General features: G+C 43.7%; 1 protein-coding gene across 2 annotated transcripts; it reads right to left on the reverse strand.

Annotated features, from left to right (window-relative positions):
* Nucleotides 1-10,351: 10,351 nt before the first annotated feature.
* LOC134586342 (oocyte zinc finger protein XlCOF6.1-like) lies at nt 10,352-106,075 on the reverse strand. Of its 2 annotated transcripts, XM_063441810.1 has the most exons (6): nt 106,044-106,075; nt 75,102-75,168; nt 74,298-74,410; nt 40,171-40,272; nt 28,450-28,554; nt 10,352-12,930 (listed from the first exon to the last, which is right to left on the reverse strand). In XM_063441810.1, the coding sequence occupies exons 4-6, from the start codon at nt 40,184-40,186 to the stop codon at nt 11,798-11,800; spliced, it is 1,254 nt and encodes a 417-aa protein (XP_063297880.1). In that variant the 5' UTR covers nt 40,187-40,272; nt 74,298-74,410; nt 75,102-75,168; nt 106,044-106,075; the 3' UTR covers nt 10,352-11,797. The 2 variants fall into 2 exon arrangements, with proteins under 2 accessions (XP_063297880.1, XP_063297881.1); XM_063441811.1 differs by lacking the exon at nt 106,044-106,075 and having other exon boundaries at nt 28,450-28,551; nt 75,102-75,328.
* Between the last annotated feature and the right edge of the window lie 38,104 nt (nt 106,076-144,179).

The raw sequence follows: 144,179 nt of genomic DNA on the forward strand, positions 1-144,179 counted from the left end.
CTAACTGCAGACCACAAATTACTATTCCAACACAACTACACACCACTGCTCAATAGACTTAAGACAGACCTAGAAAACTGGACAGACAAGCCAATTACATGGCTTGGCCGACTACACTCAGTAAAAATGAATGTACTGCCAAGACTGCTGTTCCTCTTCCAAGCGCTCCCAGTCCGGGTCACCAAGAATGACCTAGCAGATACACAAAAAGCAATAGATGCCTTCATTTGGCAAAGAAGGAGACCCAGAATTGCCAAGGCAATATTATATAACCCCAAATGGAGAGGAGGATTGGGTATGCCCCATCTGCACCATTACTACACCGCCGCACAAGTGGCTCAAATAGCCCACTGGCACTGCCCGAATAACCAACACAGATGGGTGGACATAGAATCCCTCATGACTGGGGCAGACTACCACAGTTCCTTATATGGGTGCCCAGAGAACACAGGGTTCTCTTGCGGACTGAATGCCCGGCAATCCTTAACTCCCTTAGCTTATGGGACCGAGTCGCAAAGAAACTTAAATTAACAGATTTACCATCCTCAATGACTCCGGTCTTGCGCAACAGAGCATTTCCACCTGGATTGAGGGCGCAAGATTTTCACGAAATAGAAGCCACGGGCCTACAACGTTACACACATCTGTTCACAAACAACCAACTAGTATCCTACCAACACTTGCAAAACTTGGCCCCACTAAAAACAAGTGACTTTTTTAGATATGTTCAGTTACGGGACTTCGCACAGACTAGAGAAGTCAGAACGGCAATCGCCAAACTGACCACTTTCTTTGAGAAAATATGCTTGCAAGAGCGCATGCCGACCAAACTAATCTCACTACTATACAATCACATATGCCTAGAATCGGGGACCTGGGGTACTCAGACGTACACAGACAAATGGGAGACGGACCTGGGGACAGACTGGCAAGATATCTGGGAGGCTAACGCCTAAGTCTCTATATGCACGGCCCTCCAGGAACAAGCATACAAAACACTACTACGGTGGTACACGACCCCAGTCAAACAGCGCCACATGCAACTAAGCCCCACAGACACCTGCTGGAAGCTCTGTGGCGAAAAAGGCACATACATTCATATGTGGTGGCACTGTGCCAAGGTTAAGGAGTACTGGGGGAATATTGCAGACCTAACCTCGAATATCCTACAACGCAGGATAACACCAGACCCTTGGGCGTGTCTATCACGACCAACAGAGGGACTAAACAAACACGACCAAAAACTACTAAACATGCTTAACTTGGCAGCTCGTAGAGCATTAGCACAATATTGGATTAAACATGAAATTCCCCCGATCTCCCTAGTTCTCTCCAAAATCAGGGATAATTACCTGATGGACAAGTTGACCGCACAGGTCCGCGACACTAGCGCCACCTTCCAAAAAACTTGGGCACTCTGGGAACAATATGACATATAACATACTGAGCCATAGTCCCGACTCCGCTTGTTCAAAAGTAAGAGAACCAGCATGACATACCCACAGTTACAGGTTTCATTGATTATGTTTTATACTGTATATATTATATCTTGTTTGTTATTTCTCCTTATTTATGTCTCGATGCTCAATTATCTCCGATGTATGCATGGAACAAGCGTATTGAGACAAAATCTAAATACACGTGGACCAGGCACAACACCACAACATGCTTCAAAGGCTTCTGCGCAAGCCTTATGTAAAGTACCATTTTATGCACTAACATACCCTTCCTTTCTGTATTGCACCTACTAAGATACTCCTGGTGATTGGGCCTCTGCATAGGCCAAAAGTACTGTTATGCAATGTGCCGGCCGGCGTTTAAATAAAGAATTGAAAAAAAAAAAAAATATAGACAGTGATCCCCTCCACTCACTTAAAAAGTCAATTTGAATTCAGATGGACTGAAAAAGAGTTCCAATATTTAGGTATTGTTATTACCTCTGATCCTAGAGATATAATAAGAGTTAATTTTCTGAGATTCATTAAGGATACAAAAAAGCTCTTAAAAGAATGGGGTTCACCACGGATGCTCATGTATGCTCATATATACCTCTTGATTGTCAGAGAAATGTCACGAACTCTGACTGGAATTTGTAAACTGACATGCTTATTATCTATTGAATGTCCCCCCCTCTTTTCCTTTCTGTATCCCCAATTTACCTTTCTCTGAAAATAAAAACTTTTATATTTAAAAGAATGGGGTTCTCATGAGATCTCTTGGGGATGATGAGTGAACACAATATAGGCTTATATCTTGCAAAAATTGGCATATCTATTCAGGATGATTCTGTTGTCAATTTATAATAATTGGTTAGACATAATTTAATCAACGTTAACAAGTTTCATCTGGAGAGGTAAAAAACCTTGTATGACAACCAAGGCTTTGGCTCGAAGAGGATATCAAACAGGAATAGGCTATCCTGTAATAAAATAGGCATATCAAGCAAATACAATTATACACATATACAAATTACAACTAAAAGAATCAATATCCCAGCCATGGTATGCGATAGAGTCTAAAAAAGCAGAAATAGATAATTTATCATCCTTTTTTATGGTGGGACATAGGCAAGTTATAATCTTCAGTATCAAATACTAACTCCCTCATTATTCAACAAATTATGAGTGAATGGTATAAGATTAAAAAAAACCTTCATATATCTAATAAAATTTATGAAGGAGCTGTGATGGACCGCCTGGCATCCCGACAGGGTACCTCCATCAATCGCTGCTTCCTAGTACTTGCGAGCACCAAAAGCACTGCACTGGAACACCATAACCACCGCAAACCCCACAGACCGCCGCAGCGTGGGTCTCGCCGTTCTCCATCCACCCTGGACCCAAGACCAGGATCCAGTTTACAGTGGATAGACCTCTCCTAGTCCAGAGAGCAAAGCAGGGAGTATAGTGATTATAGCAATCCCCAGAGTGTGAATATAGCTCTCCAATCCCCCAAACATGAGCCTAGACTTCTTGAAGGATAAAATCAATCTCCTTTAACGGTAGCCACAACTGGCCTTTTATGACAGTCCCCATGCAAGGGGCACTGCCCCCTGGACCTGAGAGTAAACCACAGTAGAAACAAATACACAATCGCATTGGCTCTCAGGTCCAGGACACTCCCATACTAAATAGGTCAATCCCTCCCCTATGCCTGGGAGATAATTGAGTCAAGCACTATAAACTCAATTATCTCCAAACACAAGAAACACACATTTCCCATACATCCCAAAAATACCTTAATTTTGACCGACCGACTGCATGGTCCCATGCCCAACACAGTTCCATAGAATCACGGCTAAGTGCTGCTGGGTGGGGACTGACCGGGAACTGCAAAGTCTTCATGCCAAAAATAGTTCCAGGGCATTCGCGGCTAAGTGCCCCTGAAGTCTATTCGTGGTTTTGGTCCATGCGAACGGCCGCCAGGGAGCCAGCCTTCAGTTCTATGCGCATGAATGGAAAGTGCTGAACCAGGGGAACCAGGTGGAATAAAATATGGGTCATTACAGTCGCTGACCTGGCCCATAGTCGGTGGGGAAGAGGCTGGCAAGCAGGCCCCTCCAAGAACACGTGCCAAGGCTCAGTTCGTCACAGGAGCCAATATTGGTACTATTGAATTAATTATTCCTGATATCAACTTGAGGAAATGGCAAAGGCAGAATGTTTTAACAATCAAAGATCTATACGAGGGCTCTTGGTTATTCTCTTTTGATGAATTAAAAACAAAGTTTGATTTACCAAAAAATGAATTGTTAAACTATATCCGAATACATAGCTTTTTAAAAGAACATGTTATGCATACAAATAGTGAAATACGCAATTTATTAAGTCAAATATTTAAAGGATATGGAATTAAGACAATTTATTCAGAAGCAAGAGAGTTAGATAAAAATGAAATAATACCTGATGTGACGGACCGCCTGGCACCCCGACCGGGTACCTCAGTCAATTGCTGCTTCCTAGTAATCCTTGATTACCATAACCACCGTAACTCGCCACTGTGCATTGAAGGAGCCTGGTTGCCTGCCTGCTGCCTTTTGATTATGGACCGGCATTTAAATACTTTATTTTCCTATGCAGAAAGGTCTATTCATGTATTTCTGCCCTGGCGTTCGGTAGATTCTCGAATTTAACCCAGATAGCTATGCCATGGAGCCTATTCGTGTAATTAAAGACTTTGGCTCCATGGCAATTGAACTGTATGTATATGGTATGAGCGCCATTCAGTAATAATGTGCGCTCAGACCTAAGCTATCTGGGAGATATGTTGCATGTCTGTATTTTATGTAATAAATGTAACCTTGTGTATTTTATTGTATTTTACTGTATTTTGCTACAGTGTGGCTAATGGAGTTTTGCCTCTGTCCTTGGAGATAATTGGATTACTTCTCAATTATGTCCAGGATAGAAGACTCTGTGGAACTGGTTTTGGGCAGAAAAGCCATGCCTTATTTGGTTACAAAGGACTTCGATCTATCTTTTGAACCACTGGACAAATTTGGATGATTTTGACATATGTTTGTATTTGGAGTATGCTGATTCGTCACACCTGAGATCCCCTTGCCTTTTAGGAAATGGGAACAGGACTGTCGGGTATCTACACAGTTTAAGGACTGGGAAACAGCCTTTATGAAACTAAAAAAACTCTATAGATTCTCTAAATTTATTGGATACACAAGTTAAAATTTTATATAGATGGTGTCTAGTTCTTACTAGATTAATCAGGATCTCTCAGACTAATCCCGCTACATGTTGGTGATGCATACAATCAGAGGGTAATATGGAAAATATTTGGTGGAGTTGCCCTAGGATTATTAAATTATGGAACTATGCTTTTGATACAGTTACAGATTTAACCGGTATAACATTAGATAAGAAACCGGAAGTAGCATTGTTACATTTAAATTGGCAGCAACAGTCTAAACCCCATATTACTTTAATAATACATTGTTTATGGCAATTAAAGTCCTTATTGCCAGACACTGGAAACGAATAGAAGTCCCATCTAAAGATCATTTTATAAATCAACTTCTTTATCAGCTCGGTATGGAAAAGGGATCAATATATTAAACCCAAGAACAAACCGTAAACAGACACCGAAATATGAATATTATATACATTTGGTAAAGAACTACCATAACAGACTACCTACCGGATTAAATTTAGATCTATAAGCATTAGACTATTACATGATAAACAAGGAATGGTGTTGCTACATCCTTGACGTCTAGTTTAAAGGGACAACTAAAGATAACAATTTTCTGTATTTATAACATGATAAATACTCCCTTTCGTAGTATGAATGTATTTGTTGTAAGATAGATACATGTTTGTATTTTGTGTATGTTATTTATTGGAAAGCAAATAAAGAATACCAAATATATAACTTTTGTGGATGTGATGGAGAGCAGTATCAACCATGGGTCTTGATGAAAAGGTCTAAGGAAAACCTCTCGAAGAAGATCCAACATCCCTCCATAATGTAGCTAATTTAGGGCGTCCACACCAAATTTGACGGTAGGATTTGGGATATCTTGATGCACCCTTACCCCTCAGGATGAGCGGAACCAAACATTCTAAATAATTTTTAATAAAGCATTGTAATGTATTTTGAGAGCCAAACTGAATTTGCCATTTGATTACCTAACGTTCTCTTGGCACAGAAGTAAGAATTAAATAGTGCTAAATGAACTAAAGTGTATTTAATCTGCATTGTGAATATATATAATACAAAATGAATGTGCTAAAAAAATAAATAAAAGAAAATACTGTGTCATAACTGAACAATTAAAGGACCACTATAGTGCCAGGAAAACTATAGTGCCCTGAGGGTGCCCCCACCCTCAGGGTCCCACTGCCGCCGGGCTGAAGGGGAAGTGGGTTAATCACTTACCTTTCTCCAGCGCCGGGCTCCCTCGAATGTGTCTCATTCCTGCAGACCCTATGTGTCTCATTCCCCCAGCCCCCTAATGTGTCTCATTCTTGCAGACCCCTCATGTGCCTCATTACCGCAATCCCCCATGTGTCTCATTTCCTCTACTCCCTTCCCCATGTGTCTTACCTGCCAGTGTTAATTTTGGCAGCAAATTTCAATTTAGTTTTTGTCATACTCTTTTGACTAAAAATCCATTTTAGTTTTAGTCATATTTTAGTCATCTAAATTGTTTACTCGACTAAATCTCCAAAATTTTAGTTAACTAAATCTAACAAAAATTGTTAGTTGACGAAATTAACACTGGTGTGTGCTGTTCCTTAATCTTTACGGCATGTACTTGGTAGGCCCCCAATTCCACCTTTTTCCTAGACCCAGTTTCCCTGGCTCCTGGAGAGGTTTGTAGGCCAGCCTCCTCCCCACACGGTGGGAGCATAAGCAGAGCAAGGGGCTTACTCTACCCCTTAGCTGCAGCTGCATGAACTCTAAGAATCACAGGAATCTAACAGCCACACCAAGTGCCAGACTTGGAGATAACCTGAGACTCTATAGAACTATTCACCGCACTGGAACTATGCCGTGATCCAGTAAATCTTGGGTTTTTACTCTATCCAATGGCAACTAATCACAGTGCCAGGGAGGGTGCTAGGATGTTTTCTGTGGATTTGAAGTTTTAACAGGTGAAACAGCGTAACTATGTAACTATGTGCCAGATCACAGAATGGCAGTGACCTTGTGGCATCTTGAAATTGTTGTCACGTGGGCTGGGTACCTCTGATCTGGTTGCTCTTTAGACAGTGGTTAGCTGAAGAGTTGAGCTATCTGGACATGTATGGGTTTTGCAGGTGATGTGTTGAGGAAGTGTTCTAAGTTTCTGGCACCCTGTCTGTAGAGTGCCAGACAGGGTGCCAGATTTCATTAGCTCCCAATCTTATCTTATTAACTAAGGTTCTAATACCCAGTTGGAGATGGGTGAACTATATAGATCACCAGAATCGGACCAAGCCCCTGACCTGGAGATATATATTTATATATTGAACTATAATTGGAAATGTGCCACGATACGGTGAATCTTTGATCATGTTTTGCTCAGTCTTCTAACCATCACATCACAGCGCTCTTGGAGAGGATGTCGGGAAAGTGAGGAAGCAACTGAGGATAACTGGGAGTTGGGAGTTCTGCCTTCCTGTGGATTTTGGGAACACCTCAAAACCAGACCGGGAGCTCCTACTAAACCACATGGAACGCTGTGCTGGGTAGGAGGATTGCAGCAACCTGGGGAGAGTTTAAAGTATGGTTGCTTTGGCTGGTTACCTCCTATCTGGGTGCCTTTGGGACAGTGGGTAGCTGAGAAGGCGAGCTACCCATGGATGCATGGTTTGTGGGGATCTTTTACTGGTGAAGTGAGCTTCGTGGCTCAGACTCCTGGCATCCTGTTTAGAAATGACACAGCATTAACATTAATCATGGCGATGGGGAGGGAATTGTATTGTATGTATTATATGGTATGTATGACCTCCTGCCAGGGCCAGTAGTTTACACACTACTCTTAGGGCTGCCCCTGGCCAGAATTTATTTGAGGTTGCCTGGCCGGTACCGATATTGCAGTATTACCGGCAATACAAATGCTGGTATTTTTCTAAGTATAAACAGAGATTACTCTGCAATACCAACACCAGCCAGTAGGGATCGCTGTGTGTGTGGAGAGAGGCAGGGATAGGAAGTTACAGGATATACCTGCATCTCTCTACTCACTGATCCGCGGGGGAGCAGCTACACAGCACAGAGAGTCCAGACAGCAGCTTCCAGCCTGCAGAGACAGCCTACAGCTCAGGGAAGTGAGGGATGGGGTAAACGCTGCAGAGAGACATGGTGACACGGAGACACTGTGAGACAGGTGGACACAGTGAGACCTCTGGGGATGCTGAGACACTTGGAGACACAGACACACTGAGACACTAGGGGACGCTGGGAGACACGACAAAACAGACACACATGGGGACACTGAGACATGGGGACACTGAAACTTGGGGAAACTGGGTGACATGGGGAGACAGAGACACTAGGGACACAATGTCCCCAAGTGTCTCAGTGTCCCCATGTCTCCCAGTGTCTGTGTCCCCCATATCTCCCCAAGTGACACTGAGGGGGACACTGAGAGACATGGGCACACAGACACGAGGGACACATGGGCACACAGACACGAGGGAGCCTGTATTTTTTTCCTTGTAAGGTGGAAACCTTAACTACTCTTCACATACTCTTGGTCAAGTATTGAAACATAAGAGGGCTATATGGATAAAAACTTGTATGGACTAGCTGAAATTAAATTAGATAAGCTAATGCTGACTTTGGTCTCTCTAACAGTGTGGCATATTCCCTTTCTTCTACACTCACTACATCCACATTTTCTCTGTTTCAGACTGTATACCAGGAGCTTCTGCCTGCTAGTAAGAAGGTAAGGAGACACGTGAGTGCTAGGGGACAGTCCTTAGAACACATGGAGTAAGCGCATCATTAGACACATTTATGCCAAGCTCAGGATGCTGTTGGCCAGTATGCATGATTGGCAGGCAGCCTGACATGCATTTATGAGTGTATAAAATACAGTATGGGCTGCGCCACAGTTTGCAAAGAAAGCAGTTTGTTACACTGCATAAGTAATAAAGAGCCTTTATAGTACGTGAAAGAATATCTGTTTGCCGGGGCAGCAAAACTTTCATCTGCACAAAAGTCAGATGACATCTAGAGGAAGGTGAGCAGCGGTACCCAAAATGAGATGCATGAAGAAATCCGAGGTGGGGATAATACCACTAAAGCTGATGCCATAGAGCAGTTTGCGTCCTTTCCGCTACTTTGTGAGTGTATTTTATTATATTCTTATCACACAGTTTTTATCAAGTGAGAGCACTATTGTCGCCTCCCTACCCTTTATTGTCATTTGAGCCCCAGTTGTCGCTGAGCTCCCGAGAATGAGGATACTCACATTATATCCCGAAGTGGGGATTGTACCACTAGAAGCGCTTGATGCTAGAGCTAGCTATAGCTCGGTAAATTGTGAGTATGGTATCGCTATTCTACTATAACCACTTTATACGATACATATTGCACTATTGCGTCCTTTCCGCTTCTTCTCTCCTTTTTATATATATGACTGGATACCGGAGAGACTGATCATGGACACTATTTTCAGACCCTAAGAACCCATAGTCTACCCTGAACATATCTCAAAGACACCATTAGTGTGAACATAAAGATTTTTTCTCTATATATTTTAGGACTTTCTTTTATATTTACATATTTCCAATTTTTATATCCTATTATCTCCTGTTGTGCAGCCCATACTGTATTTAAGACACTCCTGTTTTTTTTTTTCAAAGGGTAAGAGGGAACCCATTTGTTGTGGTTGCTGCCTATCCATTAATATATTAGCGCTGATCTATTTGTGTGTATCTGACATGCATTCATGCCAGGCTAGCCTTCCAATTCATTGGGCAGACACGTCTCCTTTTTGGGCAAGTTCGTTCCTTTCAGGAGTTCTGGTTACATGATCCGTGTCAGGGGCCCATCATTTTACACCGTCTATTGACTTCCTGCTTCACTGGACACTGTTGTTAGGGGTATGGATTTACTTGAAAAATTAAAGTATGAATTAGAGAGAAATAAGTATATTTTAAGAGAATCTGAGTTTTCTTATAGCTGCATCCTATGAGTTTCCCTCCGGCAAAATCTCCACCAGATACATAACGCTTGAGAGGTATGACGGTTTTAGTGTTTTGGGTCGATGAGATTCTGTACTTAGGCCCCTCATAATTGTCAGCACCAGGCCCACTGGGCTCTTAATCTGGCCCTGCCCCCCGCAGGGTCGATCTACATCTGGGGAATATAAATATATGGGGGTAGTACTCAATAAAGTTGTTCTGGTTTACACCAACATTAACTCTTGCCTACTGTTTGGGGAAAAGAACTGTACTCTTATGGAGAGCAAAAAACGGGGCGTAAGAGAATAAAGAGAACATTGAGCTGTTGTCCGTCCTCAGCACTCTCTTGCGAACTGAGCGGGGATCCACCGTAGGGCAGGTTAATTGAGCTGTTGTCCGTACTCCGCATTCTCTTGCGACTTGTTTTTTGCTCTCCTTAAGAACTGTACTCTCTCTCTGCAAAGATGACGAAAGTATCCAAACTATATTAAATCCACCTAAAGCGGATGACATTCACTTTTGGCGAAAACTGCGACAGGATTCAAAAGGTATAAAATTCATGTGATAACAATGGAGGGAGCTGACATAGCGGAGATACTCAAGTACACAAGAGTTCAATTACTTTTCAAGTCCAGTGTTTATTACGGTTTTCTTTTACTTACTCCATGTCTGTCCATTTGTTTGTAATATATATATATATTCATACACGCTGTAAATCCTTTTTGCTCATAATAAATGTTTTATTTTTGTCTAGTATAAGAATCACTTTACAGAAAAGACTTACATAATAATACTGTGTTTCATAGACATTTTTGCTAAATTATGTTTTGTGGGTTTTTAATCTAATTCGGTTGTAGGAACCTAGGGCTCCCCATTTTTTGTTCTGGTAGTGGTAGCTTGCTATGTTGAAATGTGTGTACTGTTAAATGGGATTTTTAAAAATCTTTATTTTGTGTCTAGTGGTGATAAATCGTGGTTTTTAACCTTATCACCCACTGAAGCACATGACTGCCTGGGGAGGTCATGTTTGCGACAGTCTATGCTGACACCCTCTGACCTTCCTCGATCATCCTGTCCTCTTCCATCACTCAACAGGCAATCCTTTTAATTCTGGTGTGAAAGGACAGCTGATTCCTCTCTGGGAAATCATACGGCAATGTGGGTGAAACTTCTCAGCTTCCTTCTTATCTAATACAAGAGGTCACAGGTTGGCGTCTGTTCTATTGTATTAGATAAGAAGGAAGCTGAGAAGTTTCACCCACATTGCCGTATGATTTCCCAATATGGTGCCCCATAGAGGTCATGTGCATAGCCTTTCAGTAGCCGAACCATGGAGGTCTAAACAGCTTGTGCTCTCAAAGCTAATAAGATCCCTTTCTCCTTACGCCTGCCTGACCTATGCACCTATCACAAGATTCTATTGTCAAAGTTCCCACTGCTCAATGCTTTTCTCATTAACAAACATAATTTCTGTTTGAAGTGAACAGAGTTTCTTTCACTAGTGTGACAAATACTACATGAATCAAATTAATTCTGGTATAATCGGGGACCCTGAGCCATGTAAAAGGTATAAATATTATCCACTAAACATTGTATATCAATGCATATAATATAGAATATCTGGGCTTCTTTCACTACCCATTTTCATTTCACACATGCTTTGAGTGCAAGCCTCTTATTTCTATGTGATTTCCTATGTATATATGATGTGTTTCCAAAATAAAATATTTACGGTTTATTTTCAGTGAAATAATAATAATACAAAAGGCAAATTCTGAGGACAAACAACATAAAACGCAAAGAATATTTTTGAATGAAGAAAATTTGTTGCATCCTCTATGGCAAAGATAGGGCAGGTCTCCCAGAGAAGGAGACAGTGTATCATCAAATATTCTATACATGAAGGTATTTATTTCCATTGAAAGCGTTGTTTAATGCTCCATCTATTAGTATTGCAATGTGCATCGTCCATGTGACATACTGCAAGCAGGGAGAAGATCACGCAAGCAGAATTCAGGGCCAAGTAAACCACAACCAAACTATAATTCAGGGATTAAAAATTACTGAAAAAAAGACCAGGGGACATAGTTCTAGATATCTAGAATGAAAATATTAAGTCAAACTAAACGTGAAATGAATGGACACTGCAATATTTGGTTGTAATGTCATATAGCAAGGACTTCGCCATCCATGTGCATCTTTTGGTGGCGGCTCATGTTGGAGCAATGGCGGAATGATTTCCCACACTCCTTGCACTTATAAGGCTTCTCGCCTGTGTGAACCCTATGATGTTTCTTCAGCTCTGAGCTGAGGATGAAGCTTTTACAACAGACTTGGCAGCTAAAGGGCCGCTCCCCTGTGTGGGTTCTCCTGTGTCGTATGATCTGGGACCTCTGGCTGAAGCTCTTTCCACACTCGGAACAGGTGAAAGGTTTAACCCCAGAGTGAGTTCTTTGGTGTATAACAAGGTCTGAGCTGCGGATGAAGCTGTTCCCACACTCAATGCAGATAAAAGGCTTTTCTCCTGTGTGGGTCCTGTAGTGAACCATAAGGTCAGCACTCTGACTGAAGCGCCTTCCACACTCGATACATGCATATGGTTTCTCGCCTGTGTGAATTCGCTCATGGTTCTTCAAACCTGAATTTTGACTGAATTGTTTTCCACAATAAAGACAGGCATAGGGTTTCTCTCCTGTGTGGATCCTCTCATGCTTTCTTAGAACAGAGCTTCTCCCAAAATGCTTCCCACAGAAAATGCACCCATAGGGCTTTTCCCCTGTGTGAGTTCTCTGATGGACAATAAGATTAGACTTCCCAATAAAGGTTTTCCCACACTCTGTGCACATGAATTCTCGTCCTGTTCTCTTCTGGCTTAAACTATGCACTTCAGTGTTAGAACCACAGCTCTGGTTCCCTGCAGGAACCATGCTGTCTGCTTCCAGGCTTCCAGGGTTGTGTAATTTTAGATGTTCTACATAAGCAATCTCATATGAGAAGCTTTGTCCACACTCAATACAGATATAAGAGCTTAAGTTGTGTGTTAGTGAAGGTTCTAGGCTGTCCACAAATTCCGACCTGGCAAGGTGTACACCAGACTTCAGTAGATTGTGATGTTGATGACTGATAGGCAGGTTCCCAAATGCTCTGCTAGACACTGGAACATCTGTTGAAAATATCCGGGGCATTTTCACCGGGTCACATTTTGTCCTGCGGTTGCGCCGTCTGGGAGGTCTGTATAAGACATCATTTGCCACAGCTTCAGATGCACTATCTTTCATTCCATAAAGAGGTGCAATCTCTTAAGAAAAGAAAACACTATTTTGAGAAAACAAATACATAGCAGTGTATTGACAGCATCTTTGCAAATATCTAAGCTACTCTTGATGTTCTGTATTGGAAATTATGTTACCACTAACTAAGAGCCCTAGGAAGACACCAACAGATGGTAATACATAATCATGGACATGGATCAAAACTCTCTACTTATAATCCTATCAACAAATGGATTGTTTTTGTCTTCTTTTTAGAAGATTTGGATTGTGTTGACAATAAAGACCTGCAACACAATATACTATCAGTGTCTGCTAAGTTAGTAAGGGGGTGGCTGGGATTTAGTAGCCGAGGGCGTGGCTGGGATTTAGTAGATGGGGGGGGGGGGGGGGGGGAAATGGGATTTAGTAGACGAGGGGGGGGGGATGGGATTTAGTAGACATGGGGGACTGGGATTTAGTAGACGAGGGGGGACTGGGATTTAGTAGACGGGGTGGGGGCTGGGATTTGGTAGAGGGGGGGGGGGGATGGGATTCAGTAGACGAGGGGGGGACTGGAATTTAGTAGACAAGGGGGGGAATGGGATTTAGTAGACGAGGGGGGGAATGGGATTTAGTAGAGGAGGGGGGGACGGGGATTTAGTAGACGGGGGGGGAATGGGCTTTAGTAGACGAGGAGGGACTGGGATTTAATAGACGGGGTGGGGGCTGGGATTTAGTAGATGAGGAGGGGGGACTGGGATTTAGTAGACGGGGGGGGGACTAGGATATAGTAGACGGGGTGGGAGCTGGGATTTAGTAGACGAGGGGGATTGGGATTTAGGGATTTAGTAGATGAGGGGGTTTAGTACACGAGGGAGGGCTGAGGTTTAGTAGAGGGGGTGAGGGTTTTTTTATACAGTACTTTTCAAAATAAACCTACGTATCCATGAAAAGTTACGTTTTTTGTTTTTTTGCGGCCCACATAAACTTAAACCTTGTTTATTTGGCCCTTGCTAGCCTTGAGTTTGACATGCTTGGTGTAGGCACTTTAAAAAGGGTGATAAGTAGTAGATAGGTATAACAAGGTGTACTCCCTTTTCACTTTAGAATAGTAAACATATATAAAAAGGTAAGATGTACTCACAATAAATGTATGATGAGCTAGAAAAATTACAGGAAGGAGCATGTAAATAGGGAGCTGTGTCAGGCTCTGTAGAAGTAGCTGTATGGGTGCCTCTACAGGCTAACGACCCATTGTCTAGCAGGAGGTATAGAAAAAATATCCAGTAAAAAACAAAGAAAAAGTTACTTGCACTCTCTCCTAAATCCCTATGAATATTTAAACAAATGGAGGTAATTTAGTTTCTCCAATGGCCATTGGAGGGAATGTCCGCCTGCCAACGTCAAGGCAGACCCCCCCTAGGCAGGTCCTACGCTGACCCTTTACCTTGCTTCCTTGATCTTCAGGCAAAGATATCTCTAATGAGACAGAGAAGGGTATTTTTTTTATATACACCCTGCGACGAAAGTAACCTCGCCACTGTGACAGGCTACCAAATTCACCAGGTCCAGCTATTGTTGGTTGTGGGTACTGTTTCTGCCCCTTGGACTTTTAACTGGAACAGATTCAAACATGTGGCGGCGGCCATCTTAAATTGTCCAGCAGTGTTTTGTCGTTGAGTGTATGGAACTATTTTGGGAATGGGACCATGTGCACGGTGGGGAAAAAAAAAAATAGAACCAATCTGGGTGATTTTTGGATATGTTGTTCACCCAGATCGGGGCTATCAATTGGCTTGTTGTTCCTGTGTCCCTGTGCCCCACAAGGTTCACCTGGGTGGTAACCTTGTGGGGAAAACTGTATAAAAAGACCAAGCTGTTCAATAAACCCTCAGATCTGCTGAGTTCCTGTTTTACCCTCAACATAGAGCCTCGTCTCATGTGTGGGGGGAAAGGCTGCATCTATATCACTATATTGCTATATCACTATACTCCCAAGGGATTACAATCACTAAGCTCTTTTAAGAGCTTGTTCCTGTTCCTGCTTCACTCTCTGGGGAAAGAGAGGTTCACCCACTGGAACCTGGAGCCTTGTCGGTCCATGGTGGGTAGGAGACGGCGAGACCCCAACCAAGCTGTGGCGGTGCAGTGCTTATGGTGTCTGGGGCGGTGCTGATGGTCCTTAGTAAGTACTAGGAGCATTGATTGACGGAGGGTCCATCACACACCCCTATTTACTTATTAACCCTTAATATGGAACACATGGGATGGGCGGTAACTAAATGACCTCCATTTGTTTATATATACATAGGGATTTAGGAGAGAGCGCAGGTAACTTTTTATTTGGTTTTTTACTGTATGTATTGGGGCTGATGTGTACTGTGGTCGCTGCTGCCGCTCAGGAGTGATGGGAGTGAGCGCAGGACTTATCTTTTTGTAATAGAAAAAATATCCTTTATTAATCTTACACAAATTACAGGATAAAATGGAACTGCCGGGCTATAACGGTAAACAGAAATAAAAAGAAGGCTATAGAGGTAAACACACTGCCCAAAGACAATATAACATAGCCAATACAAACAAAAAATGACCACATAGTGTGTCCCATAAGCAAGTCCCAAGTAATAAAACAAACACGTTTCGGCTCTCACGTAGCCTTCTTGAGTGCTGAATAATCCTCCTCGCTGATGGGTTTATGTATCCTCACAATCGGATGATTCGCTCAAGCTGTGTACCCTATTCCATTTTGAGCGGTGTTGTGTCAGTGTGTATCTTCCTTTTATCCTATAATTTGTGTAAGATTAATAAAGGATATTTTTTCTATACCTCCTCTCCGGTATTCCTGCTTGGACATTGGGTCGTTAGCCTGAAGAGGCACCCATACAGCTACTACTACAGAGCCTGACACAGCTCCCTATTTACATGCTCCTTCCTGTAATTTTTCTAGCTCATCATACATTTATTGTGGGTATATCCTTTTTTATTTATGTTTACTCCAGAATTTAGCCCTGCTTCCTTCTTACTGCTCCAGAATCTAGTCCTGCATTATTCTTACTCCACCAGAGTGAAACCTTGCTCCAGACCTAAGCCCTGCTTTCTTTTTACTGCACCAGAACAAAGTCCTACTTCTGTCCTAGAACAAAGCTCTACTTCCTTCTTACTGCTCCAGAATCAAGTCGTTCTTCTCACTGCTACAGAGCCAAGCTCTGCTTCCTTCTTATTTCTCCAGAACAAAGCCCTGCTTTCTTTTACTTCTCAAGAACTAACCTCTACTTTCTTCTTACCACTCCAGAGTCAAGCCTAACAGCTTGGTGTCTGCTCTAGAACAAAGCCCTGATTCCTTCTTACTGCTCCCGAACTAACTATTGCTGTTGTTTTACTGCACCAGAGTTAAAACTTACAGCTTGCTCACTGCTCCAGAACCAAGCCCTGCTTCCTCCTTACTGCTACAGAACCAAGCCTTGCTTCCTCCTTACTGCTCCAGAAAAATGCCTTGCTTCCTTCTTACTGCTCCAAAACCAAGCCCTGCTTCCTCCTTACTGCTCCAGAAAAATGCCTTGCTTCCTTCTTACTGCTCCAAAACCAAGCCCTGCTTCCTCCTTACTGCTACAGAACCAAGCCTTGCTTCCTCCTTACTGCTCCAGAAAAATGCCTTGCTTCCTTCTTACTGCTCCAAAACCAAGCCTTGCTTCCTCCTTACTGCTCCAGAAAAATGCATTGCTTCCTTCTTACTGCTCCAGAAAAATGCATTGCTTCCTCCTTACTACTCCAGAACAAATCCCTGCTTTCTTCTAACTGCTCTAGAACCAAGGCTTACTTTCTTCTTACTGCACAAGAATCAAACCTTACAGCTTGCTCTGCTCCAGAACTAATCTCTGCTTCCTTCTTTCTGTTGCTCCAGAACCAAGCCCTGCTTCCTTCTTACTGCTCCAAACCAAGCCCTGCCTCCATATGTCTGTCCCTGGACCAAGCTCTGCTTCCTTCTTACTTGTTCAGCACCAAGCTCTGTTCCTTCTTACTGCTGCAAACAATGCACTCAGGCACAGGATCTGCTTCTTTCTTACTGCTCCTGACCCAAACTGCCCCTCCTATACGCTGTTGCTGCCCCTCCAGTGTGTCCCCTTTGTCTTATATGATAAATTTCAAGAGAAAACAAGAACTGTTATAAAGTTCTTTACACTCTTTCGGACAGCTCAGAGGGTAGAAACGTAGAATGTGACAGCAGATAAGAACCATTCGGCCCATCTAGTCTGCCCAATTTTCTAAATACTTTCATTAGTCCCTGGCATTATCTTATAGTTAGGATAGCCTTATGCCTATCCCACGCATGCTTAAACTCCTTTACTGTGTTAACCTATACCACTTCAGCTGGAAGGCTATTCCATGCATCCACTACCCTCTCAGTAAAGTAATACTTCCTGATGTTATTTTAAACCTTTGCCCCTCTAATTTAACCCCTTAAGGACTGGACAGTTTTTGCGATGTTGTACATTTGCGACCAGGCCTCTTTTTACACTTTTGTGGTGTTTGTGTTTAGCTGTAATTTTCCGCTCTCTCATTTACTGTTCCTATACAAATTATATATTGTTTTTTTCAGGACAAAAAAGGCTTTCTTTACATACCATTATTTATATAATCTCATGTAATTTAATTTTAAAAAACAAACAAATATGATGAAAAATTTTTAAAAAAATACGTTTTTTTTACTTTTACTTGAAAAATCTTTTACTCATCTACCAAAGCGAATAAAAAAAACTGCTAAATAGATTACAAATTTGGTCCTGAGTTTTAAAATACCCAGTGTTTACACGCTTTTTTGCTTTTTTTTGCAAGTTATAGGGTTATAGGTACAAGTAGGATATTGCGATTTCAAAACATATATTTTTTTAAAATTTATCAATAGTGACATTGTAACACTATTATCTGTCAAAAGTCTCTGAATAACACCCCACATGTACATATTTTTTTTTAAAGTAGACAACCCAGGGTATTCAATATAGGGTATGTCCAGTCTTTTTTAGTAGCCACCTAGTCGCAAACACTGGCCAAAGTTAGCGTTCATATTTGTTTTCTGTGTGAAAAAACTAAAAAACTAAATTGAACACTAATTTTGGCAAGTGTTTGTGACTAAGTGGCTACTAAAAAAGACTGGACATACCCCATTTGCAATACCTTTTGTTGTCTTCTTTTGCAAATGGTACCATACGCTCTCAAAGGCAACGTAACCAACCTGGCCATTTTCAATGTAAAAATATTTGACCCATATATTTGACCCTGTAACTTTCAAAAAAACTATAAAATCTGTACATGGGGGGTACTGTTATACTTGGGAGACTTTCTTGAACACAAATATTAGTGTTTCAAAACTTATATCATCAGTAAAAGTGCTGTTTGTGTGTGAAAAATGCGAAACAAAGTCACTTTCACTGACAATATCATCGCTGTGATAGGTTTTACTGTTTTGAATCACTAATATTTGTGTTCAGTGAAGTCTCCCGAGTAAGACGGTACCGCCCATGTACAGGTTTTAGGGTGTCATAGAACGTTACAGGGTAAAATACAGTGATAGCAAATTAAATTCTCTGGACTTTCGGCCTGGGCTGGCAGGCAGGTCCCTCAAATTGCAATTAATAAAATTACTTAATTATGTAAAAATATTACAAAAATATGCAAGTAGAATTTAAATATATTGCATATTTATATATTTGAAGTCCACGTGTATATTTATATAATTTTGTATATGGACATATGTATAGTTCGTATTATTTTTATTTATTTATATATACATAGATATATATACAATTTCATTCTAAGTGTATTTTGATATAAATATATATATTTTAATATCAAAATACAGTTAGAATAAAATGTCATAGATATGTAATTTTTTTAAAATTTTTATTATTTTTAATTTTTTTAATTTACTTATTATTTGTATTTTATAATAATATATACAATATATATAGTTATTATATATATATACGTGTGTAATTTAATTATAAGTGTATTTTCATATTAATATATGTACATATTAATATAAAAATACACTTAGTATGATATTATATATATGATATATAGACATATATTATATAATATAATATATGTCTATATATCATATATATACACACATATATAATAAAATTTTTTTATTATTAACATTAACTTTATTTTTTTTTTATGATTTTACACTAGCAGGGAGACTGCCTGTCAGCACACACAGTCCCCCTGCAGGCAGACACATGGATACCTATTGTGACCATGTGGTCGCCCTGTTGAGCGATCACATGGCCCCAGGGGTCCTAATTCGCCATGGGGAGACTGTCTGGGCTGCAGGCAGTCTCCCTACACCGGGAGCAACGCCGATCGCCGCCGGGGGAACGACGGCGATCGGGTAAGTACATTGCACCGTTAGGACGGTTCAGGACTGTCATCGGTCGGCAATGCACAAATGCCGATGGCGGTCCTGAACCGTCCTCGGTCGCTAAGGGGTTAAGACTATGTCCTCTTGTTGTGGTAGTTTTTCTTCTTTTAAATATAGTCTCCTCCTTTACTGTGTTGATTCCCTTTATGTATTTAAATGTTTCTATCATATCCCCCCTGACTCGTCTTTCCTCCAAGCTATACATGTTAAGATCCTTTAACCTTTCCTGGTAAGTTTTATCCTGCAATCCATGAACCAGTTTAGTAGCCCTTCTCTGAACTCTCTCTAAGGTATCAATATCCTTCTGAAGATACGGTCTCCAGTACTGTGTACAGTACTCCAAGTGAGATCTCACCAGTGTTCTGTACAATGGCATGAGCACTTCCCTCTTTCTACTGCTAATACCTCTCCCTATACAACCAAGAATTCTGCTAGCATTTCCTGCTGCTCTATTACATTGTCTGCCTACCTTTAAGTCATCAGAAATAATCACTCCTAAATCCCTTTCCTCAGATGTTGAGGTTAGGACTCTATCAAATATTCTGTACTCTGCCCTTGGGTTTTTACGTCCAAGATGCATTATCTTGCACTTATCCACATTAAATGTCAGTTGCCACAACGATTTTCCTAGTTTACCTAAATCATTAGCCATTTGGCTTATCCCTCCTGGAACATCAACCCTGTTACATATCTTAGTATCATCAGCAAAATGACATACCTTACCATCAAGACCTTCTGCAATATCACTAATAAAAATAATAAAGAGAATGGGTCCAAGTACAGATCCCTGAGGTACCCCACTGGTAACAAGCCCAAGCTTCAAATATACTCCATTGACTACAACCCTCTGTTGCCTGTCACTCAGCCACTGCCTTACCCATTCAGCAATATTGGAATCCAAACTCAAAGATTGTAGTTTATTGATAAGCCTTCTATGTGCAACAGTGTCAAAAGCCTTACTGAAATCTAGGTAAGCAATGTCTACTGCACCACCCTGATCTATAATTTTAGTAACCCAATCAAAAAACTGCTAGACTGAACTAAAGATCAGTAGGTTTCAGAAATGAATAACAGCTGCCTGAAGCTTATTTTATAGCTTGCGCCTGTATCTGGGATCTCTTATCATTTATTTGAACCCTACTACGACTTGTCTTATCATTCATTTATATTTCAATCCAGCTGACTAGTGTGTCTTCCTTATACAGCTTGTCATATTTATATCTCTTTTTTCCTGACTATGACTTGTCGTATTGTTTATTTATATCTCTGTCTTCCTGAATATGACTTATAGTATTGCTTATTTATATCTCTGTCTTCCTGACTATGACTTGTCGTATTGTTTATTTATATCTCTGTCTTCCTAACTATGACTTCTTGTATTGTTTATTTATATCTCTGTCTTCCTGACTATGACTTGTCGTATTGTTTATTTATATCTCTGTCTTCCTGACTATGACTTGTCGTATTGTTTATTTATATCTCTGTCTTCCTAACTATGACTTCTTGTATTGTTTATTTATATCTCTGTCTTCCTGACTATGACTTGTCGTATTGTTTATTTATGTCTCTGTCTTCCTGACTATGACTTGTCGTATTGTTTATTTATATCTCTGTCTTCCTGAATACGACTTGTCGTATTGTTTATTTATTTCTCAATCTTCCTGACTATGACTTGTCATATTGTTTATTTATATCTCGGTCTTCCTGACTATAGCTTGTTGTATTGTTTATTTATATCTCTGTCTTCCTAACTATGACTTCTTGTATTGTTTATTTATATCTCTGTCTTCCTGACTATGACTTGTTGTATTGTTTATTTATATCTCTGTCTTCCTGAATATGACTTGTCGTATTGTTTATTTATATCTCTGTCTTCCTGAATATGACTTGTCGTATTGTTTATTTATATCTCTGTCTTTCTGACTATGACTTGTCATATTGCTTATTTATATCTCTGTCTTCCTGACTATGACTTGTCGTATTGTTTATTTATATCTCTGTCTTCCTGAATATGACTTGTCGTATTGTTTGTTTATGTCTCTGTCTTCCTAACTATGACTTGTTGTATTGTTTATTTATATCTCTGTCTTCCTGACTATAGCTTGTTGTATTGTTTATTTATATCTGTCTTACTAACTATGACTTCTTGTATTGTTTATTTATATCTCGGTCTTCCTAACTATGACTTCTTGTATTGTTTATTTATATCTCTGTCTTCCTGACTATGACTTGTCGTATTGTTTATTTATATCTCTGTCTTCCTGACTATAGCTTGTTGTATTGTTTATTTATATCTGTCTTACTAACTATGACTTCTTGTATTGTTTATTTATATCTCTGTCTTCCTAACTATGACTTCTTGTATTGTTTATTTATATCTCTGTCTTCCTGACTATGACTTGTCGTATTGTTTATTTATATCTCTGTCTTCCTGAATATGACTTGTCGTATTGTTTATTTATATCTCTGTCTTCCTAACTATGACTTCTTGTATTGTTTATTTATATCTCTGTCTTCCTGACTATGACTTGTCGTATTGTTTATTTATATCTCTGTCTTCCTGAATATGACTTGTCGTATTGTTTATTTATATCTCTGTCTTCCTGAATATGACTTGTCGTATTGTTTATTTATATCTCTGTCTTCCTAACTATGACTTGTTGTATTGTTTATTTATATATCTGTCTTCCTGACTATGACTTGTTGTATTGTTTATTTATATCTCTGTCTTCCTGACTATAGCTTGTTGTATTGTTTATTTATATCTCTGTCTTACTAACTATGACTTCTTGTATTGTTTATTTATATCTCTGTCTTCCTAACTATGACTTCTTGTATTGTTTATTTATATCTCTGTCTTCCTGACTATGACTTGTCGTATTGTTTATTTATGTCTCTGTCTTCCTTTTTTTTTTTTTCAATTCTCTTTTTATTATTAAATTTAGATTTTTTTTTTACAGAAGAAAAGTATATAAAAACATTTTATACACAATATATACACATATTCAAACATGTAGACAAAACAACAAGAACATTCACCCCCCCCCCCCTCTCGAGAGCTCAACATATTTCCAATTTCTTTTACTTTTTTTTCAAATGGTAATCATATTGCCTTTACATTTGTAGTAATTTTTTTTCCCAAGTTGCCCATAGTCTCAAATTATTATCCAGGGCCCTGCAGTGGTCCTTCTCCATTTTGATTTGATAAATCAACTGAATTATTATCAATTTGATATTGAAGACAGTATTTCCCTTCCAGTTTCTTGCTATTATTATTTTACATGCTATTAAACATTGAATAATTAAAAATTGGTTTATTTTATTTAATTTTGGCCATTGATAGTGTAGTAGCATTGTTTCTGGTTTTAGAGATATTTTAACACCGCAAAGTGTATAGATGATAAGTTGAGCCCACTGCCATACCACAATCACTAGTTTACAAGACCACCACATATGAATGTAGTCACCTTTTTCCTCTCTACACCTCCAACAGTTTTCGTCTTTAGATGTGTCAAATTTAGCTATTTTAGTTGGCGTCATATACCATTGATGAGTTAACTTAAAGTGTGTTTCTGTCAGTATAAAGGAGTGCACATTTTTATTAATTTTCTGTATGATAGATAACCATTCATTTACTTCTATATTTATTTTTAGTTCCCTATTCAGTTTTTTAATAGCATTAGGAAGGACTAAGTCCTCCATTGAATCAAAACATTCTCACACATCTAGAGAACAGCTGCTTTATTTTGTTCTGATGTAGAATTGGTTTTAAAATATCATACAGCTTACCATCTTTTACTATCTCTACTTTCTCCAAAAAATGTTTAACTCTAAGATAGGTGTATACTTCTTTGGTGGAAAACTTAAACTCTTCTATCAGTATTTTATAGGGTTTGATTTTGCCATCCTTAATCAATTCTTTTATTGTATTTATTCCCTTTTCCTTCCATGCTTTTAAGGAGATATTCTCTATATTTGCTTCTATTATATCTATTCTTTGGAAATCGAATATTTTGTTGGTTATGTCAATTTTCTTCCTTACTTTTTGCCAAACTGGAATAATCTGGCCTAGAATGTATGATCTAAAAAAATTGCATTTTTTATTTTTCCAGACTAAATTTTGGGAGTCACTTAAATGGCTGGATTCTAGTTCTGACCACCACCATATTTCCTCTTTATTTTGAGCTATCGGAGTAGTCATAGCATGCATTATGATCCCTGCTTCATAATATTTTCTTATGTTTGGATATCCCAGACCTCCCTTCTTTAGTCCTTTTGATAGTACTCCATTTTTAATTCTGGGTTTTTTCCCTTGCCATACAAAATTGGAAAAGGAGGTATTAATCATTGTCAGCCATTCATTCGGGATGCTCAAGGGGAGCATTCTAAAGATATAAATCCATTTTGGCAAGACATATGATTTCAGAATATTTATTCTTCCACCCCAAGATACCTCTATTTTTCTCCATTCTTTCAGATTTTTATTTGTTTCTTTTAGAAGGTCCATAAAGTTTATTTGCATAATATTTTTGGGATTTTTGCATATTTTAATTCCTAAGTATGGAAACGTTTTAGCTCTGGTAAAATTAAAAGTTTTTTGATAAAAATCTATTTCTTGGCTTGGCATATTGTTATATATAGCTATTGATTTTGTTTTATTTAATTTGTAGTTGGATACTGAACTGTACATTTCGATTTCAGTCATTACATTTACTATTGATGTTGCAGGGTTGTTTAAAAAAAGAATAGTATCGTCTGCGTAAAGAGAAATTTTCAATTCTTTCTGTCTTGCTGTAAATCCCTTAATGTTTTCATTATTTCTGATTCTATTGGCTAGAACCTCTATAGTTATTATAAACAATAAGGGAGACAATGGGCAACCTTGCCTGGTTCCATTGTTTAGTTTGAACCAATCTGCACATATGCCGGGGCCTATTGTTCTAGCCATTGGATCTTTATATAGCGCCAGAATTGCGTTAAACAACCATCCCTGAATGCCTATTTCTTCTAAAGAAAACTTCATAAAGTCCCAGCTGACCCTGTCAAAGGCTTTCTCAGCATCTAAAGACAGGATCAGCATGGGACTTTTTTTACACTTTGATATGTCTAATGCATCTATCAGACGTCTAATGTTGTTATTTGACATTCTATCAGGGACAAACCCTGTTTGGTCAGGATGGATTATTTGGTTAATTACTTCTTTTAATCTTTTAGCTAAAATAGAAGAAAATATCTTAACATCTACATTAATCAATGATATTGGTCGATAACTCTGAACTTTTGTTGGGTCCTTGCCTGGTTTCAGTATAGGTAAAATATTTGCTTTAAGCATTTCTTCTGGGAAACTGCCCTTTTTAGCTGCAGTATTGAAAGTATTTTTTAAATGGCCTGTTAATTGTGTTTTCATTACTTTATAGAATTTGTTTCCAAATCCATCTGGGCCTGGCGTTTTATAGGTTTCTAATCTATCTATTGTTATGTTAATTTCTTCTTCCGTAATTTCTTTATTTACATTTTTTTACTTGTATTTCTGTTATCTTATTCAGTTTTGCTGATTTAATATATTTTTTTATTTTTTCTGAAGAGGTGAATGTTGATTGACTATATAGATTTGCATAGTACTGATTAAATGCTTTCCCTATCTGATCTGGTAGGAGGGAGATAGTGTCGTTTGTTATTATTTTATCAACCTTATTAGATATATTTTTTTTTTCAGCATATTCGACATAATTTTATCGGCTCTATTAGCTTTATGGTAATATTTAATTTTAAGTTTATGCATATTTATTCTTATTTTTTCGTAAGTTTTTTCCTGAATCTCAGATTTGATCTTATTTATTTTTAGCTGATTCTCCTTACTTGGATTTACATTGTTTATTTTATTTAAATTATATAGATCAATATATAGATTTTGTACACTTACTCCTTTTTCTTTTTGCTTTAGTTTGTTAAGCATTATGCAATGTCCCCTTATTACTGCTTTAAATGTACACCATAGGGTGTCATTCTCCACTTGTCCATTGTTGTTTTCTTCAAAATAGCAAATGGTCATTTTGTCTATATGATCTTTATATTCCTTGTCATCTAGTATTGATTCGTCTAACCTCCAAGTTATATTCTTACTACCTTTAAGTCTATTACTATTTAATTCTAAACATACACTATTGTGGTCTGACCATATTACTGTTTTGTTTTCTATTTTATATGTTCTTTCTATCAGTTTCAAATCTCCGAAAACAAGATCTATTCGAGAATATGAATCATGTGGCCAGGAATAAAATGTAAACTCTTTCTCTGTGGGGTTATTGAGCCTCCATATGTCGAATAGACCTTCTTTTTTCATCAGGTTGTTAAAATTCCTTGCATTTTTCAGTACTTGTTTGTCCCAAATATTATTATTTTTTTCAGAAAACTTGTCTAATAAAGGGTCTTGTATACTATTAAAGTCTCCTGCGTATATCTTTAGTCCCACTGCTACTTTCTCAGCCTTGTACAATATTTTTCTCAATAAGCTTATGGGGTTTTTATTAGGCAAATATACATTAATTAAAGTAAAAAGTTCGTCCTCTATTGTAGCTACTAAAATAATAAATCTCCCCTCCAAGTCTGTTTCCATATATTTTATATTTATTTTTAAATCTTTTGCAAAGAATATTGCTACTCCTCCTTTTTTTCCCTCCTCTCTAGATGAACAGACTTTTAGGGGAAAAGATCTACTATTCCATCTTTTTTCATCCTGTTTACGCCAGTGTGTTTCTTGTATCATAGCAATGTGGACCTGTTCCTTTTTTAAGTATTCTTGAAAAGCTTGTCTTTTTTGGGGAATATTTAGACCTTGAATATTTAACGTAATTATTTTAACCATTTTCTAAAGAAATTTTTCCTTTGAATATTCTAATGAGCTCTCGTAAACAATACAAAAAATTGACATTACAATACATAACTGAAATACCTACAAGTATCTTCATAACTTGGAGTGTATTTCCATTCATTCCAAAGACTCTAAAGAGAGTCAAAAAACACTTTACTGAGTGGATCTTGGTATCCACTATTAACCTTTTCCAGGTTACAGCAGGGGAGGCTGATTCTCGAGCTTGGAGGAACCAACTTTAGAGCTTTTCATTTTTCTCCCTTCCTCTATCTTCCCATCTCTCACTCACTTCCCTCTGCTCTATGAAGTATTGTTTTTGCTCTGCTCTCCTCCCTTTCTTCAAAGCGAGAGATAGGAGGCCGAGAGAGGGGAAGAGAGAAGTGAGAGAGAAAAAAAAAAAAAAATGTCTCTGTCTTCCTAACTATGACTTGTTGTATTGTTTATTTATATCTCTATATTGTTTATTTATATATCTGTCTTCCTGACTATGACTTGTTGTATTGTTTATTTATATATCTGTCTGCCTGAATATGACTTGTCGTATTGTTTATTTATATCTCTGTCTGCCTGAATATGACTTGTCGTATTGTTTATTTATATCTCTGTCTTCCTGACTATGACTTGTCGTATTGTTTATTTATATCTCTGTCTGCCTGAATATGACTTGTCGTATTGTTTATTTATATCTCTGTCTTCCTGACTATGACTTGTCGTATTGTTTATTTCTCTGTCTTCCTGACTATGACTTGTCGTATTGTTTATTTATATCTCTATATTGTTTATTTATATCTCTGTCTTCCTGACTATGACTTGTCGTATTGTTTATTTATATCTCTGTCTTCCTGACTATGACTTGTCGTATTGTTTATTTATATCTCTGTCTTCCTGACTATGACTTGTCATATTTTTTTTTATCTCTGTCTTCCTGACTATGACTTGTCGTATTGTTTATTTATATCTGTCTTCCTGACTATGACTTGTTGTATTTTCTTAATTTATATTTCTGTCTTCCTGACTATGACTTGTCGCATTGTTTATTTATATCTCTGTCTTCCTGCCGATTACTTGTCGTATTGTTTATTTATATCTCTATATTCCTGACTATGGCTTGTCGTCTCGTTTATTTATATCTCCGTTTTCATGACTATGACATGTCGTATTGTTTATTTATATCTCTTTCTTCCTATTACATGTCGTATTGTTTATTTATATCTCTGTCTTCCTGACTATGACTTGTCGTATTGTTTATTTATATCTCTTTCTTCCTATTACTTGTCGTATTGTTTATTGATAGCTCTGTCTTCCTGACTATGACTTGTCGTATTGTTTATTTATATCTCTTTCTTCCTATTACTTGTCGTATTGTTTATTGATAGCTCTGTCTTCCTGACTATGACTTGTCGTATTGTTTATTTATATCTCTTTCTTCCTATTACTTGTCGTATTGTTTATTGATAGCTCTGTCTTCCTGACTATGACTTATCGTATCGTTTATTTATATCTCTGTCTTCCTTACTATGACTTGTTGTAATGTTTATTAATATCTTTATATTCCTGACTATGACTTGTCGTATTGTTTATTTATATCTCTGTCTTCCTGACTATGACTTGTCGTATAATTAATATCTCTGTCTTCCTGACTATGACTTGTCGTATTGTTTATTTATATCTCTGTTTTCCTGACTATGACCCTTTCATAATGTTTATTTATATCTCGGTCTTCCTGACTATGACTTGTCGTATTGTTTATTTATATCTCTGTCTTCCTGACTATGACTTGTCGTATTGTTTATTTATATCTCTGTCTTCCTGCCGATTACTTGTCGTATTGTTTATTTATAGAGGAATTCGCTCTGTACTGATGGGGAAGAGGGACTCGCTCTATACTGATGGGGAAGAGGGACTCGCTCTATACTGATGGGGAAGAGGGATTCGCTCTGTACAGATGCGGTAGTCTCCCAGCTCTCTCGAGGCTCTGTCTCACAATTCAGTCTCCTAGCTCTCTCTGGGCTCTCTCTCGTAACTCAGTCTCCCAGCTCTCTCTCACAGCTCAGTCTCCCACCTCTCTCTGTGTCACAGCTCAGTCTCCAACTGTGTCACAGCTCAGTCTCCCACCTCTCTCTGTCTCACAGCTCCCTCTTCTTCATTAAAAAAAATCTGGATAAATAACGTGAAGGTCTCCAGGTTTTTCCACTTACAATGTTTGGCCACATGTTAACTCATCATTTCTAGATACCCCCAGTAAAAATTAATCTCTGGGCACCATCTTCTCACCTTTTTCAGAATATCTGAACATGTCGCTGTCCGCTCCGTGATGTCTCTCCGAAGGATTTATTGGAGTCTCGCATACATCTCCATAAATCGGAAATTTGTCAGCTGCTGAAAAGAGCAGAAAACAGAAACGGCACCAAGAGACATTAAGTGTTGTAAACAATGCGCACTGACATTGCTAACACACCCACAATGCACAAGATGGCTGATTAAAACTAAAGATGGATACCTCTGCTTATCTGTACATTTCATGCTACTACGACATCAATCTAAACACTAACAAAATTCTCAAAATGATGGGTGGAAGATGTATTTCAGTGATTAAAATTACACATAAACTACTCTTAATCCAATAATGAAGAACTATTTTGTAATGCTAAATAGTAGACAAATTGTCCATTAGTGACGTGAAACAGATTTATTTAGTTTTTGGGGTTATTTGGGTCTCTCCCTTCTCTCTATTTTGATGCCCAGTGCTACAATTCTTATCACTGCTGTTTGTTATGGTGGGCATGCCTTGCTCCCAATATTATATAAATCTGCACGACAAAGATACTTGTTCTCCAGCGATATCTTCTATTTTCATTCCATTCTAAGTTTTTCTGATTGCGGTAATTGCTCTTTGGTGAGAATTTCCTGAATTGAAAGAACATTGCTGCCAGCACCAAGAACTTGGAGCATGTTCACGCTCTGGTGGTGACGGTCATTAGTTTCTGGCTGTTTATGTATTTTCAATCGCTCTTATTAACAAATCTTCTCTTTTAGTTGTGGTAGCAGCAATGTACATTGTCATTATATTAGTGACAGAATCACATAATCCTGGAGTAATCACCGGCTCTTTTACAACCACCGACGGTTATCACCGGATGTTTTACAATTACCGTCAGTTATCACCGGATGTTTTACAGTTACCATCAGTTATCACCGGATGTTTTACCGTTACGGACAGTTATCACCAGATGTTTTACAATTACCGGCAGTTATCACCAGGTGTTTTAAAATTACCGTCAGTTATCACTGGATGTTTTACAGTTACCATCAAAGTTACCATCAGTTATCACCGGATGTTTTACCGTTACGGACAGTTATCACCAGGTGATTTACAGTTACCAACAGTTATCACTGGATGTTTTACAGTTACCATCAGTTATCGCCAGATGTTTTACAGTTACCGACAGTTATCACTGGATGTTTTACAGTTACCATCAGTTATCACTGGGTATTTTACAATTACTGGCAGTTATCACTGGATGTTTTACAGTTACTGTCAGTTATCACTGTATGTTTTACAGTTACCGTCAGTTATCATCGGATGTTTTACAGTTACCATCAGTTGTAGTCGGGGACAAAAGCCGTATACATGATAAGTTAGATATATGAGCAAGTCGGTTGTGGTGTGCCGAAACCGACGTATCGGGTAGGCCTGTAATAAAAGAGGGCTCACCTGTAATAGTAATATGTATAAGGGGAGAGGTGGGAGGGATGAACCAGGCAGCATCAGCCCTGTGGTGTAGGGGGCCTGAGTTTAAATAGCCGGGTAACCCCTCCCACAACTTCACTGTCTTGCCCACCCAAGCTCTGGTCAACCCCTTCCAATTTGTAGTCGGGGACAAAAGCCGTATACATGATAAGTTAGATATATGAGCAAGTCGGTTGTGGTGTGCCGAAACCGACGTATCGGGTAGGCCTGTAATAAAAGAGGGCAAAAAGTTTAATAAGATACCTTATGTAGCGAAAGCCACTTCGCCACTGTGGTTTGGAGGGGGCTGCTTGCCCGCCTCTTACCCTGTGACTACGGTCCCTGGGCGATTTGGCCCTTTATGCACGGTATTTGGGCATACTGTGGGTTATTGGGCTGCCCCAGGATTATGGGCCCTCTCATCAGCCCATACGAAACTTAAACCCCATGGCGTTTGAACTGTGTTTGTGGCATCTAAACGCTGTTTGGATATGTTGAGCGCTCAGATCCAAGCCATCTGGGGATGGGTTGAATGTGGGGGTTCTGTTTAGTATAACAGGAGTTATGTATTTTTATGTCTTTTGGTGGTTGCTGGTAACATGTGCTTAATGGAGGCTGTGTTTGTCCCTGGATATAATTAAATCAGCTTCTCCATTGTCTCCAGGATAGAGGATTCTGGGGAACTAGTTTGAGCTTCTAAAAACCATGCTTCCAGAAGGTCATATGCACATTTGTACTAACTTTTGAACCCCTGGTCCAATTCGTATGATTTTTGAGTATGTTGTTCCCCCGAATGGATTGATTGTGTATATGTATTTTTATGCGAATGTGATGTATATTTTGGGAGTTATGAATGTTGTGTAAAAACTGTATTTTCCCTACCTAGGATAATTGTATTTTCCTGTGTGTACAGATAATTAGTTTACAGGTAGAGGGGAGGGCTATGTGTGGGATGTAACTATTGTGTGATTGGTTAATGTACGTTACTGTGTGTGTCCCTCCCCTTCATGGGAGCACCTAATAAAAAGGGCTGCAAGCTAGCAGCCAGAGAGTTCTATTTTTACCCTCAACTTGAGTCCTGTCTCTTATTGGGGGAATCTGCTACAAGGGATTGCTATGCTAGGCATATTCCCTTGCTATAATCACTGAGCTCTTGTAAGAGCTTGTTCCTGCTTCGTTCTGAAGGGAGATAGCTGCAGCCTGCGGTGCTTATGGTGTCTGGTGGAGTGCTTGGAGTCCTCTGGAAGCGCTAGGAGCATCTTTCAACGGAGGTACCCAGTCGGGGTGCCAGGGGATCCGTTACATTGGTGGCAAGCGGTGGGATGGCGTCCTAGTGCGAGGAGAAGCAGCTCAGAGACACCGGTAACGTGTGGAGTTGTGCAGCGTCCCTATCTTCAGCAACATAATGGAACCAGCAGTGGCTACAGCAAGCATGGCGTATAGCTACTCGGTACTAGAGTTTGGCACGATGGTAGGGTTGCGCCTGAAGTTTTACGGACCCAATCCAGAGGAGAAATACGTGCGGTTCGTGTGGGACATGGTGACCCGGAACCTACAACACAGGGCATTGAGGGAAGGCCAGTGGGCACGTTGGGAGAAACTCCAGCCACAGGTAGAGTGGGACGAGGAAGAAACCGAGGTGGCCGGTGGAGATGGGACCGAGGTCTCTCTACCGGCCCTACAGGGATGCTGGGCACCCGGCCCAGATCCCCAGCGGCAGTATGTTTTACAGGGAGGGGAGACAGTCGGTCTCACTCCCCAGCGGCAGAATGTGTTATTGGAGGAAGAGACAACCGGTCTCCCTCCCCAACAGCAACCAGAGGTACCCGAGGTAGAGGACCTCATAGACTGGTCCTGGGAGGACCCCCTGCAGGCAGGTGGAGATGGGACCGAGATCTCTCCACCGGCCCTACAGGGATGCTGGGAAACCGGCCCAGATCCCCAACTAGAGCTGGAGTTACAGAAAGTGGAGAGCATCGACCTCCCCCCCCAGCAGCAGCCGGAGTACCAGGGGGAGGTAAGTGATATTTCTCCTCCCCAGTCAACTCCTTTGTTCCCTGACCCCCCAGCAGAAGAGCTGGCAACTGGGCAGAGCGCCGCTGGCCTCTGTCCTCCCTTGTTTCCTTCCCCTGAGCCTGACTTTCTACAGGCTGCCTCAGCGGAAGAGCTGGCAACTGGGCAGAGCGCCGCTGGCCTCTGTCCTTCCTTTTTTCCTTACCCTGAGACTACCCCAGCTCTGACCCCGGAGCAGAGCACATCGGGCATCTGGCCCCCAAGTACTCACAGCCATTTGCCCAGCAAGGCCGAGGGTGCCACAGTTTCACCCCACAACTTGGGACCTACAGGCCAGTATGACTTATTGTTGGGGGGCTATTCTGTGAATTCTTTATTGTGGGGGGGCTACACTGCTAAATTTGTTTTGTGGGTTAGACCCTCTGTGAAGTATGTACCGTGGGTGGGCCATTCTGTGAATTCTTTATTGTGGGGGGGCTACACTGCTAAATTTGTTTTGTGGGTGGGCTACTCTGCTAATTTTGTTTTATGGGTGGGCTGCCCGACTAATCTAGGTACTGACCGGCAGAAGGTCAGGTACCTGGTTAGTCTACCCCCGAATGGGAAGATATGTAGCGAAAGCCACTTCGCCACTGTGGTTTGGAGGGGGCTGCTTGCCCGCCTCTTACCCTGTGACTACGGTCCCTGGGCGATTTGGCCCTTTATGCACGGTATTTGGGCATACTGTGGGTTATTGGGCTGCCCCAGGATTATGGGCCCTCTCATCAGCCCATACGAAACTTAAACCCCATGGCGTTTGAACTGTGTTTGTGGCATCTAAACGCTGTTTGGATATGTTGAGCGCTCAGATCCAAGCCATCTGGGGATGGGTTGAATGTGGGGGTTCTGTTTAGTATAACAGGAGTTATGTATTTTTATGTCTTTTGGTGGTTGCTGGTAACATGTGCTTAATGGAGGCTGTGTTTGTCCCTGGATATAATTAAATCAGCTTCTCCATTGTCTCCAGGATAGAGGATTCTGGGGAACTAGTTTGAGCTTCTAAAAACCATGCTTCCAGAAGGTCATATGCACATTTGTACTAACTTTTGAACCCCTGGTCCAATTCGTATGATTTTTGAGTATGTTGTTCCCCCGAATGGATTGATTGTGTATATGTATTTTTATGCGAATGTGAAGTATATTTTGGGAGTTATGAATGTTGTGTAAAAACTGTATTTTCCCTACCTAGGATAATTGTATTTTCCTGTGTGTACAGATAATTAGTTTACAGGTAGAGGGGAGGGCTATGTGTGGGATGTAACTATTGTGTGATTGGTTAATGTACGTTACTGTGTGTGTCCCTCCCCTTCATGGGAGCACCTAATAAAAAGGGCTGCAAGCTAGCAGCCAGAGAGTTCTATTTTTACCCTCAACTTGAGTCCTGTCTCTTATTGGGGGAATCTGCTACAAGGGATTGCTATGCTAGGCATATTCCCTTGCTATAATCACTGAGCTCTTGTAAGAGCTTGTTCCTGCTTCGTTCTGAAGGGAGATAGCTGCAGCCTGCGGTGCTTATGGTGTCTGGTGGAGTGCTTGGAGTCCTCTGGAAGCGCTAGGAGCATCTTTCAACGGAGGTACCCAGTCGGGGTGCCAGGGGATCCGTTACACCTTATTACACATCTTTACGTTGCAAGATTCATAAAGGCTTGTCCTACTCAACTCTAGCTCTGGTTGTGGTATGTATCTAGTATTATACTGTGGATTTCCAGTGTCCTAATGTTTATGGTGTGAGCAGGGACATTTGTCTGGAAGCAGCTGATGCTGCCCTGATTCTGGAGGAATGTCCCGAAAAGGCATTGAGGTTGAGTCCCTGCCTAGTTAAGAGGGTTCTGAGGTACATTATGAATTTAGCTGTAGTGAGTGGTTTGCCCTGCAGTTAAATAGGGGCATATTGAGATTTGGTCCTGTGAGTGATAACCTGTAAAGGTCTGACATTTTGACCGGCACCTTATTGTCCGTAGGATTGTCCCTACGTATTACATATGGTAAGAGGATGTGAACTGTTTGGTACTAGGATGGGCACTTAAGACATGGTGTAGCCAGCCAGGTAAGTTTTGTAGTGTTAAGAGAGATTTTATAAACTGTGTGGGCAAAAACGAATATCGGTTTTATGGTAATCGGTGGTAAACTTGTTGTAATAATCAGAGAGGGCAGCTCAATACAGAAATCTGCCAAATGCCATGAGGCGAGTTAGTGCAATATTAAGCCATGGAATGTGGGTATAGCCAGCTGCTTTATTGTCAGAAAAGCACTTGACAGGTTCCCCTATCCACTCATACCTCCCCAGGCCTTGTAGGCGGCCACTATGGGGCAGATTCCAAAGAAATGTTGACGAGGAATGGAAAGTTTTTTATTTTTTTTATTTTTAGAGTCTCAACTGGCCAGGCATCTCAGAACCAAAAGTCACCAAATTGGCTGTAAAATCAGTGTGTGCGGACGCATTGGTCCATGTAACTGGGAAATGATGAGAAATGGCGGGAATAACCTGGCCCCCAATCCAATGTGGTATGAACCTGAGCCATATGTGTAGGTCTGCTTACAACCTCAATGTGCCCAGTAGGACTGTAGATCCATTCCCCCCCCCCCCCTCCCCGCTTGTTCTTCAGAAGGAAAGGTTCCCAGGACTCCGATGCGCTGTACCTTCTCTGTAGGTGGACATGTTCTGTAGCATATTAGTGTCAAGATGAATGCCTAAGAAGGTCAGTTTGTGAAAGTGGAACCCATAGTGAGGAAAAGTGCCATCGTCTGGTGAATACTAACCAGAGCGGAGTGAGGGCGTTCTATCGTGAGAAAGTTATCTAAGATAACTGGTGACTTCAGGACATTTGCTAATATTGAGTGTTAGTCAACATAGTGTGTTAGCAAATAAGACAAACAGCTTGGGGTTACTCTTTGCTCTAAAAGTTACACGTGTGGGAAATTCATGACAATCCCTCCATAAAATGCCATGAACATGCCCTTGGGATGGCTGAAGGTAGAAGCTTGGAGGCATAGAAAATGTCTGTCTTGCCCACCCAAGCTCTGGTCAACCCCTTTGGCATAGTGCTGGGAGAATTCCTTAGAGGAAATCAATGAGTTGAGGCTAGGGGTGGGTAATTAATATGGTTGAATACCTTCTTAAGCAATGTGATTGTGTTGCGGGGTCTATTAATGCAGAAAGAAGGTTCTGACACTCGTGAATACCGGACAGGAGTGTGACCATACCTGTGTGGAACTGGTGTGTGGAAACCTTGATGTAGAAGTCGACTGAGTGACGGAAAGGGTGTGCTTAGAGGTAAAACTCCAGGTTGTCGATGCAAACCTTCTCTATGGTGAGGAGAAGTAGAGCCACTTACGTCACAAAAGTCTGAAGGCTAGGATGAATTCTGGGATAGTGAGTTTCTGATTGAGTCTGGGATTCTGGTGTATAGAATGACGTACAGATCATCGTAGTAGTAAGACTTTGCCTCCCACGATGTCTTAGAGTACATCAGTAAGGAGACTAAATTAACCTTTCCAGATGTCTTTGCGTATGGTCAGGGACACAAAGTATGAGGGAGTAATAATGTAAACCGATGTGCTAGGGGAGGGATTTCAAAGGATAACATAACCATGAGAGGGATTTGGGAGTCCTGTGGCTGGGATGTGCATCAGTGCCTGTGGAGATTCCAGTCTCTGTAGTCCATCGTTGATGTTATGTATGGAGGCAAGTAGAGTGGATATCAATGGTTTGACTTCATGTGATTTGGACTAGTGGGCAGGGGCCACTGAAAGGTGTGGCAAGAATGTTGGCCTCTCGGGGACTGTAAAAAGAGTCAATACACGAGGCCATGCTGGGTGAGGCCCTAACTCGTAACCTAGAGAGGTTGATGTGAGGCGTTAGCTATGTGTTGGGCCGAGGGGCGTATAACTCCATATGCGGATGAAGATGGGTGTTGGCCTCACGGAATTGATAATGATGAGGCTAGTTACTGGCATAGCTGGGAACCAGGCCACCAGTTGACATACCGGATCCGAGAATGGGACGGGTGATGGGTAGTAGCGAGGTGGGTAAACATACCTTGCTTGGGGTAGAATGTGGTTTCCTTGCCAGAGGAATGAGATATTGGAGAACCTAAAGGGAAATGATGGTGGGAGGCAAGTTGGAACTGGAATTGGGCTTGACTTACTGTGAACGAAATACACATAATCGGGGTGGTTGTTCTTGAGGCTGGTATATGAATAGGTAACCTGAGGACAGGTATATGAATAGGTACCCTGAGGACATAGTTGTTAGAATCCTGACCCTACGATGGTGGGTACAAGATTCATAGGACATAAATCAAATATCCCTATAAGTGAGTAGGGTGAGGATCCTAGGCCACTACCAGAGACCATGGGGAGTGTTTAACCAATACTGCGACAATAATGGGGGATAGGCAGAGTCATGAGTGACTGCTAATTGGTCCTGTGACTTCTGTAGCGAAAATACATATAGGGGGATATGGATTACCAAGCTATGAGGGCAGTTTTGAGCTATCCCGGTAGGACTTAGAATATTTAATTATGGTCGTGCCAGCATGGAAAGGGGAATTAAGGATCCCCGGGCGTGGGCCTGTGTACGGCCTGGCGGAGGAATTGTGTGCCAGCGTTGGCTGATGTAACATAGAACAGTTAGGAGTGGATTTGCTGTAGGTTTGGTGATACTATGCCTGGATAGCAAGGGTCGGTTAGGATGATGAACTTGCTTGAGTAGAATATAGCAGCGATGAGTAAATAACCTTTTGCGTAATACATGATTATTTTGACGTAGAGTCAGGGGGAACATATGATGGTATGGTAAAGCCTGGTACACTAGGGTTTGTCCCAGGGAACATGACTATACATATACTGAACATAGGAGTGTGGCGTGATACAAAAAAGGTTTAGAGAATAAGTGGTCGTCCGCCAAATATGTAATATACCTATCATGGGAGCCAGTATACACATTGGCCATAACACATGGTAACAAATGTGATCTTGATGACTGCCTCAGAACAGTACCAAGTCCATGAGTGATAAAATAAGACATATGCAATACATAATGGTAATGCAATATACGTAGTGAATATTAAATGCTTACCAGAGCTGAATTAGTAATGGGAAACTGACCATATCCGTGCACAATTGTAAATAATAACAAGAAATATAGCAAACATAACCGAACTACAGGGGGCATGTAAGGATAATTAGTAGCAGGCTAAATACTTTCAAAAAAGAACCTGGACATTCATGTATTAGGGAACAGTGTAAAACTAACTAATTGGTACTATGATTGTGGTGGCCGCTGGATGGAAGCATGTAACTGAGATAGACTGGAGACTAGTTCGGTAGAAATTTGACGAAAAGAAACTAGTGAATAGGAATGGAACAGAGCAGGCAGGAGTAGGTGAACTGACTTAAGTCCTGAACGGGAAAAAGTCCAGAATGGACGGCATGTAAGAACGTAAACGTGTGAACAATTGTGTTTTCATGGATTTGGCCCATACAGGCAGACTCACGGTTCGTGGATTTGACTGGTACAGGAAACAAACAACTTGACTCGGAAGCTTGCGGTGAGGTGAGAGGTCAGCTATGCGGCTGGAAAGTACCCAGACTTGGTGGACACGGAGGTTTGGTCCAGGGTAAGGCCCGGGAAGCTGGTAAGGGGTCTCATAGCGCCGGCGGGAACAAACAGCCAGTTCTGGAGAGGAGGTGAGAGTAGTCTGACTGCGTGTGGCTGGAACAGCGTCATGGGAGTTGTTAGAGCAGGGACAAATTGGTCCGATCGGCGTGGGAGTCTCTGACAGCATGTGGCTGGAGCAGCGTGATGGGAGTTGTTGGAGCAGGGAGAACTTGGTCCAATCAGCTTTGGAGTCTTTGACCGCATGTGGCTGGAACAGCATGATGGGAGTTGTTGGAGCAGGGAGAACTTGGTCCGATCATCTTGGGAGTCTCTGACCGCATGTAGCTGGGACAGCGTGATGGGAGTTGTTGGAGCAAGGAGAACTTGGTCCAATCGGCTTGGGAGTCTTTGACCGCATGTGGCTGGAACAGCGTGATGGGAGTTGCTGGAGCAGGGAGAACTTGGACCAATCGGCGTGGGAGTCTCTGACCGCATGTGGCTGGAACAGCAGGATGGGAGTTGTTGGAGCAGGGAAAAACTTGGTCCGATCAGCGTGGGAGCCACAGTACGCCCAGACCAGCTTGTTTGGAGTTTTAGGCAGTCTGTGTTGATGACCTTTGAACCGGAAGTAGAAATGAACCAGGCAGCATCAGCCCTGTGGTGTAGGGGGGCCTGAGTTTAAATAGCCGGGTAACCCCTCCCACAACTTCAGGCTACGCCTTCCAATTTATCACCAGATGTTTTACAGTTACCGTCAGTTATCACTGGATGTTTTACAGTTACCGACAGTTATCACTGGATGTTTTACAGTTACCGTCAGTTATCACTGGATGTTTTACAGTTACCGACAGTTATCACTGGATGTTTTACAGTTACCGTCAGTTATCACCTGATGTTTTACAGTTACCGACAGTTATCACTGGATGTTTTACAGTTACCGACAGTTATCACTGGATGTTTTACAGTTACCGTCAGTTATCACCTGATGTTTTACAGTTACCGACAGTTATCACTGGATGTTTTACAGTTACCGTCAGTTATCACCTGATGTTTTACAGTTACCGACAGTTATCACTGGATGTTTTACAGTTACCAACAGTTATCGCCTGATGTTTTACAGTTACCGTCAGTTATCACTGGATGTTTTACAGTTACCGACAGTTATCGCCTGATGTTTTACAGTTACCGACAGTTATCACTGGATGTTTTACAGTTACCGTCAGTTATCACTGGATGTTTTACAGTTACCGACAGTTATCACTGGATGTTTTACAGTTACCGTCAGTTATCACCTGATGTTTTACAGTTACCAACAGTTATCGCCTGATGTTTTACAGTTACCGACAGTTATCACCTGATGTTTTACAGTTACCAACAGTTATCGCCTGATGTTTTACAGTTACCGTCAGTTATCACCTGATGTTTTACAGTTACCAACAGTTATCGCCTGATGTTTTACAGTTACCGACAGTTATCACCTGATGTTTTACAGTTACCAACAGTTATCGCCTGATGTTTTACAGTTACCGACAGTTATCACCTGATGTTTTACAGTTACCAACAGTTATCGCCTGATGTTTTACAGTTACCGACAGTTATCACTGGATGCTTTACAGTTACCAACAGTTATCGCCTGATGTTTTACAGTTACCGACAGTTATCACCTGATGTTTTACAGTTACCGACAGTTATCACTAGATGTTTTACAATTACCGGCAATTTATCACTGGATGTTTTACAGTTATCACCGGATGTTTTACAATTATCGGCTGTAAGGGATCACCTGTACTCCGAACGAGTACCTTCCGTTGATGGACGCTTCCTAGCTTGCGCCGAGGACCACAAGCACCGCACCGGACACCACAACCACCGCAGACTCCACAACCGCCGTAGCTTCACTGGAGTCTCGCCGTCTTCCTTCCACCGTGGATCAGCTTCTGTCCTCCAGGACCGCGTGGAAAAGACCTCTCCTCCAGGAGAGCGTACCGGGAACAGCTCTTAAAAGAGCTAAGTGACTTGTAGAGTTCAAGGGACTATACAAAGTATAGCAATTATAGCAGTTCCCCTGTGATTATAGCAGTTCGCCTCCAATCACGAGACAAGACTACGTGTTGAGGGTCAAACAGGAACAGAGTGCACTGAGGCTTTATTGCTTCTTTTATACACATTTTCCAACAAGGTTACCAGCCACGTGGACCTTGTTGGATACTGGAAACATAAACGTAACAACCAATCATAAACAGACACACAGTTAAACACTCCCATTCATTACAGCAAAATCCTCCCCTTTGCCTGTGATATAATTACTGAACACAATGGGCTAACGTAATTATCACAGGCAGGAAAATATACAGTTTTTACACAATTCTTATAACTTTAAAGTTTTACAATTACCGGCAGTTATCACCGGGTGATTTACAGTTACCGGCAGTTATCACCGGATGTTTTACAGTTACCGACAGTTATCACCGGGTGATTTACAGTTACCGGCAGTTATCACCGGGTGATTTACAGTTACCGACAGTTATCACCGGGTGATTTACAGTTACCGGCAGTTATCACCGGATCTTTTACAGTTACCGACAGTTATCACCGGGTGATTTACACTTACATGCATTGGTTTCCATGGATGTCAGGTTTCTGGGTGTTAAATTGCTCTCAGTATCACTGGGTGTTGGATATTTCAGGATGTCCTCACTGTTCCTGCAACATACTATTAACCAAAAAAAACTTTATTAGACAAAATGCACTTTATGAACTACCATATAGAAAGCAATAATCACTGTATATAGACTGAGAGGACCCTGCTGGTCATATACACTGTGTGCAGAATTATTAGGCAAATGAGTATTTTGACCACATCATCCTCTTTATGCATGTTGTCTTACTCCAAGCTGTATAGGCTCGAAAGCCTACTACCAATTAAGCATATTAGGTGATGTGCATCTCTGTCATCAACACCCTATATCAGGTGTGCATAATTATTAGGCAACTTCCTTTCCTTTGGCAAAATGGGTCAAAAGAAGGACTTGACAGGCTCAGAAAAGTCAAAAATAGTGAGATATCTTGCAGAGGGATGCAGCACTCTTAAAATTGCAAAGCTTCTGAAGCGTGATCATCGAACAATCAAGCGTTTCATTCAAAATAGTCAACAGGGTCGCAAGAAGCGTGTGGAGAAACCAAGGCGCAAAATAACTGCCCATGAACTGAGAAAAGTCAAGCGTGCAGCTGCCAAGATGCCACTTGCCACCAGTTTGGCCATATTTCAGAGCTGCAACATCACTGGAGTGCCCGAAAGCACAAGGTGTGCAATACTCAGAGACATGGACAAGGTAAGAAAGGCTGAAAGACGACCACCACTGAACAAGACACACAAGCTGAAACGTCAAGACTGGGCCAAGAAATATCTCAAGACTGATTTTTCTAAGGTTTTATGGACTGATGAAATGAGAGTGAGTCTTGATGGGCCAAATGGATGGATTGGTAAAGGGCAGAGAGCTCCAGTCCGACTCAGACGCCAGCAAGGTGGAGGTGGAGTACTGGTTTGGGCTGGTATCATCAAAGATGAGCTTGTGGGGCCTTTTTCGGGTTGAGGATGGAGTCAAGCTCAACTCCCAGTTTCTGGAAGACAAGCAGTGGTACAGGAAGAAGTCTGCATCCTTCAAGAAAAACATGATTTTCATGCAGGACAATGCTCCATCACACGCGTCCAAGTACTCCACAGCGTGGCTGGCAAGAAAGGGTATAAAAGAAGAAAATCTAATGACATGGCCTCCTTGTTCACCTGATCTGAACCCCATTGAGAACCTGTGGTCCATCATCAAATGTGAGATTTACAAGGAGGGAAAACAGTACACCTCTCTGAACAGTGTCTGGGAGGCTGTGGTTGCTGCTGCACGCAATGTTGATGGTGAACAGATCAAAACACTGACAGAATCCATGAATGGCAGGCTTTTGAGTGTCCTTGCAAAGAAAGGTGGCTATATTGGTCACTGATTTGTTTTTGTTATGTTTTTGAATGTCAGAAATGTATATTTGTGAATGTTGAGATGTTATATTGGTTTCACTGGTAAAAATAAATAATTTAAATGGGTATATATTTGTTTTTTGTTAAGTTGCCTAATAATTATGCACAGTAATAGTCACCTGCACACACAGATATCCCCCTAAAATAGCTATAACTAAAAGCAAACTAAAAACTACTTCCAAAAATATTCAGCTTTGATATTAATGAGTTTTTTGGGTTCATTGAGAACATGGTTGTTGTTCAATAATAAAATTAATCCTCAAAAATACAACTTGCCTAATAATTCTGCACTCCCTCTAATCACTGTATAGAGACTGAGGGATCCCTGCTGGTCATATAATCACCGTATAGAGACTGAGGGGACCCTGCCTGTCATATAATCACCGTATAGAGACTGAGGGGACCCTGCCTGTCATATAATCACTGTATAGAGACTGAGGGATCCCTGCTGGTCATATAATCACTGTATAGAGACTGAGGGGGCCCTGCTGGTCATATAATCACTGTATAGAGACTGATGGGGCCCTGCCGTCATATAATCACTGTATAGAGACTGAGGGGACCCTGCTGGTCATATAATCACTGTATAGAGACGGAGAGGACCCTGCTGGTCATATAATCACCGTATAGAGACTGAGGGGACCCTGCCTGTCATATAATCACTGTATAGAGACTGAGGGATCCCTGCTGGTCATATAATCACTGTATAGAGACTGAGGGGGCCCTGCTGGTAATATAATAACTGTATAGAGACTGAGGGGACCCTGCCATCATATAATCACTGTATAGAGACTGAGAGGACCCTGCTGGTCATATAATCACTGTATAGAGACGGAGAGGACCCTGCTGGTCATATAATCACTGTATAGAGACTGAGGGGACCCTGCCTGTCATATAATCACTGTATAGAGACTGAGGGATCCCTGCTGGTCATATAATCACTGTATAGAGACTGAGGGGGCCCTGCTGGTCATATAATCACTGTATAGAGACTGAGGGATCCCTGCTGGTCATATAATCACTGTATAGAGATGGAGAGGACCCTGCTGGTCATATAATCACCGTATAGAGACTGAGGGGACCCTGCCTGTCATATAATCACTGTATAGAGACTAAGGGGGTCCTGCTGGTCATATAATCACTGTATAGAGACTGAGGGGACCCTGACAGTCATATAATCACTGTATAGAGACTGAGGGATCCCTGCTGGTCATATAATCACTGTATAGAGACTGAGGGGGCCCTGCTGGTCATATAATCACTGTATAGAGACTGAGGGGGCCCTGCTGGTCATATAATCACTGTATAGAGACTGAGGGGGTCCTGCTGGTCATATAATCACTGTATAGAGACGGAGGGGACCCTGCCATCATATAATCACTGTATAGAGACTGAGGGGACCCTGCCAGTTATATAATCACTGTATAGAGACTGAGAGGACCCTGCTGGTCATATAATCACTGTATAGAGACTGAGGGGACCCTGACAGTCATATAATCACTGTATAGAGACTGAGGGGACCCTGCCATCATATAATCACTGTATAGAGACTGAGGGGACCCTGGCAGTCATATAATCACTGTATAGAGACTGAGGGGACCCTGACAGTCATATAATCACTGTATAGAGACTGAGAGGACCCTGCTGGTCATATAATCACTGTATAGAGACTGAGGGGACCCTGACAGTCATATAATCACTGTATAGAGACTGAGGGGACCCTGCCATCATATAATCACTGTATAGAGACTGAGGGGACCCTGACAGTCATATAATCACTGTATGGAGACTGAGGGGACCCTGCTGGTCATATAATCACTGTATAGAGACTGAGAGGACCCTGCTGGTCATATAATCACTGTATAGAGACTGAGGGGACCCTGACAGTCATATAATCACCGTATAGAGACTGAGGGGACCCTGACAGTCAGATAATCACTGTATAGAGACTGAGGGGACCCTGCCAGTTATATAATCACTGTATAGAGACTGAGAGGACCCTGCTGGTCATATAATCACTGTATAGAGACTGAGAGGACCCTGCTGGTCATATAATCACTGTATAGAGACGGAGGGGACCCTGCCGTCATATAATCACTGCATAGAGACTGAGGGGACCCTGCTGGTCATATAATCACTGTATAGAGACTGAGGGGACCCTGCCAGTCATATAATCACTATATAGAGACTGAGGGGACCCTGCCGTCATATAATCACTGTATAGAGACTGAGGGGACCCTGACAGTCATATAATCACTGTATAGAGACTGAGGGGACCCTGACAGTCATATAATCACTGTATAGAGACTGAGGGGACCCTGACAGTCATATAATCACTGTATAGAGACTGAGGGGACCCTGACAGTCATATAATCACTGTATAGAGACTGAGGGGACCCTGACAGTCATATAATCACTGTATAGAGACTGAGGGGACCCTGCTGTCATATAATCACCGTATAGTGACTGAGGGGACCCTGACAGTCATATAATCACTATATAGAGACTGAGGGGACCCTGACAGTCATATAATCACTGTATAGAGACTGGGGGGACCCTGACAGTCATATAATCACTGTATAGAGACTGAGGGGACCCTGACAGTCATATAATCACTGTATAGAGACTGAGAGGACCCTGCCGTCATATAATCACAGTATAGAGACTGAGGGGACCCTGACAGTCATATAATCACTGTATAGAGACTGAGGGATCCCTGCCGTCATATAATCACTGTATAGAGACTGAGGGGACCCTGCCAGTCATATAATCACTATATAGAGACTGAGGGGACCCTGCCAGTTATATAATCACTATATAGAGACTGAGGGGACCCTGACAGTCATATAATCACTGTATAGAGACTGAGGGGACCCTGCTGGTCATATAATCACTGTATAGAGACTGAGGGGACGCTGCCGGTCATTTAATCACTGTATAGAGACTGAGGGGACCCTGCCGGTCATATAATCACTATATAGAGACTGAGGGAACCCTGCCGTCATATAATCACTGTATAGAGACTGAGGGGACCCTGCTGGTCATATAATCACTGTATAGAGACTGAGGGGACCCTGCTGGTCATATAATCACTGTATAGAGACTGAGGGGACCCTGACAGTCATATAATCACTGTATAGAGACTGAAGGGACCCTGACAGTCATATAATCACCGTATAGTGACTGAGGGGACCCTGACAGTCATATAATCACTATATAGAGACTGAGGGGACCCTGACAGTCATATAATCACTGTATAGAGACTGAGGGGACCCTGCCAGTTATATAATCACTATATAGAGACTGAGGGGACCCTGCCGTCATATAATCACTGTATAGAGACTGAGGGGACCCTGACAGTCATATAATCACTGTATAGATACTGAGGGGACCCTGCCGTCATATAATCACTGTATAGAGACTGAGAGGACCCTGCCGTCATATAATCACTATATAGAGACTGAGGGATCCCTGCCGTCATATAATCACTGAATAGAGACTGAGGGGACCCTGACAGTCATATAATCACTGTATAGAGACTGAGGGGACCCTGACAGTCATATAATCACTGTATAGAGACTGAGGGGACCCTGCCGTCATATAATCACTGTATAGAGACTGAGGGGGCCCTGCTGGTCATATAATCACTGTATAGAGACTGAGGGGACCCTGCCGTCATATAATCACTGTATAGAGAATGAGGGGACCCTGCCAGTCCTATAATCACTGTATAGAGACTGAGGGGACCCTGCCGTCATATAATAACTATATAGAGACTGAGGGGACCCTGCCGTCATATAATCACTGTATAGAGACTGAGGGGACCCTGACAGTCATATAATCACTGTATAGAGACTGAGGGGACCCTGCTGGTCATATAATCACTGTATAGAGACGGAGAGGACCATGCTGGTCATATAATCACTGTATAGAGACTGAGGGGACCCTGCTGGTCATATAATCACTGTATAGAGACTGAAGGGACCCTGACAGTCATATAATCACTATATAGAGACTGAGGGGACCCTGACAGTCATATAATCACTGTATAGAGACTGAGGGGACCCTGACAGTCATATAATCACCGTATAGTGACTGAGGGGACCCTGACAGTCATATAATCACTATATAGAGACTGAGGGGACCCTGACAGTCATATAATCACTGTATAGAGACTGAGGGGACCCTGCCGTCATATAATCACTATATAGAGACTGAGGGGACCCTGCCGTCATATAATCACTATATAGAGACTGAGGGGACCCTGCCGTCATATAATCACTGTATAGAGACTGAGGGGACCCTGATAGTCATATAATCACTGTATAGAGACTGAGGGGACCCTGCCGTCATATAATCACTGTATAGAGACTGAGAGGACCCTGCCGTCATATAATCACTGTATAGAGACTGAGGGGACCCTGACAGTCATATAATCACTGTATAGAGACTGAGGGATCCCTGCCGTCATATAATCACTGAATAGAGACTGAGGGGACCCTGACAGTCATATAATCACTGTATAGAGACTGAGGGGACCCTGACAGTCATATAATCACTGTATAGAGACTGCGGGGACCCTGCCGTCATATAATCACTGTATAGAGACTGAGGGGGCCCTGCTGGTCATATAATCACTGTATAGAGACTGAGGGATCCCTGCCGTCATATAATCACTGTATAGAGACTGAGGGGACCCTGCCAGTTATATAATCACTATATAGAGACTGAGGGGACCCTGCCGTCATATAATCACTGTATAGAGACTGAGGGGACCCTGACAGTCATATAATCACTGTATAGAGACTGAGGGGACCCTGCCGTCATATAATCACTGTATAGAGACTGAGAGGACCCTGCCGTCATATAATCACTGTATAGAGACTGAGGGGACCCTGACAGTCATATAATCACTGTATAGAGACTGAGGGATCCCTGCCGTCATATAATCACTGAATAGAGACTGAGGGGACCCTGACAGTCATATAATCACTGTATAGAGACTGAGGGGACCCTGACAGTCATATAATCACTGTATAGAGACTGAGGGGACCCTGCCGTCATATAATCACTGTATAGAGACTGAGGGGGCCCTGCTGGTCATATAATCACTGTATAGAGACTGAGGGATCCCTGCCGTCATATAATCACTGTATAGAGACTGAGGGGACCCTGCCAGTTATATAATCACTGTATAGAGACTGAGGGGACCCTGACAGTCATATAATCACTGTATAGAGCCTGAGGGGACCCTGCCAGTTATATAATCACTATATAGAGACTGAGGGGACCCTGCCGTCATATAATCACTGTATAGAGACTGAGAGGACCCTGCCAGTCATATAATCACTATATAGAGACTGGGGGGACCCTGCCAGTTATATAATCACTATATAGAGACTGAGGGGACCCTGCCGTCATATAATCACTGTATAGAGACTGAGGGGACCCTGCCGTCATATAATCACTGTATAGAGACTGAGGGGACCCTGCCGTCATATAATCACTGTATAGAGACTGAGGGGACCCTGCCGTCATATAATCACTGTATAGAGACTGAGGGAACCCTGCCAGTCATATAATCACTGTATAGAGACTGAGGGGACCCTGCCGTCATATAATCACTGTATAGAGACTGAGGGGACCCTGCCAGTCATATAATCATTATATAGAGACTGAGGGGACCCTGCCAGTTATATAATCACTATATAGAGACTGAGGGGGCCCTGCTGGTCATATAATCACTGTATAGAGACTGAGGGATCCCTGACAGTCATAAAATCACTGTATAGAGACTGAGGGGACCCTGACAGTCATATAATCACTGTATAGAGACTGAGGGGACCCTGCCGTCATATAATCACTGTATAGAGACTGAGAGGACCCTGCCGTCATATAATCACTGTATAGAGACTGAGGGGACCCTGACAGTCATATAATCACTGTATAGAGACTGAGGGATCCCTGCCGTCATATAATCTCTATATAGAGACTGAGGGGACCCTGCCAGTTATATAATCACTATATAGAGACTGAGGGGACCCTGCCGTCATATAATCACTGTATAGAGACTGAGGGATCCCTGCCGTCATATAATCACTATATAGAGACTGAGGGGATCCTGCTGGTCATATAATCCCTATATAGAGACTAAGGGGACCCTGCTGGTCATATAATCCCTGTATAGAGACTGAGGGGACCCTGCTGGTCATATAATCACTATATAGAGACTGAGGGGACCCTGCCAGTCATGTAATCACTATATATAGACTAAGGGGACCCTGCCGTCATATAATCACTGTACAGAGACTGAGGGGACCCTGCCAGTCATGTAATCACTGTATAGAGACTGAGGGGACCCTGCCGTCATATAATCACTATATAGAGACTGAGGGGACCCTGCCGTCATATAATCACTGTATAGAGACTGAGGGGACCCTGACAGTCATATAATCACTGTATAGAGACTGAGAGGACCCTGCCGTCATATAATCACAGTATAGAGACTGAGGGGACCCTGACAGTCATATAATCACTGTATAGAGACTGAGGGATCCCTGCCGTCATATAATCACTGTATAGAGACTGAGGGGACCCTGCCAGTCATATAATCACTATATAGAGACTGAGGGGACCCTGCCAGTTATATAATCACTATATAGAGACTGAGGGGACCCTGACAGTCATATAATCACTGTATAGAGACTGAGGGGACCCTGCTGGTCATATAATCACTGTATAGAGACTGAGGGGACGCTGCCGGTCATTTAATCACTGTATAGAGACTGAGGGGACCCTGCCGGTCATATAATCACTATATAGAGACTGAGGGAACCCTGCCGTCATATAATCACTGTATAGAGACTGAGGGGACCCTGCTGGTCATATAATCACTGTATAGAGACTGAGGGGACCCTGCTGGTCATATAATCACTGTATAGAGACTGAGGGGACCCTGACAGTCATATAATCACTGTATAGAGACTGAAGGGACCCTGACAGTCATATAATCACCGTATAGTGACTGAGGGGACCCTGACAGTCATATAATCACTATATAGAGACTGAGGGGACCCTGACAGTCATATAATCACTGTATAGAGACTGAGGGGACCCTGCCAGTTATATAATCACTATATAGAGACTGAGGGGACCCTGCCGTCATATAATCACTGTATAGAGACTGAGGGGACCCTGACAGTCATATAATCACTGTATAGATACTGAGGGGACCCTGCCGTCATATAATCACTGTATAGAGACTGAGAGGACCCTGCCGTCATATAATCACTATATAGAGACTGAGGGATCCCTGCCGTCATATAATCACTGAATAGAGACTGAGGGGACCCTGACAGTCATATAATCACTGTATAGAGACTGAGGGGACCCTGACAGTCATATAATCACTGTATAGAGACTGAGGGGACCCTGCCGTCATATAATCACTGTATAGAGACTGAGGGGGCCCTGCTGGTCATATAATCACTGTATAGAGACTGAGGGGACCCTGCCGTCATATAATCACTGTATAGAGAATGAGGGGACCCTGCCAGTCCTATAATCACTGTATAGAGACTGAGGGGACCCTGCCGTCATATAATAACTATATAGAGACTGAGGGGACCCTGCCGTCATATAATCACTGTATAGAGACTGAGGGGACCCTGACAGTCATATAATCACTGTATAGAGACTGAGGGGACCCTGCTGGTCATATAATCACTGTATAGAGACGGAGAGGACCATGCTGGTCATATAATCACTGTATAGAGACTGAGGGGACCCTGCTGGTCATATAATCACTGTATAGAGACTGAAGGGACCCTGACAGTCATATAATCACTATATAGAGACTGAGGGGACCCTGACAGTCATATAATCACTGTATAGAGACTGAGGGGACCCTGACAGTCATATAATCACCGTATAGTGACTGAGGGGACCCTGACAGTCATATAATCACTATATAGAGACTGAGGGGACCCTGACAGTCATATAATCACTGTATAGAGACTGAGGGGACCCTGCCGTCATATAATCACTATATAGAGACTGAGGGGACCCTGCCGTCATATAATCACTATATAGAGACTGAGGGGACCCTGCCGTCATATAATCACTGTATAGAGACTGAGGGGACCCTGATAGTCATATAATCACTGTATAGAGACTGAGGGGACCCTGCCGTCATATAATCACTGTATAGAGACTGAGAGGACCCTGCCGTCATATAATCACTGTATAGAGACTGAGGGGACCCTGACAGTCATATAATCACTGTATAGAGACTGAGGGATCCCTGCCGTCATATAATCACTGAATAGAGACTGAGGGGACCCTGACAGTCATATAATCACTGTATAGAGACTGAGGGGACCCTGACAGTCATATAATCACTGTATAGAGACTGCGGGGACCCTGCCGTCATATAATCACTGTATAGAGACTGAGGGGGCCCTGCTGGTCATATAATCACTGTATAGAGACTGAGGGATCCCTGCCGTCATATAATCACTGTATAGAGACTGAGGGGACCCTGCCAGTTATATAATCACTATATAGAGACTGAGGGGACCCTGCCGTCATATAATCACTGTATAGAGACTGAGGGGACCCTGACAGTCATATAATCACTGTATAGAGACTGAGGGGACCCTGCCGTCATATAATCACTGTATAGAGACTGAGAGGACCCTGCCGTCATATAATCACTGTATAGAGACTGAGGGGACCCTGACAGTCATATAATCACTGTATAGAGACTGAGGGATCCCTGCCGTCATATAATCACTGAATAGAGACTGAGGGGACCCTGACAGTCATATAATCACTGTATAGAGACTGAGGGGACCCTGACAGTCATATAATCACTGTATAGAGACTGAGGGGACCCTGCCGTCATATAATCACTGTATAGAGACTGAGGGGGCCCTGCTGGTCATATAATCACTGTATAGAGACTGAGGGATCCCTGCCGTCATATAATCACTGTATAGAGACTGAGGGGACCCTGCCAGTTATATAATCACTGTATAGAGACTGAGGGGACCCTGACAGTCATATAATCACTGTATAGAGCCTGAGGGGACCCTGCCAGTTATATAATCACTATATAGAGACTGAGGGGACCCTGCCGTCATATAATCACTGTATAGAGACTGAGAGGACCCTGCCAGTCATATAATCACTATATAGAGACTGGGGGGACCCTGCCAGTTATATAATCACTATATAGAGACTGAGGGGACCCTGCCGTCATATAATCACTGTATAGAGACTGAGGGGACCCTGCCGTCATATAATCACTGTATAGAGACTGAGGGGACCCTGCCGTCATATAATCACTGTATAGAGACTGAGGGGACCCTGCCGTCATATAATCACTGTATAGAGACTGAGGGAACCCTGCCAGTCATATAATCACTGTATAGAGACTGAGGGGACCCTGCCGTCATATAATCACTGTATAGAGACTGAGGGGACCCTGCCAGTCATATAATCATTATATAGAGACTGAGGGGACCCTGCCAGTTATATAATCACTATATAGAGACTGAGGGGGCCCTGCTGGTCATATAATCACTGTATAGAGACTGAGGGATCCCTGACAGTCATAAAATCACTGTATAGAGACTGAGGGGACCCTGACAGTCATATAATCACTGTATAGAGACTGAGGGGACCCTGCCGTCATATAATCACTGTATAGAGACTGAGAGGACCCTGCCGTCATATAATCACTGTATAGAGACTGAGGGGACCCTGACAGTCATATAATCACTGTATAGAGACTGAGGGATCCCTGCCGTCATATAATCTCTATATAGAGACTGAGGGGACCCTGCCAGTTATATAATCACTATATAGAGACTGAGGGGACCCTGCCGTCATATAATCACTGTATAGAGACTGAGGGATCCCTGCCGTCATATAATCACTATATAGAGACTGAGGGGATCCTGCTGGTCATATAATCCCTATATAGAGACTAAGGGGACCCTGCTGGTCATATAATCCCTGTATAGAGACTGAGGGGACCCTGCTGGTCATATAATCACTATATAGAGACTGAGGGGACCCTGCCAGTCATGTAATCACTATATATAGACTAAGGGGACCCTGCCGTCATATAATCACTGTACAGAGACTGAGGGGACCCTGCCAGTCATGTAATCACTGTATAGAGACTGAGGGGACCCTGCCGTCATATAATCACTATATAGAGACTGAGGGGACCCTGCCGTCATATAATCACTGTATAGAGACTGAGGGGACCCTGACAGTCATATAATCACTGTATAGACACTGAGGGATCCCTGCTGGTCATATAATCACCGTATAGAGACTGAGGGGACCCTGCCTGTCATATAATCACTGTATAGAGACTGAGGGGACCCTGCTGGTCATATAATCACCGTATAGAGACTGAGAGGACCCTGCTGGTCATATAATCACTGTATAGAGACTGAGGGGGTCCTGCTGGTCATATAATCACTGTATAGAGACTGAGGGGACCCTGCTGGTCATATAATCACTGTATAGAGACTGAGGGGACCCTGCCTGTCATATAATCACTGTATAGAGACGGAGAGGACCCTGCTGGTCATATAATCACCGTATAGAGACTGAGGGGACCCTGCCTGTCATATAATCACTGTATAGAGACTGAGGGATCCCTGCTGGTCATATAATCACTGTATAGAGACTGAGGGGACCCTGCCATCATATAATCACTGTATAGAGACTGAGGGGACCCTGCTGGTCATATAATCACCGTATAGAGACTGAGGGGACCCTGCCTGTCATATAATCACTGTATAGAGACTGAGGGATCCCTGCCGTCATATAATCACTGAATAGAGACTGAGGGGACCCTGACAGTCATATAATCACCGTATAGATACTGAGGGGACCCTGACAGTCATATAATCACTGTATAGAGACTGCGGGGACCCTGCCGTCATATAATCACTGTATAGAGACTGAGGGGGCCCTGCTGGTCATATAATCACTGTATAGAGACTGAGGGATCCCTGCCGTCATATAATCACTGTATAGAGACTGAGGGGACCCTGCCAGTTATATAATCACTATATAGAGACTGAGGGGACCCTGCCGTCATATAATCACTGTATAGAGACTGAGGGGACCCTGACAGTCATATAATCACTGTATAGAGACTGAGGGGACCCTGCCGTCATATAATCACTGTATAGAGACTGAGAGGACCCTGCCGTCATATAATCACTGTATAGAGACTGAGGGATCCCTGCCGTCATATAATCACTGAATAGAGACTGAGGGGACCCTGACAGTCATATAATCACTGTATAGAGACTGAGGGGACCCTGACAGTCATATAATCACTGTATAGAGACTGAGGGGACCCTGCCGTCATATAATCACTGTATAGAGACTGAGGGGGCCCTGCTGGTCATATAATCACTGTATAGAGACTGAGGGATCCCTGCCGTCATATAATCACTGTATAGAGACTGAGGGGACCCTGCCAGTTATATAATCACTGTATAGAGACTGAGGGGACCCTGACAGTCATATAATCACTGTATAGAGACTGAGGGGACCCTGCCAGTTATATAATCACTATATAGAGACTGAGGGGACCCTGCCGTCATATAATCACTGTATAGAGACTGAGAGGACCCTGCCAGTCATATAATCACTATATAGAGACTGGGGGGACCCTGCCAGTTATATAATCACTATATAGAGACTGAGGGGACCCTGCCGTCATATAATCACTGTATAGAGACTGAGGGGACCCTGCCGTCATATAATCACTGTATAGAGACTGAGGGGACCCTGCCAGTCATATAATCACTGTATAGAGACTGAGGGGACCCTGCCATCATATAATCACTGTATAGAGACTGAGGGGACCCTGCCAGTCATATAATCATTATATAGAGACTGAGGGGACCCTGCCAGTTATATAATCACTATATAGAGACTGAGGGGGCCCTGCTGGTCATATAATCACTGTATAGAGACTGAGGGATCCCTGACAGTCATAAAATCACTGTATAGAGACTGAGGGGACCCTGCCGTCATATAATCACTGTATAGAGACTGAGGGGACCCTGCCAGTCATATAATCATTATATAGAGACTGAGGGGACCCTGCCAGTTATATAATCACTATATAGAGACTGAGGGGGCCCTGCTGGTCATATAATCACTGTATAGAGACTGAGGGATCCCTGACAGTCATAAAATCACTGTATAGAGACTGAGGGGACCCTGACAGTCATATAATCACTGTATAGAGACTGAGGGGACCCTGCCGTCATATAATCACTGTATAGAGACTGAGAGGACCCTGCCGTCATATAATCACTGTATAGAGACTGAGGGGACCCTGCCAGTTATATAATCACTATATAGAGACTGAGGGGACCCTGCCGTCATATAATCACTGTATAGAGACTGAGGGGACCCTGACAGTCATATAATCACTGTATAGATACTGAGGGGACCCTGCCGTCATATAATCACTGTATAGAGACTGAGAGGACCCTGCCGTCATATAATCACTATATAGAGACTGAGGGATCCCTGCCGTCATATAATCACTGAATAGAGACTGAGGGGACCCTGACAGTCATATAATCACTGTATAGAGACTGAGGGGACCCTGACAGTCATATAATCACTGTATAGAGACTGAGGGGACCCTGCCGTCATATAATCACTGTATAGAGACTGAGGGGGCCCTGCTGGTCATATAATCACTGTATAGAGACTGAGGGGACCCTGCCGTCATATAATCACTGTATAGAGAATGAAGGGACCCTGCCAGTCCTATAATCACTGTATAGAGACTGAGGGGACCCTGCCGTCATATAATAACTATATAGAGACTGAGGGGACCCTGCCGTCATATAATCACTGTATAGAGACTGAGGGGACCCTGACAGTCATATAATCACTGTATAGAGACTGAGGGGACCCTGCTGGTCATATAATCACTGTATAGAGACGGAGAGGACCATGCTGGTCATATAATCACTGTATAGAGACTGAGGGGACCCTGCTGGTCATATAATCACTGTATAGAGACTGAAGGGACCCTGACAGTCATATAATCACTATATAGAGACTGAGGGGACCCTGACAGTCATATAATCACTGTATAGAGACTGAGGGGACCCTGACAGTCATATAATCACCGTATAGTGACTGAGGGGACCCTGACAGTCATATAATCACTATATAGAGACTGAGGGGACCCTGACAGTCATATAATCACTGTATAGAGACTGAGGGGACCCTGCCGTCATATAATCACTATATAGAGACTGAGGGGACCCTGCCGTCATATAATCACTATATAGAGACTGAGGGGACCCTGCCGTCATATAATCACTGTATAGAGACTGAGGGGACCCTGATAGTCATATAATCACTGTATAGAGACTGAGGGGACCCTGCCGTCATATAATCACTGTATAGAGACTGAGAGGACCCTGCCGTCATATAATCACTGTATAGAGACTGAGGGGACCCTGACAGTCATATAATCACTGTATAGAGACTGAGGGATCCCTGCCGTCATATAATCACTGAATAGAGACTGAGGGGACCCTGACAGTCATATAATCACTGTATAGAGACTGAGGGGACCCTGACAGTCATATAATCACTGTATAGAGACTGCGGGGACCCTGCCGTCATATAATCACTGTATAGAGACTGAGGGGGCCCTGCTGGTCATATAATCACTGTATAGAGACTGAGGGATCCCTGCCGTCATATAATCACTGTATAGAGACTGAGGGGACCCTGCCAGTTATATAATCACTATATAGAGACTGAGGGGACCCTGCCGTCATATAATCACTGTATAGAGACTGAGGGGACCCTGACAGTCATATAATCACTGTATAGAGACTGAGGGGACCCTGCCGTCATATAATCACTGTATAGAGACTGAGAGGACCCTGCCGTCATATAATCACTGTATAGAGACTGAGGGGACCCTGACAGTCATATAATCACTGTATAGAGACTGAGGGATCCCTGCCGTCATATAATCACTGAATAGAGACTGAGGGGACCCTGACAGTCATATAATCACTGTATAGAGACTGAGGGGACCCTGACAGTCATATAATCACTGTATAGAGACTGAGGGGACCCTGCCGTCATATAATCACTGTATAGAGACTGAGGGGGCCCTGCTGGTCATATAATCACTGTATAGAGACTGAGGGGACCCTGACAGTCATATAATCACTGTATAGAGACTGAGGGGACCCTGACAGTCATATAATCACTGTATAGAGACTGAGGGGACCCTGCCGTCATATAATCACTGTATAGAGACTGAGGGGACCCTGCCAGTTATATAATCACTGTATAGAGACTGAGGGGACCCTGACAGTCATATAATCACTGTATAGAGCCTGAGGGGACCCTGCCAGTTATATAATCACTATATAGAGACTGAGGGGACCCTGCCGTCATATAATCACTGTATAGAGACTGAGAGGACCCTGCCAGTCATATAATCACTATATAGAGACTGGGGGGACCCTGCCAGTTATATAATCACTATATAGAGACTGAGGGGACCCTGCCGTCATATAATCACTGTATAGAGACTGAGGGGACCCTGCCGTCATATAATCACTGTATAGAGACTGAGGGGACCCTGCCGTCATATAATCACTGTATAGAGACTGAGGGGACCCTGCCGTCATATAATCACTGTATAGAGACTGAGGGAACCCTGCCAGTCATATAATCACTGTATAGAGACTGAGGGGACCCTGCCGTCATATAATCACTGTATAGAGACTGAGGGGACCCTGCCAGTCATATAATCATTATATAGAGACTGAGGGGACCCTGCCAGTTATATAATCACTATATAGAGACTGAGGGGGCCCTGCTGGTCATATAATCACTGTATAGAGACTGAGGGATCCCTGACAGTCATAAAATCACTGTATAGAGACTGAGGGGACCCTGACAGTCATATAATCACTGTATAGAGACTGAGGGGACCCTGCCGTCATATAATCACTGTATAGAGACTGAGAGGACCCTGCCGTCATATAATCACTGTATAGAGACTGAGGGGACCCTGACAGTCATATAATCACTGTATAGAGACTGAGGGATCCCTGCCGTCATATAATCTCTATATAGAGACTGAGGGGACCCTGCCAGTTATATAATCACTATATAGAGACTGAGGGGACCCTGCCGTCATATAATCACTGTATAGAGACTGAGGGATCCCTGCCGTCATATAATCACTATATAGAGACTGAGGGGATCCTGCTGGTCATATAATCCCTATATAGAGACTAAGGGGACCCTGCTGGTCATATAATCCCTGTATAGAGACTGAGGGGACCCTGCTGGTCATATAATCACTATATAGAGACTGAGGGGACCCTGCCAGTCATGTAATCACTATATAAAGACTAAGGGGACCCTGCCGTCATATAATCACTGTACAGAGACTGAGGGGACCCTGCCAGTCATGTAATCACTGTATAGAGACTGAGGGGACCCTGCCGTCATATAATCACTATATAGAGACTGAGGGGACCCTGCCGTCATATAATCACTGTATAGAGACTGAGGGGACCCTGACAGTCATATAATCACTGTATAGAGACTGAGGGATCCCTGCTGGTCATATAATCACCGTATAGAGACTGAGGGGACCCTGCCTGTCATATAATCACTGTATAGAGACTGAGGGGACCCTGCTGGTCATATAATCACCGTATAGAGACTGAGAGGACCCTGCTGGTCATATAATCACTGTATAGAGACTGAGGGGGTCCTGCTGGTCATATAATCACTGTATAGAGACTGAGGGGACCCTGCTGGTCATATAATCACTGTATAGAGACTGAGGGGACCCTGCCTGTCATATAATCACTGTATAGAGACGGAGAGGACCCTGCTGGTCATATAATCACCGTATAGAGACTGAGGGGACCCTGCCTGTCATATAATCACTGTATAGAGACTGAGGGATCCCTGCTGGTCATATAATCACTGTATAGAGACTGAGGGGACCCTGCCATCATATAATCACTGTATAGAGACTGAGGGGACCCTGCTGGTCATATAATCACCGTATAGAGACTGAGGGGACCCTGCCTGTCATATAATCACTGTATAGAGACTGAGGGATCCCTGCCGTCATATAATCACTGAATAGAGACTGAGGGGACCCTGACAGTCATATAATCACTGTATAGATACTGAGGGGACCCTGACAGTCATATAATCACTGTATAGAGACTGCGGGGACCCTGCCGTCATATAATCACTGTATAGAGACTGAGGGGGCCCTGCTGGTCATATAATCACTGTATAGAGACTGAGGGATCCCTGCCGTCATATAATCACTGTATAGAGACTGAGGGGACCCTGCCAGTTATATAATCACTATATAGAGACTGAGGGGACCCTGCCGTCATATAATCACTGTATAGAGACTGAGGGGACCCTGACAGTCATATAATCACTGTATAGAGACTGAGGGGACCCTGCCGTCATATAATCACTGTATAGAGACTGAGAGGACCCTGCCGTCATATAATCACTGTATAGAGACTGAGGGATCCCTGCCGTCATATAATCACTGAATAGAGACTGAGGGGACCCTGACAGTCATATAATCACTGTATAGAGACTGAGGGGACCCTGACAGTCATATAATCACTGTATAGAGACTGAGGGGACCCTGCCGTCATATAATCACTGTATAGAGACTGAGGGGGCCCTGCTGGTCATATAATCACTGTATAGAGACTGAGGGATCCCTGCCGTCATATAATCACTGTATAGAGACTGAGGGGACCCTGCCAGTTATATAATCACTGTATAGAGACTGAGGGGACCCTGACAGTCATATAATCACTGTATAGAGACTGAGGGGACCCTGCCAGTTATATAATCACTATATAGAGACTGAGGGGACCCTGCCGTCATATAATCACTGTATAGAGACTGAGAGGACCCTGCCAGTCATATAATCACTATATAGAGACTGGGGGGACCCTGCCAGTTATATAATCACTATATAGAGACTGAGGGGACCCTGCCGTCATATAATCACTGTATAGAGACTGAGGGGACCCTGCCGTCATATAATCACTGTATAGAGACTGAGGGGACCCTGCCAGTCATATAATCACTGTATAGAGACTGAGGGGACCCTGCCATCATATAATCACTGTATAGAGACTGAGGGGACCCTGCCAGTCATATAATCATTATATAGAGACTGAGGGGACCCTGCCAGTTATATAATCACTATATAGAGACTGAGGGGGCCCTGCTGGTCATATAATCACTGTATAGAGACTGAGGGATCCCTGACAGTCATAAAATCACTGTATAGAGACTGAGGGGACCCTGCCGTCATATAATCACTGTATAGAGACTGAGGGGACCCTGCCAGTCATATAATCATTATATAGAGACTGAGGGGACCCTGCCAGTTATATAATCACTATATAGAGACTGAGGGGGCCCTGCTGGTCATATAATCACTGTATAGAGACTGAGGGATCCCTGACAGTCATAAAATCACTGTATAGAGACTGAGGGGACCCTGACAGTCATATAATCACTGTATAGAGACTGAGGGGACCCTGCCGTCATATAATCACTGTATAGAGACTGAGAGGACCCTGCCGTCATATAATCACTGTATAGAGACTGAGGGGACCCTGACAGTCATATAATCACTGTATAGAGACTGAGGGATCCCTGCCGTCATATAATCTCTATATAGAGACTGAGGGGACCCTGCCAGTTATATAATCACTATATAGAGACTGAGGGGACCCTGCCGTCATATAATCACTGTATAGAGACTGAGGGATCCCTGCCGTCATATAATCACTATATAGAGACTGAGGGGATCCTGCTGGTCATATAATCCCTATATAGAGACTAAGGGGACCCTGCTGGTCATATAATCCCTGTATAGAGACTGAGGGGACCCTGCTGGTCATATAATCACTATATAGAGACTGAGGGGACCCTGCCAGTCATGTAATCACTATATATAGACTAAGGGGACCCTGCCGTCATATAATCACTGTACAGAGACTGAGGGGACCCTGCCAGTCATGTAATCACTGTATAGAGACTGAGGGGACCCTGCCGTCATATAATCACTATATAGAGACTGAGGGGACCCTGCCGTCATATAATCACTGTATAGAGACTGAGGGGACCCTGACAGTCATATAATCACTGTATAGAGACTGAGGGATCCCTGCTGGTCATATAATCACCGTATAGAGACTGAGGGGACCCTGCCTGTCATATAATCACTGTATAGAGACTGAGGGGACCCTGCTGGTCATATAATCACCGTATAGAGACTGAGAGGACCCTGCTGGTCATATAATCACTGTATAGAGACTGAGGGGGTCCTGCTGGTCATATAATCACTGTATAGAGACTGAGGGGACCCTGCTGGTCATATAATCACTGTATAGAGACTGAGGGGACCCTGCCTGTCATATAATCACTGTATAGAGACGGAGAGGACCCTGCTGGTCATATAATCACCGTATAGAGACTGAGGGGACCCTGCCTGTCATATAATCACTGTATAGAGACTGAGGGATCCCTGCTGGTCATATAATCACTGTATAGAGACTGAGGGGACCCTGCCATCATATAATCACTGTATAGAGACTGAGGGGACCCTGCTGGTCATATAATCACCGTATAGAGACTGAGGGGACCCTGCCTGTCATATAATCACTGTATAGAGACTGAGGGATCCCTGCCGTCATATAATCACTGAATAGAGACTGAGGGGACCCTGACAGTCATATAATCACTGTATAGATACTGAGGGGACCCTGACAGTCATATAATCACTGTATAGAGACTGCGGGGACCCTGCCGTCATATAATCACTGTATAGAGACTGAGGGGGCCCTGCTGGTCATATAATCACTGTATAGAGACTGAGGGATCCCTGCCGTCATATAATCACTGTATAGAGACTGAGGGGACCCTGCCAGTTATATAATCACTATATAGAGACTGAGGGGACCCTGCCGTCATATAATCACTGTATAGAGACTGAGGGGACCCTGACAGTCATATAATCACTGTATAGAGACTGAGGGGACCCTGCCGTCATATAATCACTGTATAGAGACTGAGAGGACCCTGCCGTCATATAATCACTGTATAGAGACTGAGGGATCCCTGCCGTCATATAATCACTGAATAGAGACTGAGGGGACCCTGACAGTCATATAATCACTGTATAGAGACTGAGGGGACCCTGACAGTCATATAATCACTGTATAGAGACTGAGGGGACCCTGCCGTCATATAATCACTGTATAGAGACTGAGGGGGCCCTGCTGGTCATATAATCACTGTATAGAGACTGAGGGATCCCTGCCGTCATATAATCACTGTATAGAGACTGAGGGGACCCTGCCAGTTATATAATCACTGTATAGAGACTGAGGGGACCCTGACAGTCATATAATCACTGTATAGAGACTGAGGGGACCCTGCCAGTTATATAATCACTATATAGAGACTGAGGGGACCCTGCCGTCATATAATCACTGTATAGAGACTGAGAGGACCCTGCCAGTCATATAATCACTATATAGAGACTGGGGGGACCCTGCCAGTTATATAATCACTATATAGAGACTGAGGGGACCCTGCCGTCATATAATCACTGTATAGAGACTGAGGGGACCCTGCCGTCATATAATCACTGTATAGAGACTGAGGGGACCCTGCCAGTCATATAATCACTGTATAGAGACTGAGGGGACCCTGCCATCATATAATCACTGTATAGAGACTGAGGGGACCCTGCCAGTCATATAATCATTATATAGAGACTGAGGGGACCCTGCCAGTTATATAATCACTATATAGAGACTGAGGGGGCCCTGCTGGTCATATAATCACTGTATAGAGACTGAGGGATCCCTGACAGTCATAAAATCACTGTATAGAGACTGAGGGGACCCTGACAGTCATATAATCACTGTATAGAGACTGAGGGGACCCTGCCGTCATATAATCACTGTATAGAGACTGAGAGGACCCTGCCGTCATATAATCACTGTATAGAGACTGAGGGGACCCTGACAGTCATATAATCACTGTATAGAGACTGAGGGATCCCTGCCGTCATATAATCTCTATATAGAGACTGAGGGGACCCTGCCAGTTATATAATCACTATATAGAGACTGAGGGGACCCTGCCGTCATATAATCACTGTATAGAGACTGAGGGATCCCTGCCGTCATATAATCACTATATAGAGACTGAGGGGATCCTGCTGGTCATATAATCCCTATATAGAGACTAAGGGGACCCTGCTGGTCATATAATTCCTGTATAGAGACTGAGGGGACCCTGCTGGTCATATAATCACTATATAGAGACTGAGGGGACCCTGCCAGTCATGTAATCACTATATATAGACTAAGGGGACCCTGCCGTCATATAATCACTGTACAGAGACTGAGGGGACCCTGCCAGTCATGTAATCACTGTATAGAGACTGAGGGGACCCTGCCGTCATATAATCACTATATAGAGACTGAGGGGACCCTGCCGTCATATAATCACTGTATAGAGACTGAGGGGACCCTGACAGTCATATAATCACTGTATAGAGACTGAGAGGACCCTGCTGGTCATATAATCACTGTATAGAGACGGAGAGGACCATGCTGGTCATATAATCACTGTATAGAGACTGAGGGGACCCTGCTGGTCATATAATCACTGTATAGAGACGGAGAGGACCCTGCTGGTCATATAATCACTGTATAGAGACTGAGGGGACCCTGCCAGTCATGTAATCACTATATATAGACTAAGGGGACCCTGCCGTCATATAATCACTGTACAGAGACTGAGGGGACCCTGCCAGTCATGTAATCACTGTATAGAGACTGAGGGGACCCTGCCGTCATATAATCACTATATAGGGACTAAGGGGATCCTGCTGGTCATATAATCCCTATATAGAGACTAAGGGGACCCTGCTGGTCATATAATCACTGTATAGAGACTGAGAGGACTCTTCAATCATATAATCACTGTATAGAGACTGAGGCGTCCCTGCTGGTCATATAATCACTGTGTAGAGACTGAGGGGACCCTGCCAGTCATGTAATCACTATATATAGACTAAGGGGACCCTGCCGTCATATAATCACTGTACAGAGACTGAGGGGACCCTGCCAGTCATGTAATCACTGTATATAGACTGAGGGGACCCTGCCAGTCATGTAATCACTGTATAGAGACTGAGGGGACCCTGCCTGTCATATAATCACTATACAGAGACTGAGGGGACTCTGCTAGCAATAAAATCACTATATAGACTGAGGGGACCCTGCGGTCATATAATCACTATATGGAGACTGAGGGGACCCTGCGGTCATATAATCACTGTATAGAGACCTGCGGTCATATAATCACTGTATAGAGACAGAGGACCCTGCTGGTCAAATAATCACTATATAGAGACTGAGGGGACCCTGCGGTCATATAATCACTATATAGAGACTGAGGGGACCCTGCCATCATATAATCACGTATAGAGACTAAGGGGACCCTGATGGTCATATAATCACTACTCCCTGTCAGTCATATAATCACTATATAGAGTTTGAAGGGATCCTGCCTGTGGCAGAACAAGCCACCTATTTGTATTAAAGACTTAGTTGGTTCAACAATTGGAGTTCCCGAACAGACTAGAGCTATATTGTTTGTATGTCAAACCATCTACCGAACAGTTGGACCACCCAGGGGAGTTGTGTGCCTCCAATTAACTGTACCCACACTTAGAAACTGCAAAGTTCTAGGTGGTCAGCTGGGTGGCCGTCGTTCGTATGTCCAAACACGTGGCGGCAGCCATCTTTGCTCACGAACACAGACAGCAGTGGACTCAACGTCTCGAACACCGCTGAACTACCATCCCTTTGTGTGTTTGTTGCAGTTGACCTAGAAAGAGCTGCATTCATTTGGAATAAACTACCAAACACAGGACACACGACCCTTTGTTACACAAATGGTTCCATTCGTTATTTTTCATGTTCTATACTCCCGAAAGAAGTCCGGTCAAAGCCTAAAACCCTCTGGAACTATTTTGGGGTTTCACCTCGTGGTTGACCGATCTAAACTTCACTCGAATGGCGTTCCTAATCTACTGAACGGATCTGAGTGATATTTCGACAAAATGGGCGCTCAGACCCCTGCTATTGACGTATCTTTCGTGGAGTTCTGAACTATATTAATATGTTTTATGGGGTTTTGAAATATTGTATATTTTCTGTACCTGGAAGATAATGTAATTAAAGAGTTGTTCTTACTCAATTATCTCCCAGATACAGAGGAGGAGTCTGGGAAATGTGATTTGTCCCCTGTCCCCCACAAGGTACACCAGTGGGAAACCAGGGGGAGTTGCATTAAAGCCAGCTGTGGCTGTATAAAAATCAGTTAACTCCCAGAACTGTGTATCGTCCGGTTACTGGGGAATTGGGATGAAACTGCTACACTGCACTTCTTTTTGATGTTCTACAGTCTATCAGCAGAGATATTGATTTTAATATTGCAGTTTCGCCACACTACCAGTCATATAATCACTATATAGAACAGTCTTCCCCAAACTCCAGCCTCCAGATGTTGCTGGTGAGTGGGCTTGTTTCCCTCAGCCTCTACCCATGGTGAGCGGGCTAGTTTCCCCTCAGTCTCCACCCGCGGTGAGTGGGCTTGTTTCCCTCAGCCTCCACCCGTGATCAGCAAGCTTGTTTCCCTCAGCCTCTAGCCATGGTCAGCATGCTCATTTCCCTCAGTCTCCATCCATGGTGAGTGAGTTAGTTTCCCTCAGCCTCCACCTATGGTGAGCGGGCTTGTTTCTCTCAGCCTCTACCCATGGTCAGGGTGCTAGTTTCCCTCAGCTTCCACTCATGGTCAGCATGCTCATTTACCTCAGCCTCTACCCCTGGTGAGTGGGCTAGTTTCCCTCAGCCTCCACCCCTGGTGAGTGGGCTCGTTTCCCTCAGCCTCCACCGATGGTGAGTGGTCTCGTTTCCCTCAGCCTCCACCGATGGTGAGTGGGCTTGTTTCCCTTAGCCTCCACCAATGGTGAGTAGGCTTGTTTCCCTCAGCCTCCACCCATGGTGAGCAGGCTTGTTTCCCTCAGCCTCAACCCGTAATGAGCGGGTGTAGCGGATGGCATTGGGCTGTCCTCACAATTATGTGTATTTGTATGTGTTCGGTTAAATTTTGCCATATGTATGTAAAGTGTATGCAGCATTCGGCTGATTGTTTGGTAAAATCACTCCAGTTATTAGGCGAGTGAAACTACCGAACAATCAGACCACCCCAAGAATAAGTGTGCCTCCAATTACAGTTCGCAACAATGTTGCAAACAGGTAATTGGCAATCTTAAACTCCCGAACAGCAGTGTTTTGCCGCCAAGTGTCTGGAACCCAAATCGGACACTTGGTTAGGCAAACACAGCTGAGACCTCCACACTGCCGTCAATTTGTGTAGGAACTACCAAACGTCTCCCCCGTTCGGTATAAAGAACCCCACGAATAAGGGGGTTTACCCGAATCCTCCCCAGTCTCCATAACCCAAGCCATTCGTGTATTTTATTCCCCTTTTCTGTGGCAGGGCCAAAATGTATGGAACCCCTTTCGGCTGTTAACTCCAGCACGGTCTGTCTTTTTATTACCTCCAGGAATTTCCCAAACCCCTGGTCCGATCTGGGTGATTTTTGAATATATTTCTCACCCAGATCAGGGCTACTAGGGGATGTAATATTTAAAGTGGTACCCCTATGTTTAGGGGTACATCCAGAAAACCAGGGGAACTGTGTCCTGCATAATGGGATTATGAGTCATACTAAGGGGAGGGAATGTGTGGCTAGCAGCTCATGTATGATTGGAGTATTGTGTAATTATTGTAAACCCCTCCCTTGCATGGAAGAATGATTTAAAAGAAGGTTGAGTGATTAAAAGTTCAGTTCTGCTCCTGATGCTGTGTGTTGTCCAGTCATTGGGATTGATATTGGGATATTATTGGATTGTCTTGCCTGCTGGAATTATTGCCTTATGGATTTTTAATACTTGTTCCTGAGCCTTACTGGGATCTTGAGTGGAGATAACCTGTGGAATATCATCTCTCCACTACAGCGGGCTCATTTCCCTCAGTTTCCACTGATGGTGAGTGGGCTTGTTTCCCTCAGCCTCCACCCATGGTGAGCGGATGGAGTCTTTTTTTATTAGCCCTATATAGTGTCTAAGCTGGAAACAAAGACGACCATACAAAGTCATTGTGCAGCAGTGTCACTGTAGCCTGGGGTGTTCTAGGTATATTTGGGGTTTAATTTGGTTTATGCCCTTGTGTTCAGAGGCTGCAGCCCACGCCGCCCCCTCCTGTCATGGTTGGCCTATAAAACTGATTGTAATATAATTTGTTACATGGCTTGTCTGACAGCAGTGTAACTCGTTTAATGTGCCTGCCCAAAACACGTCGATTTCTGTATAAAAATTTATATTTTCTTTACCAGAGCTGCGAGGTCCGCTGATGTCTGTCCTCTCTGGTCCTTTCCTTTGGGGCATATTGAAGACATAACATTGAATGCAATTAACAAATCTAGGCTTTAATCCCGTATTTGTTTGCGATTTTGAAACTGTCCGAGAATTAAGGATTTACCATGTGTGAACATGATATTTATATTATTGCCACATCCCCATTTTGTTTGGCCTGGAATACTGGTCTTGGTGGGTTGGGCTGCACTGGTGAATTGTGGAGTTTCAGGAATGAGAATACCGAGACAATGGAAAATGAAGTATTGTCAGCTTGTGGCCACATATTGCTTATTTGTATTGGACACTACTCCTGTCTAACAGCCCCGTCTGAGAGCCCCAATCTGATAGCATCGTCTGATACCCCTCCCAGAGAGCCCCGTCTGATACCCCTGTCTGACATCATTCCGGCCCGGTATCACTACAGCGAGCGCGAGGGAGCAGAGAGGAGCTGCAGGAAGATCACTGCTCCCTCACACACAGGACAAGTGAGCATCCCCACTGGACCACAGGAAAAGATCCACTCAGCTCTCCCAAAGGTAGGGAGGCTGGGTGGATTACAATTAAAAATGTAAATCTGTGAGTGTGTGAGAAAATGTGTGTGTATGTCAGTTTGTGTGTGAGAAAATGTGTGTATGCCTCTGCCTGTATGTGTGTGTATGCATCTGTCTATTTGTGTGTGTGTGTGTATGCATCTGTTTGTTTGCCTGTCAGTGTGTGTATGCCTCTGTCTGTCTGTGTTAGTGTGTATGCCTGTCAGTGTGTACGCCTCTGTCTGTCTCTGTGTGTGTCATAGTGTGCATGCCTCTGTCTGTCTGTGTGTGTGTGTGTGTGTGTGTCAATGTGTGTATGCATCTGTCTGTGTGTGTGTGTGTATGTCAGAGAGTTTGTGTCTGTTTAGGTACCTGCACCCCTCCGATCACATGACAGGTGTTTTTCTCACCTTTTTCCCCAAGCTGTGCTTGTTTTGCCGCAGCTTGTACCTCCTCCAGAGCTGAGATCATCAATCTTTATGATCTCAGCTAAGCCAATGCTTTCCCATAGGATAGCATTGGGAGGATATAGTGCATGTTCTCTATAGGCATCATTCAGTGCCTCCATGCCGAACATACGTGCTGCACACTGTTGCGCACTGACACAGGACTTTCTTAGTGGCCGTGTGAGTGACTGTCACTAGAGGTCTTACTAAACAGCAATGTAAACACTGCCTTTTCTCTCTCGTTTACATTGAAAAGGCTACAGGGACAGGCTATAGGCACCACAACAATTACATTAATCTGTCGTGGTTCTGGTGACTATAGTGTCCCTTTAAGAATTGCATATTTCTCGTTGTAAATTAAACTTTACTAGTTTAAAGAAAAAAAGAAAAACTGGCTTCTAACTAATTTAGCTTGCTCCTTGATTCCAATCAAATTTGTCAAGCCCTGTCTAAAGCTATAGTCCCCCTCCCCCCGTATGCAATAAAAAAAAATGAAGTTTTCCGAATCTTGTAGTCTTTGCTGCCAGTACCGCCTCCTAGACTCAGATTTTGAATTCCATAAGCAAGTATTAGGAGGCGAGTCGCTGTTCTGTGCCAATCGAATGCTCTCTATGTGAGACATGTGATTGAATAACCCAGCCTAACTTGATGTTTAGAGGGATGCACGTCTAGTGGCTGTCCAGAGTGTTTGGCCTTGCAGTTATAACACTGTCGTACCTGCTAAATCATTAAAGCTAAAGGGCCAATGAACCCAAACACTTGGTAGAGATACACAGACGATGGGGTCAGGGTGCCTTTAGTGGCTACCAATTACAGGTATGTCCCCAATCTTGTCTATATTTGTTACAGATTGGCCACCATTAGCGCAATTAACCATGGCTAACCACCATTAGCACCATTAACCATGGCTAACCACCATTAACGCCATTAATTATGGCTTACCACCATTAGCACCATTAACCATGGCTAACCACCATTAACCATGGCTAACCACCATTAACGCCATTAATCATGGCTGACCACCATCAGCACCATTAACCATGGCTAACCACCTTTAATGCCCTTGACAATGGCTAACCACCATTAACGCCATTAATCATGGCTAACCACCATTAGCACCATTAACCATGGCTAACCACCATTAACCATTAACCATGGCTAACCACCATTAACGCCATTAATCATGGCTAACCACCATCAGCACCATTAACCATGGCTAACCACCTTTAATGCCATTGACAATGGCTAACCACCATTAACGCCATTAATCATGGCTAACCACCATTAACGCCATTAATCATGGCTTACCACGATTAACGCCATTAATCATGGCTAACCACCATTAGCACCATTAACCATTACTAACCACCTTTAATGCCAGTAACCATGGTTAACCACCATTAGCACCATTAACCATGGCTAACCATCATTAACCATGATTAATGCCAGTAACCATGATAAACCACCACTAGCACTATTAGCCATGGCTAACCATCATTAACGCCATAAACCATGGCTAACCACCATTAGGACCATTAACCATGGCTAACCACATTTAATGCCATTAACCATGGCTAACCACCACTAGCGCTATTAACCATGGCTAACAACCTTTAATGCCAATAACCATGGCTAACCACCACTAGCGTTCTTAACCATGGCTAACCACCTTTAACACCATTATCCATGGATAACCACCATTAACGCTATTAACCATGGCCAACCACCTTTAACCATTGCTAACCACCATTAATTCCATTAACCATGGCTATCCAATGGCTAACCACCATTAACACCATTAACCATGGCTAACCACCATTAATTCCATTAACCATGGCAAGCCACCATTAACGCCATTAACCATGGCTAACCACCATTAACGCCATTAACCATGGCTAACCACCATTAACGCCATTAACCATGGCTAACCACCATTAATTGCCATTAACCATGGCTAACCACCATTAGCTCCATTAACCATGGCTAACTACCATTAATTCCATTAACCATGGCTAACCATCTTTAACTCCATTAACCATGGCTAACCACCATTACCACTTTGGAGAAAGTCACTTCATCACTGGTTTTTGGAGAGGACTACATGCCAGCATTTTACTCTGTGACTACGGCCCCTTTAATTTATTTTGGCTGAGAGACCCTAATTGTGCCTATTGGGACTTTTAACATTGGTTCTCCAGAACAGTCGAAGTGGCCGCCATTTGAACGCGTGGTGGAGGCCATCTTGTTCGCATGGGCGAAAAGACTTCAGGGGGACTTAGCCGCGAATGCCCTGGAACTATTTTCGACATGAAAACCTCGAGGTTCCCGGTCGGTCCTCCAGCGGCACTTAGCCACGATTCTATAAAACTGTTTTGGGCATGAAATCCTGTGTTCGCCTGGGCAAAACTATGACTTCCATAGAATGTCTGAACCCCTGATCTGATCTGGGTGATTTTTGGATATGTTGTTCACCCAGATCAGGGCTATCCAGGGAATGTAAGATGGGAATATGTTGTTCATGGGGATATGTTGTGTTTTGGGATACTTATTGGACTTTGTATAAATTTGTTTTTTCTGCCTGTGGATAATTAAGTTAATGCATTATCTGCCTTAAATACATCACAGGCAGAGGGGAGGAATTGTTTACTGTATGTGGGAGTGTCAGACATTGTTACACTGTTTTTATTGGTTTGGGTCCCTTGTGTCCCAGTTCCCCTTCAGGTCCAGTGGGCGTTCCTCTGGCCTGAAAAGTTGTATATAAATCCACCCTCAATACTGAGTTCTGTCTCTTATTAGGGGAAACTGCTATAATTTGTATACTCCCCTGGGTTCTAATCACTAGCTCTTCTAAGAGCTGTTCCTGCTACGCTCTCCTGGAGGAGAGATCTTTCCCACATGGTCCTGTATGTCAAAAGGGGTTCATTTTGAGCCAGTATTGCAAAATCCGAGACTGTTAAATTGTGAGAACTATGTCTGCAATTTGCAGTCTTGATGCCCCATTTAGTGCTGGATGTTAAACGATCTGAGGAAGAGGAAGACTGCGGAAGAGGAAGAGGAAGAATGAGGAAGAGGAAGACTGTGAGACAGCGGTTGTGGAGTCTGCAGTGCTTGTGGTGTCCGGTGCGGTGCTTATAGTCCTTGGCGTCAGCTAGGACATCCGTTGACAGAGTTACCCAGTCGGGGTGCCAGGTGATCCATTACAACCACCATTAACAATGGCTTACCACCATTAATTGCCATTAACCATGTCTAACCACCATTAGCTCCATTAACTATGGCTTACCACCATTAACCACGGCTAACCACCATTAGCTCCATTAACCATGGCTAACCACCATTAGCTCCATTAACTATGGCTAACCACCATTAACCATTAACCACCATTAGCTCCATTAACCATGGCTAACCACCATTAATTCCATTAACCATGGCTAACCACCTTTAATGCCATTAACCACGGCTAACCACCATTAGCTCCATTAACCATGGCTAACCACCATTAACCACGGCTAACCACCATTCGCTCCATTAACCATGGCTAACCACCATTAATTGCCATTAACCATGGCTAACCACCATTAACTGCCATTCACCACGGCTAACCACCATTAGCTCCATTAACCATGGCTAACCACCATTAGCTCCATTAACTATGGCTAACCACCATTAACCATTAACCACCATTAGCTCCATTAACCATGGCTAACCACCATTAATTCCATTAACCATGGCTAACCACCTTTAATGCCATTAACCACGGCTAACCACCATTAGCTCCATTAACCATGGCTAACCACCATTAACCACGGCTAACCACCATTCGCTCCATTAACCATGGCTAACCACCATTAATTGCCATTAACCATGGCTAACCACCATTAACTGCCATTCACCATGGCTAACCACCATTAGCTCCATTAACTATGGCTTACCACCATTAACCACGGCTAACCACCATTAGCTCCATTAACCATGGCTAACCACCATTAGCTCCATTAACCACGGCTAACCACCATTAACTCCATTAACCATGGCTAACCACCATTAGCTCCATTAACCATGGCTAACCACCATTAGCTCCATTAACCATGGCTAACCACCATTAATTGACATTAACCATGGCTAACCACCATTAACTCCATTAACCATGGTAATCACCATTAACCATGGCTAACCACCATTAGCTCCATTAACCATGGCTAACCACCATTAGCTCCATTAACTATGGCTAACCACCATTAACCACGGCTAACCACCATTAGCTCCATTAACCATGGCTAACCACCATTAATTGCCATTAACCATGGCTAACCACCATTAATTGCCATTAACCATGGCTAACAACCATTAGCTCCATTAACTATGGCTTACCACCATTAACCACGGCTAACCACCATTAGCTCCATTAACCATGGCTAACCACCATTAGCTCCATTAACTATGGCTTACCACCATTAACCACGGCTAACCCCCATTAGCTCCATTAACCATGGCTAACCACCATTAATTCCATTAACCATGGCTAACCACCATTAATTGACATTAACCACGGCTAACCACCATTAGCTCCATTAACCACGGCTAACCACCATTAACTCCATTAACCATGGCTAACCACCATTAGCTCCATTAACCATGGCTAACCACCATTAGCTCCATTAACCATGGCTAACCACCATTAATTGACATTAACCATGGCTAACCACCATTAACTCCATTAACCATGGTAATCACCATTAACCATGGCTAACCACCATTAACGCCATTAACCATGGCTAACCACCATTAACTCCATTAACCATGGCTAACCACCATTAACTCCATTAATCATGGCTAACCACCATTAGCTCCATTAACCATGGCTAACCACCATTAGCTCCATTAACCATGGCTAACCACCATTAATTGACATGAACCATGGCTAACCACCATTAACTCCATTAACCATGGTAATCACCATTAACCATGGCTAACCACTATTAATTGCCATTAACCATGGCTAACCACCATTAGCTCCATTAACCATGGCTAACCACCATTAGCTCCATTAACTATGGCTTACCACCATTAACCACGGCTAACCACCATTAGCTCCATTAACCATGGCTAACCACCATTAGCTCCATTAACTATGGCTAACCACCATTAACCACGGCTAACCACCATTAGCTCCATTAACCATGGCTAACCACCATTAATTCCATTAACCATGGCTAACCACCTTTAATGCCATTAACCACGGCTAACCACCATTAGCTCCATTAACCATGGCTAACCACCATTAGCTCCATTAACTATGGCTAACCACCATTAACCACGGCTAACCACCATTAGCTCCATTAACCATGGCTAACCACCATTAATTGCCATTAACCATGGCTAACCACCATTAGCTCCATTAACTATGGCTTACCACCATTAACCACGGCTAACCACCATTAGCTCCATTAACTACGGCTAACCACCATTAGCTCCATTAACCATGGCTAACCACCATTAGCTCCATTAACCATGGCTAACCACCATTAGCTCCATTAACTATGGCTTACCACCATTAACCACGGCTAACCACCATTAGCTCCATTAACCATGGCTAACCACCATTAGCTCCATTAACTATGGCTAACCACCATTAGCTCCATTAACTATGGCTTACCACCATTAACCACGGCTAACCACCATTAGCTCCATTAACCATGGCTAACCACCATTAATTACATTAACCATTAATTCCATTAACCGTGGTTACCTTTAATGCCATTAACTATGGCTAACCACCATTAATTGCCATTAACCATGGCTAACCACCATTAGCTCCATTAACCACGGCTAACCACCATTAACTCCATTAACCATGGCTAACCACCATTAGCTCCATTAACCATGGCTAACCACCATTAGCTCCATTAACCATGGCTAACCACCATTAACTCCATTAACCATGGTAATCACCATTAACCATGGCTAACCACCATTAACGCCATTAACCATGGCTAACCCCCATTAGCTCCATTAACCATGGCTAACCACCATTAGCTCCATTAACTATGGCTTACCACCATTAACCACGGCTAACCACCATTAGCTCCATTAACCATGGCTAACCACCATTAGCTCCATTAACTATGGCTAACCACCATTAGCTCCATTAACTATGGCTTACCACCATTAACCACGGCTAACCACCATTAGCTCCATTAACCATGGCTAACCACCATTAATTCCATTAACCATTAATTCCATTAACCGTGGTTACCTTTAATGCCATTAACTATGGCTAACCACCATTAATTGCCATTAACCATGGCTAACCACCATTAGCTCCATTAACCACGGCTAACCACCATTAACTCCATTAACCATGGCTAACCACCATTAGCTCCATTAACCATGGCTAACCACCATTAACTCCATTAACCATGGTAATCACCATTAACCATGGCTAACCACCATTAACGCCATTAACCATGGCTAACCCCCATTAATTCCATTAACCATGGCTAACCACCATTTGTCCATAATTAACCACCATTACCGCCATTAACCATGGCAAACCACCTTTAACGCCATTAACCATGGCTAACCACATTTAACACCATTATTCATGGCTAACTATCTTTAACGCCAACCACTCGCAGACTAGCCACACTGTAAGTTGTCACCATAGCAACCACACTTTGCCCCAAAAGGGCTCACCTTGAGCGTGTTTACGTCACGCTGTGACTGGCAGGATATTGATCGACACTGCATACGTTATTAAACAGGGATCTTGTGCCGTGTCAGACACAAATCTAAACAAATTGTCCATTTAAGCGGATGGTGCACTTTAAGAATTTAAGAATACTATTATATTTTTAGCATACAATTATTACAATGTCATACAGTTTAATAGACTTTAAAATGTGTTATAGCCATATAGCTACTTCCAATAGAACGGAAGATTGCCGGAGACGGTGGACACTCTATACATCGAGATACAATCAAAACATCTAATCTGAATATTGTTCACTAGTAAGGGGAAGTCAGTGCAGGGTTGCTGCTTTGTGACCCTAATCTCAGATAAGTTGGGTGACATAAAATTACTGATAGCAAAATAAGATTCTTTCCTTGACCTTTTCCATATGAATCCACAAAGTCTCCATCGACAGAAATTGGCCAATCAGAACCAGAACGATTTGAGGTATACAACCGGCAAGAACGTGGCAATCCCACATGAAGCAACTATCTGCATGAAAAAAAACGATTGTTTAAAGAAAGGCAGTTTATTATAATTCCAATGTTATATTATACAGAGAAAGGGAAAAAGGTATGCCTGGTATTATTTGTGATTTTGGGAACTTTTTCTAGTTAAGCAGATTATATGCAAGGCTTAATAAAATATAAGTTTTATTAGACCATTTAAAATATGAAATTTATTGCAAAGTTAAAGAAGCACTAAAGCATTAGGAGTAAAAATCTGCATTCGTAATGCTAACGTCCTATTATGTGCCCCCCACACTTTATTTGATGCAAGTATTATTTAAAAATCTGGTTAGCGGTGTGCTAACTCTGCCAGTCTTGTTAAAATTACGCTATGAGATCACATCTAGAGAGGCTGAAATTCTGGTTCATTTTGAGCCAGTATTGCAAAATCCGAGACTGTTAAATTGTGAGAACTATGTCTGCAATGCCCCACATAGTGCTGGATATCTAACGATCTGAGGACTCCACTGAATATCCCCAATAAGGGGTTAATCTGCCCATATTCACTGTGGACTACAATGTGGTGAATAGTAATCAGTTTTAGAAGACCGGTCATGCCAGTAAAATGACAGAGAATTGAGTAGTGAGACTGATCTATACACCAAAACTGCTTCATTGAGATACAGTAGAATGGGAGACAAGTGAAATTACAACACACTGTATTAAACACTCACCAGATCTGCTCTCTTTGTTTCCATACTTCTCACTGGTGAACGGACATGTCTCACATTGGCCTCAGGACTGTATGTGCACAGAATAAAAAGTGTATGATAAGAGCATGCGGACACAACATGGTTTAGAATACAAACAGAACCATGAACTAAGCTGGATCAGCTGAACCATAAATGGGCTGTGTGAATTGACATTAAAGGGACACTTAGCTTAATGAAGCGGTTATAATGTATAGTTACATAGTTACATAGCTGAAAAGAGACTTGCGTCCATCAAGTTCAGCCTTCCTCACATATGTTTTTGCTGTTGATCCAAAAGAAGGCAAAAAACCTAGTCTGTAGCGCTTCCAATTTTGCAACAAACTAGGAAAAAATTCCTTCTTGACCCCAAAATAGCAGTCAGATGTCTCCTTGGATCAAGCAGCTATTACCCCACTAATTAGAAATTGTATCCCTGTATGTTATGTTTTTGCAAGTATTTATCCAATTGCAGTTTAAACATCTGTATAGACTCTGACAAAACCACCTCTTCCGGCAATGAATTCCATATCCTTATTGCTCTTACTGTAAAAAAACTTTTCTTTGCCTTAGATGAAATCTCCTTTCTTCAAGCCTAAATGTGTGACCTCGTGTCCTATGTATAGCCCTGTTTATGAATAGATTTCCAGATAATGGTTTGTACTGGCCCCGAATATATTTATAGTATAGATCATGGCCCTGCAGTCTCACTGCTCAATTCGCTACCATTTAGGAGTTAAATCACTTTGTTTATACAGCCCTAGCCACACCTCCTGGCATGTGACTTACACAGCCTCCCTAAACACTTCCTGTAAAGAAAAATCTAATGTTTACACTTCCTTTATTGCGGATTCTGTACTGCAGTGTTAATTTGGGCACAAAGTTATTTTAGTCATCTGAATTGTTTTAGTTGACTAAATCTCAAAAATCTTAGTCGACAAAATTTACACTGTACTGTTAATAGCCTCTTGACCATGCAGCAGTCTCCTGTGCGTGATTAAGGTTCAATTTACAGAGCAGGAGATAAAAATGTCTAAAGTAAGTTACATCTGATTGAAAATGAAACTGTGTCTGAGTTATTGTCAGTTTCTGAGTTACTGCTAATGTCTGTCAGTGACAGCAAGGTAGCCTCAATTTTAAAAATGCTGATTTCCATTGAAGTCAGCACTTGTATAAACTGTGGAGGAAATATCCAGATCCAGTCACAAAAAGCAACCTGAAATGTTCAATTAAATCCTACAGATAAGCTCTCCCACAATCAGACAGACCTATTAAATCCTACAGATAATCTCTCCTACAATCAGACAGATCCATTAAATCCTACAGATAATCTCTCCTACAATCAGACAGATCCATTAAATCCTACAGATAATCTCTCGCACAATCAGACATACCCATTAAATCCTACAGATAATCTCTCCCACAATCAGACAGATCCATTAAATCCTACAGATAATCTCTCCCACAATCAGACAGACCTATTAAATCCTACAGATAATCTCTCCTACAATCAGACAGATCCATTAAATCCTACAGATAATCTCTCCTACAATCAGACAGACCCATTAAATCCTACAGATAATCTCTCCTACAATCAGACAGATCCATTAAATCCTACAGATAATCTCTCCCACAATCAGACAGATCCATTAAATTCTACAGATAATCTCTCCCACAATCAGACAGATCCATTAAATCCTACAGATAATCTCTCGCACAATCAGACATACCCATTAAATCCTACAGATAATCTCTCCCACAATCAGACAGATCCATTAAATCCTACAGATAATCTCTCCCACAATCAGACAGATCCATTAAATCCTACAGATAATCTCTCCTACAATCAGACAGACGCATTAAATCCTACAGATAATCTCTACTACAATCAGACAGATCCATTAAATCCTACAGATAATCTCTCCCACAATCAGACAGATCCATTAAATCCTACAGATAATCTCTCCCACAATCAGACATATCCATTAAATCCTACAGATAATCTCTCCCACAATCAGACAGATCCATTAAATCCTACAGATAATCTCTCCCACAATCAGACATATCCATTAAATCCTACAGATAATCTCTCCTACAATCAGACAGACCCATTAAATCCTACAGATAATCTCTCCCACAATCAGACAGACCCATTAAATCCTACAGATAATCTCTCCCACAATCAGACAGACCCATTAAATCCTACAGATAATCTCTCCCACAATCAGACAGATCCAGTAAATCCTACAGATAATCTCTCCTACAATCAGACAGACCCATTAAATCCTACAGATAATCTCTCCTACAATCAGACAGACCCATTAAATCCTACAGATAATCTCTCCTACAATCAGACAGACCCATTAAATCCTACAGATAATCTCTCCTACAATCAGACAGATCCATTAAATCCTACAGATAATCTCTCCCACAATCAGACAGACCCATTAAATCCTACAGATAATCTCTCCCACAATCAGACAGATCCAGTAAATCCTACAGATAATCTCTCCCACAATCAGACAGACCCATTAAATCCTACAGATAATCTCTCCTACAATCAGACAGATCCATTAAATCCTACAGATAATCTCTCCCACAATCAGACAGACCCATTAAATCCTACAGATAATCTCTCCTACAATCAGACAGATCCATTAAATCCTACAGATAATCTCTCCTACAATCAGACAGACCCATTAAATCCTACAGATAATCTCTCCCACAATCAGACAGACCCATTAAATCCTACAGATAATCTCTCCTACAATCAGACAGATCCATTAAATCCTACAGATAATCTCTCCCACAATCAGACAGACCCATTAAATCCTACAGATAATCTCTCCCACAATCAGACAGACCCATTAAATCCTACAGATAATCTCTCCTACAATCAGACAGATCCATTAAATCCTACAGATAATCTCTCCCACAATCAGACAGATCCATTAAATCCTACAGATAATCTCTCCTACAATCAGACAGATCCATTAAATCCTACAGATAATCTCTCCTACAATCAGACAGATCCATTAAATCCTACAGATAATCTCTCCCACAATCAGACAGATCCATTAAATCCTACAGATAATCTCTCCCACAATCAGACAGACCCATTAAATCCTACAGATAATCTCTCCCACAATCAGACAGATCCATTAAATCCTACAGATAATCTCTCCTACAATCAGACAGATCCAGTAAATCCTACAGATAATCTCTCCCACAATCAGACAGATCCATTAAACCCTACAGATAATCTCTCCCACAATCAGACAGATCCATTAAATCCTACAGATAATCTCTCCTACAATCAGACAGATCCATTAAATCCTACAGATAATCTCTCCCACAATCAGACAGACCCATTAAATCCTACAGATAATCTCTCCTACAATCAGACAGATCCAGTAAATCCTACAGATAATCTCTCCCACAATCAGACAGATCCATTAAACCCTACAGATAATCTCTCCCACAATCAGACAGATCCATTAAATCCTACAGATAATCTCTCCTACAATCAGACAGATCCATTAAATCCTACAGATAATCTCTCCCACAATCAGACAGATCCATTAAATCCTACAGATAATCTCTCCTACAATCAGACAGATCCATTAAATCCTACAGATAATCTCTCCCACAATCAGACAGATCCATTAAACCCTACAGATAATCTCTCCCACAATCAGACAGATCCATTAAATCCTACAGATAATCTCTCCTACAATCAGACAGATCCATTAAATCCTACAGATAATCTCTCCTACAATCAGACAGATCCATTAAATCCTACAGATAATCTCTCCTACAATCAGACAGATCCATTAAATCCTACAGATAATCTCTCCTACAATCAGACAGACCCATTAAATCCTACAGATAATCTCTCCCACAATCAGACAGATCCATTAAATCCTACAGATAATCTCTCCTACAATCAGACAGATCCATTAAATCCTACAGATAATCTCTCCCACAATCAGACAGATCCATTAAACCCTACAGATAATCTCTCCTACAATTAGACAGATCCATTAAATCCTACAGATAATCTCTCCTACAATCAGACAGATCCATTAAATCCTACAGATAATCTCTCCTACAATCAGACAGATCCATTAAACCCTACAGATAATCTCTCCTACAATCAGACAGATCCATTAAACCCTACAGATAATCTCTCCTACAATCAGACAGATCCATTAAATCCTACAGATAATCTCTCCCACAATCAGACAGATCCATTAAACCCTACAGATAATCTCTCCCACAATCAGACAGATCCATTAAATCCTACAGATAATCTCTCCTACAATCAGACAGATCCATTAAATCCTACAGATAATCTCTCCTACAATCAGACAGATCCATTAAATCCTACAGATAATCTCTCCTACAATCAGACAGATCCATTAAATCCTACAGATAATCTCTCCTACAATCAGACAGATCCATTAAATCCTACAGATAATCTCTACTACAATCAGACAGATCCATTAAATCCTACAGATAATCTCTCCCACAATCAGACAGATCCATTAAATCCTACAGATAATCTCTCCCACAATCAGACAGATCCATTAAATCCTACAGATAATCTCTCCTACAATCAGACAGATCCATTAAATCCTACAGATAATCTCTCCTACAATCAGACAGACCCATTAAATCCTACAGATAATCTCTCCCACAATCAGAAAGATCCATTAAATCCTACAGATAATCTCTCCTACAATCAGACAGACCCATTAAATCCTACAGATAATCTCTCCTACAATCAGACAGATCTATTAAATCCTACAGATAATCTCTCCTACAATCAGACAGACCCATTAAATCCTACAGATAATCTCTCCCACAATCAGACAGATCCATTAAATCCTACAGATAATCTCTCCTACAATCAGACAGATCCATTAAATCCTACAGATAATCTCTACTACAATCAGACAGATCCATTAAATCCTACAGATAATCTCTCCTACAATCAGACAGATCCATTAAATCCTACAGATAATCTCTCCTACAATCAGACAGACCCATTAAATCCTACAGATAATCTCTCCCACAATCAGAAAGATCCATTAAATCCTACAGATAATCTCTCCTACAATCAGACAGACCCATTAAATCCTACAGATAATCTCTCCTACAATCAGACAGATCTATTAAATCCTACAGATAATCTCTCCTACAATCAGACAGACCCATTAAATCCTACAGATAATCTCTCCCACAATCAGACAGATCCATTAAATCCTACAGATAATCTCTCCTACAATCAGACAGATCCATTAAATCCTACAGATAATCTCTCCCACAATCAGACAGACCCATTAAATCCTACAGATAATCTCTCCCACAATCAGACAGACCCATTAAATCCTACAGATAATCTCTCCCACAATCAGACAGATCCAGTAAATCCTACAGATAATCTCTCCTACAATCAGACAGACCCATTAAATCCTACAGATAATCTCTCCTACAATCAGACAGACCCATTAAATCCTACAGATAATCTCTCCTACAATCAGACAGACCCATTAAATCCTACAGATAATCTCTCCTACAATCAGACAGATCCATTAAATCCTACAGATAATCTCTCCCACAATCAGACAGACCCATTAAATCCTACAGATAATCTCTCCCACAATCAGACAGATCCAGTAAATCCTACAGATAATCTCTCCCACAATCAGACAGACCCATTAAATCCTACAGATAATCTCTCCTACAATCAGACAGGTCCATTAAATCCTACAGATAATCTCTCCCACAATCAGACAGACCCATTAAATCCTACAGATAATCTCTCCTACAATCAGACAGATCCATTAAATCCTACAGATAATCTCTCCTACAATCAGACAGACCCAATAAATCCTACAGATAATCTCTCCCACAATCAGACAGACCCATTAAATCCTACAGATAATCTCTCCTACAATCAGACAGATCCATTAAATCCTACAGATAATCTCTCCCACAATCAGACAGACCCATTAAATCCTACAGATAATCTCTCCCACAATCAGACAGACCCATTAAATCCTACAGATAATCTCTCCTACAATCAGACAGATCCATTAAATCCTACAGATAATCTCTCCCACAATCAGACAGATCCATTAAATCCTACAGATAATCTCTCCTACAATCAGACAGATCCATTAAATCCTACAGATAATCTCTCCTACAATCAGACAGATCCATTAAATCCTACAGATAATCTCTCCCACAATCAGACAGATCCATTAAATCCTACAGATAATCTCTCCCACAATCAGACAGACCCATTAAATCCTACAGATAATCTCTCCCACAATCAGACAGACCCATTAAATCCTACAGATAATCTCTCCTACAATCAGACAGATCCAGTAAATCCTACAGATAATCTCTCCCACAATCAGACAGATCCATTAAACCCTACAGATAATCTCTCCCACAATCAGACAGATCCATTAAATCCTACAGATAATCTCTCCTACAATCAGACAGATCCATTAAATCCTACAGATAATCTCTCCCACAATCAGACAGATCCATTAAATCCTACAGATAATCTCTCCTACAATCAGACAGATCCATTAAATCCTACAGATAATCTCTCCCACAATCAGACAGATCCATTAAACCCTACAGATAATCTCTCCCACAATCAGACAGATCCATTAAATCCTACAGATAATCTCTCCTACAATCAGACAGATCCATTAAATCCTACAGATAATCTCTCCTACAATCAGACAGATCCATTAAATCCTACAGATAATCTCTCCTACAATCAGACAGATCCATTAAATCCTACAGATAATCTCTCCTACAATCAGACAGACCCATTAAATCCTACAGATAATCTCTCCCACAATCAGACAGATCCATTAAATCCTACAGATAATCTCTCCTACAATCAGACAGATCCATTAAATCCTACAGATAATCTCTCCCACAATCAGACAGATCCATTAAACCCTACAGATAATCTCTCCTACAATCAGACAGATCCATTAAATCCTACAGATAATCTCTCCTACAATCAGACAGATCCATTAAATCCTACAGATAATCTCTCCTACAATCAGACAGATCCATTAAACCCTACAGATAATCTCTCCTACAATCAGACAGATCCATTAAATCCTACAGATAATCTCTCCTACAATCAGACAGATCCATTAAATCCTACAGATAATCTCTCCCACAATCAGACAGATCCATTAAACCCTACAGATAATCTCTCCCACAATCAGACAGATCCATTAAATCCTACAGATAATCTCTCCTACAATCAGACAGATCCATTAAATCCTACAGATAATCTCTCCTACAATCAGACAGATCCATTAAATCCTACAGATAATCTCTCCTACAATCAGACAGATCCATTAAATCCTACAGATAATCTCTCCTACAATCAGACAGATCCATTAAATCCTACAGATAATCTCTACTACAATCAGACAGATCCATTAAATCCTACAGATAATCTCTCCCACAATCAGACAGATCCATTAAATCCTACAGATAATCTCTCCCACAATCAGACAGATCCATTAAATCCTACAGATAATCTCTCCTACAATCAGACAGATCCATTAAATCCTACAGATAATCTCTCCTACAATCAGACAGACCCATTAAATCCTACAGATAATCTCTCCCACAATCAGAAAGATCCATTAAATCCTACAGATAATCTCTCCTACAATCAGACAGACCCATTAAATCCTACAGATAATCTCTCCTACAATCAGACAGATCTATTAAATCCTACAGATAATCTCTCCTACAATCAGACAGACCCATTAAATCCTACAGATAATCTCTCCCACAATCAGACAGATCCATTAAATCCTACAGATAATCTCTCCTACAATCAGACAGATCCATTAAATCCTACAGATAATCTCTACTACAATCAGACAGATCCATAAAATCCTACAGATAATCTCTCCTACAATCAGACAGATCCATTAAATCCTACAGATAATCTCTCCTACAATCAGACAGACCCATTAAATCCTACAGATAATCTCTCCCACAATCAGAAAGATCCATTAAATCCTACAGATAATCTCTCCTACAATCAGACAGACCCATTAAATCCTACAGATAATCTCTCCTACAATCAGACAGATCTATTAAATCCTACAGATAATCTCTCCTACAATCAGACAGACCCATTAAATCCTACAGATAATCTCTCCCACAATCAGACAGATCCATTAAATCCTACAGATAATCTCTCCCACAATCAGATAGATCCATTAAATCCTACAGATAATCTCTCCTACAATCAGACAGATCCATTAAATCCTACAGATAATCTCTCCTACAATCAGACAGATCCATTAAATCATACAGATAATCTCTACTACAATCAGACAGACCCATTAAATCCTACAGATAATCTCTACTACAATCAGACAGATCCATTAAATCCTAAAGATAAGCTCTCCCACAATCAGACAGATCCATTAAATCCTACAGATAATCTCTCCTACAATCAGACAGATCCATTAAATCCTACAGATAATCTCTACTACAATCAGACAGACCCATTAAATCCTACAGATAATCTCTACTACAATCAGACAGATCCATTAAATCCTACAGATAATCTCTCCCACAATCAGACAGATCCATTAAATCCTACAGATAAGCTCTCCCACAATCAGACAGATCCATTAAATCCTACAGATAATCTCTCCCACAATCAGACAGATCCATTAAATCCTACAGATAATCTCTCCTACAATCAGACAGATCCATTAAATCCTACAGATAATCTCTCCTACAATCAGACAGACCCATTAAATCCTACAGATAATCTCTACTACAATCAGACAGATCCATTAAATCCTACAGATAATCTCTCCCACAATCAGACAGATCCATTAAATCCTACAGATAATCTCTCTCACAATCAGACAGATCCATTAAATCCTACAGATAATCTCTCCCACAATCAGACAGACCCATTAAATCCTACAGATAATCTCTTCCACAATCAGACAGATCCATTAAATCCTACAGATAAGCTCTCCCACAATCAGACAGATCCATTAAATCCTACAGATAATCTCTCCTACAATCAGACAGATCCATTAAATCCTAAAGATAATGTCTCCCACAATCAGACAGACCCATTAAATCCTACAGATAATCTCTCCCACAATCAGACAGATCCATTAAATCCTACAGATAATCTCTCCTACAATCAGACAGATCCATTAAATCCTACAGATAATCTCTCCTACAATCAGACAGATCCATTAAATCCTACAGATAATCTCTACTACAATCAGACAGATCCATTAAATCCTACAGATAATCTCTCCTACAATCAGACAGATCCATTAAATCCTACAGATAATCTCTCCTACAATCAGACAGATCCATTAAATCCTACAGATAATCTCTCCCACAATCAGAAAGATCCATTAAATCCTACAGATAATCTCTCCCACAATCAGATAGATCCATTAAATCCTACAGATAATCTCTCCTACAATCAGACAGATCCATTAAATCCTACAGATAATCTCTCCTACAATCAGACAGATCCATTAAATCATACAGATAATCTCTACTACAATCAGACAGACCCATTAAATCCTACAGATAATCTCTACTACAATCAGACAGATCCATTAAATCCTAAAGATAAGCTCTCCCACAATCAGACAGATCCATTAAATCCTACAGATAATCTCTCCTACAATCAGACAGATCCATTAAATCCTACAGATAATCTCTCCTACAATCAGACAGACCCATTAAATCCTACAGATAATCTCTACTACAATCAGACAGATCCATTAAATCCTACAGATAATCTCTCCCACAATCAGACAGATCCATTAAATCCTACAGATAAGCTCTCCCACAATCAGACAGATCCATTAAATCCTACAGATAATCTCTCCCACAATCAGACAGATCCATTAAATCCTACAGATAATCTCTCCTACAATCAGACAGATCCATTAAATGCTACAGATAATCTCTCCTACAATCAGACAGACCCATTAAATCCTACAGATAATCTCTACTACAATCAGACAGATCCATTAAATCCTACAGATAATCTCTCCCACAATCAGACAGATCCATTAAATCCTACAGATAATCTCTCTCACAATCAGACAGATCCATTAAATCCTACAGATAATCTCTCCTACAATCAGACAGATCCATTAAGTCCTACAGATAATCTCTCCTACAATCAGACAGATCCATTAAATCCTACAGATAATCTCTCCTACAATCAGACAGATCCATTAAATCCTACAGATAATCTCTCCTACAATCAGACAGATCCATTAAATCCTACAGATAATCTCTACTACAATCAGACAGATCCATTAAATCCTACAGATAATCTCTCCTACAATCAGACAGATCCATTAAATCCTACAGATAATCTCTCCCACAATCAGACAGATCCATTAAATCCTACAGATAATCTCTCCTACAATCAGACAGATCCATTAAATCCTACAGATAATCTCTCCCACAATCAGAAAGATCCATTAAATCCTACAGATAATCTCTCCTACAATCAGACAGACCCATTAAATCCTACAGATAATCTCTCCTACAATCAGACAGATCTATTAAATCCTACAGATAATCTCTCCTACAATCAGACAGACCCATTAAATCCTACAGATAATCTCTCCCACAATCAGACAGATCCATTAAATCCTACAGATAATCTCTCCTACAATCAGACAGATCCATTAAATCCTACAGATAATCTCTACTACAATCAGACAGATCCATTAAATCCTACAGATAATCTCTCCTACAATCAGACAGATCCATTAAATCCTACAGATAATCTCTCCTACAATCAGACAGACCCATTAAATCCTACAGATAATCTCTCCCACAATCAGAAAGATCCATTAAATCCTACATATAATCTCTCCTACAATCAGACAGACCCATTAAATCCTACAGATAATCTCTCCTACAATCAGACAGATCTATTAAATCCTACAGATAATCTCTCCTACAATCAGACAGACCCATTAAATCCTACAGATAATCTCTCCCACAATCAGACAGATCCATTAAATCCTACAGATAATCTCTCCCACAATCAGATAGATCCATTAAATCCTACAGATAATCTCTCCTACAATCAGACAGATCCATTAAATCCTACAGATAATCTCTCCTACAATCAGACAGATTCATTAAATCATACAGATAATCTCTACTACAATCAGACAGACCCATTAAATCCTACAGATAATCTCTACTACAATCAGACAGACCCATTAAATCCTACAGATAATCTCTCCCACAATCAGACAGATCCATTAAATCCTAAAGATAAGCTCTCCCACAATCAGACAGATCCATTAAATCCTACAGATAATCTCTCCTACAATCAGACAGATCCATTAAATCCTACAGATAATCTCTACTACAATCAGACAGACCCATTAAATCCTACAGATAATCTCTACTACAATCAGACAGATCCATTAAATCCTACAGATAATCTCTCCCACAATCAGACAGATCCATTAAATCCTACAGATAAGCTCTCCCACAATCAGACAGATCCATTAAATCCTACAGATAATCTCTCCCACAATCAGACAGATCCATTAAATCCTACAGATAATCTCTCCTACAATCAGACAGATCCATTAAATCCTACAGATAATCTCTCCTACAATCAGACAGACCCATTAAATCCTACAGATAATCTCTACTACAATCAGACAGATCCATTAAATCCTACAGATAATCTCTCCCACAATCAGACAGATCCATTAAATCCTACAGATAATCTCTCCCACAATCAGACAGACCCATTAAATCCTACAGATAATCTCTCCTACAATCAGACAGATCCATTAAATCCTACAGATAATCTCTCCCACAATCAGACAGACCCATTAAATCCTACAGATAATCTCTCCTACAATCAGACAGATCCATTAAATCCTACAGATAATCTCTCCTACAATCAGACAGACCCATTAAATCCTACAGATAATCTCTCCCACAATCAGACAGACCCATTAAATCCTACAGATAATCTCTCCTACAATCAGACAGATCCATTAAATCCTACAGATAATCTCTCCCACAATCAGACAGACCCATTAAATCCTACAGATAATCTCTCCCACAATCAGACAGACCCATTAAATCCTACAGATAATCTCTCCTACAATCAGACAGATCCATTAAATCCTACAGATAATCTCTCCCACAATCAGACAGATCCATTAAATCCTACAGATAATCTCTCCTACAATCAGACAGATCCATTAAATCCTACAGATAATCTCTCCTACAATCAGACAGATCCATTAAATCCTACAGATAATCTCTCCCACAATCAGACAGATCCATTAAATCCTACAGATAATCTCTCCCACAATCAGACAGACCCATTAAATCCTACAGATAATCTCTCCCACAATCAGACAGACCCATTAAATCCTACAGATAATCTCTCCTACAATCAGACAGATCCAGTAAATCCTACAGATAATCTCTCCCACAATCAGACAGATCCATTAAACCCTACAGATAATCTCTCCCACAATCAGACAGATCCATTAAATCCTACAGATAATCTCTCCTACAATCAGACAGATCCATTAAATCCTACAGATAATCTCTCCCACAATCAGACAGATCCATTAAATCCTACAGATAATCTCTCCTACAATCAGACAGATCCATTAAATCCTACAGATAATCTCTCCCACAATCAGACAGATCCATTAAACCCTACAGATAATCTCTCCCACAATCAGACAGATCCATTAAATCCTACAGATAATCTCTCCTACAATCAGACAGATCCATTAAATCCTACAGATAATCTCTCCTACAATCAGACAGATCCATTAAATCCTACAGATAATCTCTCCTACAATCAGACAGATCCATTAAATCCTACAGATAATCTCTCCTACAATCAGACAGACCCATTAAATCCTACAGATAATCTCTCCCACAATCAGACAGATCCATTAAATCCTACAGATAATCTCTCCTACAATCAGACAGATCCATTAAATCCTACAGATAATCTCTCCCACAATCAGACAGATCCATTAAACCCTACAGATAATCTCTCCTACAATCAGACAGATCCATTAAATCCTACAGATAATCTCTCCTACAATCAGACAGATCCATTAAATCCTACAGATAATCTCTCCTACAATCAGACAGATCCATTAAACCCTACAGATAATCTCTCCTACAATCAGACAGATCCATTAAATCCTACAGATAATCTCTCCTACAATCAGACAGATCCATTAAATCCTACAGATAATCTCTCCCACAATCAGACAGATCCATTAAACCCTACAGATAATCTCTCCCACAATCAGACAGATCCATTAAATCCTACAGATAATCTCTCCTACAATCAGACAGATCCATTAAATCCTACAGATAATCTCTCCTACAATCAGACAGATCCATTAAATCCTACAGATAATCTCTCCTACAATCAGACAGATCCATTAAATCCTACAGATAATCTCTCCTACAATCAGACAGATCCATTAAATCCTACAGATAATCTCTACTACAATCAGACAGATCCATTAAATCCTACAGATAATCTCTCCCACAATCAGACAGATCCATTAAATCCTACAGATAATCTCTCCCACAATCAGACAGATCCATTAAATCCTACAGATAATCTCTCCTACAATCAGACAGATCCATTAAATCCTACAGATAATCTCTCCTACAATCAGACAGACCCATTAAATCCTACAGATAATCTCTCCCACAATCAGAAAGATCCATTAAATCCTACAGATAATCTCTCCTACAATCAGACAGACCCATTAAATCCTACAGATAATCTCTCCTACAATCAGACAGATCTATTAAATCCTACAGATAATCTCTCCTACAATCAGACAGACCCATTAAATCCTACAGATAATCTCTCCCACAATCAGACAGATCCATTAAATCCTACAGATAATCTCTCCTACAATCAGACAGATCCATTAAATCCTACAGATAATCTCTACTACAATCAGACAGATCCATTAAATCCTACAGATAATCTCTCCTACAATCAGACAGATCCATTAAATCCTACAGATAATCTCTCCTACAATCAGACAGACCCATTAAATCCTACAGATAATCTCTCCCACAATCAGAAAGATCCATTAAATCCTACAGATAATCTCTCCTACAATCAGACAGACCCATTAAATCCTACAGATAATCTCTCCTACAATCAGACAGATCTATTAAATCCTACAGATAATCTCTCCTACAATCAGACAGACCCATTAAATCCTACAGATAATCTCTCCCACAATCAGACAGATCCATTAAATCCTACAGATAATCTCTCCCACAATCAGATAGATCCATTAAATCCTACAGATAATCTCTCCTACAATCAGACAGATCCATTAAATCCTACAGATAATCTCTCCTACAATCAGACAGATCCATTAAATCATACAGATAATCTCTACTACAATCAGACAGACCCATTAAATCCTACAGATAATCTCTACTACAATCAGACAGATCCATTAAATCCTAAAGATAAGCTCTCCCACAATCAGACAGATCCATTAAATCCTACAGATAATCTCTCCTACAATCAGACAGATCCATTAAATCCTACAGATAATCTCTACTACAATCAGACAGACCCATTAAATCCTACAGATAATCTCTACTACAATCAGACAGATCCATTAAATCCTACAGATAATCTCTCCCACAATCAGACAGATCCATTAAATCCTACAGATAAGCTCTCCCACAATCAGACAGATCCATTAAATCCTACAGATAATCTCTCCCACAATCAGACAGATCCATTAAATCCTACAGATAATCTCTCCTACAATCAGACAGATCCATTAAATCCTACAGATAATCTCTCCTACAATCAGACAGACCCATTAAATCCTACAGATAATCTCTACTACAATCAGACAGATCCATTAAATCCTACAGATAATCTCTCCCACAATCAGACAGATCCATTAAATCCTACAGATAATCTCTCTCACAATCAGACAGATCCATTAAATCCTACAGATAATCTCTCCCACAATCAGACAGATCCATTAAATCCTACAGATAATCTCTCCTACAATCAGACAGATCCATTAAATCCTACAGATAATCTCTCCTACAATCAGACAGATCCATTAAATCCTACAGATAATCTCTACTACAATCAGACAGATCCATTAAATCCTACAGATAATCTCTCCTACAATCAGACAGATCCATTAAATCCTACAGATAATCTCTCCTACAATCAGACAGATCCATTAAACCCTACAGATAATCTCTCCTACAATCAGACAGATCCATTAAACCCTACAGATAATCTCTCCTACAATCAGACAGATCCATTAAATCCTACAGATAATCTCTCCCACAATCAGACAGATCCATTAAACCCTACAGATAATCTCTCCCACAATCAGACAGATCCATTAAATCCTACAGATAATCTCTCCTACAATCAGACAGATCCATTAAATCCTACAGATAATCTCTCCTACAATCAGACAGATCCATTAAATCCTACAGATAATCTCTCCTACAATCAGACAGATCCATTAAATCCTACAGATAATCTCTCCTACAATCAGACAGATCCATTAAATCCTACAGATAATCTCTACTACAATCAGACAGATCCATTAAATCCTACAGATAATCTCTCCCACAATCAGACAGATCCATTAAATCCTACAGATAATCTCTCCCACAATCAGACAGATCCATTAAATCCTACAGATAATCTCTCCTACAATCAGACAGATCCATTAAATCCTACAGATAATCTCTCCTACAATCAGACAGACCCATTAAATCCTACAGATAATCTCTCCCACAATCAGAAAGATCCATTAAATCCTACAGATAATCTCTCCTACAATCAGACAGACCCATTAAATCCTACAGATAATCTCTACTACAATCAGACAGATCCATTAAATCCTACAGATAATCTCTCCCACAATCAGACAGATCCATTAAATCCTACAGATAATCTCTCTCACAATCAGACAGATCCATTAAATCCTACAGATAATCTCTCCTACAATCAGACAGATCCATTAAATCCTACAGATAATCTCTCCTACAATCAGACAGATCCATTAAATCCTACAGATAATCTCTCCTACAATCAGACAGATCCATTAAATCCTACAGATAATCTCTCCTACAATCAGACAGATCCATTAAATCCTACAGATAATCTCTACTACAATCAGACAGATCCATTAAATCCTACAGATAATCTCTCCTACAACTAGACAGATCCATTAAATCCTACAGATAATCTCTCCCACAATCAGACAGATCCATTAAATCCTACAGATAATCTCTCCTACAATCAGACAGATCCATTAAATCCTACAGATAATCTCTCCCACAATCAGAAAGATCCATTAAATCCTACAGATAATCTCTCCTACAATCAGACAGACCCATTAAATCCTACAGATAATCTCTCCTACAATCAGACAGATCTATTAAATCCTACAGATAATCTCTCCTACAATCAGACAGACCCATTAAATCCTACAGATAATCTCTCCCACAATCAGACAGATCCATTAAATCCTACAGATAATCTCTCCTACAATCAGACAGATCCATTAAATCCTACAGATAATCTCTACTACAATCAGACAGATCCATTAAATCCTACAGATAATCTCTCCTACAATCAGACAGATCCATTAAATCCTACAGATAATCTCTCCTACAATCAGACAGACCCATTAAATCCTACAGATAATCTCTCCCACAATCAGAAAGATCCATTAAATCCTACAGATAATCTCTCCTACAATCAGACAGACCCATTAAATCCTACAGATAATCTCTCCTACAATCAGACAGATCTATTAAATCCTACAGATAATCTCTCCTACAATCAGACAGACCCATTAAATCCTACAGATAATCTCTCCCACAATCAGACAGATCCATTAAATCCTACAGATAATCTCTCCCACAATCAGATAGATCCATTAAATCCTACAGATAATCTCTCCTACAATCAGACAGATCCATTAAATCCTACAGATAATCTCTCCTACAATCAGACAGATTCATTAAATCATACAGATAATCTCTACTACAATCAGACAGACCCATTAAATCCTACAGATAATCTCTACTACAATCAGACAGATCCATTAAATCCTAAAGATAAGCTCTCCCACAATCAGACAGATCCATTAAATCCTACAGATAATCTCTCCTACAATCAGACAGATCCATTAAATCCTACAGATAATCTCTACTACAATCAGACAGACCCATTAAATCCTGCAGATAATCTCTACTACAATCAGACAGATCCATTAAATCCTACAGATAATCTCTCCCACAATCAGACAGATCCATTAAATCCTACAGATAAGCTCTCCCACAATCAGACAGATCCATTAAATCCTACAGATAATCTCTCCCACAATCAGACAGATCCATTAAATCCTACAGATAATCTCTCCTACAATCAGACAGATCCATTAAATCCTACAGATAATCTCTCCTACAATCAGACAGACCCATTAAATCCTACAGATAATCTCTACTACAATCAGACAGATCCATTAAATCCTACAGATAATCTCTCCCACAATCAGACAGATCCATTAAATCCTACAGATAATCTCTCTCACAATCAGACAGATCCATTAAATCCTACAGATAATCTCTCCTACAATCAGACAGATCCATTAAATCCTACAGATAATCTCTCCTACAATCAGACAGATCCATTAAATCCTACAGATAATCTCTCCTACAATCAGACAGATCCATTAAATCCTACAGATAATCTCTCCTACAATCAGACAGATCCATTAAATCCTACAGATAATCTCTACTACAATCAGACAGATCCATTAAATCCTACAGATAATCTCTCCTACAATCAGACAGATCCATTAAATCCTACAGATAATCTCTCCTACAATCAGACAGACCCATTAAATCCTACAGATAATCTCTCCCACAATCAGAAAGATCCATTAAATCCTACAGATAATCTCTCCTACAATCAGACAGACCCATTAAATCCTACAGATAATCTCTCCTACAATCAGACAGATCTATTAAATCCTACAGATAATCTCTCCTACAATCAGACAGACCCATTAAATCCTACAGATAATCTCTCCCACAATCAGACAGATCCATTAAATCCTACAGATAATCTCTCCCACAATCAGATAGATCCATTAAATCCTACAGATAATCTCTACTACAATCAGACAGATCCATTAAATCCTACAGATAATCTCTCCTACAATCAGACAGATCCATTAAATCATACAGATAATCTCTACTACAATCAGACAGACCCATTAAATCCTACAGATAATCTCTACTACAATCAGACAGATCCATTAAATCCTAAAGATAAGCTCTCCCACAATCAGACAGATCCATTAAATCCTACAGATAATCTCTCCTACAATCAGACAGATCCATTAAATCCTACAGATAATCTCTACTACAATCAGACAGACCCATTAAATCCTACAGATAATCTCTACTACAATCAGACAGATCCATTAAATCCTACAGATAATCTCTCCCACAATCAGACAGATCCATTAAATCCTACAGATAAGCTCTCCCACAATCAGACAGATCCATTAAATCCTACAGATAATCTCTCCCACAATCAGACAGATCCATTAAATCCTACAGATAATCTCTACTACAATCAGACAGACCCATTAAATCCTACAGATAATCTCTCCCACAATCAGACAGATCCATTAAATCCTACAGATAATCTCTACTACAATCAGACAGATCCATTAAATCCTACAGATAATCTCTCCCACAATCAGACAGATCCATTACATCCTACAGATAATCTCTCCCACAATGAGACAGATCCATTAAATCCTACAGATAATCTCTCCCACAATCAGACAGATCCATTAAATCCTAAAGATAATCTCTCCCACAATCAGACAGATCTATTAAATCCTACAGATAATCTCTACTACAATCAGACAGATCCATTAAATCCTACAGATAATCTCTCCCACAATCAGACAGATCCATTAAATCCTACAGATAATCTCTCCTACAATCAGACAGATCCATTAAATCCTACAGATAATCTCTCCTACAATCAGACAGATCCATTAAATCCTACAGATAATCTCTCCTACAATCAGACAGACCCATTAAATCCTACAGATAATCTCTCCTACAATCAGACAGACCCATTAAATCCTACAGATAATCTCTCCTACAATCAGACAGACCCATTAAATCCTAAAGATAATCTCTCCTACAATCAGACAGATCCATTAAATCCTACAGATAATCTCTACTACAATCAGACAGGTCCATTAAATCCTACAGATAATCTCTCCCACAATGAGACAGATCCATTAAATCCTACAGATAATCTCTCCTACAATCAGACAGATCCATTAAATCCTACAGATAATCTCTCCTACAATACGACAGATCCATTAAATTCTACAGATAATCTCTACTACAATCAGACAGACCCATTAAATCCTACAGATAATCTCTCCCACAATGAGACAGATCCATTAAATCCTACAGATAATCTCTCCTACAATCAGACAGATCCATTAAATCCTACAGATAATCTCTCCCACAATCAGACAGATCCATTAAATCCTACAGATAATCTCTCCCACAATTAGACAGATCCATTAAATACTAGAGATAATGTAACGGACCGTTTCAGCATAAAAGGGGAAAAATGCGTTTAGGCGATAATCCCCTTTTCCATAGACAGGCACAGCTACTGCAGAACATCAGAACTCACGAGCTGGATACGAAATGACACTCCGAACTGGAACAGCTGAACAAGAAAAGCATACAATCGGCTTACACTCTTGGCAGTCAGCTTACAATCCAATCCCCCCCAAGAACGAGACTACACTTCATTTTGAGGGTTAAGCAGGAACTCAAGACTGGGACACCCAGTCTGGCTTTTATTACCAACAAGTACATACAGGACACTCCCAGGGGGAGGATGAAATTAACCAATCACATGGATGTACCTCCCACACATTTCCTCCCCTTAGATTAACACTTAACACAATTATACTGTACACCTTTTTCCCCAATTCCTGGATGTACCCCAAATACATTTGCTACACCTCCAAAACAGGTATCCCCTGATAGCCCTTATTCAGGGGGACAACATATGCAAGAATCAGCCCATTCGGATAAATGGTTCAGGAGTTATGGAACTTTAAAGTATTGACCGACCGCATGGGTAAAGTATCCGAAAACAGTTCCATGCATTTTGGCCCTGCGGTCGGTCACAAACAAGGGAATGAAAACAGGCGAATTGCCTGTGTTATAGAGCCTGGAGAGGGTTTGAATGAATTCCCTTGTTTGTGGGGTTCTTTCTACCGAACGGCGGGTCATTCGGTAGTTTCCATACGAACTTCTGGAAGTATGGAGGTCTCAGCGGTGTTTGCCTAGTCAAGTGTCCGATTTCAGTTCCAGACACTCGACGGCAAAACACCGCTGTTCGGTAGTTAAAGATGGCCGCCGCCACGTGTTGGTTTCCTGAATGGCGGCCACCCAGAGGACACAGAACACATTACATGATTGCCAATTACCCGTTTGCAACATTGTTGCAAACGGTAATTGGAGGCACACTTAATCCTGGGTGGTCTGGTTGTTCGGTAGTTTCCTCAATACAATGAATGGAGTGATTCTACCGAACAATCAGATGAAGGCTGCATATATATATATAACCCAGGTTAACTGCATACAACAATACATACATGACATTTAAAGTATTAAAGGCAGGATTACTGTACTACGTTCCACAGTCTTAAAGGTACAGTAGTCCCAAAAGTTCCAATATGTCCATCGCTGCTTTTAAAGGGCCAGCAGCAGCAATACAAATTATTACCTGCCCAAATATAGTCTTTAAAGTGCAATATGTCCAGGGGCCATAGTCAGCGGGCAGGAGGCTAGCAGCCAGGCCTCTCCAGTTCACAGTGGCGAAGCTGGTTTCGCCACATTTCTCCCCTTGGCCAATTAGACTAACAGGGTACCTGACTTTCTGCCGGTCAGTGCCCTGGTTAGTCCAGCAACCCACCCACAAAACAGAAATAACAGAGCAGCCCACCCACACTAACCGGTTACTACATCTGGGTGAGGAAGGATTTTGTCCAAGTTCTGGTGTTTCACCACTGCTGGGTGGGAGACGGGTAGGCTGCCTTGGTGGGTTGCTGAGGGGGCAGAGACCAGCGGTACTCTGTCCTGTTGCCAGCACTACCACGGGAGTAGTCTGGTGGGCGTCTGGTTGCTGGAGACTGGCTGTCTCCCCTTTAGGTGCGCAGCTCGACTGCCGGAGGGGGAGACCGACTGTCTCCCCTTTGGATCCATCATACTGAGGCTGGGGAACAGGACCGACCGTCCCTATCCCTTGTGCTGTAAGTGCAGAGACTACGGTCCCATCTGCACAGTTGTGGGGCTTAACATCTCCCCTTGGTGAGTTAGGCTGCCGCTGGAGAGAGGGTGTAACAAGCTCCTCTCTCTGGACGGTAAACTGCCGCTGGGGAGGGGGGTTAGCAGGCTCCTCTCCCTGCCACTCTCTCTGCTGGTGGAAAGGGGGACCAGCTGTCTCCCCGGTCATTCTCTTGTCCGGCTGCTGGGGTGCGAGACTGACTGTCTCTGCTCCCTGCAGGACACACTGCCGCTGGGGAGGATGGACGACACCATCAGCTCCCTGGGGCACACACTGCCGCTGGGGAGGGAGGACGCTGCTCTCCTCTCCCTTCGCTTCACACTGCCGTCTTGGCATCTCACTTTGCTGCTGGGGGGCAGGAACAACAACCTCTGCCCCCTGTAACTCAGCCTGCCGCTGGGGAGGAAGGACTGCACCTTCGGCTCCTTTGGACCCACACGGCTGCTGGGGAGGATGGACGACACCATCAGCTCCCTGGGGCACACATTGCCGCTGGGGAGGGAGGACGCTGCTCTCCTCTCCCTTCACTTCACACTGCCTTCTTGGCATCTCACTTTGCTGCTGGGGTGCAGGAACAACAACCTCTGCCCCCTGTAACTCAGCCTGCCGCTGGGGAGGGAGGACGACACCATCCGCTCCCTGGGTTACACACTGCCGCTGGGGAGGATGGACGACACCATCAGCTCCCTGGGGTACACACTGCCGCTGGGGAGGAAGGACTGCACCTTCTGCTCCCTGGGACACACACTGCCGCTGGGGAGGATGGACGACACCATCAGCTCCCTGGGGTACACACTGGCGCTGGGGAGGAAGGACGGCACCTTCTGCTCCCTGGGACACACACTGCCGCTGGGGAGGATGGACGACACCATCAGCTCCCTGGGGTACACACTGCCGCTGGGGAGGAAGGACTGCACCTTCTGCTCCCTGGGGCACACACTGCCGCTGGGGAGGATGGACGACACCATCAGCTCCCTGGGGTACACACTGCCGCTGGGGAGGAAGGACTGCACCTTCTGCTCCCTGGGACACACACTGCCGCTGGGGATCTGGGCCGACTGCCCAGCATCCCTGTAGGGCCGGTAGAGAGATCTCGGTCCCATCTCCCCCGGCCATCTGTGGGTCTCTCCAGGGCCAGTCCATGAGGTCCCCCACTTCTGCAGCTGGTAGTGAAGCAGGAGGTACCTCGGCCCCGTTTTCCCAGCTGTAGGCTAGCAGGTCTGGGTCTGCCACCCAGTTTTCCCGGTCTGCGTCCCCTCTCTGCGGCTGGCCGGAATTTAATAGTTCTACATAGTCCATCTCCAGCCCTTGTTCCATGCCAGCGAAACGGCGGAGGTCTTGTCCCAGTCCAATAGATCTCGGGCCCTGTAACATCTCACTCCGGTAATGCACGATAGCCCAGTACCGTGACTCTGCTGGACTGCCGAAGTCGACGTCTTCTGTTAGGGCCTTCCACAACAGGCCAGGGCTAGTGTAGTGATCCCCCTCCGGCTGGATGCCCTCTGCCCTCCACGTCTCTGGCTGGACAGTGCACCACCACAGTGCCCGGTATGAGACGTCCAGGCTCAGTTCCCTTTCCACAAGGTACTCAAGTTGTCTTACCCGCTCCCCTCCGGGTTGGTCCCCCAGAAGCGGCATCCGCCAGGCCATTTGTTCCTCCAACTGGTATGCGGCACCAGGAAAGCGCTGCTGCCGTTGATACTGGACTTCTTCCAGGGCATCATCCCATAATTCTATCCGGGCATTATCTCTCCATTCTAATTCACTCTCTTCCTCAGGTGTGTGTGTTGCCCAGGTGTGCGTGTTGCCCATTTTCCCAAAATCCTTCGTAGATAGGGTCGCTGTACGGGTACTGGCGTTGCCCTCACTTTGTAATCCAGGAATGGTGTTGTCTGTAGCTGTCCCTCTGGTTGTAGGAACGATCCCGCCGCTGCCACCAATTGTAACGGACCGTTTCAGCATAAAAGGGGAAAAATGCGTTTAGGCGATAATCCCCTTTTCCATAGACAGGCACAGCTACTGCAGAACATCAGAACTCACGAGCTGGATACGAAATGACACTCCGAACTGGAACAGCTGAACAAGAAAAGCATACAATCGGCTTACACTCTTGGCAGTCAGCTTACAATCCAATCCCCCCCAAGAACGAGACGACACTTCATTTTGAGGGTTAAGCAGGAACTCAAGACTGGGACACCCAGTCTGGCTTTTATTACCAACAAGTACATACAGGACACTCCCAGGGGGAGGATGAAATTAACCAATCACATGGATGTACCTCCCACACATTTCCTCCCCTTAGATTAACACTTAACACAATTATACTGTACACCTTTTTCCCCAATTCCTGGATGTACCCCAAATACATTTGCTACACCTCCAAAACAGGTATCCCCTGATAGCCCTTATTCAGGGGGACAACATATGCAAGAATCAGCCCATTCGGATAAATGGTTCAGGAGTTATGGAACTTTAAAGTATTGACCGACCGCATGGGTAAAGTATCCGAAAACAGTTCCATGCATTTTGGCCCTGCGGTCGGTCACAAACAAGGGAATGAAAACAGGCGAATTGCCTGTGTTATAGAGCCTGGAGAGGGTTTGAATGAATTCCCTTGTTTGTGGGGTTCTTTCTACCGAACGGCGGGTCATTCGGTAGTTTCCATACGAACTTCTGGAAGTATGGAGGTCTCAGCGGTGTTTGCCTAGTCAAGTGTCCGATTTCAGTTCCAGACACTCGACGGCAAAACACCGCTGTTCGGTAGTTAAAGATGGCCGCCGCCACGTGTTGGTTTCCTGAATGGCGGCCACCCAGAGGACACAGAACACATTACATGATTGCCAATTACCCGTTTGCAACATTGTTGCAAACGGTAATTGGAGGCACACTTAATCCTGGGTGGTCTGGTTGTTCGGTAGTTTCCTCAATACAATGAATGGAGTGATTCTACCGAACAATCAGATGAAGGCTGCATATATATATATAACCCAGGTTAACTGCATACAACAATACATACATGACATTTAAAGTATTAAAGGCAGGATTACTGTACTACGTTCCACAGTCTTAAAGGTACAGTAGTCCCAAAAGTTCCAATATGTCCATCGCTGCTTTTAAAGGGCCAGCAGCAGCAATACAAATTATTACCTGCCCAAATATAGTCTTTAAAGTGCAATATGTCCAGGGGCCATAGTCAGCGGGCAGGAGGCTAGCAGCCAGGCCTCTCCAGTTCACAGTGGCGAAGCTGGTTTCGCCACAGATAATCTCTACTACAATCAGACAGACCCATTAAATCCTACAGATAATCTCTACTACAATCAGACAGATCCATTAAATCCTACAGATAATCTCTCCCACAATCAGACAGATCCATTAAATCCTACAGATAAGCTCTCCCACAATCAGACAGATCCATTAAATCCTACAGATAATCTCTCCCACAATCAGACAGATCCATTAAATCCTACAGATAATCTCTACTACAATCAGACAGACCCATTAAATCCTACAGATAATCTCTCCCACAATCAGACAGATCCATTAAATCCTACAGATAATCTCTACTACAATCAGACAGATCCATTAAATCCTACAGATAATCTCTCCCACAATCAGACAGATCCATTACATCCTACAGATAATCTCTCCCACAATGAGACAGATCCATTAAATCCTACAGATAATCTGTCCCACAATCAGACAGATCCATTAAATCCTACAGATAATCTCTCCCACAATCAGACAGATCCATTAAATCCTAAAGATAATCTCTCCCACAATCAGACAGATCTATTAAATCCTACAGATAATCTCTACTACAATCAGACAGATCCATTAAATCCTACAGATAATCTCTCCCACAATCAGACAGATCCATTAAATCCTACAGATAATCTCTCCTACAATCAGACAGATCCATTACATTCTACAATCTCTCCTACAATCAGACAGACGCATTAAATCCTACAGATAATCTCTACTACAATCAGACAGATCTATTAAATCCTACAGATAATCTCTCCTACAATCAGACAGACCCATTAAATCCTACAGATAATCTCTCCTACAATCAGACAGACCCATTAAATCCTACAGATAATCTCTCCTACAATCAGACAGATCCATTAAATCCTACAGATAATCTCTCCTACAATCAGACAGATCCATTAAATCCTACAGATAATCTCTCCCACAATCAGACAGATCCATTAAATCCTACAGATAATCTCTCCTACAATCAGACAGATCCAGTAAATCCTACAGATAATCTCTCCCACAATCGGACAGACCCATTAAATCCTACAGATAATCTCTCCCACAATCAGACAGATCCATTAAATCCTACAGATAATCTCTCCTACAATCAGACAGATCCATTAAATCCTACAGATAATCTCTCCTACAATCAGACAGATCCAGTAAATCCTACAGATAATCTCTCCCACAATCAGACAGACCCATTAAATCCTACAGATAATCTCTCCCACAATCAGACAGATCCATTAAATCCTACAGATAATCTCTCCTACAATCAGACAGATCTATTAAATCCTACAGATAATCTCTCCTACAATCAGGCAGATCCATTAAATCCTACAGATAATCTCTCCCACAATCAGACAGATCCATTAAATCCTACAGATAATCTCTCCTACAATCAGACAGATCCATTAAATCCTACAGATAATCTCTCCTACAATCAGACAGACCCATTAAATCCTAAAGATAATGTCTCCCACAATCAGACAGACCCATTAAATCCTACAGATAATCTCTCCCACAATCAGACAGATCCATTAAATCCTACAGATAATCTCTCCTACAATCAGACAGATCCATTAAATCCTACAGATAATCTCTACTACAATCAGACAGATCCATTAAATCCTACAGATAATCTCTCCCACAATCAGACAGATCCATTAAATCCTACAGATAATCTCTCTCACAATCAGACAGATCCATTAAATCCTACAGATAATCTCTCCTACAATCAGACAGATCCATTAAATCCTACAGATAATCTCTCCCACAATCAGACAGATCCATTAAATCCTACAGATAATCTCTCCCACAATCAGACAGATCTATTAAATCCTACAGATAATCTCTCCTACAATCAGGCAGATCCATTAAATCCTACAGATAATCTCTCCCACAATCAGACAGATCCATTAAATCCTACAGATAATCTCTCCTACAATCAGACAGATCCATTAAATCCTACAGATAATCTCTCCTACAATCAGACAGACCCATTAAATCCTAAAGATAATGTCTCCCACAATCAGACAGACCCATTAAATCCTACAGATAATCTCTCCCACAATCAGACAGATCCATTAAATCCTACAGATAATCTCTCCTACAATCAGACAGATCCATTAAATCCTACAGATAATCTCTCCTACAATCAGACAGATCCAGTAAATCCTACAGATAATCTCTCCCACAATCAGACAGACCCATTAAATCCTACAGATAATCTCTACTACAATCAGACAGACCCATTAAATCCTACAGATAATCTCTCCCACAATTAGACAGATCCATTAAATCCTACAGATAATCTCTACTACAATCAGACAGACCCATTAAATCCTACAGATAATCTCTCCTACAATCAGACAGATCCATTAAATCCTACAGATAATCTCTCCCACAATCAGACAGATCCATTAAATCCTACAGATAATCTCTCCCACAATCAGACAGACCCATTAAATCCTACAGATAATCTCTCCCACAATCAGACAGATCCATTAAATCCTACAGATAATCTCTCCCACAATCAGACAGATCCATTAAATCCTACAGATAATCTCTCCTACAATCAGACAGATCCATTAAATCCTACAGATAATCTCTCCCACAATCAGACAGATCCATTAAATCCTACAGATAATCTCTCCCACAATCAGACAGATCCATTAAATCCTACAGATAATCTCTCCCACAATCAGACAGATCCATTAAATCCTACAGATAATCTCTCCCACAATCAGACAGATCCATTAAATCCTACAGATAATCTCTCCCACAATCAGACAGATCCATTAAATCCTACAGATAATCTCTCCCACAATCAGACAGATCCATTAAATCCTACAGATAATCTCTCCTCGGGCCTGTACAGACTCTCTCTCCTGTCTGTCATGAATGCACTGTCTGTTCTGTATACACTATCGCTCCTGTATAGACTGTCTGTCATGTATACACTGTCATGAATTGTTTTTATTTATTTGTTTCACTTAAAGACTGCCTGAACATTGTGTCCTGTACATTGAGTCCGTCTGTCCTGTACACAGTGTGCCTGTCTGTCCTTTAACTTGAGTCAATCTTTCCTGCACACACTGTTTGTCCTATATATACACTGTCTGTCCTGTACACAATGTCTGTTATATGCACATTGTGTCTGTCTCACTAGTACCCAATGAATGTCTATCTTGTACACACAGTGTTTAATTGTCTTGTTCACCCTATTTTTGTATGTCTGATGCATGATGTATTTGTGTAACCTGTACAAACTGTGTCTTTCAGGAACATTTTGTGTGTGTCTTCACTTTGACCATCTATCCAGCACTTTGTATTTATTTGGGCTGTTACTTAGATCACTTCCTAGAAAAGAACATGTTTAGAGATTTACTCAACCATCCAATCTTTACACACTGTCCGTCAATCCTGGACTTTGTGTATGTATATTTGTCTTGCATAGACTATGTCTATCTGTCCTGTACATTGTGCCTGTCTGTCCTGTGCACACAGTGTCTATCTGTTCTGTGAACTGATTCTATTGGTCTGTCTGTCTCTTGTGTACACACTGTGCCTGTCTTGTACTGTGTGTCTGTCAATGATGTACATTGTGTCTGTCTACTATGTCTATCTCTCTGTCATGTACACATTGTGACCATCTGTTCTGTGAAATGTATCTGTAAGCCTGTCCAGTACACAGGGGGTGTTTGCCTTTCCTATCAATTATATCGGTATATACGGTCTGTCTTGTACATGTCTGTATTTCATGTAAACACAGTGTTTGTCTGTCTGCACGTTGATTGCAAATGAAGAGAGCAGGGCACACACTAAAATGAGGGGAAATACTCATACTCATACAATGCTCCAGATAGGGAGAGCCAGTTCTGCAAAATGTCCAGCAGTAGTAGAAACAAAATGTACAGGCACACAGGCGATTCTGTCTAAAAGACAGTCTTTATTTGGAACCAAGAAATAAGAACAATGCTTCGTCCATAAGCCTCTGTCATGGCATGAAAAAGGCTCATGTAGGAGCCGAAACGTTTTTATTTCTTTGTTTCAATTAAAGACTGACTTTTAGTAGAAATAACCGTGTGTTTGAGCATTTTGTGTCTGGTACATTGAGTCTGTCCGTCCTGTACACAGTGTACCTGTTTGTGTCTGTCCTTTACCTTCTGTCTGTCTGTCCTGTACCTTGTGTCAATCTTTCCTGTACAATGCCTTTGTCTTTCCTGTACACACTGTGTCTGTCTTGTATATACTATGTCTATCTTTCCTGTACTTTGGGACTCTCTGTACTGTGCAATGTATCTGTCTGTCTTGTAGATTGTGTCATTTTTCCTGTAAACACTACATTTTTTTGCTCTGTACATTGTGTCTGTCTGTCCTGTACACAATGTCTGTCCTGTACACACTGCGTCTGTCTGTCCTGTGCACACTGTGTCTGTCTGTCCTGTGCACACTGTGTCTGTCTGTCCTGTGCACACTGTGTCTGTCTGTCCTGTGCACACTGCGTCTGTCTGTCGTGTGCACACTGCGTCTGTCCTTTACACACTGTGTCTGTCTGTTTTGTACACACACACTCTCTCTCCCCTGTACACACCATCTGTCTGTCTGCCCTGTACACACTGTGTCTGTCCTGTACACACTGCCTGACTGCCCTGTACACACTGTGTCTGCCCTGTACACACTGTCTGTCTGCCCTGTACACACTGTCTGTCTGCCCTGTACACACTGTGTCTGTCTGCCCTGTACACACTGTGTCTGTCTGCCCTGTACACACTGTGTCTGTCTGCCCTGTACACACTGTGTCTGTCTGCCCTGTACACACTGTCTGTCCTGTACACACTGTGCCTGTCTGTCCTGTACACACTGTGCCTGTCTGTCCTCTACACACTGTGTCTGTCTGTCTGTCCTGTACACACTGTGTCTGTCTGTCTGTCCTGTACACACTGTGTCTGTCTGTCTGTCCTGTACACACTGTATCTGTCTGTCCTGCACACACTGTGTCTGTCTGTCTGTCCTGTACACACTGTATCTGTCTGTCCTGCACACACTGTGTCTGTCTGTCTGTCCTGTACACACTGTCTGTCTGTCTGTCCTGTACACACTGTCTGTCTGTCCTGCACACACTGTGTCTGTCTGTCTGTGCTGTACACACTGTCTGTCTGTCCTGTACACACTGTCTGTCTGTCCTGTACACACTGTCTGTCTGTCCTGTACACACTGTCTGTCTGTCCTGTACACACTGTGTCTGTCTGTCTGTCCTGTACACACTGTGTCTGTCTGTCTGTCCTGTACACACTGTGACTGTCTGTCTGTCCTGTACACACTGTGACTGTCTGTCCTGTACACACTGTGACTGTATGTCTGTCCTGTACACACACTGTCTGTCTGTCTGTCCTGTACATACTGTCTGTCTGTCTGTCCTGTACACACTGTGTCTGTCTGTCTGTCCTGTACACACTGTCTGTCTGTCCTGTACACACTGTCTGTCTGTCTTGTACACACTGTGTCTGTCTGTCTGTGCTGTACACACTGTCTCTGTCCTGTACACACTGTGTCTGTCTGTCTGTGCTGTACACACTGTTTGTCTGTCTGTCCTGTACACACTGTGTCTGTCTGTCTGTCTGTCCTGTACACACTGTGTCTGTCTGTCTGTCTGTCCTGTACACACTGTGTCTGTCTGTCTGTCCTGTACACACTGTCTGTCTGTCCTGTACACACTGTGTCTGTCTGTCTGTGCTGTACACACTGTTTGTCTGTCTGTCCTGTACACACTGTCTGTCTGTCTGTCCTGTACACACTGTCTGTCTGTCTGTCCTGTACACACTGTGTCTGTCTGTCTGTCCTGTACACACTGTGTCTGTCTGTCCTGTACACACTGTCTGTCTGTCTGTCCTGTACACACTGTGTCTGTCTGTCTGTGCTGTACACAGTTTGTCTGTCTGTCCTGTACACACTGTCTGTCTGTCTGTCCTGTACACACTGTCTGTCTGTCTGTCCTGTACACACTGTCTGTCTGTCTGTCCTGTACACACTGTCTGTCTGTCTGTCCTGTACACACTGTTTGTCTGTCTGTCCTGTACACACTGTCTGTCTGTCTGTCCTGTACACACTGTCTGTCTGTCTGTCCTGTACACACTGTGTTTTTCTGTCCCATCCGATGCACAGTCAGGATCCTGATGAAAGGGCTGTGGATGACTGCAAAGCATTCTGGGTGCATTACCCCTCCCAGCCATGGGAAATGTAGTCTTTCTTTTACTTTCTGTAACACTCGCAGAGGAAAAAGAACTACAACTTCCATCAGCCACTGCGGCAAGAAGGTCAAGAGTCTGCTTCCTCTACTGGGAGGGGACATGTGGGATCTCTGCATCCCACTGCATGGAGAACTACATCTCCCATCATCCCCTGCATAGATAACTACATCTCCCATCATCCCCTGCATAGATAACTACATCTCCTATCATCCCACTGCATGGAGAACTACATCTCCCATCATCCCCTGCATAGATAACTACATCTCCCATCATCCCCTGCATAGATAACTACATCCCCCATCATCCCACTGCATGGAGAACTACATCCCCCATCATCCCACTGCATGGAGAACTACATCCCCCATCATCCCACTGCATGGAGAACTACATCTCCCATTATCCCACTGCATGGAGAACTACATATCCCATCACCCCACTGCATGGAGAACTACATCCCCCTTCATCCCACTGCATAGATAACTACATCTCCCATCATCCCACTGCATGGAGAACTACATCTCCCATCATCCCCATGCATAGATAACTACATCTCCATGTAGCATAGATAACTACATCTCCTATCATCCCACTGCATGGAGAACTACATCTCCCATCATCCCCTGCATAGATAACTACATCTCCCATCATCCCCTGCATAGATAACTACATCCCCCATCATCCCACTGCATGGAGAACTACATCCCCCATCATCCCACTGCATGGAGAACTACATCTCCCATTATCCCACTGCATGGAGAACTACATCTCCCATCACCCCACTGCATGGAGAACTACATTCCCCCATCATCCCACTGCATAGATAACTACATCTCCCATCATCCCACTGCATGGAGAACTATATCTCCTATCATCCCACTGCATGGAGAACTACATTTCCCATCATCCCCTGCATAGATAACTACATCCCCCATCATCCCACTGCATGGAGAACTACATCCTCCATCATCCCACTGCATGGAGAACTACATCCTCCATCATCCCCTGCATAGATAACTACATCTCCCATCATCCCACTGCATGGAGAACTACATCCCCCATCGTCCCACTGCATGGAGAACTACATCCCCCATCGTCCCACTGCATGGAGAACTACATCCCCCATCGTCCCACTGCATGGAGAACTACATCTCCCTCATCCCACTGCATGGAGAACTACATATCCCATCATCCCCTGCATAGATAACTACATCCCCCATCATCCCACTGTATGGAGAACTACATCTCCCATCATCCCCTGCATAGATAACTAAATCTCCCATCATCCCACTGCATGGAGAACTACATCTCCCATCATCCCCTGCATAGAGAACTACATCTCCCATCATCCCACTGCATGGATAACTACATCTCCCATCATCCCCTTCATAGATAACTACATCTCCCATCATCCCCTGCATAGATAACTACATCTCCCATCATCCCACTGCATAGATAACTACATCTCCCATCATCCCACTGCATGGAGAACTACATCTCCCATCATCCCACTGCATGGAGAACTACATCTCCCTCATCCCACTGCATGGAGAACTACATCTCCCATCATCCCACTGCATGGAGAACTACATCTCCCATCATCCCACTGCATGGAGAACTACATCTCCCATCATCCCACTGCATGGATAACTATATCTCCTATCATCCCACTGCATGGAGAACTACATTTCCCATCATCCCCTGCATAGATAACTAAATCTCCCATCATCTCACTGCATGGAGAACTACATCTCCCATCATCCCCTGCATAGAGAACTACATCTCCCATCATCCCACTGCATGGATAACTACATCTCCCATCATCCCCTTCATAGATAACTACATCTCCCACCATCATCCCCTGCATAAATAACTACATCTCCCATCATCCCACTGCATAGATAACTACATCTCCCATCATCCCACTGCATGGAGAACTACATCTCCCATCATCCCACTGCATGGAGAACTACATCTCCCTCATCCCACTGCATGGAGAACTACATCTCCCATCATCCCACTGCATGGAGAACTACATCTCCCATCATCCCACTGCATGGAGAACTACATCTCCCATCATCCCACTGCATGGATAACTACATCTCCCATCATCCCCTGCATAAATAACTACATCTCCCATCATCCCACTGCATAGATAACTACATCTCCCATCATCCCACTGCATGGAGAACTACATCTCCCATCATCCCACTGCATGGAGAACTACATCTCCCTCATCCCACTGCATGGAGAACTACATCTCCCATCATCCCACTGCATGGAGAACTACATCTCCCATCATCCCACTGCATGGATAACTACATCTCCCATCATCCCCTGCATAGATAACTACATCTCCCATCATCCCACTGCATGGAGAACTACATCTCCCATCATCCCACTGCATGGAGAACTACATCTCCCATCATCCCACTGCATGGAGAACTACATCTCCCATCATCCCACTGCATGGAGAACTACATCTCCCATCATCCCCTGCATAGATAACTGTGGCAAACCTAGCCACTTGGGACTGCCTAAGATAGAATGGTTGTGCCTATTTTCTGTTGTGTACTGCGCGCCGGTATAGTGTGGCGTCTCCGGCTATGTTTAATTTATGCTGTACTGTGTATGTCTGTTCGAATCCTCCCCATTCGTTAGCATTGCTATTAAAACTGACTAAGTTGTATATTTTGAAGTAGAAAGGTAACGGTTTATGTCCTCGTGGTTTTCATTACTGTATGTTACAGCAGGGGCTGATGGGAGGAGGACCTGGAAACGGTAGTCTCCCTCCAGTCCCCTCAACCAAAACCCCTGCTGCCCATCTTTGGAAACCCCTGTTAAGTGACCTGCTATAAATATCAGTCTTTTTAATAAAGTGACAGTTGAGTGACCTGCTATAAATAGTCTTTTTGAATAAAGTGTCAGTTGACTCTCAGACTGTGTTCCGTCTGGTTCTTGGGAGGATTTGGGAATATTGCCTGCTTCCAGCTTTGTACTTGGATTATTGTGTTCTACCAGCGGAGATCCTGGGATTATAATATTGCAGCTCCGCAACAATTGGTGGCAAGCGGCGGGATCCAACCGTACAGCAGGAAAAACGCTGTTTATACAATTGGAATTGACATACTGGAAAGCAGAAGGCAATTGATACAGATGCAGAAGTGAATGGGGACGGACTACACCATATTGAAACGGCAAACGTTAAAGGAGCTGTTGGAAGCCAGGGGTAAGATAGCCAGCAATAAGCCTAAAGCAAGACTTATTGCCGAGCTAATGGAAACAGACCGAGCTCGTAGTGCTACACCCCCAGCAAACATGGAGGAGACCCCATTTGAACGAGAAATGAGGACAAGATTGGCATTTTGGCCCGCTCCAGTATCTCCAGAAATTATGACCATAATTTCGGCGGATGCACAGGAGTACGTGACGGCGCAAAGGAATCAAGCCTTCTCACCTCAAGCAGAAACCGCTGCTGTTTCAACTGTGGGCCAGGGAAGGCCAAAAATACCACATCATGCATTTAAAACTTTTTGCGAGGATAAAGACGAAATAGATGGATTCTTGCAAGATTTTGAAAGATTGTGTGACTTGCATGATGTAGAGCAAGCTATGTGGGTACCCTTGTTGGCAGGCAAACTGTCTGGGCGTGCAGCAGACGCCTTCCGGGCTGTACCCAGAGAGGACAGCAAGAATTATGACAAGGTAAAGCAGGCGCTATTAGAAAGGTATGCCATTACCCCAGAGGCATACCGGCGCAAGTTCCGAGAATTGAAAAAAGGGGACAAAGACTCACATGCGGAGTGGGCACACAAGCTTGACCAAGCCTCACAAGGCTGGATACAAGCCAGCAGAGCTACCACCATGGAGGAGTTACGCCAGATGTTGCTACTGGAGCAGTTTTGTAATGGCCTGGCACCAGAGGCTCAAGAATGGGTGAATGACCGAAATCCTCACACCCTAACCAAAGCGGCACGATTGGCCGACCAACATTATGATGCTAGGAGGCATCATAAAAATAATAACCGAGGGTATGCAAAACCCAACCCGCAACCGTTTCCAGTTATTGCTCCTGCCCCAGCGACAGCACCATCCAGACCAGCACTTGTGGGACAACCTCCCCACTCCCGTTATAATGGCAGGGCCAACATCCAGTGCCATGCCTGTAAGCAATGGGGGCACATGGCCCCAAAACCGGAGCCGCCAGAGCTGGAATCAGCTCCGGCAGAATATGGCCCCGCGGGCAGCTGCCCATTATTATCATACAGAGCCAACTTTGCCAGGAGTGCCGCTTGAGTCGGCTGATGAACCCCTGGGCGCTTTGCACGATGTAATGTCCATCCATGCTACTGACAACCGACAACCACATCGCCAGACCGTGACTCTGGAAGGGAAAGAGGTACAGGGGCTACGTGATTCCGGCGCTACCTTAACTTTGGTTGCCCCGCATTTGGTGTCAGGATCAGCACATACCGGGGGATCGGTAGCAGTCCGGGTAGCAGGGGGTGCCATGTACCGGCTACCAACTGCCAAGGTACATCTGAATTGGGGTGCGGGGGAAGGTATGGTGGAGGTGGGGCTGATGCACAAGTTACCAGCTAATGTTGTTTTGGGGAATGACCTGGGGAAAATGACTTGCGCTTTTGTGCCCCAAAGTCCTCGCCATGAGGCATATCCAGTGACCACCCGTCAGCAGGCTCGCACCACGGCTTCATCTTCCACACACTCTGAGGCTCAGGTAAGAGACAATGTACCCCGTGTAACCCGTGTTTCCTGGGATACCCCGACTGACTTTGAGGCAGAGGTTAAAAACGATCCCACGTTGCAAATATATAAGGATAAGGCGACAGCTGGTCAGACAGGTTTAGAGGGAGAACAGTATGTATGGGAGAAAAATCTGTTGTATCGTGTTGCTGAGCAGGTGGTAGGGGGGTCTGTACATGTGACTAATAAGCAGCTTATAGTTCCCCAGAAATACCGGCAGGAACTGCTTAGAATTGCCCACGATATTCCGCTGTCTGGGCATTTAGGGATGACAAGAACGAGGTACAGATTGACACATGCATTTTTCTGGCCAGGTATATCTAGAGATGTGAGACAGTATTGTCAGACATGTGACATTTGTCAGAGAGTGGGAAAAAGGGGTGAGCGCCACAAAGCGAAATTGTGCCCCCTTCCCATTATTGAAGAACCCTTTAGCAGAGTAGCAGTGGATATAGTAGGACCACTGTCCAAGCCTAGCCCTTCCGGCAAGCGGTATATTCTGACCATTGTAGATTATGCCACCCGGTACCCGGAGGCTATAGCCCTTTCCAATATACAAGCAGAAACGGTAGCCGAAGCTATGATGAAGATATTTTCCAGGATGGGATTTCCCCAAGAGATAATTTCGGATAGGGGGACCCAATTTACAGCCGAAGTGACCCACCAGCTATGGAAGTTATGTGGCATTAAGCCAATTGTAAATTCTGCCTATCACCCGCAGTCCAATGGGTTATGTGAGCGCTTTAACGGTACCTTGAAGCAGATGCTCAGGACATTTGGGGAGTCCCATAAGGACTGGGAGAGGTTTTTACCCCATCTGCTTTTTGCGTACCGAGAAGTGCCACAGGAATCTACCGGCTTCTCTCCGTTCGAGTTATTGTTTGGGAGAAGGGTGAGAGGACCCCTAGACTTAATTAGAGAGCATTGGGAGGGGGGGAGCAGTGCAGATGGAGTCCCCATTGTGCCATACGTGCTGGAGTTCCGGGACCGCTTGGAGGCTCTAACCCAAACCGTACGGGAGAACCTCCGGGCGGCTCAGCGGCGACAGCGCCGGTGGTACGATAGGGGAGCCAGAGACCGTAGCTTTCAGGTGGGACAGAAAGTTCTAATTTTGAAACCTGTCCGCACAGACAAGCTACAGGCCACCTGGCAGGGCCCATACCAAGTGGTAGAACAGAGATGTGACACCACTTATGTGATCGGCCCGTGCTCTGGGGTAGGGAAACGACGCATGCTCCATGTGAACATGCTCAAACCCTATCACCAGAGAATAGAGGAGGTAGCAGCCATCTGTGCCCCAGCCACTGAGGATTATGAGAATCTGCCCTTACCAGACATGTTAGAAAAGGAAGATTCTGCAGAAAACGCTACAGGTGTGCAGCTGGGGGAGCGGCTAAGTCCCCAGGAGCGTGCCCAGGTACAGGAGTTGATTGCGGCAAAAGGTGCTACCTTCTCCAATTTACCAGGGTACACTCTGTTAGCTACCCACCGAGTAGAGACCCCAGGACAGCTCCCTATGAGACAGACTCCGTATTGTATCCCTGAAGCAGTAAGGGAGCACATGAGGAAAGAAATTGAGGAAATGTTGCAGTTAGGGGTTATCGAACATTCAGATAGCCCCTGGGCATCACCGGTAGTGCTAGTACCCAAGAAGGATGGCACCACGCGGTTTTGTGTAGACTACCGGAGGCTCAATGACAAAACAGTGTCTGACGCCTACCCGATGCCCCGTATAGACGAGCTGCTAGATAGGATGGCAAGAGGCCAGTATCTCACTACCATTGATCTGTGTAAGGGATACTGGCAGATTCCACTAGCCGAGGAGGCCATCCCCAAGTCGGCGTTTGTCACCCCGTTTGGCCTGTATCAATTTCGGGTCATGCCTTTCGGGATGAAAATCGCTCCGGCTACCTTTCAGAGGATGGTAGATCGGCTACTAGACGGGTTCCAAGAGTACGCCTGTGCGTACTTAGATGATATAGCCATTTATAACCAGACCTGGTCAGATCATTTGAAACATATTAGTGTGGTCATTGACCGTATTGGAGAGGCAGGGCTGACACTAAAACCTAGCAAGTGTCACATAGGGATGGCAGAGGTGCAGTACCTGGGACACAGGGTAGGATGCGGACAGCAGAGGCCCGAACCGGCCAAGATAGAGGCAGTAGCTAAGTGGCCTACCCCCAGGACAAAGACACAAGTATTGGCGTTCCTTGGTACCGCTGGTTACTACAGAAAATTTGTGCCCAATTACAGCGCCCTGGCCAAACCCCTGACGGACTTGACCAAGAAAAACTTGCCACGACAGGTCAACTGGGCCCCAGAGTGTGAACAGGCATTCCATGAACTAAAAACTGCATTAACTAAGGCTCCTGTGTTAACTGCCCCTGATCCAACTAAATGATTTCTTGTTCACGCAGACGCTTCCATGTTTGGATTGGGGGCAGTACTGAGCCAAGTGGGAGCTGATGGCGGAGAACATCCCGTAGCTTACTTAAGCAGAAAATTACTACCAAGGGAAGTAAGCTACGCCGCCATCGAGAAGGAATGCCTGGCCGTGGTGTGGGCCCTCAAAAAGTTACAACCTTATGTGTATGGACAACCATTCTCCTTGCTCACAGATCACAACCCGTTGGTGTGGCTACACAGGGTGTCAGGAGACAATGCCCGGCTGTTGCGCTGGAGTTTGGCGCTGCAGCCGTTTGATTTCACGATCCATTATCGCCCTGGAAAACAGAATGGTAACGCCGATGGGTTGTCCAGACAGACAGAACTTGAGAAATGATCTGTGAGCACTCCCCCGGACATCCCCAAGCCGATCCGTTGGGATCAGACTGTGTATGCCGGCTTGGTTCTGGGGGAGCATTGTGGCAAACCTAGCCACTTGGGACTGCCTAAGATAGAATGGTTGTGCCTATTTTCTGTTGTGTACTGCGCGCCGGTATAGTGTGGCGTCTCCGGCTATGTTTAATTTATGCTGTACTGTGTATGTCTGTTCGAATCCTCCCCATTCGTTAGCATTGCTATTAAAACTGACTAAGTTGTATATTTTGAAGTAGAAAGGTAACGGTTTATGTCCTCGTGGTTTTCATTGCTGTATGTTACAGCAGGGGCTGATGGGAGGAGGACCTGGAAACGGTAGTCTCCCTCCAGTCCCCTCAACCAAAACCCCTGCTGCCCATCTTTGGAAACCCCTGTTAAGTGACCTGCTATAAATATCAGTTTTTTTTTAATAAAGTGACAGTTGAGTGACCTGCTTTAAATATCAGTCTTTTTGAATAAAGTTCAGTTGACTCTCAGACTGTGTTTCGTCTGGTTCTTGGGAGGATTTGGGAATATTGCCTGCTTCCAGCTTTGTACTTGGATTATTGTGTTCTACCAGCGGAGATCCTGAGATTATAATATTGCAGCTCCGCAACAATAACTACATCTCCCATCATCCCACTGCATGGAGAACTACATCTCCCATCATCCCCTGCATAGAAAACTACATCTCCCATCATCCCACTGCATGGATAACTACATCTCCCATCATCCCCTGCATAGATAACTACATCTTCCATCATCCCACTGCATGGAGAACTACATCTCCCATCATCCCACTACATGGAGAACTACATCTCCCATCATCCCACTGCATGGAGAACTACATCTCCCATCATCCCCTGCATGGAGAACTACATCTCCCATCATCCCACTGCATGGAGAACTACATCTCCCATCATCCCACTGCATGGAGAACTACATCTCCCATCATCCCACTGCATGGATAACTACATCTCCCATCATCCCCTGCATAGATAACTACATCTCCCATCATCCCCTGCATAGATAACTACATCTTCCATCATCCCACTGCATGGAGAACTACATCTCCCTCATCCCACTACATGGAGAACTACATCTCCCATCATCCCACTGCATGGAGAACTACGTCTCCCATCATCCCCTGCATGGAGAACTACATCTCCCTTCATCCCACTGCATGGAGAACTACATCTCCCATCATCCCACTGCATGGAGAACTACATCTCCCATCATCCCACTGCATGGAGAACCCCAATACTGCTTTAAGAAAGTCAGTGCTCTATCATCTGATCGTCTGCGATAAGCAGAGCCTGATTTCAGAATTATCAAACCCCAATACTGCTGTAAGAAAGTCAGTGCTCCATCAGCTGATCGTCTGCAATAAGCAAAGCCTGATTTCAGAATTATCAAACCCCAATACTGCTGTAAGTAAGTCAGTACTCCATCAGCTGATCGTCTGCAATAAGCAAAGCCTGATTTCAGAATTATCAAACCCCAATACTGCTGTAACAAAGTCAGTGCTCCATCAGCTGATCGTCTGCAATAAGCAAAGCCTGATTTCAGAATTATCAAACCCCAATACTGCTGTAAGAAAGTCAGTGTTCCATCAGCTGATCGTCTGCAATAAGCAAAGCCTGATTTCAGAATTATCAAACCCCAATACTGCTGTAACAAAGTCAGTGTTCCATCAGCTGATCGTCTGCAATAAGCAAAGCCTGATTTCAGAATTATCAAACCCCAATACTGTTGTAAGAAAGTCAGTGCTCCATCAGCTGATCGTCTGCAATAAGCAAAGCCTGATTTCAGAATTATCAAACCCCAATACTGTTGTAAGAAAGTCAGTGCTCCATCAGCTGATCGTCTGCAATAAGAATAGCCTGATTTCAGAATTATCAAACCCAGGTTGCCCACCCCACACAGGACCAATACGGACAATAATTGTATTCTTTATTTGGGCATTTTGGATCTATATATTTGTACTTACTACTGGGGCAAATATACTTATCATTAGACCCATACGTTCTTTCCCATTTAAGATCGCCACATACATTCCACGGTTTTCTACCACCTGATATCGCCTTACGTGCATCAAATAGCAAAACACCTGGAGAATGTACGGTTTCTAGTATGGTCTTATTTATCAGGGTCCCCTGTGAGTCTCCATTCCGAAGGGTCAACCAAATTGTATGAGGTTGATACTCAGGGCTAAAACACTTAGGTTCTCCTGCTCCTAAATGGCATACACTATAATCTATGCCTAAATATCTACACTTAGATACATGTCCTTTACACTCATACTGGGAATGCCAAATAAGGGTCTGGGAAATGCGATTGCCGGTTTTTCGTAGTCTTAATGCAAACCTCACAGCCAGGTGTGTCGGTACCTCTACCTTCCTGAATAATTAAAAACACACATAAATACATTATTAAACACATCACTCCTGACATCTTCTTCCTAACTCTTCGACCGTGCGATGGCACCTCAGCTTCCAGGATGTGAGGGCTGCAGGGAATGGAGTCCTTCTGATCCTCACTTTCCTTCACAGAGATCCCTTCAAGATACTCTGGCTAGGAAACGTAGGCAGGTGGTCAGGCTGTATTGTGGCCGTCAAAACACCTACTTGTAGATTCTTGTTGATGTTCCCTTATAACAGAACTCTTCGCAAAGATCACTTTCAATCCAACTGGGTCACTCTCTTCAACCGGATCTTGCAGGGATTCTCAGGATCTGGTGTAGCCTGCCAAGAATCTGCTGCTGCTGGTTTAACCCTAGAGTGATGAATCCACGGAATCACTTCGGCCACCTTTATAGCTGTTGGGGTAGACAAAAGAACAACATAAGGACCCCTCCACTTTGGCCCCAACGGTACACTGTTCCACTCCTTTATCCAAACTTGGTCTCGTGGATGATAAGAATGGACAGGTGGATAAATATTCACAGGTAACCTATCTCGTACCCATTTCTGTACCTCCACCATAGTCTTACCCAACTCTACAACCTGCTGCCGGGTTATTCCTTCTCCCAACTGACTCAAATCCCCCCTTAAGTTACTAAGTACGGAAGGTGGACGCCCATACATAATTTCAAAAGGTGAGAGACCCATCCTTCTGATAGGTGTACTACGAATGCGCAACAGAGCTATTGGCAAAAGAACATTCCACTTGAGTTGGGTTTCTTGACACATTTTTGCCAATTGGCTCTTAATAGTTCTGTTCATCCTTTCCACTTTCCCAGAACTCTGAGGCCTGTATGCCGTATGAAGTTTGCACTTAATACCAAGCATATGAGTCAGTTGTTGTAGGCACTGGTGAACAAAGGCTGGACCCTTATCTGATCCTATAAAACATGGTAGTCCATATCGGGGTATTATTTCCCGCAACAGAAATCGCACAACTTCACCTGCTTTCTCTGTACGAGTGGGACATGCTTCTACCCATCCTGAGTAGGTGCACACAGCTACTAGTAGGTAACGATGTCCGACGGATTTAGGCATTACCATGTAGTCTATTTGGAGATCGGACATAGGGAGCCCTCCCATGTACTGGACTTCCGGTGATTTCACTGGACCTTGCCTTGCGTTGTTTTTGGCACATAACACACATCTTCGTACAATGGCTTGAGTCAAGTTGGACAATCTTGGTATGTAGAAATGCTTCCTAAGAGATTCTTCCATACTATCTCTCCCGGAATGTGTCCCATTGTGATAGTTCTGGACAATTTCTACAGCTAGCGATGCTGGAATAACCATCCTTCCATCTTCTAACTGATACCAATTATTCTCCAAGTATTTTCCAGCTTCAGTCTTTAACCACTCTTCTTCTTGAGCTGTATAAACTGGAGTCCACTGAGACAGAGGGGTCGGTATGAGAGCAGCTATACACTCCACATATTACTGTTGTCCCGATTCAGCGGCACGCTTGGCTGCATTATCTGCCATCCGATTTCCTTTCACCACATCACCATCACCTTTCAGATGCACTCGACAATGTATGATACCAACTTCCTTCGGCTCCCATACGGCTTCCAATAATTGTAATATATCAGCTGCGTACTTGATTTCTTTACCCTCTGAGTTCAGTAGTCCTCTTTCTTTATACAAGGCTCCATGGGCATGAGTGGTTAAAAACGCATACTTTGAGTCAGTATAGATGTTTACCCTCAATCCTTCAGCCAATTGTAACGCTCGTGTGAGTGCGATTAATTCTGCCTTCTGTGCCGATGTTCCTTTTGACAATGGCCGAGCTTCTATCACCTTGTCTATGGTTGTCACTGCGTATCCTGCGTAGCAAATCCCTTCTTTCACGTAACTACTGCCGTCCGTATAGTACTGGACATCGGGGTTCTGGATGGGAAAATCACGAAGGTCCGGTCTGCTTGAGAACACTTCATCCATCACCTCCAGGCAATCATGTTGACTCTCAGTAGGTTGTGGCAAAAGGGTAGCTGGGTTCAAGGTATTGACAGTTTCAAGATGCACTCTCGGGTTCTCACATAACATGGCTTGATACTTAGTCATACGGCTATTGCTAAACCAATGATTGCCTTTATAGTCTAGCAACGTCTGTACTGCGTGCGGGACTCGCACGTAGAGTTCCTGACCCAGAGTGAGCTTGTCAGCTTCGGCTACCAGCAAGGCGGTGGCAGCTACGGCTCTTAGACAAGGTGGAAGACCACTGGCCACTGCATCCAGTTGTTTAGACATATATGCAACAGGTCGTTGCCATGATTCCAAGTACTGTGTCAGTACTCCCACAGCCATCCTTCTTTGCTCGTGTACATATAAGTAGAATGGACGTGTATGATCAGGTAGACCTAATGCTGGGGCGCTCATCAATGCCTTCTTAACATCCTCAAATGCCTTCTGCTGTTCGATGGTCCACAGGAAGGGATCGTGTTCTGTGCCTTTTATAGCTGCATAAAGGGGTTTCGCCAATATCGCATAACTGGGAATCCATATCCTGCAGAAGCCTGCTGCCCCCAAGAACTCTCGCACTTGTCTTCTATTCTTGGGTGTTGGTATTTGGCATACAGCTTCTTTTCTCTCAGGCCCCATTATCCTTTGACCTTCAGAGATATGGAATCCCAGATACTTGACAGTTGGCTGACACAACTGAGCTTTCTTCCTGGACACCTTGTATCCTGCCTTCCAAAGAATGTGCAGTAAATCATGTGTTGCTTGCTGACATATTTCCCTTGTAACTGCCGCTATCAACAAATCATCTACGTATTGTAATAGTACACATTCTCCTTGGATGGACTTGAAATCCAGTAAGTCTTGACTTAAAGCTGATCCGAATAGGGTAGGTGAATTCTTAAACCCTTGGGGCAATCTTGTCCAAGTCATCTGGCGTTTCGAGCCTGTTACAGCATTTTCCCATTGGAATGCAAAGATACACTGGCTTTCTGTAGCAATTCGTAGGCAAAAGAAGGCATCTTTAAGGTCCAAAACTGTAAAGTAAGTAGCCCCGCCCGGAATTAAGGAAAGCAGGTTATATGGATTGGGCACAACTGGATGTATACTTCCTACCGCATCATTGACTGCTCTTAAGTCCTGCACAGGGCGATACTCATCTGTCCCAGGCTTTTGAACAGGCAACAATGGAGTGTTCCAGGGGGAAGCACAGAATTTTAGGATACCATACCTTATGAACTTATCCAAATAAGACTGTATGTTCTTCTTTGCCTTTTGGGGAATATGGTATTGTCTTAGGCTCACTGGATAAACCCCAAGTTTTAGTTCAATCCGTATAAGTGGGATATTGCGAGCAAGTCCTGGTGGGTTACTCTCTGCCCACACTCCTGGTATATTAACCCCTTAAGGACCAAACTTCTGGAATAAAAGGGAATCATGACATGTCACACACGTCATGTGTCCTTAAGGGGTTAAACAAGGATTCATCACTCCTAGGGTTTTGGCTGGTCAACACTGTATAAAGTCGCCACTTGTAACGGAATGCAGTGTAACAGCATACGATATCCGTTGGTACATCTAGGAAATCCACAGTCAGAATAGAAAGCAAGGCAATATTCCCAATCCTCCCAATAACCGGACGAAACACAGTTTGGGAGTCAACTAACTCGGTTTATTCACAGGCAGCATATTTATACAGTTCCCCATGCAAGGGGTTTCCAGACAGTAATTCCAGGGGATTTCTCCCACCATGCACTGTGACTTTCCCAGCAGGCCTTGCTGCACGAGAAAGATACTCCCACTAAAATGGACGACTAAGTGGATTATCTCCTCGTGCAGCAAAACCGACAATTGACATTAAAATACAGAAATCACACAATATTCGGTACTTTGCAATAGTTGAACGTTCGGTAGATAGCTGAGGTCGGAGCGCACACTTTGTGAGAATACCGCTCCGATCCCAGCTGAATTGACCGAACGCCGCACATAATACAATAAAACATTAAAGTGGGTTTAAAAGTACCGAATAAGTACGGGACATACAATGTACCGAACGCGGGACTCCCGAACGCTCTGGAAGTCCAGCGGCGTTCAAATCATCGAGTAGCCGTTTTCAGTTCCAGGCTCTCGATGACCGAACACCGCTGCAGAGACAAAGGATCCAAGATGGCCGACCGCCGCATGGTCGGTAGTGGATCGACGGCCACCTAGGAGAGCCCTTAATTACCGATTGCAACAATGTTGCAATCGGTGAATTGGTACCACACGACTTGGGAATGTGTGGTCGACCTGGGGAGCCCGTATTCGTACGGCGAACGGCCAGGATAGCCGTGTTTCGTCGTATGAATGCTTGGTGTGCTGGCATGAATGCTTGGTGTACTATGCGAACGGCCATAGTACAATACATACACATTTAACGTTACACATGATATCTTCAGCCTACGGACAACCTGTACTGAATGTAGTTCAGAAGTGGCTAGTTTTGCCACAATGCTCCCCCAGAACCAAGCCGGCATACACAGTCTGATCCCAACGGATCGGCTTGGGGATGTCCGGGAGAGTACTCACAGATCACTTCTCGAGTTCAGTCTGTCTGGATAACCCGTCAGCGTTACCGTTTTGTTTTCCTGGCCGGTAATGGATAGTAAAGTCAAAGGGCTGCAGCGCCAAGCTCCAGCGCAGCAGCCTGGCATTGTCTCCAGACACACGGTTTAGCCACACTAACGGGTTGTGATCTGTGAGTAAAGAAAAAGGTTGTCCGTACAAATAGGGCTGTAACTTTTTAAGGGCCCACACCACGGCCAGGCATTCTTTCTCGATGGCGGCGTAGCTCACTTCACGAGGTAGCAATTTGCGGCTTAAATAGGCTACGGGGTGTTCTCCGCCATCGGCTCCCACTTGGCTCAGTACTGCCCCCAATCCAAACATTGAAGCGTCTGTGTGAACAAGAAATCTTTTAGTTGGATCAGGAGCAGTTAACACAGGAGCATTGGTGAGAGCAGTCTTGAGTTGTTGGAATGCCTGCTCACACTCTGGGGCCCAGACAACCAGTCGGGGAAGGTTCTTTTTCGTCAGGTTAGGGGTTTGGCCAGGGTGCTATAGTCAGGGACAAATTTTCTGTAATAGCCGGCTGTCCCTAAGAACGCCAGCACCTGGGTCTTAGTCCTGGTGGTAGGCCACTTGGCTACGGCCTCAATCTTGGCTGGCTCGGGTCTCTGCTGCCCACACCCTACACGGTGGCCCAGATACTGCACCTCGGCCATACCTATGTGGCACTTGCTAGGTTTTAGGGTTAACCCAGCCTCCCCAATGCGATCTAGGATCGCCCCTATGTGGTGTAGGTGGTCTTCCCAGGTCTGGCTAAAAACGGCTATATCGTCTAGATAGGCACAGGCATACTCCTGAAAACCGTCCAGTAGCCGATCTACCATCCGCTGAAAGGTAGCCGGAGCGTTTTTCATTCCGAAAGGCATGACCTTGAACTGGTACAGGCCAAACGGAGTGACAAACGCCGACTTGGGGATGGCATCATCGGCTAGGGGAATTTGCCAGTATCCCTTACACAAGTCAATGGTAGTGAGATACTGGCCCCGTGCCATCTTATCTAACAGCTCGTCTATCCGGGGCATCGGGTAGGCATCAGACACCGTCTTGTCATTTAGCCTCCGGTAGTCAACACAGAATCGGGTGGTGCCATCCTTTTTAGGTACCAGGACTACCGGCGATGCCCAGGGGCTATCGGAAGGTTCGATAACCCCTAGCTGCAACATTTCGTCTAGCTCGGCCTTCATATGGGTACGGACGGATTCTGGAACCCGATAGGGAGCCTGGCGCATAGGGAGCTGCCCCGGGGTCTCCACTCGGTGGGTGGCTAGCGGAGTGTATCCAGGTAAATTGGAGAAGGTAGTCCCCTTTGCTACAATCAGCGCCTGTACCTGGGCACGCTCCTGGGGGCTTAGCCGCTCCCCCAGCTGAACTCCCCGGGAGGGCTCTATCGGCTCCTCGGGTTCTAGTAGGTCGGGTAAGGGTAAATTTTCCTGATCCTCTAAGGAGGAGGCACAGATTGCCGTCACATCCTCTATCCTCTCATGGTAGGGCTTGAGCATGTTCACGTGAAGCATGCGTCTCTTCCCTACCCCTGAGCAGGGGCCGATCACATAGGTAGTGTCGCATCGCTGCTCCACTACCTGGTATGGGCCTTGCCAGATGGCCTGCAGCTTATCTGTGCGGACGGGTTTTAAGATCAAAACCTTCTGTCCCACCTGAAAGCTGCGGTCCCTGGCTCCTCTATCGTACCAGCGTCGTTGGCGTTGCTGGGCCGCCTGGAGGTTGGTGTGTACAGCCTGAGTCAGCGCCTCCAGACGGTCCCGGAACTCCAGGACGTATGATACGATAGGGGTTTCGTTAGTGGTACTCTCTCCCTCCCAGTGTTCCCTAATCAAATTCAAGGGTCCTCGCACCCTCCTCCCAAACAGTAGTTCAAACGGGGAGAAGCCTGTCGACTCCTGGGGGACCTCTCTATAGGCAAAGAGTAGGTGAGGCAGAAACCTCTCCCAGTCCTTGTGGGTTTCCCCGAACGTCCGAAGCATCCCGTTGAACCGCTCACATAGTCCATTGGACTGGGGGTGGTAGGCGGAATTAACTATTGGCTTAATGCCACACACCTTCCACATATGTTGGGTAACTTCGGCCGTAAATTGGGTACCTCGGTCCGAGATTATCTCTTGGGGAAAACCTACTCGGGAAAATACCTTCATTAATGCTTCGGCTACGGTCTCAGCGTGAATATTAGAGAGGGCCACGGCTTCGGGGTATCTGGTGGCGTAGTCCACTACAGTTAGGATATACCTTTTGCCAGAGGGACTGGGTTTTGGCAGGTGACCTACGATGTCCACTGCTACTCGGCTGAAGGGTTCTGCTATGATGGGCAGCGGGCATAGTCTGGCTTTGTGGCGATCCCCTCGTTTACCTACCCGCTGGCAGACGTCGCAGGAGGTGCAATATTGGCGCACATCCTGAGAGATCCCGAGCCAGAAGAAGGCATGGGTCAAACGGTATCGGGTACGGGTCATCCCTAGGTGTCCTGACAAGGGGATGTCATGAGAAATTCGCAGCAGCTCCTGTCTATACTTCTGGGGTACCACTAGCTGTTTATTAGTTAAGGTGACAGACCCCCCCACATCTTTGGCCCTGACACGGTATAGCAGCTCTCTCTCCCAGATGAACCGCTCCCCCTCTAACCCTGCTTGGTCGGTTTGTGCCCGGTCCCTATATACTTGGAGAGTGGGATCGGTCTGGACTTCGGTCGCAAAAGTAGTCGGGGTATCCCAGGACATGGGGGTCAGTTGGGGGACATGGTCTCTTACCTGAGCCTCAGAGTGCGTTGGTGTAGCCGTGGTGCGAGCCTGTTGCCGGGTGGTTACGGGAAGGGCCTCCTGGTACGGAGTCTGGGGAATAAAAGCGGAAGTCATTTGGCCCAAGTCATTCCCCAGTACAACATCGGCAGGTAAATTCTGCATCAGCCCCACTTCTACGGTCCCCTCTCCCACACCCCAATCCAAATGAACTTTGGCAGTAGGTAGCCGGTATACTGCTCCCCCGGCCACCCGTACTGCCACGGAGCCGCCAGTGTGGGTTGCGCCTGGTACCAAATGTGGTGCAACCAAAGTTAAAGTGGCTCCCGAATCCCGGAGCCCTTGCACCTCCTTCCCCTCCAGGGTCACTAGCTGCCGATGATGCTGTCGGTTGTCGGTGGCTCGGACTGACATTACTTCGTGCAGCACCCCTAGAGGCTCCTCAATTTGAGCGCTCAGCACGTCTTGGGTGGCGGGTGCTACCTGATAATGGTGCGCAGCAGCCCTGGGTGCCAAATTTTGTCGATTCCAAGCTTGCCGGCTCCGGTTTTGGGTGCACTCTCGAGAAATGTGCCCCCACTGCTTGCAGGTGTGACACTGAATGTTAGCCCTGCCGTTGTATCGAGAGGGGGCTGGTGGAGTATTCAGTGCCGGCCTGTGCAGGGGTGCGGTGGGGCCGGTAGGGGTAAAATTATTGGGTGGCCCTGTAATCCGAGGGAGAGTCTTATTTTGGGCCCCGTGATGCCTCCTGGCATCAAAATGCTGATCCGCCAATTTAGCGGCTTCGGGTAGGGTGAGTGGTTTCCGGTCTCTCACCCATTCTTGTGCTTCTGGGGACAAACCATTAAAAAATTGTTCCAGCAGCATTAACTGCCTCAACTCCTCCATGTTAGTGGCGTTGCTGGCCTGTATCCAGCCTAGTGATGCTTGGTCCAGCTTGTGCGCCCATTCTGCATGAGAATCTTTCTCAGGCTTGCGCAAGCCCCGGAATTTCCGCCGGTATGCCTCTGGGGTAATAGCATACCTCTCCAAGATTGCCCTCTTTACTTTAGGGTAATCCTTACTGTCCTCTCGGGGTACAGCACGGTAGGCTTCAGCTGCCCTACCCGATAATTTGCCTGCCAGCAGCGGCACCCATACTGCGGGTTCCAAATCGTGCAGATCGCACAGCCGCTCAAAGTCCTGTAAATACCCATCGATTTCGTCCTTTTCTTCACAAAACGCTTTAAAGGCGTGATGTGGGACTTTGGGCTTTACCTGTCCGTAGGTGGAGGCAGTAACAGACTCTGCCCTAGGCGGGGTCGCTGGTGTGCTGGTCGCCATCAGATAATCCTGTACATCCGATACCATCACGGTCAGTATTTCCAGCGGTACTGGTTGCGGTAAAAACTCCAACCTGGTTCGTAGCTCTTTTTGGAATGGGGTCTCTTCCTTGGCTGGTGGGGGTGTAGCGCTGCGGGCTCTGTCTCCCTCCATCAGTTCAGCGATCAGCACAGCCTTAGACTTGTTGCTGGCTATCTTACCCCTGGCTTCCAGTAGCTCTTTTAAAGTTTGTTGTTTTAGTATGGTATAATCAATCTCCATACGAATTGCCCTTGCTTTCCTTGTTCGGTCGTTCCAGTTTCCACGAACGCTGCTTTTTCGGCTGTAAGGTTCGGATCCCGTCGCTTGCCACCAATTGTAACGGAATGCAGTGTAACAGCATACGATATCCGTTGGTACATCTAGGAAATCCACAGTCAGAATAGAAAGCAAGGCAATATTCCCAATCCTCCCAATAACCGGACGAAACACAGTTTGGGAGTCAACTAACTCGGTTTATTCACAGGCAGCATATTTATACAGTTCCCCATGCAAGGGGTTTCCAGACAGTAATTCCAGGGGATTTCTCCCACCATGCACTGTGACTTTCCCAGCAGGCCTTGCTGCACGAGAAAGATACTCCCACTAAAATGGACGACTAAGTGGATTATCTCCTCGTGCAGCAAAACCGACAATTGACATTAAAATACAGAAATCACACAATATTCGGTACTTTGCAATAGTTGAACGTTCGGTAGATAGCTGAGGTCGGAGCGCACACTTTGTGAGAATACCGCTCCGATCCCAGCTGAATTGACCGAACGCCGCACATAATACAATAAAACATTAAAGTGGGTTTAAAAGTACCGAATAAGTACGGGACATACAATGTACCGAACGCGGGACTCCCGAACGCTCTGGAAGTCCAGCGGCGTTCAAATCATCGAGTAGCCGTTTTCAGTTCCAGGCTCTCGATGACCGAACACCGCTGCAGAGACAAAGGATCCAAGATGGCCGACCGCCGCATGGTCGGTAGTGGATCGACGGCCACCTAGGAGAGCCCTTAATTACCGATTGCAACAATGTTGCAATCGGTGAATTGGTACCACACGACTTGGGAATGTGTGGTCGACCTGGGGAGCCCGTATTCGTACGGCGAACGGCCAGGATAGCCGTGTTTCGTCGTATGAATGCTTGGTGTGCTGGCAGCATACGGCTGCCAGCATGCGAACGGCCATAGTACAATACATACACATTTAACGTTACACATGATATCTTCAGCCTACGGACAACCTGTACTGAATGTAGTTCAGAAGTGGCTAGTTTTGCCACACCACTCTTCTTCTTTCGGTATTGATATTGACATTATACCTGAGGGTCCATTAAACTTCAAGGATATCGTTCCGTTAGGCAGAAATGTTATCTGTGCTTGTAACTTCGATAACAAATCTCGTCCTAGAAGTTGGACTGGGCATTCAGGCATGTAAAGGAACTGAGGTTTTACTACGTGGCCTCCCAGTGTACAGAGTCGACTTTTAAGAACCGGTTTAGCAGCACTCCTCCCAGTTGCTCCTATTACAGTGATAGTTCTTCCTGAAGGAGGAGCGACTAGGTTAGTCACCACACAATGTTTAGCACCAGTGTCGATCATGAAAGAACTCCTTTTTCCCCCTATTGCTACATCGACCATAGGCTCCGCTCGGCCAAGGGGGATGGAGCCTGGTCGGTATCAATAGTCCTCCATGACAGTGTCAGCCAAACCCACAAAGTTTCTATCTTCTCTTTCTCGGGGTCTCTGCGCTGCCGGTCGGTATCAATAGTCCTCCATGACAGTGTCAGCCAAACCCACAAAGTCTCTATCTTCCTCTATTATTCCCACCATTCCCTCCAGGGCCTCCTCTTCCTCTCGCTCTGCCTCTATAATTATTACTATATCCTGCCCTTGTTCTATCTCTCTCATATTGTTCCCTCAGTGGACACTCACTTCTCCAATGCCCTTCTTCCTTACAGTATGCGCATTGGTTCCTACTTAAAGGCTCCCTATTCCACTTATTCTCGCTTTTCTCAGTTCCCCTATACACTTCCTTTTCCCTTCTATCTACACCCGCGATAGCTACTGCTAACATGTCTGCTTTCCTTCTCATCTTTCGCTCTTCTTCCTTTTTCGTCTCTGTCTCCCTATTCATATAAACCTTATTTGCTATCTCCATTAGTTGAGTTATAGACATCCCTACAAACCCTTCTAACTTTTGTAATTTTCTCTTTATATCTCCATAGGCCTGGCTGACAAAGGCAGAGTTAACCATCCGGGAATTCTCAGGAGCCTCTGGATTAAAGGGGGTATACAACCGGTATGCCTCCAATAATCGATCATAAAAGGCACTGGGCGACTCATCACATTTCTGCAATACCTCAGCCGTCCTTGACATATTGATCGCCCTTTTTCCTCCGGCTTTCATGCCAGCAATAATGGCGTCCCTGTAAGCTCTTAAACGGGCCATATCTGCGCCATTAACATTCCAATTCGGATCTGTGTTTGGATAATGGTCTGCGGCCCATGCTGCCGGGTTGGCCTGATTTTGAGTACGGGCCACTTCTTCAAGCGCTTTAATTGCCGCCTGATTTATCCGAGTTCTTTCCTCGTTATTAAACAATGTCATAAGTTATTGCTGGCAATCAGCCCAAGTGGGATTATGCGTCTGGAGGTAATCAAATCTGTCATGGCTTGAGGTTTATCTGTGTAGGAGGAGTTATGGGTCTTCCAGTTAAATAAATCAGTAGTGGTAAAGGGAACATAGACAAATACGGGATCAGCATGTTGTAACTGGCCCTCACCGTTAATATGTGTCGGGCCCGGTGTCAGTCGGAGAGGCATTTGATAATGTCGGGGTTGGAGGGTACCGGTCATTGTTGGGTTAGTATGGGGCTTCGTTGAGGAAAGTCAGTTATGGGTTCCGGTCGAGGGGTAGTAAGACGAGGGGAAGGGGACGCTTTTTCTTTACTGAAGGGAAGATCAGTAAGTAGAATATTCCGGGCCGGGCTGGAAGGAGCCTGACTAGGAATCAGAAATGACGCCAAATCTGGATAGGTGGGGTTAATAGGGGTAGGTACCGGAAGGGGAGGGTTTAAAGCAAGTGGGCTAGACTCTGAGCTAGAGGAAGGGGTAGGTGGAGACAACGGAGCAAGGGGAGTAGTATTACTAGCCGCGCCTCCTCTTCCTCTTCCCGTAGAGGAGGAGTAAGGGGGTGGCAAGGGGATCTCTGACTCAGGGGGCGTGTCCAGAATGGGTGTAATCACGGCCTTGGTGGACAAATGAGTTCTGGCCAACAGGAGGCGACATTGCTCCTCGTTGCATACCCTGATCCATTTTGGCAAGTCATCTACGGCCCGCTTCCAGCGGTGTTCGGCAGATAAAGTATCCGTTTTTAGTTCCATAGGATTTGCACCGAACACCGCTGATTCTCCTCGTGTCCCAAAATGGCCGCCGCCTCGTGGTCGGCATACGAACGACGACCACCCGTACGAATGGAATGGAGAGGTGTCTGCGGTTAACCGCAACGTTCTAATTGAGGCCAATAGTTTAACTAGCAGCACACTCCTCTCCTGGGTGGCCGTCCGTTCGGTAGTTTCAATCGGTACTTGGGGAAACACACGAACAGGGGCATACGGACAGGAAATCCAACGAAATGACGGCAAACAGACTAACCAGCAATATAAGTCTATACAGATGGATCTGTCACATGAGTGATGCGCAACCATTATTGCCAGAGGATATGTCTCAGGCAGGCAGCATTACACACATGGGCGTACGGTGTGATGATGATGATGTTGTACCCGCTGCTGCTTCCTTTGCTGAGTTGTCAGATACAAGTGAAGCGGTTGATGATGACGATGCGTCCATGGATGTCACGTGGGTGCCCGCTCGGCAAGAAGAAGAACAGGACGAAAGTTCAGATGGGGAGACAGAGAGGAGGAGGAGACGAGTTGGAAGCAGGGGGAGGTCGTCGCAAGGAGCTAGTGGCACAGTCAGACAGCATGCATCGGCACCCGGGGTCAGCCCGACAGCACGCCAATCAACGCATGCTGTGTCCACCACCAGAATGCCGTCATTGCAGAGCTCAGCAGTGTGGCATTTTTTTTGTGTGTCTGCCTCTGACAACAGCGATGCCATTTGCAACCTGTGCCAAAAGAAACTGAGTCGTGGGAAGTCCAACACCCACCTAGGTACAACTGCTTTGCGTAGGCACATGATCGCACATCACAAACGCCTATGGGATCAACACATGAGTACAAGCAGCACGCAAACTCAAAGCCGCCATCCTCCTCCTGGTCCAGCATCTTCAGCCACGTCAACCACTGCTGTCCTCCTTGCCCCCTCTCAACCATCCGCCACTCCGTCTCCCGCCTTGAGCAGTTCCCGCTCATCTGCCCACAGTCAGGTGTCTGTCAAGGACATATTTGAGCGTAAGAAGCCAATTTCAGAAAGTCACCCCCTTGCCCAGCGTCTGACAGCTGGCTTTTCCGAAGTATTAGCCTGCCAGCTTTTACCATACAAGCTGGTGGAGTCTGAGGCGTTGTAGCTATTGGGACACCGCAGTGGAAGGTACCCGGACGAAATTTATTTTCACAAAAGGCAATCCCCAACCTGTACTCGATTGTGCAAAAGGAAGTAATGGCATGTCTGGCACACAGTGTTGGGGCAAGGGTCCATCTGACCACTGATACCTGGTCTGCAAAGCATGGTCAGGGCAGGTATATCACCTACACTGCGCATTGGGTAAACCTGCTGACGGCTGCCAAGCATGGAATGCATGGCTCTGCAGAGGAGTTGGTGACACCGCCACGACTTGCAGGCAGGCCTGCTGCCACCTCCTCTACTCCTCCTACTCCATCCTCTTCCATAACCTCCTCGGCTGAGTCCTCTTCTGCTGCTGCGTCTTGCACCCCCCCAGCTCCCCAGGTACTATTCCACATTCCGGATACTTTGCTTGCTTGAAAGCAGAGAATCACACCGGACAAGCACTCCTGTCCGCCCTGAACGCACAGGTGGAAAAGTGGCTGACTCCGCAGCAACTGGATATCGGCAAAGTCGTTTGTGACAACGGAAAAAATGTGTTGGCGGCATTGAAGTTGGGCAAGTTGACACATGTGCCATACATGGCACATGTGTGTAATCTGATCGTACAATGCTTTGTGCATAGGTACACAGGCTTACAGGACGTCCTTAAGCAGGCCAGGAAGGTGTGTGGCCATTTCAGGCATTCCTACACGGCCATGGCGCACTTTGCCGATATCCAGCGGCGAAACAACATGCCAGTGAGGCGCTTGATTTGCGACAGCCCGACACGTTGGAATTCAACACTCCTAATGTTCGACCGCCTGCTCCAACAATAAAAAGCCGTTAATAAATATTTATACAAAACACACTAATCCCCAGTTAAAAACAAATCAAGCACACAAACAGGTATAAAAAATACCTAATGGATTCTAGACTGTAGAAAAAACAGGACTCCTCCCAGTCCTCTTAATACAATATAAATAGAAAAGATCTACAGAACAGAAAAAAATAAAAGACTCATAGAGTAGTATAGCCAGTATACATAGAATCAACAATTATTAAGTTGCACTCACAGACATAAATTGATAGTAGGCTTATCTCAAAAATGGAGAGATGATAAGGCATCCTCAACATGGATGTATGGACATGTAGGAGAGAAATAAACCACATGGTGTAGATGGTAGATTAATATACCCTGCACTACAATAAATTGCACTTACAAAATTGTAGTGATATAAAAGTGTGACGAAATGCCTTCCGTCACTGAGTTTATTGGTGACAAGCTGCCCTTTACCCATGGCTGTTGCAGAAGCCTTATTGCCAGCCTCCTACCTGTTGACTATGGTCCCTGGGAGATTTGGCCCTGCAGGTGCATCATTTGGACATATTGTACTTTATTGTGCGACTGCTGGCCCTTTAAGAACTGTCTGGGGACATATTGAGACTTTGGGTAATAATACCCGTTAAGACTATGGCCCCCTGGAAGGTATTACCCATTAAAGACTCGGTTAGCAGACTGGATTTTATTAGACTGTACCCTTAAATAATATGGAACAATTCTGCAGCTTTAAATGGGCACTTCGGATGCAGCCGAAGTGCCGAAGTAGTCGAAGTGGCCGCCATTCGACAAACGAACACGTGGCGGCGGCCATCTTTGTTCCTTCGAACGAGGTCAGCGGTGTGTGTAGCCAAATCCATGGAACTGAAATCGGCTACACACTCTACCGAACACCGCTGACCCTTACCTTCTTTTACGCTTCGTTTTTCAGCTTCAGAGACTAAGTCCCGTTCGAATATTTGAACGCCCGTTCGAATGGGACTTAGCCGTTTTTCTGCATGGAATTGACCGACCGCACAGCCCAAATCTATGGAACTGTTTTGGGCAGGAAATTGTGCTTGCGGTCGGTCATAAAGGACTTCCACCTAACTTTTGATTCACTGGAGGGATCGGTGTGATTTTTGGAAGGGTTTATGTTTAAAGTGTGCTGATTCTAAATATAATATAGGAAGATTGGATGTATGGATAGCCCATGTATAAAAACTGTAGTTTTCTTAGCTGTATAATTATGATAACTGGTTATCTGAGGGGAGGGAACTTGTGGGTTGTAACCGTTATGCTATTGGCTGTTTTACCCCGCCCCTGTGGGCGGTCTTTTATATGTAAGATGGAAATAAAAGCAGACTGGGTGTGCTAACACCTCAGATCATCTTGTACCTTCCTGAAGTCTCAACTCATGTTTGGGGGATTGGAGAACTACACTCTGGGGATTGCTATAATCACTATACTCCCCAGGGTTTTATTGCTGAGCTCTGCTAGGAGCTGTTCCTGTGCCTGCCCTCTGGAGTTCGGAGAGGTCCATCTACTGGAAGCTAGATCCTGGGCTTGAGTATCCAGAGTGGGTAGCTGTGGGTAGCCAACCAAGCTGCGGCGGTTCGTGGGGAGTCTACAGTGGTTATGGTGTCTGGTGAAGTGCTTTAAGTCCTCAGGAGCGCTAGGAGCATCCTTCAACAGAGGTACCCAGTCAGGGTGCCAGGCGATCCGTTACATTGGTGGCAGCGGTGGGATGGCGTCCTAGTGCGAGGAGAAGCAGCTCGGAGACACTGGTAATGTTTGGAATTACAATTGAGGGCAACGCTAGTATCTGTACAGCGCCCCTGTTCACAGCAGCATGGAGTGGGGAAGCCCCTACACAGCGACCCCATACGTGGAGGAGTTCCAGCGGAGATTGCAAGGCACACTGAAAAAATATGGTCGTGTGTCAGACAAGGTGGAACTGAGTATTAGAGAGACTATAATGCAAGAGCTCTGGCAGGAGTCCCTGGAGGTCGCACAGCTGCGGCGGAGGAAGAAGCTTCCAAATAGAGCACAGCGCTGGCAGCAACAAGTGGCCCAGCAGATGGGAATCCTGGGAGAACAACCCTTGACGGAGTGGGTAAGATACCTTGAGTTCCTAGTTCAGAGAGAGGTGATACGGGATGACTCGTACCGGGCGCTGTGGTGGTACGCAGTCCAGCGAGACACTTGGGTGACAGAGGAGGTCCAGCCAGAGGGGGAGGGATACTATGGTCCCGGCCTGTTGCTCAGGGCCATGCAGGAAGATGATGACTTTGGGAGTCCAGAGGTGTCACGGTACTGGGCTATTTATCAGTACCGGAAAAATATGCTGCCCTTGCCTTCAGCTATTGAGTTGGGACAAGACCTCGCTTACTAAGTTACTCAGGAGTGGGCCTTGGAGCAGGACTACCACCACTTCCTTAGCTCCATTCGGCCCCAACCTCCCCAGCGGCAGAATGGCCAGCAGGGAATAGAGAGCCCAGTCTCCTTTCCCCAGCAGCAGGACACTGTATTGGGAGAAGAGACAGTCGGTCTCCCTCCACAGATGATGGAAGTACGTATGGGAGAGGAGCTTGCTACCACCTCTCCCCAGCGGCGGATCATTGATATGCAGGGAATAGAGAGCCCAGTCTCCTTTCCCCAGCGCAGAGTGTCCAGCAAGGAATAGAGAGCCCAGTCTCCTTTCCCCAGCAGCAGGACACTGTATTGGGAGGAGAGACAGTTGGTCTCCCTCCACAAAGGCGGAAAGTATGTATGGGAGAGGAGCTTGCTACCACCTCTCCCCAGCGGTGGATCCGTAATGTACAGGGAGCCGAAGGTGTCGTCCTTCCTCCCCAGCGGCAGTGTGTGTTACAGGGAGCCGAAGGTGTCGTCCTTCCTCCCCAGCGGCAGTGTGAGTTACAGGGAGCCGAAGGTGTCGTCCTTCCTCCCCAGCGGCCGTGTGAGTTACAGGGAGCCGAAGGTGTCGTCCTTCCTCCCCAGCGGCCGTGTGAGTTACAGGGAGCCGAAGGTGTCGTCCTTCCTCCCCAGCGGCCGTGTGAGTTACAGGGAGCCGAAGGTGTCGTCCTTCCTCCCCAGTGGCAGTGTGTGTTACAGGGAGCCGAAGGTGTCGTCCTTCCTCCCCAGCGGCCGTGTGAGTTCCAGGGAGCCGAAGGTGTCGTCCTTCCTCCCCAGTGGCAGTGTGTACCCCAGGGAGCAGAAGGTGTCGTCCTTCCTCCCCAACGGCAGTGTGTACCCCAGGGAGCTGAAGGTGTCGTCCTTCCTCCCCAGCGGCAGTATGTACCCCAGGGGGCCGAAGGTGTCATCCTTCCCCCCCAGCGGCAGTGTGAGTTACAGGGGGCCGAAGTTGTCATCCTTTCCCCCCAGCAGCAGTGTGTCCTACAGAGAGCAGAGACAGTTGGTCCCTCTCTCCAGCAGCAGGACAATGTTACGGGAGCGGAGACAGGCGGTCTCCCTCTCCAGCGGCAGCCTGTGTGTCAGGGAGAGAAGCACACCACCCCCTCTCCCCAGCGGCAGCGTACCCTAACAAGGGGAGACACCAATCTCCCAGACGGCGCAGATGGGACCGTGGTCTCTGAGCCTGACCTACAGGGATACTGGCCAGCCTGTCCAGATCCCCAACTACCCTCACAAGAACACCGGGTGGAAGAGGTAAGCGATGTCTCTCCTTCCCAACCAAGTTGCGTCCAGGCTACCTCAGCAGAAGCGCTGGCATCGGGGCAGAACGCAGTTGTCCTCTGCCCCCCCAGTCTCCACCACATGTTGCCCAGCAGCACCAAACGAACCACACGGTGCAGTAAATGTGTGTTGTGGGTGGGCTACTCCGGTACTTGTTCACTGTGGGTGGGTTTATCGACTAACTCCGGCACTGACCGAGAGGTCAGGTACCTGGTTAGTCTCCCCCCCAAAGGGGAGATATGTGACGAAATGCCTTCCGTCACTGAGTTTATTGGTGACAAGCTGCCCTTTACCCATGGCTGTTGAAGAAGCCTTATTGCCAGCCTCCTACCTGTTGACTATGGTCCCTGGGAGATTTGGCCCTGCAGGTGCATCATTTGGACATATTGTACTTTATTGTGCGACTGCTGGCCCTTTAAGAACTGTCTGGGGACATATTGAGACTTTGGGTAATAATACCCGTTAAGACTATGGCCCCCTGGAAGGTATTACCCATTAAAGACTCGGTTAGCAGACTGGATTTTATTAGACTGTACCCTTAAATAATATGGAACAATTCTGCAGCTTTAAATGGGCACTTCGGATGCAGCCGAAGTGCCGAAGTAGCCGAAGTGGCCGCCATTCGACAAACGAACACGTGGCGGCGGCCATCTTTGTTCCTTCGAACGAGGTCAGCGGTGTGTGTAGCCAAATCCATGGAACTGAAATCGGCTACACACTCTACCGAACACCGCTGACCCTTACCTTTTTTTACGCTTCGTTTTTCAGCTTCAGAGACTAAGTCCCGTTCGAATATTTGAACGCCCGTTCGAATGGGACTTAGCCGTTTTTCTGCATGGAATTGACCGACCGCACAGCCCAAATCTATGGAACTGTTTTGGGCAGGAAATTGTGCTTGCGGTCGGTCATAAAGGACTTCCACCTAACTTTTGATTCACTGGAGGGATCGGTGTGATTTTTGGAAGGGTTTATGTTTAAAGTGTGCTGATTCTAAATATGCAGTTTTTAGGAAGATTGGATGTATGGATTTAAAGTTATAGCCCATGTATAAAAACTGTAGTTTTCTTAGCTGTATAATTATGTTAACTGGTTATCTGAGGGGAGGGAACTTGTGGGTTGTAACTGTTATGCTATTGGCTGTTTTACCCCGCCCCTGTGGGCGGTCTTTTATGTGTAAGATGGAAATAAAAGCAGACTGGGTGTGCTAGCACCTCAGATCATCTTGTACCTTCCTGAAGTCTCGACTCATGTTTGGGGGATTGGAGAACTACACTCTGGGGATTGCTATAATCACTATACTCCCCAGGGTTTTATTGCTGAGCTCTGCTAGGAGCTGTTCCTGTGCCTGCCCTCTGGAGTTCGAAGAGGTCCATCTACTGGAAGCTAGATCCTGGGCTTGAGTATCCAGAGTGGGTAGCGTGGCAAGACCCCAACCAAGCTGCGGCGGTTCGTGGGGAGTCTACAGTGGTTATGGTGTCTGGTGAAGTGCTTTAAGTCCTCAGGAGCGCTAGGAGCATCCTTCAACGGAGGTACCCAGTCGGGGTGCCAGGCGATCCGTTACAAAAAGCATATCATCAGATGTTATCCACGGCCATCCTCCTCCAATCAATGTATAATAAGAGGGATACCGTCATTAAATTATAATAACTATTTATTAGCACAAATAAGTCAAAATAAAAATAAATAAACACAATAAAAATTCTCTCTACAAAAAAGACTTATTTATGGTTTATTTTTCTCCTACATGTCCATACATCCATGTTGAGGATCCCTTATCATCTCTCCATTATTGAGATACGCCTACTACTGTGGTGGAATCTCAGTAAAAATAAATTTACTAGGACAAGATTGCCACATAGTATGTGCACTTGCATATGTTGATGTATCGGTCGGTTGGTTGCACGTAGCTAAGATACAATCAACAGAGTACTGGGCAAGTGTAGGAATACAGGATATACGAGTATTTCCCCTCCTCCGTTGTGCTGGGCAAGCCATGTGGTCAAACAGGAATTTAGTCTCTATTCAGTTGATTAGATAAGAGTATGTGTAGGTTGAACTGATTATGGGAGGAGCTACATGCCTATATAAGGGACCTACACTGTATGATCAGGACTCAGATTTTAGCTGTTTTTGGTGACATTAGTCCCTCTGAGTCCCGGTCGGTGAATCGAATAAAGATCTCTTCCTTCCTGAAGAAACCTGTGTCCATCTCTCTGTGCTTGGCTTCCGTCAGTTTCTCCGGTATCATTTGGTGCATTGGCTGGGAATCTCATTGTTCAACGGTAGCTGAGAAACAGAGGCGTGAGACGGTCTATCTTTGCCCACGCTCTCTACGGCTGCACCCCTGAACTTTTGCGTGGACCTCCCTTCGTCTCGGCACCACTGGTCTGTTGTCCAGGAGATCATCGGCCTCTACGTAGTAAGTGCTGGGGTGTCCCCGTCGATGAGTGTGAACCCAGGTTCAGGAACGAGGAGGTAAGACGACTACTGTTTTAGACGGTGGACCCACTAGGGGTATTGGATACCGATTGTGCGGTAGGCCCATAAGGGGTTATTTGTGTATGGAATCTGCCCCCTCCAGTGGAGGGAAGGAGCGAAGGCGCACCGCTCAATTAAACGCCCTGTAGTCAGCCCGTTTAATTTTGGTTTGGAGCAGGGGTTCTGCCGTAAAAATAGAATATAAATAGAATTCCTTGCTATTGTATAACATCAAGTGGTAATAAAGTTACCAAAAGCAGGCTGCTAAATGTATGAAACAAAAGATTACTAAGTACCCATAGCGTATGAAACAAAAGGTTACTATGTATCCAAATATTTAGCAGCCTGCTTTTGGTAACTTTATTACCACTTGATGTTATACATTAGCAGGGATTCTATTTATATTCTATTTTTACGGCAGAACCCCTGCTCTTTACAAAGCAGTTTGCTATTACTTATGATTCTTTGTTTCCAATTTCATCCTTGTGTTTCCAGATACTTACCTCTTTCTGTCCTTTCGATTTCATACAGCTTGAGACATTTTTCAGGGACAGTATAAATTGGTATAATCTATATTTAGGTGTTTGATCCTGGTCTGTACCTTTGGATCACGCTTCACCAGGGGAACTTTAGGTTTCTATATGTTTCTTTTCATATGGAAAGGTTGATATACAGGGAGTGCAGAATTATTAGGCAAGTTGTATTTTTGAGGATTAATTTTATTATTGAACAACAACCATGTTCTCAATGAACCCAAAAAACTCATTAATATCAAAGCTGAATATTTTTGGAAGTAGTTTTTAGTTTGTTTTTAGTTATAGCTATTTTAGGGGGATATCTGTGTGTGCAGGTGACTATTACTGTGCATAATTATTAGGCAACTTAACAAAAAACAAATATATACCCATTTAAATTATTTATTTTTACCAGTGAAACCAATATAACATCTCAACATTCACAAATATACATTTCTGACATTCAAAAACATAACAAAAACAAATCAGTGACCAATATAGCCACCTTTCTTTGCAAGGACACTCAAAAGCCTGCCATCCATGGATTCTGTCAGTGTTTTGATCTGTTCACCATCAACATTGCGTGCAGCAGCAACCACAGCCTCCCAGACACTGTTCAGAGAGGTGTACTGTTTTCCCTCCTTGTAAATCTCACATTTGATGATGGACCACAGGTTCTCAATGGGGTTCAGATCAGGTGAACAAGGAGGCCATGTCATTAGATTTTCTTCTTTTATACCCTTTCTTGCCAGCCACGCTGTGGAGTACTTGGACGCGTGTGATGGAGCATTGTCCTGCATGAAAATCATGTTTTTCTTGAAGGATGCAGACTTCTTCCTGTACCACTGCTTGAAGAAGGTGTCTTCCAGAAACTGGGAGTTGAGCTTGACTCCATCCTCAACCCGAAAAGGCCCCACAAGCTCATCTTTGATGATACCAGCCCAAACCAGTACTCCACCTCCACCTTGCTGGCGTCTGAGTCGGACTGGAGCTCTCTGCCCTTTACCAATCCATCCATCTGGCCCATCAAGACTCACTCTCATTTCATCAGTCCATAAAACCTTAGAAAAATCAGTCTTGAGATATTTCTTGGCCCAGTCTTGACGTTTCAGCTTGTGTGTCTTGTTCAGTGGTGGTCGTCTTTCAGCTTTTCTTACCTTGGCCATGTCTCTGAGTATTGCACACCTTGTGCTTTCGGGCACTCCAGTGATGTTGCAGCTCTGAAATATGGCCAAACTGATGGCAAGTGACATCTTGGCAGCTGCACGCTTGACTTTTCTCAGTTCATGGGCAGTTATTTTGCGCCTTGGTTTCTCCACACGCTTCTTGCGACCCTGTTGACTATTTTGAATGAAACGCTTGATTGTTCGATGATCACGCTTCAGAAGCTTTGCAATTTTAAGAGTGCTGCATCCCTCTGCAAGATATCTCACTATTTTTAACTTTTCTGAGCCTGTCAAGTCCTTCTTTTGACCCATTTTGCCAAAGGAAAGGAGGTTGCCTAATAATTATGCACACCTGATATAGGGTGTTGATGTCATTAGACCACACCCCTTCTCATTACAGAGATGCACATCACCTAATATGCTTAATTGGTAGTAGGCTTTCGAGCCTATACAGCTTGGAGTAAGACAACATGCATAAAGAGGATGATGTGGTCAAAATACTCATTTGCCTAATAATTCTGCACGCAGTGTACACACCGGCCCTTCTTCTATATATATATGTTACTGCAGTTGGCTATTTTTTTGCTGTTCACTTCTGATTATATTATGGCCATTATTACTATTTCTTAATATCCACTGTATTTATCTACTCAGTAGAAGTATTTTGAAGCTGGAGTCTATATCTTGAATATGTGCTTTTTGTCCATGACTGTTCGATCAGTCCATTGTACCTAGGCAATTGGTGCTACCTCTATTTATCAATTATCTTTTAAACTTGTTTATTATTTTTCCTGAGGTTTGCACCGTGCCTTTGATACATTTTAAATGTGTTTTATATATATTGCTCCACTGGGGTACTGGTTTTGTAGGGGCTTACTCTCTGGTTAGGAGAGTTTTCTCCCTCATTTCCTGTAATTTTTCTCTGTGTAGTATTTAGGGTTAAGCCCTGTTTGTACCCCTGTAACCCGCCCTGGTGTATTTTTTGCCTGATTTTTCAGGTTATGAAAATACACTTCCTTTTCTTTAGAAGCCCCATACTAACCCGACAACTGACCGGTACCCTCCAACCCCGACATTATCAAATGCCTCTCCGACTGACACCAGGCCCGACACACATTAACGGTGACGGCCAGTTACAACACGCTGATCCTGTATTCGTCTATGTTCCCTTCACTACTACTGATCTATTTAACTGGAAGACCCATAACTCCTCATACACCGATAAACCTCAAGCCATGACAGATTTGTTTACCTCCATAGTCCAGACACATAATTCCACTTGGGCTGATTGCCAGCAACTGCTTATGACATTGTTTAACAACGAGGAAAGGACACGGATAAACCAAGCGGAAATTAAAGCGCTGGAAGAAGTGGCCCGTACACAAAATCAGGCCAACCCAGCAGCATGGGCCGCAGCACATTATCCAAATACTGATCCGGAGTGGAATGTCAATGGCGCAGATATAGCCCATTTAAAAGCATACAGGGACGCTATTATTGTTGGCATGAAAGCCAGAGGAAAAAAGGCGATTAATATGTCTAAGACGGCTGAGGTATTGCAGAAATGTGATGAATCGCCCAGTGCCTTTTATGACCGATTATTGGAGGCATACCGTTTGTATACCCCCTTTAATCAAGAGGCTCCTGAGAATTCCTGAATGGTTAACTCTGCCTTTGTCAGCCAAGCCTACGGAGATATAAAGCGCAAGCTACAGAAGTTAGAAGGGTTTGTAGGGATGTCCATAACCCAACTAATGGAAACACGCGTTAACATATATACAGATTCAAGATATGCTTTAGGGGTAGCACATGATTTTTGTCTAATTTGGAAGACCAGGGGTTTCCTCACAGCCACCGGTACTTCCGTGAAACATGGGGCAGCTATTGAAGAACTAATGGACGCCCAGTTACTATCTGAAGAAGTAGCCGTATTGAAAGTGAAAGCCCACGGCAGGTTGAATTCAGAAGAAGCCCAGGGCAACCATCTGGCTGACCAGGCCGCTAAGGAAGCGGCACGACAAGGATGGAAAGTGGACAGAAGAGTGGCCATCGAAGAGACCCCTATTTATACAATGCAAACCTTACCTACGGATCTCAAACTTTTGAAAGAACAACAAGCTGCAGCAACCCCTCAAGAAAAACAGAGCTGGAAGGACAAAGGGGCAATCATTCGAAATTATGTCTATACCATCAACCTCAAGTTTTGTTTACCCAGGAATAGGTATCCAGCTGTTGTTCAGTGGGCCCACAGACCAGCCCATCTGTCTAAACATCTGATGAACTCTCTAATTGACAAATACTTTGAAGCACCTGGCATCACTACCCTGACACGGAACTATTGTAGATCTTGCACTATTTGTGCCAAGTGTAATCCCGGGAAAATTATCAAGGCTGCTCCTAATCACCTGCCCAAGCCTCAGTACCCCTTCCAGAGGATTCAGATTGACCATATCCAAATGCCAAAGAGTGGACGGTATGAATATGCACTAGTCATAGTGGACATGTTCTCAGGCTGGCCAGAAGCTTTTCCAGTTGCTAACCTTACAGCAAGAACCACAGCAAAGCATCTCCTTACAGAAATTGTTTGCCGGTATGGAGTTCCAGAAGAAATTGAAAGTGACCAAGGAACCTCCTTCACCGCCCTGTTAACAAGGGAAGCACTGGGGGTGACCCTTGCCTTTCACACGCCCTATCACCCGCAGAGTAGCGGTAAGGTAGAACGCATAAATGGCACGTTGAAAGCCAGAATGCTCAAAATGTCCCAAGAGACTAACATGCCCTGGCCAGAGAGTCTCCCCTTAGCACTGTTCAGTGTACGATATACCCCGAGGGGGAAGTTCAGTCTGTCTCCCTATGAGATTTTGTTCGGTACAGCACCTAGGTTAGGCTGTTATTTTCCCCAACAGCTTCAAATTCAGTCAGATGCTATGGTAGACTATGTAACTGCTCTCTAATGCCTTGACAGAAATCCATGCCCAAGTGTTTTCTTCTATTCCAGATCCAGAGTCAAACACAGACACTCACAAGTTACTTCCTGGTGACTAGGTTATGGTCAAGAAATTCCTTAGGAAAGACACTCTTGAACCAAGGTTCGACAGTCCTTATCAAGTACTACTAATTACGGCTACCTCAGTTAAGCTGCCCGGAAAGAGTTCCTGGATACACGCTTCACATTGTAAGAAAGTACCTGATCCAGAGGAAGCCACCCCCGCTGAACCATGAGCTTCCTGTGCTTACTTTTGCTGCTAGGCCTGATAAAGGCCCAACAAGTTGCTATTACTAAAGACAATCATGTTTACACGTTTTGGTACAATTCTTCAAACACACATGTGGCTACATTTACTTTTGATTATTGTTTCTTGTACTTTTCCACAGACACAACACTCTGCCATATGCAAAGACATACCTAACAAAAAGGACCCATATATCTGCGTAACAGGGGGCCGCTGGGGGCATCACTGTAGCTCCTGGAAGGCAGCTGGATGGAACACCGGTAGACCCTGGGGCTATAAGCCTCAATGTGCCCTAGACAGAGTTGACAGAAATGGGAAGTCCTTGTTGTATAGAATGACACTGTGTAAACCCGCAGGGTCAACACTGATGAAACTCACTTTGAACATAGAGCATCCCAGCCCAGGGGATGCTGGGGAATATGTAATGGGTATGTATTGGAAGGGAGGTGGTTCACATAATCAGTTGGGAACTTTTTATTTACAAGACATGCTCACATCACCTGACTGGGTAGGTACTACTCACATGACTGTCAATCCACTGAAACCTCATATTAAGACCTTGAAAGACATGGTTGCTATTGCCAATCCCACTTTTGAAGATACAATGGCAGTATAAACTGGGTTCTCAGACACTAACCTGTGGCTGGAATGGATGAGATATAATGCTAATTCACACAACAAGACTAACTTTTATGTATGTGGCGGGGCTAGACCCCACTTGGGTACAGTACCCCTTAATCTACCTCCTGATGTTGAATTGTGCTTTCTAAGCCTTTATGTGCAATCAACCACTAATTCATCAACATGTGAATCATGGAAAAGGGTGTACCCCATCACCCAGGGAAACGTCAGACCGCCTGATGGAGTCACAGTATACCCAGGTAATTACACCTGTTACACGGTGCATAAAAACACTGGTAAGTTCATGGGCAAATTCACGTCTGGCTATTGTGCTACTTATCATGACCCACCCATGACGTTATTGGTAAATCATGCCAAATCGGTTGGAGACATTTATTGGCTATGTGGTGATATGCAACTAAGATCCCAGCTAGCGGGCCTATGGTGGGGGGAATGTACCCTTACTAAAGCCATAATGCCCATCCATATCATCTCAGATGATCATCAAGGCCCACTTGATTCTCCACCCGCATATTTCTGAGTTAAAAGAGAAATTCCCCTCCGTGGGAGTTTTGACCCTCATGTTTATATTGATGCCATTGGAGTGCCAAGGGGGGTACCTAATGAGTTTAAAGCTAGAGATGAGGTAGCAGCAGGGTTTGAATCCCTGGTCCCACTAATCACCGCTAACAAGAATGTCAACTGGATTAACTATATTTACTAAAACCAACAGCGGTTTGTTAATTACACTAGAGATGCCCTACAGGGCTTGGCAGAGTAGCTGCAGGCTACCTAGTGTTACTACTCTCACTGATAATCTAGTAAATTCATGTTCATGGTTTATGACTTTCACCTATCTGATCCTTCCTATCTTTTTATCCCAAATGTTCTCTCCTTTTAGTTTTCCATCTCTAATTAATTACCTCAATAGCCCCATGTCTCCCCACCCATAATAGTGTGTTTTATTTCTTTTCTTTTTTCTAACCTCAGACCTTATATTTCAGACTGGGCCCCTTAAACAGCATTAACACTCAGCACTCCCAAGCAACCAAGTCCTGCTGAATCTTCAGAGCAGAGGTATCATCTCTGGAAGATTGCCCACCCTACCCTCCCCACACCATCCCACCCCATGGTCATCAACTTACTTATAGATAGTGCACATCAGCTGGTTTCCTTAACACACCAATCAAGTCATTAAACCTCTCCTCACCTGAATTCATTTAACACACTGCATCCTTACATTGGTTTAAACACTCATTGATATGTGTGTGTGTTTGTATATATGATCTACATATCTATATAATACACATTTTCTCTAATGTTCTCCCTTCTATTTTTCACTTTAACACTAACTTCTCTCATCACTAAAATATCCCTATCCTTTCACTCACCTGTCCCTGGCAACACCATCATCATTACTTCCACCTTTCTCCCCTCCCCTTTCTATTCATCCCATTCACTCTACACATACCTTTCCAGCCTATCTCCACCAACTCCTCCCAAATCCTCTACATACATACCCTCCTACAAAACGTTCAAATCCTACTCCCACCTTCACTTCCTTTCTATCCTTCTGCTCCTAGCAGCTGGTGATGTCTCTCCGAACCCTGGTCCCCTCTCAACAAACTCAGCACATACTAACCCAAGGATCCACACTAATCTCATACCCATCTCATGTTCCTCTAAATCCTCCTTCAATACTGCCCTCTGGAACGCACGCTCTGTTTGCAATATAACTAAATCCACTGCTGTCCATGACTTCTTCATCTCTCGTTCAATAGATTTACTAGCCTTAACAGAAACCTGGCTCTCCCCCTCTGACACTGCCACCCCTGCATCTTTGTCCTTTGGTGGTCTCCAACTTACCCACAACCCAAGAAACTCTGAATGTAAAGGTGGTGGTGTTGGGTTTCTCCTCTCCCCTCACTGCTCTTTTAAACCTCTTCCCACCCCCCTTCCCTCTCTTTCCCGTCATTTGAAATTCACTCAATTCGCCTTTTCAAACCCTTCTCTACTAACATTGTTGTGATTTACTGTCCCCCTGGTTCCCCTCTTCTCTTCCTTGACCACTTTGCTGCCTGGCTACCCTATTTCCTCTCTTCTAACATTCCATCCCTAATTCTCAGGGACTTTAATATTCCTATAAACCCCTCTGCAGCCACTAAACTACTTTCAATTACTTCCTCCCTCGGGCTATCGCAGTGGGCAAATTCTCCCAACCATGTAGCTGGCAATACCCTTGACCTAATCTTCACTTATGCATGTACAGTATCTAATATCTGCAACACTCCATATCCA

Source organism: Pelobates fuscus, chromosome 2, assembly GCF_036172605.1.
Source record: "Pelobates fuscus isolate aPelFus1 chromosome 2, aPelFus1.pri, whole genome shotgun sequence".
Taxonomy (NCBI): Eukaryota; Metazoa; Chordata; class Amphibia; order Anura; family Pelobatidae; genus Pelobates; species Pelobates fuscus.

Excerpts from the sequence above, each read along its gene's own strand:
- LOC134586342 (XM_063441810.1), bottom strand. Across the intron at positions 12,931-28,449 it reads GTTCAGATATTCTGAAAAAG|AGATTGCACCTCTTTATGGA; the intron begins GTGAGAAGATGG and ends TCTTTTCTTAAG.